The sequence below is a fragment of the Lethenteron reissneri genome, chromosome 35, assembly GCF_015708825.2.
Source record: "Lethenteron reissneri isolate LAM-NWPU_2019-01 chromosome 35, ASM1570882v1, whole genome shotgun sequence".
Taxonomy (NCBI): Eukaryota; Metazoa; Chordata; class Hyperoartia; order Petromyzontiformes; family Petromyzontidae; genus Lethenteron; species Lethenteron reissneri.
Window position 1 is genome coordinate 7,630,082 of NC_083813.1, and position 144,179 is coordinate 7,774,260.

General features: G+C 48.6%; 5 protein-coding genes across 7 annotated transcripts in view; all 5 read left to right on the plus strand.

The window, feature by feature from the left end:
- Window positions 1–26,029: 26,029 nt before the first annotated feature.
- LOC133350873 (zinc finger protein ZFPM1-like) lies at window positions 26,030–52,271 on the plus strand. The gene is made up of 2 exons (XM_061565691.1): window positions 26,030–26,257; window positions 46,787–52,271. Exons 1-2 carry the CDS (start codon window positions 26,218–26,220, stop codon window positions 48,907–48,909), a joined length of 2,163 nt encoding a protein of 720 aa, XP_061421675.1. The 5' UTR covers window positions 26,030–26,217; the 3' UTR covers window positions 48,910–52,271.
- A 4,715-nt stretch (window positions 52,272–56,986) lies between these two features.
- On the plus strand, window positions 56,987–83,079 carry LOC133350874 (low-density lipoprotein receptor-related protein 12-like). The gene is made up of 10 exons (XM_061565692.1): window positions 56,987–57,766; window positions 66,696–66,776; window positions 67,242–67,377; window positions 70,063–70,268; window positions 71,830–71,972; window positions 72,827–73,268; window positions 74,379–74,516; window positions 75,096–75,414; window positions 76,281–76,413; window positions 78,146–83,079. The coding sequence occupies exons 1-10, from the start codon at window positions 57,703–57,705 to the stop codon at window positions 79,193–79,195; spliced, it is 2,712 nt and encodes a 903-aa protein (XP_061421676.1). The 5' UTR covers window positions 56,987–57,702; the 3' UTR covers window positions 79,196–83,079.
- Window positions 83,080–84,738: 1,659 nt separating this feature from the next.
- Window positions 84,739–95,508, plus strand: LOC133350875 (mitochondrial calcium uniporter regulator 1-like). Of its 2 annotated transcripts, XM_061565695.1 has the most exons (9): window positions 84,739–85,169; window positions 87,023–87,126; window positions 87,650–87,751; window positions 88,033–88,074; window positions 89,166–89,237; window positions 89,411–89,464; window positions 90,608–90,722; window positions 91,888–91,989; window positions 95,017–95,508. In XM_061565695.1, exons 1-8 carry the CDS (start codon window positions 84,770–84,772, stop codon window positions 91,941–91,943), a joined length of 945 nt encoding a protein of 314 aa, XP_061421679.1. In that variant the 5' UTR covers window positions 84,739–84,769; the 3' UTR covers window positions 91,944–91,989; window positions 95,017–95,508. The 2 variants fall into 2 exon arrangements, with proteins under 2 accessions (XP_061421679.1, XP_061421677.1); XM_061565693.1 differs by having other exon boundaries at window positions 91,888–95,508.
- Window positions 95,509–99,730: 4,222 nt separating this feature from the next.
- Window positions 99,731–124,646, plus strand: LOC133350876 (ran-binding protein 9-like). 2 transcript variants are annotated; one of them, XM_061565696.1, is made up of 14 exons: window positions 99,731–100,152; window positions 103,754–103,865; window positions 104,032–104,084; window positions 108,586–108,753; window positions 110,511–110,533; window positions 112,145–112,329; window positions 113,228–113,340; window positions 113,856–113,964; window positions 114,959–115,131; window positions 115,606–115,738; window positions 116,226–116,416; window positions 117,934–118,103; window positions 118,554–118,665; window positions 119,661–124,646. In XM_061565696.1, the coding sequence occupies exons 1-14, from the start codon at window positions 99,831–99,833 to the stop codon at window positions 119,789–119,791; spliced, it is 1,995 nt and encodes a 664-aa protein (XP_061421680.1). In that variant the 5' UTR covers window positions 99,731–99,830; the 3' UTR covers window positions 119,792–124,646. The 2 variants fall into 2 exon arrangements, with proteins under 2 accessions (XP_061421680.1, XP_061421681.1); XM_061565697.1 differs by having other exon boundaries at window positions 99,737–100,152; window positions 115,609–115,738.
- A 6,282-nt stretch (window positions 124,647–130,928) lies between these two features.
- The window catches only part of ZNF507 (zinc finger protein 507), a 14,107-nt gene continuing 856 nt past the window's right edge, over window positions 130,929–144,179 (plus strand). The window contains 8 exon segments of the mRNA XM_061565698.1: window positions 130,929–131,670; window positions 132,142–133,937; window positions 134,980–135,079; window positions 136,187–136,289; window positions 137,669–137,767; window positions 138,423–138,557; window positions 139,872–140,133; window positions 140,135–144,179. The exon segment at window positions 140,135–144,179 is cut by the window's right edge and continues 856 nt beyond it. Coding sequence (XP_061421682.1) covers window positions 131,475–131,670; window positions 132,142–133,937; window positions 134,980–135,079; window positions 136,187–136,289; window positions 137,669–137,767; window positions 138,423–138,557; window positions 139,872–140,133; window positions 140,135–140,344 — 2,901 coding nt within the window. The 5' untranslated portion in view covers window positions 130,929–131,474 and the 3' untranslated portion in view covers window positions 140,345–144,179.

The following is a 144,179-nucleotide window of genomic DNA, read 5'->3' on the forward strand; positions in this document are numbered from 1 at the left end:
GCTGCCCTCGGCAAAGGCAGATCGCGCGGGTTCACACGTAATAATCACACTCACGCCCGCGCGCGCGTATGTGCGTGTGTGTGTGCGTGTGTCACCCCGTGCGATGGGAGTTTATTTAAAACACATGCCCGCCTATGCGTACTGACGTACACACTCGGAGCCCCCGGGGCACGAGCGAGTCGGGGCGACCGCCCTGGGCCCCGCGCTTTGGCGGGGGCCCCGCGCTTTCGACGTCGCCGTGTCAGATGTCGGAGTTTCTCGTTTTCGTTCGAAGGCGTTGAGGTGCCTCCGGGGGGCACCGCACCGCCGCCTCCCGCCCCCTAGGAACGGCCCTAGACGCACTTCGTGCACACTCACACAAACACAAAGATCACCCCCCACACACCGCTCCCTATAACCTTTACCATACTGTTGTGGCAAGTGTTGTTAGCGAGCACCTATATGAAGAGCCGACACGAGGGCACACGAGCGGGGGTGTAAACACCACGTCCTGCCGCCTTTGCCTCCCCAATGCTGATATTTCGTACACGCCAAGCGAGGGTTCTGACACGCGAACACTGACACGCGCACTGACACGTGGACACTGACACGCACACTGACACGCGGACACTGACACGCGGACACTGACACGCGGACACTGACACGCGGACACTGACACGCGAACACTGACACGTGGACACTGACACGCGAACACTGACACGTGGACACTGATACGTGAACACTGACACGTGGACACTGACACGCGAACACTGACACACAAAGACGCGCGCGTGCTCGCGGGCCACCTAAGTGCTCCCGTTTCCCAGGAGCGCGTGCTTGGGGTATTTTGAGACTGGGGGTTTAAAAAGAGAGAGAGAGGGCAATGACCATGACAACGGGGACGGGAAACGCAATCCCGGCCTTTTCAAGAATCGTCATCACCAGCAGCAGCAGCAAGAGCAACAGCCAGGGTCAATCCACTGCTGGATGAAGGCCTCCGTCAAGACGCTGCCACCGCTCACGATCCTGCGATGTAAACAATCCACGCAGCGCCTGCCGGCTGGATTTCGATCGGATTCCGTCGCTCCATCTCCTCGGTGGCTGTACTCTCGTACGTGTTCAGTTCCTTCCCGAGCGATGTTTCTGTCGAGAATAAACTCACTCGTGTAAGTATTCTAGTAATCTATCACCATTGTTCCTAGAGTTGTGTTCAGCACGCTGGAATTCAAATCCAGAGGTCAACGATCAGCTGAAACAACGGGCAAGATTTTTGGAAAACATTTTTTTATTATTATTTACATTTTTGCTGTACACAATTACAAAGGCTCGCTGCTGAACGTTGGGCTGCAAAAAAGAAACACATTCGTCAGTCAAGAGCACTGCCCTAAATTTGAAAATATATATATTAATAGCCGGCGTTCCGGTCAATTTTAATTGTTATTATTTACGACTTGTTATCCCCTGAAAGCCTCACGTATGTACCCGACACGTCCTGGTTAACGAGCTGGAGCGGAGGGGGACAGACAACCGGGGAAGAGAGAGGGGGGCTCAGAGAAACTCTCATTTACATGGGAGAATTGTGCCGGTCGAACATTGTTACTTTTGTAACATAGAGGGAGGGAGGGATGACTTTGTAAGAGGAAGTAAAAGGGGAAAAAGGGAGGAACGGGGGAATCAGAATCACAATGTGTATTTATAATGGAGAAATCCGATGAGCTGTAAAGCTCTTGTTGACAGATGTCCAGTCGTGGCACGGGGTAAGATGGGGATGTGTTCAACATGCGGGCAGGGTCGGCACGAGACGAGCCGCTGCCATCAACTGGCGCTCTCGGGCGAACCACGCACTCGGCGCCCAAGAGCAGATCTCGGCTGAGGTTTTATGGTAAGAATCTTGCCCCGATTTTCCGTTTAATGTAATTTCGAGCGCATTTTTTTAAAAACAGAAGCATGATTTACACCATTGGTACCTCATTTGCCAGTAAAAATTTGATAATTGTTTTTTTACCCTTTTATCTGGCAACAAAACTGACACCTTTTTTTGAGTTGTGCGCCTTTTGGCGTCATCTGGACCAACCCATGTGAGACTAGGCTCTAAGGAAAGCTGTCTCGGGTGTGGACCAATCAACTTCAAGGACAGTGCATACATTATCAGAGTTATGTTTTTTTGTTTGCATTATGACTGCAGGTATTGTGGTCTATGCAAACATGACTCCTTGTAAAAAAGGTGTCAGTTTTGTTGCCAGATAAAAGGGTAAAAAAACAATTATCAGAGGCATGATTATTAGGTTTTGTCCGTCCATCCGTCTATCCAACCAAAACATTCTCAAAAATATTGAGAAAATGCATCGTAGTCCATATTCCCTCTGGGAATTGAAACGATGACATCTTCGTTATTTTACTCCTATTTATTTTATTTGTATTCGTCCCCCCCCCTCCTCGAATTTAACGTCCCACTTAACTAGGCGCACCTCGCCTCTCCGTACGGGCAGCCCCCTGCGTAGGGGTGGGGGTCAGGTTAGTGGAGGGTCAATGGACAATGTTCTTAGATCCCCCCCCCCTCTCGCTTCCGCCCACGCTACACCGCCTTTACCCCATGGTAACTCCACAGTGAGTCGGGCAGGCGTGCGGTGGGGGCAATCAATGGCGGGGGGAGGGGGGTTGAGAAATGTGACGTCACATCAAAATTCGCAACTTTAAATAAATGTAGACAACACGTTCTACTTAATTAAATAGACTTTTTTAAATAAATGTTTTCTCCTACAACGTCAAAGTGCAGCGCCACATTAAATACGCTCTACAATGACAATAGTTTAAAGCGATTTAAAGCATGATTTTTTCTTTGGGGGGGGGGGGGGCAGAGCTTTGTGACGTCATATTTGAGAGGTGGGGTCTGACTTTTTGTAACGCCGTGTGACTAGGGGGGGAAATCGTCGAAAAATGATAGAGGAGTTGTTAGCAAGTGAGGACGTGTCCCTTGCTTTTTATTCGACGCGTGTGCGGCGATGGCGCAGCCGTCGATCTTGGGTCGAATTCGAACCGCGTCGTGTGATCGGCATCGCACTCGCTGGAGGTGTTGATGCCTTCAGGGAAGTCGTGTCCTGTATACGCAACTGCGCACAATTATGTGAGTCACTTATAACTGCTTTGCCGTTACTTATCTCATAGAGTCCCTGGCACGTAATAATATGCTACACAGTGGCAGTGGGGGTCGCAAAATGCCGATTTATTACTAATAACCCCCAATGATCCGATCTAAATCAGGGATTTCGATCGGATCATTGGTTAGGCAGAGTGTGGGTTAAACGCTCACTGATTCCAAGACGTCTCGCCAAGCTTGGACGACGAGGCCAAAAGTACCCTCCAGACCGCCCTCTGGTGGACGCCATGTCACCGCCGGCGAGTGGCTGACGAAAGTGCCAAAGTTGGTGGCGAGTTGTTGTGTTGCTATGCAGTCGTTGAGATAGGGCGGTGTTGTGACTGGAATTGTGTCAGTCCTTATGCAGTGCCGGAAATCTCTTCCCGGCCTTTGACCAGTGAGGGTTCCTCCACAGAAAGCCAGCGAGGGGCGCGGTGGCAAGCGGTGGGCGACGATGGATATACGACACTGATCACAGTCAGAATCTTTATTTCGACCGCTGGAGGAATCCGACGAGCTGTGAAGCTCTTTTTCACAGATGTCCAGTAAGGGCGGGTCAGCAAGTTACAACAGCAAACAATACGAAAACACAATATGAGCGCAAAATAGATAAAATGGTAAGCAAGTCACTAAATATAAATACACAATAAATACAATTATTTGGGTCTTTCGGTAAAAGCCACGTAAATAGAAAAAAAATATCACGACGTTTCGATCGCAACACAAGCAATCGTCATCAGGTGAATTCCTGCAGTCACGAAAACTTTAAGTAAAGACACAATAAATAAGTTATATCATTCCGATGTATCAGTCTTAGGCAAGTTAGCAAAAACAGCAACAAAATAGTCATAGACCACACCAAGATATTCCACACAGCAGTAATCCCACAAAAAATGCATATTAACATTGAACTATCGATACACAGGGAAGGATCAAAGTTGACAAATCACATTGCAAACCTGACTGTATCCAGCACTAATCTTCTGCTTCAGGATATAATTCCGTGCACGGATGAGAAACCTTTACGACAGGTGTCTCAATGTCCTGCTCCATGGCATCCAAATACGGCCACAATGTGAACTCTTTTTGAGTTGGTGGTCTTGACAAGGCTGCTGTGCACTGCACACGTAGTGCGGTGATGCAAGGCATGGTGGGAGGATGGCGGGAACCATGAGACACATTCCTGAACTCTGGAATTCTCACCTCGTTAAACAAAATGAAGTAAATTTCGATTTAAAGCTTTCGCTAATCGAGTCTCTCACCTTTCTGAAGAGATGCCGCGACTCTAAGGCGCTCTCCTCCTCTAAGCAAGCTTAAATATACGCTGCCAAGCTTGGTGGTGTTCATTCGGACGCTGTCTTTCCGACAGCCCTGTTCTTTCTAGATTTGAAGCTTTCGTGACTGCAAAGATTCGTACTCTTAGTTTTGTCGGTAAAGTCACGTAGGTAAAAAATGAAATTAAAATTAATCAAAACCTGAGGACGGCTGCTTGCGTTGTGGCCGAAAAGTCGTGAGAATTGTATTTATTATGTTTTATTTTTATTATTGTATTATTTCCCTTCTACGTGACCTTACCGAAAGAACCAAGTAGAAAGATGAAGTAAACCAAACGCGCCACTTTCTGTCTAGAAATCGCCTTTCACGTGGGGTAAAACTCGAGGCAAGGTGTCTGGCTGGGGATGACAGTGATCGTGTTATTTCTTTATGAGCCCAAACACTCAAGTTTCGCATAGACAGGCAGTCAACGTGTCCACATCGCTCAGAATGATTCGCCCAATCTCGTCGGATCCTCGAAACACAAGCAGAAATGAGCCTGGATAGTGATTGGATTGATGATGAGCGACCCGCATGCATTAAACATTAAACATTTATTTTACAATTCGTATGACACTGACATATGGCGTTTGCCAGCTGAGAATACGGTCGATATAATTGGCATTCAAATGAACACTATTCGCTCAGGCATATAGAGTTGTGTAGTAAGAGCCAGTTGAAGGGACCTCAGAAGTAGTTCTGTGAAATTACCTTCCTTGGGCCATTCTCTCTTACCGTGTAGCAATGCGCCACTGCTTTTTGAGAGAGTTCCTTTGGGCAAATTCTCTCTTACCATGTAGCAATGCGCCACTGCTTTTTGAGAGAGTTCCTTGGGCCATTCTCTCTTACCGTGTAGCAATGCGCCACTGCTTTCTGAGAGAGTTCCAAATGCGAAATGTCTTTGGCTCATAACAACAACACGACATCAAAGGGTATAGCACAATTTGAGTTCAATTTGGAACAATAAATATAAACTATTTTACCTTTAAAGGAAAGCTACCATGGTGGTTGTAAATGTGTGTGCAGCCCCGTTTCATCCTTGCTCCCGTGACCAGACCGTGCCTGGACTGCATTGAGGGATTTAACATTTAAATGTTTAAATCGTTTTTTGTGATACGGGGCCATCCATTTAGTAGGTACGCAAAAATCTGTCAAAACTTGACCCCTCCCCACCTCCCTGTACGCACGCGGACTTTTTACCCCCCGCCCCCCACTTGCATACGTTCGCTTGACGCCCCCCCACCCCCCGAATCCTATAGAACGGCCGATATTTAATCCACGCAGAAACGATCAAGGATTAATAATATTAACGTGTTTAAGAAAACAGAGAGTCCACCGCCGGACTATCTAACTCATTTGAAGGCCAATGTAGACGAATTATTATCGAGGCTTCGCCCCCCACCCCCCACGTTTCCTATGCGTACATACATTGTCAGTAGACCCCCCATACGCAAGCTGCGCATTTGAGTTAACCCCCCCCTCCTCCCTCCATGCGTACGCACTAAATGGATGGCCCCTACTTCGTTGCCAGTGGTACACAAATACTAAAAACATTCGTCAATAACACGTCCTGCCCGAAAGGAACGTGAACAAACCCCTAAATCTCTCAGCTCTGTAGAAGGGCCATTGCGACAACTTGGCAGGACCCTCCTGAAAAAGAGTCTTGAGACTTAGTGAGGCTTTCCGGGGTTAACAAGTCGTAATTAATAACAAGTAAAATTGTCCGGAACGCCGCCTATCTTATACATATATGTTTGTTTCTAAAATCTAGGGCAGTGCTATTGACTGACGAATATGTTGCGATTTGTGGGGGGCTAAGCGTGTAATGCGCCTCACATCCTCATCCTCATGCGCGCCTCTCCTCCTCCCCTCCCCCTCGAGTCGCCGTGCCCTGCGAGTGTCTTTGTGTTTGGATATGGGGAGCGGTGGCGCAACGGTTAGCGCGCTATCGTCACGGAATCTGAATCAGAACATATATTTGTTTATGCTGGAGGAATCCGATTAGTTCTAAAGCTCTTTTTTTCACAGTTACGAACCCGGCGACCCCGAGTTCAATTCGCGCTCACGGCCAACACCACTGACGATTATCTGAACTGGTCATGGGCCTCCCTTAGATCGACTCAGCCTTAAATGAATACCTGTTATGATGTGGAAAACATCAGCACTGGGCAAACAAAGTTAGCCGGGCGTGTTCCTGCCCACTCACCCCCTCGTGTGTCGTGACGGTCTTCATTCGGTGCTCGCTCACTACACTTGCCCTAACAGCCTGGCTAAGGCTATCCGTGGAATATTTGTTTTTGGCTGCATTTATGTGCGTGCTTGTGTGGATCGTGTGAGGAGCTCACAGATCCATTGAAGATATGGACACAGTGCCATCCTTGAGCTCCTCCGGCAATCAAGGCTACGTTGGCTGGGTCACGTAGCCCCAATACCCGGCTACCGCTTGCCTAAACAGCTTCTGTTTGACCGAATAAAGGAGACTAAACGGGCACGGCACGGGCTAGAGAAGAGATGGACTGATTTGTGAGTGAGTGGCATTGCCTGGAAAATATATGGGCTGATGTGGTTACGGGAAGATATGCAGCTGAGTGGACTTGCTGATGACTGGCTGGTACCGGAGGTGTCAAGATCGACTTTTGTGATGGAGGCTCGTGAAGTACGCGACTGGGCAGCTGGAAGCAGTCGCCCTCCAACAACAACGGAGGGTGGAGGAGCGACGCTCACAACAACGCAGCATGTTGGCACAGTGGGAGCACAGGTGGTGGTGCAACGGTTATTCACCTAAATCAGTCAACCCACAGAATCTGGGTTTGTTCCGTGACCTTCTGCCAGCGAGACTTCCACACTTCGCGTGATAGCCGCAAAGCGCACCTAGCCTGGCACAAATGTCGTGTTGACCCCACCGCCACTTAGTGGCAAATGGGTGCTGTTGTTGTGTGTCGCATGATTTATTTTCCTCCTCTCATCCATTAGAGTTTTCCTTGGGGGGGGTGGAAGGGTCATCTCCATCAGTCTTCGAGCTGAACCTTAATGACGTGTCCCGCATAAGCCGCGTTACTTCTCATTAGACTCGCGAGGCATCGCCGCTGCTCGTACCGATCCATTCCCTCACTCGAGTCGGCCCACGGCAGCAGGGCGAAGACGCGGATGCAATGCGGTTTCGAGATAAATTGACGCGATACTCGAAGTGCCAGAATATGATGCGGGGCACATTTATCCGTGGGATTCGGGGTCGCGGTGTAAAAGTGCACGCGGCGTTTACCAGCCTCTTGCTCCACGTGGGAGAGGGAGCGACCCCCCCCCCCAACTCATCTAGCCCTTGTGGCAGCACAAAGATAAAGCATCCCCCGCATAGCCTTCACCAGACTGTTGGGGCAAGTGCTGCTAAAGGGGAAACCGATGAATGCCAGTACGGGGGTGTTGCCAATCCGTGTCACCCGTGGCCGATGCGGCCGGATTTTTTGCTGTATATTCAAGTGGAGGGAAATCGGAGACAATTCGCGGCGGCATGCGATTGTGGAAATGCTGACCGGACCGTGGACCACGTTGAGAGCCGCTGTGAACCTCGGTAAAATTCAGCGGAGACCACCACCCATGGAGCTTCATACCCAGCCCGTGCTTGGGCTATGAGACCTGCACCTCCGATTTTTGTTCCCGCACCTCCGAATATCGCGGTTGGCTACGTTCGGTGCGAAAGACGTGTATACATACATGTTGCATACACACGTGGGCGTGGACTTGTGCGCTGCTATACAAAGTTACGTGCAAGAAGACCCGCGGTTTCGTGGTGGTCGCGATGGACTGAGGCAGTGTGGGCTCAACTGGAGCGGCTTTCAGCAGAACTCATCAGAGCAAATTAAATCAATCACCACCAAGGCACAGATATGGCGTAACCTGGTTGACAAGGGGACTCTGTGCAGTGTTTAAACTGGTACAAGCTGTGCAGCTTCAGTGTAAACTGCCAGAAATGTGTTTTTACTTGTAACAATTTGTTTTCCAAATTGGATTGAAATTGCGCCGCGCTTGGCGTCAATTTGTCGGTGATGTGGCCCATTCGGAACTCACGATGAGCAGTGCAGCAGTCACCCTGTGTTAGATCACGGCTTCTGTCTCTTGTCCAGCCACGTGGTGCACTTCTCACATGCCCTGCCACGGACGTCATCGACACATTGTAGATTTTTTTTTCCCACCATAATCATCAACAGCCTCCCTAAATTCTAGATTTGAAGCTTTCGTGACTGCAATGATTCATATTCTTAGGTTTCTTCGGTAAAGTCACGTAGGTAAAAAAATTAAAATTAATAAAAGTTAAATAAAAAATAAAATTAAAATGACGACGTTTCGGAGGCAACACAGACGTAAGCTTGTGTTGCCTCCGAAACGTCGTGATTTTTATTTTATTTTACTTTTATTAATTTTAATTTTAAAATTTTTACCTACGTGACTTTACCGAAAAAACCTAAGAATAAGCCTCCCTAAACCCTCCGTGATTTAGCGATCCACCCAGCGTCTGCATATGAGCTCACTTGAGTCATCAAGAGGTGGAATATTCAGAAGCACACTTGATTTAAACTTCAACGTATCTTTTGATTATAATGAACGTTCTTGCGATTCATATGGAACGGCATTCAAATAACCATGTTCTGTATGAATAACACTAGCGTTGGGACATCACCATCATCACCAGCAGCCACGGCCAATCCGCTGTTGGATGAATGCCTCCCACAAGCCGTCGCTCCCTCTCTCGATCCTGGAATGTAGAAATGCACCCAACACCTGCACACGAGCTAATTTTCTCGCTCCATGTCCTCGGCGGACGTGCTATAGGATGCGTTCAATTGTTTGGCTGCTGCTCCGTCGTTATTCTTCATTATCGGGCATCATTGCTTACAATTCTCGACGGTTTAAATTATGACTTTAACATGCGCAGGTTTCGTCCGTTGGCTGGCATGTGATGCATAGCAATCGAGATGTTAACTACCTCGCCTGGTATACAGAAGGTCGTGGGTTCGATCCCGACCATGACGCCTGTGTATATTCGGAGTTTGAATGTTCTCCGCTGTAGTCGCGTGGATTTTTCTCGGGTCCTCCGGTTTTTCCCCATCACATTTGGATTCGTGCGTTTCGAGTATTTGGCTGCTATACATTTCCGACATGATAGGCCACTTCATTTAACAATAATTGTGATAGCCAGGTCGCTTCTGAAAAAAAGAGCTACATAGCTCAGTGTGGGCCTTACCTGCTAAAATAATAAATAAATAAACTGTTTAAAAGTGAAAATGATCAATCGCCTGCAGCACAGATAGACGCTCGCTGACAGGGGTGACCCGTGGCACTCAGTGGCTACAGACACCTCCCTCACACCCCCACAGAGTCCCACCACTGTATCAATTCCCAAGTAGGGGCGAGTTCTTTTGAAGACGCTCCTGATGTTTTGAGCCCCCCCCACCCACCCACCCTTATTGCTGTTCTGGGTCGATGACGCTCCTGATGTTTTGATCCCCCCCCACCCACCCATCCTTATTGCTGTTCTGGCTCGATGACGGTGCAATGTCCCTCCAGATAAGTGAACAGCGACCTCCGCCTTGCCACTCTCCCGCTCGCGATGTGCCGCTTTTCTCAGAATCTCGACGTGACTCGCCTTTCATTTCCCCACTCGCGAGAGTAAACACGGCGGGTGATTGTTACGCAATGCTCTTCTTGCGTGATCACAGCTCATCCACACACACGCGCTCGCACGCGCGCGCGCGCGCCCACACACAAAGATCGCACGTGGAAACCATGAAGTAGCCATTCAGACATCCATTACGGGCCTTTCATCTCAAGGGGCTTTATCCGCGAGGTTTCAGGCGGAATTCGCCGTCGGCTCCAAGTGGCGTCACGCGATGCGATGTCTATCCACGCGTAGGAGGAGGACGCGGGGGGGGAGACCGCCGAGGTGGCTCATGGATTGGGAGACACGAAGCTGGCACCTCCAACAGCCTGGGTTCGAATCCGGGCAAGACACCCGTTGATTAAACCGGGGTCTCAGGTGTAGCTAGTTGACGGTCTTCGCTTGGCCAACCAGTAACTGCACAAACAGCGTTATGTATGCTGAACTTATTTTGCACCGTACGTAGCCAACGACGCTACGCGGAGGTGCGGAGGTTACATCAGACAGATTTGTGTTTTTTTTACTTAATTTGGCAAAATGACAGCTTTGAGACGAATACTTTTTGCAGAACAAGTAACACGAATGAAGAGGCGTACTGAGCTTGCTTCAGAAGTAGCTATTCCGAGGCCATTCTATGACGCAAGGTGGTTCACTTCTAGCTGCAGAGTGACGGATATCAGTTCAGTCGTCCCGGGAAATGACACCGATAGCACAATTGCAATGCAAATTGGGTGGACAGAATTTTAAAAAATCGAGAAAAGATGAGCCTTATCAACATATCACGTGCTCCCGAGATTCTATTGCGTAGCTGAATTCCTGGGCGAGAAGCTGTGGCCACCAGAAGTATGAAATGACAAGTGGATGGGGCAGGAAAGAGTTTGGAGCTAGGGCACGTTCTCCAACCGGACACGAGTCGTACCCGTTACCAAGAAACCCATCACTCCTGACCCAAACCGTAGCCAACTCACCAATCAGCCACGAGTATGCTAGCCCTACCTCTAACCATACCAGCCAACTCACCCCCAATCATCATCGTGCTGTCAAACCCCAATGGTTTAAAATGTGTGGCGGTCTTCACGCTGATGATGTCTTATGAGCGAAAGTGGCCCCCTCTGAAATTTTAGTGAAGAGCACTGTTTTAGACCGATCTCAGTACAATTGCACAAACTTAAGTTACAGAAGCATCAGACAGAGGGTGACAATTGCATTAATATATAAACAGACACGCACGTACGAGTCAAATGCAACTCCAAGGGTGAAGCTATCGCAACGAATCGACAGCTTGGCATCAAACCTCGTGATTTACACGCGAGAGTAACCAGGCACACAAACTGTCGTCTGGCATCGGTTCGTTCCTATCGCGAGCGCGCACACGTTTTCTGATTGTGAGATTAGGGCATTCTCGCCATTAAGAGTTCAACCGCAGTGGCCGCAGCGACATCAGTGGCAGGGCTACGCCTGCGGGGAGCGGTGGGGGGGGGGCGGTGACGCGCAGCCTTGCAAATGTTTCAAGGTGGTTCGAATCCGGCAGGCCGCCCTGTTTAACACTGCTGCGGGTGTGGTTACAGTGGACATTAAAGATGCAGTGACGTAATCCGCGAGAGTATTGCTCGTTGCTTGTCACAGGCGTCGTGGTCTAAACTTTTCCAAATTAGTAATATTACCCGCAAAATAAAAATATACATCATCGCAAGCAAAAAAAAAATCACTTGGCATGAAGCTCAGTGAGGTTTTCCTGGGTAAACAAGCGGAATACTGTATAATAATGATATTAAAAATTATACGCTTCGAGACGCAAATGGGAGGCATAGGTGATCGAGTGAGCGGCGGGCTCCTGCTGTGAGCGGCGCGGAGTTGATTGCCGCTAATTGCTTCTTTGTTGTGAAACAGAGGCCATGGTCCACCCCCTCTCCTCGCTCCCAACCCAAACCCCCCCACCACGCTATCTGCCTCCCCTTTACTTCCGTGTGTGGCGACACAGGCCGTCTCGCAATGCCATAACCTCTGTCAGAAAATTAAAGACATTATTTGGTGACACTGCACAACACGGCAACAAATCAGACGTTTAATCACACTGTCTTGGCCTTCAAAGGAAGGGGGGGATAATATAAGAGGCGACGTTTCGGGAAATTGCCCTTCTTCGTGGAAGTGCTCCTATACTATTGACGAATGTGTCGATTCTCTTTGCACTTTGTCACAGATTTTATTCATAATTCTCAACCATCATACATTCACACAAAATGCTTTTTTTATTTTTATACAAATGTAAAGTTGTTTCATGTGTACCCTTACACGTATTCTTTATGTTTATTTTGCTAACGAATACCGCGCTTTAAACAGCATGGTCCACATTTGGCAATTATGAAAAAAAGACTCAATTGGGATGATTCTGTACACAGCAATCATCGCCCCCTCTTGCAAAAACTTGGCAAGATCCTCCTGAGCAAGAGCCATGGGACTCGGCGACGAGTTCGTGAGTAAACGAGCGAAATAAATAAATAGTTAGATCATGCTGTACTTATATTTTCTTGGTCTCTTCTGCAACACAAGCAATCATCATCAGGTGTGAAATCCACAGCAGTCGAAACGTCGTGAGAATTTTATTGTTTTATATTTTTCTTCTTGGTTCTTTCGGTAAAGTCACGTAGAAGGGAAGTAATAAAATAATAAAAATAAAACATAATAAAATAATTCTCACGACGTTTCGGCCACAACGCAAGCAGCCGTCCTCAGGTGAAAACCAGGTCCGTCGAGGCGACAGAGTCTGAATGAAGCAGCACACGAGCTTGGAGCATATATATAAGCTGGGCGCATTGACAAAGGAATTTGCATATCAAGAGGAATTTAGCATATTCATGGGAAATGCAGGAATGTGATTAGTACTGCATATGCATGTGCATTATGCAGGATTAACAGCATCAAAGGGAGCTACAGTTGCTGCTGCTGCTGCAGTTGCTGCTGCTGCAGTTGCTGCTACTGCTGCTGTAGTTGCTGCTGCTGCTGCTGCAGTTGCTGCTGCTGCTGCAGTTGCTGCCTTATCCATTTTTAATATAACACTATGTATTATTCTACCCACCTTAATGTGTATCACACTGCTATATATTTACTATACAATTACGACACCATACATTACTCTGCACACTGCACCATGCCAGTGAGTGGAACGCGGTCTGAAAGTCACCGTAAACTTGAACACAATCAGTTAAGATCCGAAATGGTTTATTACGTCCTTCCAATGATTGCTAAGCCAGAATCCATCTTCTCGGTTAAAATTGTCTCTGTGTTTGTATATGTGGATCGCCTCATGAACGAATCTCTCATGATAGTCAGATGGCTTGCAGAGAACCTCTGTCTTGGAGAAGTCAATGTCATGTGAGCCCACTGAGTTGTAACAGTGATCTGCCACGGCTGAGGTGTTTGTCCTACCGTGTTTCAGGTCTGCTTTATGTTCACGGATGCGGTCCGAGACATGTCGTTTGGTTTCCCCAATGTAACTGCTACCACAGAGGCAACTTAGTTTGTAGACGCCAGGGTACTGTATGTCTGGAACCACATCTTTTACAGACGGTACCAGATCACGGATTTTATGTACTGTGTTGAATCGGACCTGGATCTTGTGTTTAATCAGGATTTTGGAGATCTTTTTTGTGACCCCAGCAATGTAGGGTAAAGTGATGGTCTTGAAAGGCTCCTCAACAGGATCCTTCTTGATGGTTGGAGTGATGGCTTTGCGGATTGTGTAGTCGGAGTAACCATTATCCTTAAGAGCTTGGCGTACGTGTTTGAGTTCACTGGAAATGTGTTCCTGGTCGGAGATGCATTGGGCCCTATGATATAGAGTCTTGATGAGGGAATTCTTCTGGGATGGATGGTGGTGGGAATCCGGTTTTAGGTAAGCATCCGTATGGGTGGCTTTCCTGTAGACAGAGTGGCTCATTGAACCATCAGGTCTCCTTTTGATTAGGACATCCAAAAAGGGTAGCTTGCCATCTTTTTCGACTTCCATGGTGAATCTGATGGCTGGGTGTATGGAATTGATGTGGTCGAGAAATTGGTCTAGAGCAGGCCGGCCATGTGGCCAGATGACAAAAGTGTCATCTACGTACCTCTTCCATAAGGTCGGGCGTAGAGTGGCAGTCTGGATGGCGTCCGTCTCAAATTTCTCCATGAAGATGTTGGCTACAACCGGAGATAGGGGGGAGCCCATTGGGGTGCCCTCAGTTTGCTTGTAGAAAGTTCCATTCCAGGTGAAGTATGTATTGGTTAAGCAGTGTCTCACCAGGGGGGGTACCCCAGCATTCAGTCCTTGATGAACCAAGTCTTCAAAGATTGCGATGGTGTCAGGTACAGGAACCTTGGTGAATAAGGAAACCACATCAAAACTGACAAGCAGGTCGTCTGGGGACAGGGCAATCCCCTTGATTGTCGATACCAGGTCAGTAGAGTTTAGTACCGCAGAGGTGGTTTTTCCAGTGAAAGGCCGTAGGATTTCAGACAAAAAACGAGCCAATTTATAGGTGGGGGAGTTGATAGTTGAGACAATGGGACGAAGAGGTGTATCTTCTTTATGTATCTTTGGCAAGCCGTATAATCTTGGTGGCCTGGCTGCAGAAGGTTTCAACGAGAACTGTTTGGTCTGATCAATTAATGCGGTTGAATCAGAAATGATTTTGTTGGTTTTAGTGACGAGGCTGTTGGTGGGGTCTCTTTTTATTTTTGTATAGCTGCCATCGTTGAGTAGTTCTTGAATTTTGTTTTGTATTCTATTTTGTCCATGATGACAGTGGCATTGCCTTTGTCGGCTGAGAGGATGACAATGTCATCCCTCTTTTTTAATTGAGCTAATTCAAAACGCTCATCTTTGCTGATGTTGCTAGCTGGCATCTTAGCGTTTTGAGGGTTGCAGAGATTTCAGATCTTGCTACGTCTGCAGCTATATAAAAAGAGACCCCACCAACAGCCTCGTCACTAAAACCAACAAAATCATTTCTGATTCAACCGCATTAATTGATCAGACCAAACAGTTCTCGTTGAAACCTTCTGCAGCCAGGCCACCAAGATTATACGGCTTGCCAAAGATACATAAAGAAGATACACCTCTTCGTCCCATTGTCTCAACTATCAACTCCCCCACCTATAAATTGGCTCGTTTTTTGTCTGAAATCCTACGGCCTTTCACTGGAAAAACCACCTCTGCGGTACTAAACTCTACTGACCTGGTATCGACAATCAAGGGGATTGCCCTGTCCCCAGACGACCTGCTTGTCAGTTTTGATGTGGTTTCCTTATTCACCAAGGTTCCTGTACCTGACACCATCGCAATCTTTGAAGACTTGGTTCATCAAGGACTGAATGCTGGGGTACCCCCCCTGGTGAGACACTGCTTAACCAATACATACTTCACCTGGAATGGAACTTTCTACAAGCAAACTGAGGGCACCCCAATGGGCTCCCCCCTATCTCCGGTTGTAGCCAACATCTTCATGGAGAAATTTGAGACGGACGCCATCCAGACTGCCACTCTACGCCCGACCTTATGGAAGAGGTACGTAGATGACACTTTTGTCATCTGGCCACATGGCCGGCCTGCTCTAGACCAATTTCTCGACCACATCAATTCCATACACCCAGCCATCAGATTCACCAAGGAAGTCGAAAAAGATGGCAAGCTACCCTTTTTGGATGTCCTAATCAAAAGGAGACCTGATGGTTCAATGAGCCACTCTGTCTACAGGAAAGCCACCCATACGGATGCTTACCTAAAACCGGATTCCCACCACCATCCATCCCAGAAGAATTCCCTCATCAAGACTCTATATCATAGGGCCCAATGCATCTCCGACCAGGAACACATTTCCAGTGAACTCAAACACGTACGCCAAGCTCTTAAGGCTAATGGTTACTCCGACTACACAATCCGCAAAGCCATCACTCCAACCATCAAGAAGGATCATGTTGAGGAGCCTTTCAAGACCATCACTTTACCCTACATTGCTGGGGTCACAAAAAAGATCTCCAAAATCCTGATTAAACACAAGATCCAGGTCCGATTCAACACAGTACATAAAATCCGTGATCTGGTACCGTCTGTAAAAGATGTGGTTCCAGACATACAGTACCCTGGCGTCTACAAACTAAGTTGCCTCTGTGGTAGCAGTTACATTGGGGAAACCAAACGACATGTCTCGGACCGCATCCGTGAACATAAAGCAGACCTGAAACACGGTAGGACAAACACCTCAGCCGTGGCAGATCACTGTTACAACTCAGTGGGCTCACATGACATTGACTTCTCCAAGACAGAGGTTCTCTGCAAGCCATCTGGCTATCATGAGAGATTCGTTCATGAGGCGATCCACATATACAAACACAGAGACAATTTTAACCGAGAAGATGGATTCTGGCTTAGCAATCATTGGAAGGACGTAATAAACCATTTCGGATCTTAACTGATTGTGTTCACGTTTACGGTGACTTTCAGACCGCGTTCCACTCACTGGCATGGTGCAGTGTGCAGAGTAATGTATGGTGTCGTAATTGTATAGTAAATATATAGCAGTGTGATACACATTAAGGTGGGTAGAATAATACATAGTGTTATATTAAAAATGGATAAGGCAGCAACTGCAGCAGCAGCAGCAACTGCAGTAGCAGCAGCAACTACAGCAGCAGTAGCAGCAACTGCAGCAGCAGCAACTGCAGCAGCAGCAGCAACTGTAGCTCCCTTTGATGCTGTTAATCCTGCATAATGCACATGCATATGCAGTACTAATCACATTCCTGCATTTCCCATGAATATGCTAAATTCCTCTTGATATGCAAATTCCTTTGTCAATGCGCCCAGCTTATATATATGCTCCAAGCTCGTGTGCTGCTTCATTCAGACTCTGTCGCCTCGACGGACCCGGTTTTCACCTGAGGACGGCTGCTTGCGTTGTGGCCGAAACGTCGTGAGAATTATTTTATTATGTTTTATTTTTATTATTTTATTACTTCCCTTCTACGTGACTTTACCGAAAGAACCAAGAAGATGAATCCCTGCAGTCACGAAAGCTTTAAATCGAAATTTTATATTTTTATTATGTATTGTTTCCCTTCTACGTGACTTTACCGAAAGAACCAAGAATATGAATCCCTGCAATCACGAAAGCTTTAAATCATGCTGTACTTGTTTACACGTCATCACCATTGTAAGCCGTGGTAATCCACTGCCGGATGAAGGCCGACCCTGACAATTCATGCAACGTCGTCATCCACCCCTACTGGCAGACTAATTCCACAGGTCACTCTTGCAATTGAGACTCATCCAAGTCACGTGAGTTATCACCCGGTGAAAAAAATACACTTGAAAACTTGAAGCTTGTTATTCAGAACATGTTGAGTTTGTTATATATGCCCCACTGCTAACGCTCTAATCAGCATATGCGTTCTCAACATAACGGGGTCGATCAAACTTACACTCCCTGCTGCATGATACCAATAGATGCCGTAATAGAAGCTCAGGAACAGCGCTCGTCTCAACAGACAGCTAGATGTGCAATCGTATATTTGTATATGAGTGTATGCAGGTATGTGTGTGTGTGTAGGGGAGCGGTAGTGTAGTGGTTAGCACGCTGCGCTATGAACCGGGCGATCCGGGTTCGATTCCCATTCACGGCTAACACCCGTGACGATTATCTGAACCGGTCCTGGGCCTCCCCTAGGTCGTCTCAGCCTCAAGTAAGGACCTCGTGCGGTGTGTAAATATCGCTAGCACTGGGGAGACAAAGGCGGTCGGGCGTGGTACTGGCCACCCACCCTCTCGTGTACCATTCCGGCCTTCATAGGTGCTCGCTAACAGCACTTGCCCCTACAGTCTGTCAAGGCTATACGGGGGATCTTTTTTTGATCTTTGTGTGTAGTTTGCACATTAGGGGGTACAGCTGGTGCATCGACCGCACATCTCAATCGGCCAACCCGTGGCACTTGGGTCTGTCCCGAGACCTCCTGTCAGAGAGCCTTTGACACTTCACGTGGCCTCAAAGTGCACCTGGTGACGTCGCCGTCACTTATATGCAATATAAGGTGAGGAATTCATTGCTATATTTTTTACGTGTGAAGTCTTTTATCAATCGACTCTTGTATGAGGGCCTCCCCGCGCCCGTGGGGGGGATATTTGACCATACTTCACCACGCTGGTCAGTACGGGTTGGTGAAGGCGGGGAAGAGTCCACCAATGGATTGTGCTGCACTGCCCTCTGCTGCCCGTTACCTGGATGATCACCCATCCAAGGTAACTATCCAGGCTCTACCCCTGCTTAGCTTCCGAGCTCTGACGAGATGATCCTTGCTGGCACACTCTGCTGCCACTCGGAGAGAACCCACCCGACGACTTCTTCTGGTCTCCGTGTGCTTATTGAATGAAGGGCCGTTGGCCGAAACGTCGGCCAATTGCACGACACGGAATTGAATGTCGAGGCCAAGTGCTGTTGACGAACGTGCCAAAGTTTTTTTTTTGTCGTTTTCTTTTCATTTGCTATCTGCGCTTTGTTGCAGCAGTAGCATCGCCACCACATACATAATGCATTGCGCACTGACTGATTGCCCGGACGGATTTATTTAATTTTATCAACACGCTCCCACGGACGCTATCGGGCAGCAACAGCAGCAGCAGCAGCGATGCCTTCTCCTCCTCCTCCTCCTGCTCAGCCCTCGCCCGATTTTAAATGCAAATGCGTTTTGTGATTGCGGAGTGAAGATAACCGCCTATCTGATATTAAATCTGGGCGAGTCTGCGGAGATAGCTTATCTCATTTGGGGGCTCTCACCTGCAGGTTCCAAACAAAGGAATTCGTTTGCTTTGTCTCCCGCGTGGCCGCGATTCAGCCAGAGATGGCGAGCGGTTCGGCTGAGACCCGTTTCATCCAGCGGTGGATCGGTCATGGCTCGTGATGATTGTGATGAGGATGAATGATATTCGGCGCCTTAAAGGCGATGGTTGGGGGGATCACAGACAGATGCCGCGCGAGCGTAAGGACACCAACCCAGCATTGCATCCACAAGTACACCAATGTTCCGAGGAGGCAGTAGAACAAGTAGGTTTTATGACTGATTTCTGTAGATTCTGAGTGTCCATTCCCTCGTAAAAGTCCGTTTCTGTGTCTCAACGCAATTCCAGACCACTATATAATTTACGAACAGTTGTGTACTTTAATAATGCACAACTTGAGTGGCCTTGGGCAGGACACGGCGCCAGAAGAGACGGGAGAATGTCGGTGAGGAAATAAAACGGAGGAGTGGTGTGCCGGCCAGGTTAATCACGGAGGAGACGGAGCGATTAATTGATCTCGCGTGGAGGTGCTAGTTGGATGGATCTTTGCATCGCGGGACCGGCTGCTTGGAGCGGCGATCTCGACTAATTCTTTTGTATTTTACCAGGGGAAGGACCACTGAGCTAGGCAGATATTTTTCAGAAGCCATTATTATTTTTCTATCTACGTGACTTTACCGAAAGAACCAAGAATATCAATTCCTGCAGTCACGAACGTTTTAAGTCGAAATATATATTGTAGTGTGCGCGTTACATATCGTATTATCATTATTTCTTACGTGCGTTCTCGCAAACACAGTACAAATTTGAAGCAAATATGACTTTCAAACCCCCCCCTCCCCCCCGTCAAAATGAGTATTTTTGAGATCACCAATATATATGAGAGTCTTGACAGACTACAGACGATGATGACGATGATGGTGGTGTTGATGATAGTAACGCTGGGGAGAAGGTACAGTGTTGGTATTGTGAACCCACGACCTGCTCAATCGAGTGGCAATGCTGTCCCCTGCCGACCAACGCAGCTCGATGCGCTCTGAGTAACAACAATATTAAGACGATGTAACACAATTTGTGTTCCTGGGTAGTAAGTGTTGTTTTTGTATTGCTTATGCCTAAAAAGTATAGAAAATGGCCTATTATTCCCCACAAACTTTGCTTTTGTGATCAGGACTTTATGTGAAGGAATGACACAAATCCGCACCACGTTGCCTCATTGAAAATAGGTACATTTTCAAATATCACTGTCCATGGTCACAAAAGCAAAGTTTGTGGGGAATAATACCCATTTTCTGTACTTTTGAGGCATAAGAAATTATGAAATAACACTTACTACCCAGGAACACTTTTTTTGTTACACAGTGTAATACTAACAATAATTGGGATTGTATTGGGTATTGCATTGTTTACTGGTGGCATGCACATCATCGATCGCTGCTCTGGCCATAAGACACATGCCTATACATACGCCACCTCCGGGCACCATTCAATATGTTTAACGATCTTTTGTCGTGACTAATTCAGCACTTGCGCATCTGCTCGATGCATGGACTGTCACATCGCAGGGTCACGAGGGATAATGACGGCTTGGGAAGGCCTTCATCCAGCAGTGGAGTGACCATGGTTGATGATGATGAACATGTGTTTGTAAGCACGTAAGAACTCATTGACACTCGGAGTCCCATATTCAAGGGAGACCTGTGTTAAGTGCATTAATCCAGCAAACTCTGACGTGTCAACACAATGACATAAAATAATGCTCTACAATAACGTTAAGAATTTGACATTTGAAAACGTTAAGATTGTTAAACATTACTGTTGTGTTTCTGAATTTATCCCGATTGCGATATTGGCTTCACGTCGTGGGATAAGGAATCCATCTCAATTGAAAGCTTTCGTGACTGCAAGGATTCATATTCTTGGTTCTTTCGGTAAAGTCACGTAGAAGGGAAATAATATAATAATAAAAATAAAACATAATACATTTTTGATTTAAAGCGTTCGTGTCTGCAGGGATTCATATAAATTTTTTATTGTTTAATATTTTTATTATTTTATTATTTCCCTTCTACTTGACTTTACCGAAAGAACCAAGAATATAATAAAAATTCTCACGACGTTTCGGCCACAACGCACGGACGGCTGCTTGCGTTGTGGCCGAAACGTCGTGAGAATTATATGTAGAATTTTTATTATTTTATTATTTCCCTTCTACGTGACTTTACCGAATGAACCAAGAATAGGGATCCATCTGTTCGGATCTCTTGCAGGGCAGTGCAATCGTTGGGATATCACGAAAACTACGACTGAGCTTCCTTCAAGTGACTCCTGATCTATGCACGAAAGGGCATCACTTTTCCCATTCGTCCCGCCACAGAGAATGGGCCTCATCTTTTTCGCATTACAATCAACTCGATATTGTATTTCTCACAGACGGAAATATAGAATAAAATAAGTGCAAACACAATTTTAATATTATATTGTACGCAGGTCATTGAACGAATCGTCCTGAGACCATGCATGTACTACACTCCAGTCGCTGAACTCATCATAGGCGGCTGCTGCCTGGACTCGAACCCAGAAGAATATCGTCTTAAAGCAATTTAGACAACAACATTTGAAATCTGTAAATGACTAGAAAAGCCATTACATCACAAAACTCAATGAGACCGGCGAAGGGTCGGCTACATTTGAAAGGAACGCAACCCCATGCTGTAGCCGAGACTGCCAACCCAGCAAGCGAAGTGGTCAACTCCCACAGTGTTGAGATGCGGAGTTGAGTGGGAAAAAATTAACCCGTAAAAACAAAGTTTTTCACTATAAATCCTTTATATGCGTGGCGGCTAGAGTCCTCTCGTCCTCTGGCTTGAGATGGCTGCCACCTACGGGTCAGATGATTGTCTGCCACAATTAAGCAATAGGTAATTAAATATTTATTTATTTTTCCCTAAACAGTGTAACATTTTGGAGAAATTTTTTTTACGAAAATTAATTGTCAAGCACAACGAGTCTGTGTGCAAAATGTCAGCTCGATTGGATCACGGGAAGTGGGTTAAAAAACGACCGAAGGATTTGCACGGTCGTAAGCGCGCAAGCAACCAAGCAAGCGAACTTAATCTAAAGGATTTTTAAAAAAGGTGCATTTGTGTGCGTACTAACCTAACGGTGCCGCTTGTTTACCGACGAGGAACAACGCGTGAATTACACGAGATGTACAGGTTACTCGGCTATCCTGTGGACGGATTGTCCCGATCGAGGATCACTACTACTCATTCGCGACCTGAAGCTGGTTTCATTAGTATCAGCTCCTCGCTCATCGCGGGTCACTTGACTCCGTGACCCACGCGGCCGCAAAAACGTCGGCAAGTGAACTTATGACGCTAACAAACAATAACAAAAAATTCGACGGCACGTGCTATGATTATTTTTCACCACAATGACGACGTAGGTAAGCAATGCTGGGTGTTTTACCACCGATTAATGTCTCCGTTGCAGCGGCTACTTTACACACGTTTAGCACTATCCGTGTTTGTGTGTTATCCGGGACACACCACCCCAATTACCCTTGACTTTAAAAGCAACTACAAGTCAATTGAGGAAATCGTCACTTCATATATAACCCCCCCCCCCCATACGGTACACCCCGAGTCGCCCTAGAGCAGGGTGCTGCCAATGGGAGCTGTACCTGTGCGGCACACGGCAAACGCAGCCCTGGCGTGCACGTGCGCATTGTTCAGGCAGTAGAGGCAATTGTTACTCCCCAATGAAATAATTTGCATATGAAATTTGGGTTATGGTGGCGGCGCACATGGCCTACTCTTTTTCGAATAACCAAATGTGATCGTGAGCGTTCGCCGTACCTCTCGTAAGGGTTGTGTGTTTCATGTATCCGTGCGTTTTTAACCACTGAAAACAAAACACTCGTGTCCCCACACCAACAACAATAATCAAAAATTCAATTGGCCAAAAACCCTAAGCAGCGGCTGTAATCGTGAAAGCTGCTGCTTAGGGTTTTTGGCCAATTTAATGTTTGAGTAGTGTTGTTGTTGTTGGTGTGGGGACACCAGTCGCCAGAGACACCCTCACGACTTTCATGGGGAATGCATCGAACTCAGATGGCTACTTGCTACACTGTGTGGGAGTGAGGAGGGAGCAATGGGTGGCTCAGGTAGGCTAGCTCGATGACAATTCAATCTCATCCGTATTGTGAGCATAATTTGCCTAAAAATCACATGAATCCTGTCGATTTGGTGGAAGCCCAAAAATTAAGCAGGTTTGGGCCTTGCAATTAGTCATATCACTATTATTACTCCTGTTTACCCAGGAACGCCTCACTGAGTAGAATGCCTTGTTTGCAAGAGGGCCCTGCCAAGTTTTTCGCAATAGAGTGCAATCATTGCGATGCAAATATCCAGATTGAGTCATTTTGCGGGTATTTTTTTTAATGTTTTTGTCAACTTGGGATCATCACAAAATTTGGACTCTTGCGATTAACGTCACGGCAAACAGACTCCCCCCCCCCCCCCCCCCATAGTTTCATGGTTAATAACTCGCAGTATTAATAAGGGCAGCTTCTGGATTCGAACTGCGCACCTCCGCAACAAGCTGCGAAAACGCTACGTTATTTATTACAGACTCACCGTCTCGTATTCACATTATATTGCCGCTTTTGAAATATTGAGGTTTTTTTTTATACCGAATTAAAAAAAAAATTCTCTTCTTGTTAGTTTTGGTTGTCGACCCCCTGTGCAAGGTCACGTCAATGCCTCAAGGTTAACTACCCGGGCTTCCCCAGGTGTGTTGCTGTGGGACTGCGAGGTTGTGGCAATGAGATGGCAGAGTTGATTGTTATCCCCTCGTGCCCGTGAGTTTCTCTTGGGTTCTGTTTCCTCGCACGTGAAACCACTCACGAATGGAAACGTCACAATGCAGGACTCTCCTGGAAAAAAAAGAGAGTTTAGACTCAGGCGTACCTAGATAAATATGTGTCTTTATTATTATGGATGCTACATGATCAAATCACCCTAGAGATGCTCGGATGAGTTACCACCAAGCAGAAGTGGTTGCGTGGTTACGTGGGGGGCAGCAGAGGGCAATGCAGCAAAAAACATTGTTGTACTATACCTTCTATGCTCCCGTGTCTATTACTCCCCGTCGTTACCAACCAGCATTGACCAAAGTGGTGAAGTATAGTCAATTATCCATCACGACCCGGGCAGGCGAGTTTTTACAATAGGGGCTATATGATGTACACGGTATAATGGCTCCATCTTCTCGTGATCCATCAACCCCCTGGCCACTGAAGATGCCATGCTCATAGACGCGGTTGTCGTGTTAACCGATCTGTCTGTGTGTATGTCTTTGTGGGTAAGCACTTTATTCCAAACCTCACCACTTGAGTTCGATTCCGGGCCACGGTTAATATTTTCAGCCAGTGTAATCTGAACCGATACTGAGCCTCCCCTAGGCCGACTCAGCATTAAACGAGTAACTGGTGTAGTGTGCTAAAATCAGAACTGGGGAGAGACAAAGGCGGCCGGGCGTGGTGCCGGCGGCCACAATACCCCATGTTGGACCGTGTCGACCTTCATATTGAGCTCGCTAACAGCACTTGCCCTATTCAGCCAGTGCAGGCTACATAGGAAATATTTGTATTTTTGTGTGAGTAGCCCAAGTCTGGCTTAACGGGCCTTTTTTTTTACTGTAAACAAAGTCTGCGCTGTTGTGGAGCGTTGTGCGTTGAGACAAATATAAGCCAAACTGTGTCCTGTATCTCCACATTTAAATAAAAATAGCTTTAGTCCATCGCCCTATTGACCTTCCAGCCCAAAATTACCCAGCAGCAGCAGCACTTGTTTAAGCAAGCAAACTCTAGAACGGGTTCAATCTTCGACTTCCCATCAGCAGAGCCTATGCGTGTCAAACAAATGCTGCTGGATTAAGAGATGTTATCGGCAAGGTCACAACCATGTGACATATGACTAAAACACTGCGGTTTTATTTGCATCTGGAGTCACAGATTGGAGTCGTGCTTGTACATTTTTAGATTATTTGGCTGCTATAAATTTTCGCATGATAATCCACTTCGTAGGGCTATAATGTGTGATTCTAGATTTGAAGCTTTCGTGACTGCAAGGATTCATACTCTTAGTTCTTTCGGTAAAGTCACGTAGGTAAAAAATGAAATTAGAATTAATAAAAAATAAAATAAAAATCACGACGTTTCGGAGCCAACACAAGTCTCCTATAATGTGTGGCCAGGTAATTTCTGAAAACGAAGCTAATAGCTCAGTGGGCTCCACCTGGTCAAATTAAATATTTTAGTAATATTCGTATATTGTTTTGTGATTTGCTTACATTTACTTTACTTTGAACTCCATTCATGTTGTTGGTATTGTTTGTTGTTGTAACGTTCTCACCCGCCCCTACTGGACATCTGTGAAAAAAAGCTTCATAGCTCATCGGATTTCTCCAGCATAAATGCATTTTCTAAATTCTGATATGGTATTTTATTAATTCATTCATTAACCAACAGCATTTTGGTTAAGCGAGCGAAACCACCGCATCCGTTTCGACCCTGTGGGTTCTCATCAGCAGAGCCAGGTTTGATAATTGCTTTTTTACCCTTCCATCTGCCAACAAAACTGACACCTTTTTTACAAGGAGTCATGTTTGCATAGACCACAATACCTGCAGTCATAATGCAAAAAAAAACATAACTCTGATAATGTGCACTGTCCTTGAAGTTGATTGTTTTTGTTTGCATTATGACTGCAGGTATTGTGGTCTATGCAAACATGACTCCTTGTAAAACAAAGCTGTCAGTTTTGTTGCCAGATGGAAGGGTAAAAAAAAACAATTATCATATTTTTTACTGACAAATGAGGTTCCAATGGTGAGAGCCAGGTTTGTTACAACAAACTCTGCTGCCCATTGTGGGGAGCGGTTGTAGCGGCCAACAGTCCGATGGGACGGACGAACGTGACACACGCACCACACACAAAGCACGTTGTTGTGTGTCGGGCTGGAGGATGGTAGGGCTGTAACGCGGGTGTGGGCGGTGCTACGGGATGAGAAAAGGCGGGTCCAGGCTGCGCACATCAGCTGTGCTGAGCCACAGCGAAGCCGGAGAGGCAGACCGCAGGGAGAGACGGCGAGAGAGGGAGACGGGGGGGGGGACAGGCGAATGCGTTCGAGCTCACGGACTCTCTCTCGAGCTCGAGGTCCCCCTCGTCTCATCACGACTGGCCTCACCACCACCCCCCCTACTCCTCGTCCCATCGTCTCACCTCTTCACACCCCCCCCCCCCTCCACCACGTCTGACAATGTCTCGTCGCAAGCAAAGTCGACCTCGTCACATCGAGCGTGAGTGTCCTGGGAGGGCGAGCCGGGGGGTGACGGTGGATACCCGGTGGGGTGGTGGGGGGCTCCAGTTGTAAGACGCGCGTTGTTATGTGAGTTGGTGTGTGCGCGTGTTGGGGTGTTTGTGTGTGTTGGTGTGTGTGATGGGTTGTCGTTGTGTGTTGGTGTGGGTGCGTGTTGGGTTGTCGTTATGTGTTGGTGTGTGTTGGGTTGTCGTGTGTGTTGGTGTGTGTGTGTGTTGGGTTGTCGTGTGTGTTGGTGTGTGTTAGGTTGTCGTGTGTGTTGGTGTGTGTGCGTGTTGGGTTGTCGTGTGTGTTGGTGTGTGTTAGGTTGTCGTGTGTGTTGGTGTGTGTGTGTGTTGGGTTGTCGTTGTGTGTTGGTGTGTGTGCGTGTGTTAGGTTGTGGTTGTGTGTTGGTGTGTGTGTGTTGGGTTGTCGTTGTGTGTTGGTGTGTGTGTGTGTTGGTTGTCGTGTGTTGGTGTGTGTGTTGGTTGTCGTGTGTTGGTGTGTGCGCGTGTTGGGTTGTCGTTGTGTGTTGGTGTGTGTGTTGGGTTGTCGTGTGTTGGTGTGTGCGTGTGTTGGGTTGTCGTTGTGTGCTGGGTGTGTGTTAGGTTGTCGTTGTGTGTGTTGGGTTGTGGTTGTGTGTTGGTGTGTGTGTGTGTTGGGTTGTGGGTGTGTGTTGGGTTGTGGTTGTGTGTTGGTGTGTGTTGTGTGTTGTGTGGGTTTGTGGTGTGTGGTTGGGTGTGGTGTGTGTGTGTGTGTGTGTGTTGGTGTGTGTGTGTGTTGGTGTGTGCGGTGGTTGGGGTGTTGTGTGTTGGTGTGTGGTTGGGTTGTCGTTGTGTGTTGGTGTGTGTGTTGGGTTGTCGTTGTGTGTTGGTGTGTGTGTTGGGTTGTCGTTGTGTGTTGGTGTGTGTGTTGGGTTGTCGTTGTGTGTTGGTGTGTGTGCGTGTTGGGTTGTCGTTGTGTGTTGGTGTGTGTGTGTGTTGAGTTGTTGGTGTGTGTGTGTGTTGAGTTGTTGGTGTGTGTGTGTGTTGAGTTGTTGGTGTGTGTGTGTGTTGAGTTGTTGGTGTGTGTGTGTGTGTTGAGTTGTTGGTGTGTGTGTGTGTTGAGTTGTTGGTGTGTGTGTGTGTGCGTGTTGGGTTGTCGTTGTGTGTTGGTGTGTGTGTTGGTGTGTGTGTGTTGTCGTTGTGTGTTGGTGTGTGTGTTGGTGTCTGTGCGCTTGTGCGTTACGATGTGGGGAGCGGTGGGTGTAGCAGTGAGCGCGCTGCGCAAGAAACCCGGACGACCCGAGTTCTATTCGCGCTCACGGCCACCAACACCATCGGTGACGATTATCTTAACCGGTCCTGGGCCTCCCCTAGGTCGACTCGGCCTCAAGTCAGTCTCCGGTTGCGGTGTCTAATAAACATCGCCACTCGGGAGACAAAGGCGGTCGGGCGTGACCCAACAGTCTGTCAAAGGCTACACAGGCGGAATCCTCGAGTAAAGTGCCCTCCGAAACGGAAACTTCAATTCTATTCGCAGCCACAGACAACATCAGCGGCGATTATCTGATAGGGGGTCCTGGGTGTCCTCTAGGCCCACTCGGCCCTAAAAATAGTGCGCGGTGGTGGTCATTTATTTGTCTTCATGACGATCAGCTCGAGTGGCGGAAGGAACGTTTAGGCTGATCAATGAGTTGAACCCATCAGCTCACAGGCCCTGACATGCTGTGTTCGTTTTGGGAGATTTCATTCGTGTTGGTTTTGGGCCCTTCTAGGTCACGTTCATCATAAAGTGGGGTTTGTTTTTTTGTTTGTTTTGGGTTCGATCGCGTAAATATAAACGCATCAAATTTTTCGATTTAAAGCTTTCGTGACTGCAGGGATTCGTAAAGTCACGTAGTCGGTAGCCTGAATATAAACGCGTCGTTAAACCTTCCAGAGCATTATAATGGACAGCTATCGTGTGTGCAGCAGACCACGTGTTTAACAAAGACGACAACACCACGCTACGTGATTGGGATGGTCATTTATCACACAATACCCTGATAATCGTCTTCCGCTGAAGTTGTAATTGGTATACATCGAATATAATTTGCACGTAAAGTCGCCCCTATCCCAATGCGAAGGATAATCGGTGAGGTCGATAAAGCGGTACCACTTTGTTGAAAGTTAAGCGATAGACATTTTCAAATCTTTGTCTTTGATACCGTTGTTATGAAGTTCCGCGTCATTTACCGAGTGGGATTATTACCTCTTTTAAAACAACACCATCATGCGAGACGAATAAAATCCTTAAATTGCATTACGACCAGGAATTAATCGAATCGTTCCACCGATATAAATTATAATAGTGTGCAGTTCTTCTGTTTAACCCACGGCTCGATGAAATCTTCCCCCACCGCTGCATCGGTGACATGGCTTGTTTCACCATACTTCATACCTGTCAACCCATACGGTTTACCCATATTGTTGTGCAGGTGTAGAGAAGTTACCGACGGACGTACTCGGAGACGGAGGTATGGTTAGGGGCTTCCGCCAGGGTTTATTACTCTTGGTCAATACTACACAGGGTGCACAACTCCCAGGGGCTAGGGGTCCTACTCTGAGTCTGGGTCCCTGCCGGCTAGCTCCGGTCTCTCTCTCTCGTGTCGGATCGTGGAGTCTGCCGACTCCACCGACCGGAGAGAGAAGCACCTCTTCGGCTACCACCGGCTTCTTCCCCAGACTCCCTATTTGATCCCTCTCACTATCCCTGGTTCCCTCTTCACCCTGTTTACTTCCCCCGTTCCTATAGTGACCCCGCTTACGTTACGGGGTCTCCCTTATATACCCTCGGAGGGGTGATGTCACGTGCACTGCCCAGCGCGTGCGACCCCACGTCCCGTGAGGTCACCGCACCGGACAGCGCACACGACGCCACCACTCTCCACTACTCCTCTACACAGGGAAATTGAGTTTTCAGGTCCATACGGCGTGCAGCCGTTTCAATACGGGGGAAAAAAATATTGTGCTTATTTGTTTGTATTTCTCCCTTGTGACGGGACTTTGTAGGATGGACGTTGCTATTTATAAGCGCACGGATTTAGTCAACCAATGGGAGGGCCCAGGACCGGTTCAGACAATCGTCACCGATGTTGGCCGTGAGCGGGTATCGAACTCGGGTCGCCAGGGGTTCGTAGCGCAGCGCGCTAACCACTGCACCACCGCTCCCCCCATCAGCTTCAGAGCCGTACAATTTTGGGAGCCCAAATTCGAATAATGTTTATTTATGGCCCTTCTGCATACAAAGATCCCCCATATAGCCTTAACAGACTGTATGGGCAAGTGCTGTTAGCGAGCACCTATGAAGGCCGGAACGGTACACGAGGGGGTGGGTGGCCAGCACCACGCCCGACCGCCTTTGTCTCCCTAGCGGCGATGTTTACACACCGCACCAGGTACTCATTTAAGGCTGAGTCGACCTAGGGGAGGCCCAGGACCGGTTCAGATAATCGTCACTGGTGTTTGCCGTAAGCGGGAATCGAACTCGGGTCGCCAGGTTCATAGCGCAGCGCGCTAACCGCTACACTACCGCTCTGCATACACACACACTCACACACGCGCGCGCCTCCATAACTCACTCTCGTAGCCTCGTGGGAATCCACGGCGTGTGTCGCGTGCTGAGTATTTTTGGGACCCGAAACTATTCGTCTTATCTGTGATGCGATCAGCGTTCTGTGATGCAAACGCGCAGCGAACCCGACCCCATGCAGGTCTCATGCACGCGTCCTCGGAATCGCGCGTGCGGCGGTGGCGGCTTGACCCCCTGACCCCAGCCCTGACGCCCGAACTAAACCTTGATGCAGGAAGGACCGGTTGCTTGGGTTCAGTGGGCATCCCAAGCGACCCGCACTCTCGGAGTGAACTAATACCATTGCGTATTCTTAGGTTTTTTCGGTAAAGTCACGTAGGTAAAAAAAATTAAATTAATAAAAGTAAAATAAAAATAAAATAAAAATCACGGTAGTTGTATCAATCAAGTAAGAGAAATTCCAAGAACACAGTATTTGTATATATACTGGTTGAGGGTGGGAGGAGCCAAGGTAGGCCCTGGATATTGTTATTGTGAGGTTCGGTGCGGCTGAAGCACGCTGTTAGGAATGAGCCTTTGTTGTGTAGACTGGTTGAACTCGGAGGTTCCAAGAGTTGTTAAGGTGCGTGACTTTACCGAAAAAAACCTAAGAATATGAATCCTTGCAGTCACGAAAGCTTCAAATCTAAAATTAATACCATTGTAGACGTAGGACCCATTCGTCAAGTCCATGCGCGTGTTCTTTGACCATACTTCGCTACGTGCGGGTTGATGCAGGCAGCTGGGAGCATGGACGTGGGAGCATAGAAGTACCGTACAACATAATGGTGGGTTTTTTTCCTGTCCTGCCAAAACAACGTGGCCCCACGGCCTATAACATATGTTATGTATGGTGGTGACCCATGTAAGTGGCAAACGATAACCACATGAGTGCAACTTCAATCCACCTGTTCAAATAAAAACAATGCGTTTTATTCCATCGGCCTATTGCACTTCCCGACTAAATAAACACTGCTGACTTGTATGCTCTTCGTGAGAGCACGCCGTTCTCACGATGGGCCCGTTAATTGTTGCATGGTACCTGTATCTCATTGTGCTGTGGATTTTTTGGCATCAGAGGACACTGAGTTGATATCGAAGAGGGTGGGGGGGTGTCGCATTGACTTCTGGCTTAGCAAGTAAATGTCGATTAATCGTTTCTTACACTCACCGTGCATTACATATATTCGAGAAACAAAAATATCAGCGAATTCGTCAATAACACTCTGGTCTTAAAGAAAAATGTATATAACAAGTGACGTTTCGGACAATGGGCCTTCCTCACAGAATATAGATGATTGGGGTAGAGGGAGTGGTCTCTGTGTGCTGTGAACAAAGGTGGGCCATTTTATTATTATAATTTTTCCTTTTAAGGCCACGTTTTTTTTTTGCAATGTTTTGAGTCTCTTTGTTAATTGTGCACCACTGCCAAAGCAGCAACATCACCAAAAAAAGTGTTTCATTTTGCATAACTTTGAATCGGATATTAATATAATCACAAGCGTATGCAAATTGTTATATGCCACGTACGCAACTGTTTAATCGAGGCTCGTTAAACGAAGGGGAGAGCACATACGAGGTGGAACATTCCAGACGGAAATTGCAAACGAGAAAAAATCGACGGTTGAATCGAATCATAACCCAGAAATCAACGCTCGTTCTTGTAATAACTGCTCGCCAACCTTCCTGATACAAAATAGTCGCGAGCCTCGTTTGCATGTCTACCCCGAATATACATAACGCAGATAATTAGGCAGCAGACAATATGTCTCCTTCACATATCTGTCTCTCTACGTGAAAAAAAACATTTCATACACAACCTCATCGCCCAACGGTCTTCTGGGAGTGCTTCATTTTAGCAGAGTAGTATTACTGTATTATTATTATTGATTCGGTACAAACAAAACTCTGGGCCGATTTCGACACAGTCTAATCTCATCACTGCCAGATGTTCAATCAATGCTGGTGAACTGCCAAATGTTATACGCCCGGGCCCTCTTTTTTTTGACATGGGTCCCTAGTTCGACCCAAAATTATATCATTCATAATAACGTTAAATACCTAAACAAAATAATTAATTAGCACCTTTCTATTTGATTGCTAAATATACGGAGCTGATCGTGAGTAGCTTTCTCATATGGTGCAGTTGCCAAGTCCTCTGAGCTTAACAGCCTTAGACATTCATTCAGTGTGCTCCCCATGCACCTAGCCTGGCACAAGTGAGTAGGACATACCCACAAGTGAGTGATGTGACAGATAGTGGTGCCTTGTTGTTACTGTTTGTGTATGCATAGGGTATCTGTGGTATTTGCTGATTCTTTTATAGGTCTGGCCATGCTGTTTGTTTGTATACGGTGGCTTTGTGTGCTACACGTATCACGGCGGGTATATGAATTGTGCTGTGTATATTATGTGTGTGTGTGTACATTGTGTACAGGGTCAGGTATGAATGTGCTGTGGTCAAGGTTGTTAGTACTATGTATTGCTGTGTGTGTGTGTCAGGGTTTGAATGTGCAGTGTTCACATGGAAGGTATCAATGTGTACACGGGGTGTTTCATTGCTCTATGTTGCTGCATGCACACTACCATATCAGCTGTGGATGTGCTAGCCACATTGCACAGTATGTGCGTCTGTGCGATATGGACACGAAAAGTATGCGCGTGTGTGCTATCTGGAGGTGCTATCTGGTGCAGGGGTGTGTGTGTGTGTTTGCTACATGCGCACTATATTAGTCCGAATGTATTGGGGTTGATGTGTGTGCATGCCACGTGTACACAGCGTATGTGCTATCGTGTACACTGATCGTTAGCATACTTCACGTGGTGAGTTTACCACGTTAACACAAGGGGTTGAGTCAATTTGGTACGTGTACTTGTAGGGCGTGGTGTGTTTGTGTGTAAACACACCAACATACTGGGTACACACACACACTGTGTACACACACACACACACACTGTGTGTACACACACTGGGTACACACACACAGGGTACACACATACTGGGTACACACACACACACACTGGGTACACACACACACAATGGGTACACACACTGTGTACACACACACACACACTGTGTACACACACACACTGGGTACACACACACTGGGCACACACACACACTGAGTACACACACACACACTGTGTACACACACACTGGGCACACACACACACTGTGTGTACACACACACAGTGAGTACACACACACACTGGGCACACACACACACTGAGTACACACACACACACTGGGCACACACACACACACTGAGTACACACACACACTGGGTACACACACACTGGGCACACACACACACTGAGTACACACACACACTGGGTACACACACACTGGGCACACACACCTACTGGGTACACACACACACACTGGGTACACACACACACAATGGGTACACACACACACACACTGTGTACACACACTGGGTACACACACACACGGTGTACACGCACACACAGGGTACACACACTGGTTACACACACACACTGTGTACACACACACTGTGTACACACACACAGTACACACACACAGTGTACACACACACAGTGTACACACACACAGTGTACACACACACTGTGTACACGTACACACACTGTGTACACGTACACACACTGTGTGTATGTACACACACGCAGTGTACACACACACTGTGTACACACACACTGGGCACACACACACACACTGTGTACACACACATTGAGTACACACACACTGGGCACACACACACTGTGTACACACACATTGAGTACACACACACTGGGCACACACACACACTGTGTACACACACACAGGGTACACACACACACTGTGTACACACACATTGAGTACACACACACATACACTGGGCACACACACACATTGAGTACACACACACATACACTGGGCACACACACACATTGAGTACACACACACTGGGCGTACACACACACACACACCCTGGGCGTACACACACGCACTGGGTGTACACACTCACTGTGTGTACACACACACAGTGAGTACGTACACACAGTGTGTGTACACACACACAGTGAGTACGTACACACAGTGTGAGTACACACACACCGTGTACACACACACACAGGGAGAGAGAGAGAGAGAGGAGGAGCGCGGGGGGGAGGGGTGGTGGAGATGGTGGGAGCCGGCGGGGCGCGTGCGTATCGCCTCTCATCTCCCCGGGCACGCCGCGATGGACGGAGATGGATCATGCGCGAGATAGCGAGAGGGGAGGAGGAGGGGAGGGAGATGCCGGGGCGTGCGATGGGGAGAGGCAGATAACGCGGGCGGCACGGACGCGGCCCCAGCCAGATGGAACCGATTTGGGGGCTCCTCAATTTCCTCGCTCTCTGCCTGTGCGTGCGTCTGTGTGTGACTGTCGGTGTGTTACTGTTGGTGTGTCACTGTGTGTGACTGTTCCTGCGTCACTGTGTCTGTGTGACTGTCGGTGTGTGTGACTGTGTCTGTGTGTGTGACACTGTGTGTGTGACACTGTGTGTGCGTCTGTGTGTGACTGTCAGTGTGTGAGACTGTGTGTGACTGTGGGTGTGTCACTGTGTCTGTGTGTGACTGTGTGTGACTGTGTGACTGTGGGTGTGTCACTGTGTCTGTGTGTGACTGTGTGTGACTGTGGGTGTGTGACTGTGTCTGTGTGTGACTGTCACTGTGTCTATGTGTGACTGTGTGTGTGTCACTGTGTCTGTGTGTGACTGTGGGTGTGTCACTGTGTCTGTGTGTGACTGTGTCTGTGTGTGTGACACTGTGTGTGTGCGTCTGTGTGTGACTGTGTGTGACTGTGGGTGTGTCACTGTGTCTGTGTGTGACTGTGTGTGACTGTGGGTGTGTCACTGTGTCTGTGTGTGACTGTGTGTGACTGTGTGTGACTGTGGGGGTGTCACTGTGTCTGTGTGTGACTGTCACTGTGTCTGTGTGTGACTGTGTCTGTGTGTGACTGTGTGTGTGTCACTGTGTCTGTGTGTGACTGTGTGTGTGTCACTGTGTCTGTGTGTGACTGTGTGTGTGTCACTGTGTCTGTGTGTGACTGTGTGTGTGTCACTGTGTCTGTGTGTGTCACTGTGTCTGTGTGTGTCACTGTGTCTGTGTGTGACTGTGTGTGTGTCACTGTGTCTGTGTGTGTCTCTGTGTCACTGTGTCACTGTGTCTGTGTGTGACTGTCGGTGTGTCACTGTGTCTGTGTGTGTCTGTCGGTGTGTCACTTTGTGTGTGACACTATGCCTGTGTGTGACACTGTGTGTGTATGACACTGTGTGTGTGTGACACTATTTGTGCGTCACTGTGTCTGTGTGTCACTGTGTCTGTGTGTGACACTATGCCTGTGTGTGTGTGTGACTCTATGCCTGTGTGTGTGACACTATGCCTGTGTGTGTGACACTGTGTGTGTGTGACACTATTTGTGCGTCACTGTGTCTGTGTGTCACTGTGTCTGTGTGTGACACTATACCTGTGTGTGTGTGTGACACTATGCCTGTGTGTGTGTGACACTATGCCTGTGTGTGTGTGTGACACTGCGTGTGTGTGACACTGTGTGTGTGACACTGTGTGTGTGCTCGGAGAGCGGTGGCGAAGGGCTCGGCGCATTATGTTTTATGATCTGTAACCCATTGCCACTGGGGAGACAAAGGCGGCCGTGCGTGGTGCTGGCCACCCACCCCCTCGTGTGCTGCGCTGGCACTTTATCATTGCTCGCAAACAGCACTTGCCCCGCCAGTCTGTTGTTGGCTATAATTGGTATATTTGCCTTTGTGTCTGCGTGTGTGCTTCTCTGTGTGTGTGACTGTGTGTGTGTGACACTGTGCGTGTGTGACACTATGTCTGTGTGTGTGACACTATGTCTGTGTGTGTGTGAGTGTGTAGCGATGTGGTGGCACGGGTGGTCAGCACTGTGAACGCTGCGACCTGAGTTTGATTCCCGCTCATGGCCAATAACAGTGAAGCGGTCGTGGGCCTCCCCTAGGTTGACTCGGCATTCAGAGAGTATAGAGGGAGACAAAAGCAGCCAGGAGTGGTGTTGACTTCCCACACCCTCGTGTGTCGTGCCAGTCTTCATAGGTCCTCGCTAACAGCACTTGCCCCAAGAGTCTGTTGAGGCTATACGGGGGATCTTTGTGTGTTTTTCGGTGTTGGAGAGTGGTGGCTTGGCAAACACTAAAACTAAAAATTCAACTAAACATGACATCAGATGGGTTGGCTATGTGACAAGGGGGTTATGATTAATGTCAGTGGTAAAAGCAAGTAATAGTCTTGTTGACCAGTTGATTAGGGTTAGGATCAATGTGATGGATAGTGTCCGCGTGTGGTTCCTTAGATGTAGGATCAGTAGGAGAGCGAGTGTGTACGAGTGGCTGATTGGCTAATTGGTAAGAGAGAGATCATCAGGAAGGCGTACTACTGGTGGCTGGCCAGATAGTTGGTTCGGGTTCGGATCCGAGAAGGGCTCATGCTCATGGGCAAGTTCGTGAGGGTTGTGTATCCATTAGCCCATCAACCTTAAATGGTTGATGGGCTAATTGGTTGGGGTCAGTAGGGGGGTTGGGGATAGGATTTGGGTGAGGACTGTGTATGTTTAGATATTTTGCTTTGCCTTCAAATCGTTTGCCCTCCTCCCTGTTTCTGTGTGTGACCTTTACAGATGTTGACGGTGCAGTGGTTCACGCACTGCGCTATGAACCCAGCCTCCCGGGGTTCAATTCCCAATCGTAGCTGATAGCAGCAGCAAGCGGTGCGAAAACAACAAAAAACACTCCATGGCCCCACACGCGCGAACTCAGCCTTAAATGAGTACCTGATGCATTGTTTAAACAGCACAGGGGAGACAAAAGCAGCTGGGCGTGGTGCTGATAACATTATCCCATCAAGTTCCCGTACTGTCCTTAATAGGTGCTCGCTAACTTACACCAACATTTTAAAAGGTTAAATAGGGATTTTGGTAATTAATATTTTCCATTGTGCGTTTCCTTTCCCAGAATTCTGCTAACCACACTTCTTACACAACAGCGTTCTTCAACTATATTTCCCAGCAGGCCACGGTAAAATCGGCATGTGCTGGGGGCCTCCGCGACGTCACGTGCTGTGTGACTGGCATCGTGTCATCATGACATCTACACACGTGTGGCCACGAATGTTGTACGTACCCCTTGTCTCCAGGTCTCTCATCTCTCGCGTCTTATCGCTCTTTTCATCTCGCCAATCGTTATCTCCTGTCTGCAGCCCTCTCATCTCCGTCTCTTGTTTGTCTCTCTTTCATCTCGCTAATCTGTATTATCTTCATGTCTCGACGGGCCAAGCAGCCAGAGCTGGGCAGGCCACTCACTCCAAGAGGCTTCATGGGCCAGATGTGACCAGATATTCAACATGTTTTTTTATTATTATCGTGCTTGTTGAGACAAGAAAGCCGTACAGAGTCAAACAACTGTTTCGCAGCAGGGTCCAGTAGGGGGAAATGATTGCTGTGTGTAATCGAAATTGAGTAATTAGCAGGACATTTTTCAAATTAGTCACATTTTAAAAGTGACCCCAGCACACATTTTTTCCCCCTACCCTTTGCGAACGATGTTACGGAATCTTTAACGTCCGCTGTGAAGCAGACGGCGCGTAGTATTCTTACGGTTAATACGCATCACCGCAGTAATAACCAGGGCGGCCGTTGGATCTGAACCGCAAACCTCTGCAACAAACTGCCGAACGCACCAAAGCCACATAAACCGTCCTACTGGGCCATAAATTTCAGCGCTGTAATCGGTTACTAGCGAGGCTACGAGGTAGTGCACACACGACGTAGTACAGCGAGTAAGTTTTGCCGTCTATTTTCTACAAAGTATCGTATTTCAAATATGTAACGATTGTATCTACGTGCTTTGGTTTCTAGACACATGCAAAAAAAACCCCCAACACATTTCATTCAGCACCATTGTGAAAGAGTGGAGGTTTTAGGTTAAGTTGAGGATTTTTCTTTTCTAAAAGGTTACTAATGTAATAAGTAAATTTTACGTGATTGTCCCTACCCCTAAGTTCACGGTAGTATGTGATCGTCACGACGAGGCTTCCAGTGGCGATCTTTTGTCCTAATTTGGTTTAGAAAATCAACATGGCAGATAAAAACATCGTAAGAAAAACAATCATATTTTACAATCGCTCTGTCAATCTTCTGTGGAATAAACCCTTGATTCCCATTCTACGTCGATTGTAGGGGTTTTTCGCCCGTACTTGACCACGCTGGTAAATGCGAGTTGGTGAAGGGGGGCTGACGCAGACCCGGTTAAAAAATCACCTTGTGCACTCACCACTGCGTCTGGACCGAGGTCATTATTTGCGTGATCCGAGCAATCATAACAAAGAGAGAAAGGTGCAGATCATATGAGTAATCCAGAAGTGGCACATCCGATTGATTAAAGGAAGTTATTTGTGTCGGATGTTAGGATCTTCTTCTTGGTTCTTTCGGTAAAGTCACGTAGAATGGAAATAATAAAATAATAAAAATAAAACATAATAAAATAATTCTCACGACGTTTCGGCCACAACGCAAGCAGCTGTCCTCAGGTGAAGAACAGGCTGTCTTTCCGACAGACCTGTTCTTCAGACCTGTTCTTCACCTGAGGACGGCTGCTTGCGTTGTGGCCGAAACGTCGTGAGAATTATTTTATTATGTTTTATTATTTTATTATTTCCCTTCTACCTGCTTAGCTTCTGAGAGCTGATGACATCGGACGCATTCCAGATGACGTGGCGCGCAGCAAAGGGCAGGGCAGCAATATCCATTGTTGTGCCGTACTTATATTACCCCCCCCCCCCCCGCATCCATGCGGTCATGTAACCAACCCACTCTGGCCAGCCAGTGCGGGTCAAATAGCCCCCCACGATGGAGCACGGCATGGAGAGGCTCTCATACAGCAGCGGATTGCCAACAGGGCTTTGACAATAGGACCTGCCAATCGCGTCACCTTCGCATCGGCATGGATACGGGCAGCGGGCATGCATTTAGAACACAGCGAATGAGAATACGGGGAATGTTATAACTCATGTGAGTCGAGACACTCCTCCTAACACGGTCACAGGTAAGCCTCGGTTTACTCTGCTAGGTTGTTCTGTTAGCGCTGCTGCCTATGCCGCTATGTAGACTAAGTGAGGATGAATATGTCCTTAACTCACTGCCACCGACGTTCCCTCTGAATAAATCCAGCTCTCTCGCTCGGTTTACTAGCAGCGTCAACAGAACACGCGTGCATGCACGCACGCGCGCCCTTGTATTGAATTACACTTCTATGCTCTTGAAATGCACGCTTTTGTTTGTTTCACTTGTCAATGTCATTTCATAAGAACTGTACCTTTCGTAACGATTGCAAAGATAAAGCATTTTGTCTGGCACACGAGCTCGTACAACGACCTACGCGACGTTATTTTTTTTTTATGGACGCAGATATGGTCTTGTGTAATAATGCCGCAGCCCTTTGCCCTTCGTCGGTCCACCGCTGGATGAAAGTGTCTCTACGCCGTGTTGATCATAGGAGCTATGTGGATGTATGTCACCGTGCTGGTCAGAAGCGCAGGTTGATGGTACAGGAGGCGGAGGGGACCGAAGCGAAGCCTGATTCAGATATCCCCCCCCCCCACACCTTGTACGTTAATTGTGTTGGGAAGGGCACTAAGGTTGCCAGGTTGATGGTACATTGTGTGTGCTGACTACTTGGTCACTACTCCACCACACATACTGCACAGTCATGTAGAAATATCCTCATTGTCGTTATCATATTTACAGGGTCTGTAAAATAGCTAACACATTGTGGAGCTCTGCCTTTTCGTGGGAAGTCAACAGTGGTTGTCCTCTGGTCAGCATTGGTCCCTGTAATAGTAATGTGGAATTTCCACTATTGGCTGGAGACCTCCCCCCCCCCCCCCCCCTTCGCGAAAGATGATAAACGCTGGCCGAGGCTCATTTGGTCACGGGGCACTTTTGACTCCCGAAAATGCGTTCCGTTGATATTTTTGGACCGATCACACCCATGGCGAGCTGACTTAAAAATGCGATACATCACTGTAATCGAGCATAATCGCGTCTCCTTCATGCGTTCGTACGCATGAAAAATCCCATATGGACATTCCTTAAGTGAAATCGCCCAGAAGGCGCCTGATTTCATCAGATCTAAGCAGAGTTGAGCCTGGATAGCGTTTGGCTGGGTGACCACCATGCACACGCACACACAAGTTGTGTGTAATAGGCCACTCTTCTTAGAGCTATGTGTAGGGAGCAGCAGCAAAATCCATCCCTGTACTCTGCGTCGATGCTCCCTACCTGCCTTCACCGCCCCGCCATCACTCGCGTGGTGACCAGGGCCGAATTATGGTTATGAGGACTCTTAAGTCTGATAGGAGGAAAGGGCCTAAGTATGTATTACATATTGCAAACAAAATTCTGAAGTCATCAAATCTATTTGTCTTTGTAAAATTAACATATTCATTCGACTCAAGGTAAATTCATCAAACATAAATCATTCAGAAGAAGAGACTTGTTTTTTTACCCTTTTATCTGGCAACAAAACTAACACCTTTTTTACAAGGAGTCATGTTTGCATTGACCACAATACCTGCGGTCGGAATGCAAACAAAAAACACAACTCTGATAATGTATGCACTGTCCTTGAAATTGATTGGTCCACACCCGAGACGGCTTTTCTTAGAGCCTAGTCTCACATGGTGTTGGACCAGATGACGCCAAAAGGCGCCCAACTCAAAGACAATGCACCATCAGAGTATGAGAGCTCGGAGTAAACATTTACACCATTGGAAAAGGTGTCAGTTGTGTTGCCAGATAAAAGGGTAAAAAAACAATTATCATATTTTGCTACTGGCAAAGGAGGTTCCAATGGTGTTATGAGGACTCTTAAGTCTGATAGGAGGAAATGGCCTAAGTATGTATTACATATTGTAAACTAAATTCTGAAGTCTTCAAATCTATTTGTCTTTGTACAATTTACATATTCATTCGACTCAAGGTAAATTCATCAAACAAATCATTCACTGCAACTAATTTCTTTAAATATTTTCTTCTATCTCTAACAGTGGCAAAGTCACGAATAATGTCATCGTAATTCAAAGACAAAAACATTTTCCGTCGCTCAGCTGTTACTTCAATGTGGAATGGAAGGCCCTCATATTCGCCTAATGGGTTAATCCGGCCCTGGTGGTGACGTGTGGTCATGTAATCCACACGATCCGCACAGCATCGAAGAGGGCAGTGGATCGACAAAAGGGTTGCGGCACATAGACAAGGGCACGCAGAGACACTCCTGTTCCGTTGACCACTGCCTCGCAAAACAACAACAAAACAGACACAAAAAAACAAAGTAGAGAAAAAAAATCAACTCTACTTCATCTTTCTGCGCCGTCTCTCCGCCAACAGAGGCTCTGGCAGCATGAAAAGGACCGTTCAAGCGGCCCCATTAATTTGCACCGATGCCAGGGCAGATAAGCGAGCCCCAGATAGAAACGATGCCACGTAAAAAAAGAAACGGGGGAGGGGCGAAGGGGCCTCCGGGGGCGGAAGAAATCCGCGGAAGCACCCGCCCGACCGCAACCTCCCCTCCCCAACCAAATGTCGCTGAGAATTCGGACAACCGTCCGATGTTTTCATTTCGGGTTTCACCATGCGGTTGTTCTGCGTGATTGTCCGACGTTTCGTTCCACGGCTTGGTAGCTTCTTAATGAAATGAAGAGTGAACAAGTATAACCCGTAAAAACAAAGTTTTTCACTATAAATCCTTTATATGCGTGGCGGCTAGAGTCCTCTCGTCCTCTGGCTTGAGATGGCTGCCACCTATGGGTCAGATGATTGCATGGCAGCATTAAGCAATTGGTAATTAAATATATTTTTGTCCTAAAAAGTGTAAAATTTTGGAGAAAAAATTTTCACGAACATTAATTGTCACGTACATCGAGTCTGTGTGCAAAATGTCAGCTCGATTGGATCACGGGAAGTGGGTTAAAAAACGACCGAAAGATTTGCACGGTCCTAAGCAAGCAAGCAAGTGAACTTAATATAAAGGATTTAAAAAGAGCCCCCAGCGAATGGAGCACATTGGACAGCTGTTGCAGTACAACCACGAACACCTCCACGGTTATTCGGCTGACTAGTCAGTGCAACTGGCCCATTATTGTTTTCATGGGCCAGAAGAGACATTGGTAAAAAAAACTCTGGTAAATTGCCCGCAATGTCCCCGATCTTGTCAGATCTCAGAAGCAGGGTTGTGGGCCCGGGTAGTGCTAAGTTTGGTGACCACTACGCACAATCGGGTGTTAGAGGTTGTTGGGGCTACTTGCTGGGCACGGAATGGCAAGTGGTAACATTTCATGTTGTACCGTACTATACCCCCGACGTCTGTGTTCCCTGCCTTGACCAATCTCCAATCTGCACTGACCTACGGGGAAAAAGTTTGGTCATGTAATCCTCCGCAACCTGAATTGCATGGGGGGGGGGGGAACTCTCATCCGGCAGTGGATTGGCGAAATAGGCTTCAACATGAGGTGCAAAAGCTTGAGTGGCATTAATTTATTCAGAGGAAGACCGAGTCCAAACGGAGAGCTCTTCTCTTGCGTGTGTTTGAAGCTTCATTCTTGAGACAATCAGACATTATCTCTCATGCGTGCATTGTTAAAAACAAAACAATATATTTCGTGTGATTTTAATAGTAAAATTAAACTACCCCCCCCCCCCCCTCCAAATGTGTTTCAAATATTTTGACATTATTTCATAGCAGTCTTGTAACTCGTATCAGCCCCCCACTGGGCAGGATGTACGAGAGGGTCATGTTCGCTACTTGGAGTGTTCTTTGGACTTCGTTGGATCGAAGTTGTAGTATCACGTCAGTGAAGTGATGTAACAGTGACCGCTACGAGTTCCGTACTGATGCACTCGGCTGTAACGTTCATTGCAATGTTCATCTGACCCTCCTGTTGACGAACGTTCTAACTATTGTGGGACTTTTGATTTAAAGCTTTCGTGACTGCAGGGATTCATCTTCTTGGTTCTTTCGGTAAAGTCACGTAGAAGGGAGGTAATAAAATAATAAAAATAAAACATAATAATTACATTTTTAATTTTATTATGTTTTCTTTTTATTATTTTCTACGTTACTTTACCGAAAGAACCAAGAAGATATTGTGGGACTCTCTGGGGACAACCCAGTCAACGTGGATTGTCCAGCAGACGTTGGACCAATGTTCGGTCCAAAGTTCGGCCATCGGTGTCAACGTCGGGGACCAAGGTTGGTCCACTGTCGGTCCAACAATCTAACCGCATGCCAACGTTGGCCCGGCGTTGCGTGTTTACTGGGGAACAGCTTAGGTGCGTGGCAACCGCAGATGTTTCTCGGGTTGCACTCTCCTTGAAAAGAAATTCAAGATGTTTGTTGATCCACGTGTAACTCAAGAGCCAAATCTCGTAAAGGGTGAAATGCAACGAATAAACATCACCCAATAAATAACCGACCTTCCAAAATGCAAGTTCATTTTTGGTTCGTGAGGGCTTCACCTGACCTGGAGAGGAGACAGAACTAACCACGCAGTAAAGCTTTCGTGACTGCAGGGATTCATCTTCTTGGTTCTTTCGGTAAAGTCACGTAGAATGGAAATAATAAAATAATAATAATAAAACAGAATAACGTCGTGAGAATTTTTATTTATTATGTTTTATTTTTATCATTTTATTATTTCCATTCTACGTGACTTTACCGAAAGAACCAAGAAGATAACCACGCAGTGACCACCTCCTGACTGCCAGCTGCGAATGAAATATCAAAATATATTGAAGAAATACCATAGAGTGAGCGACAGTAGATGTTTAGATAAGGTTGAAACGAGAAAGAGAGTGGGGACTTGGAACCGCGTTGATGGATTGAGAAGAAGAAAATAATAATTACGACGATCACAGTGATTATGATGGTCAAATCGAGGACATGGACACTCCTTGATGAGAAAGTCGTCTTGCAAGTCGCCCAGTAAGACGCTTGTCGTCTCTGCCGCGGATTTAAACACCCCCCCCCCCCTCGGAGACGCAGCCAATCAGCACGCGGAATTAGCATTCGAATTCCTCTCGCGGAGCCTGCAGCCCTCTGATAATCCACGATCCAGTTTGATCCCCGGCGGTGATAACAGGCGGGGAGCGCTTCAAGCTGCGACTGCAGCCCTGTCTGCGTGGCCGTGCAGATAATGGCTGATAAATCACGAGGCATTAGTCACACTTTATGCCCCCGGCCAGCTTTTTCCTTATGCATATTTTTTTGTGGCGGAGGGGTGGGTGGATTTAGGGGATTTGGAATCGGTTGAAGGGGTGGTAGTGGTGGTGATGGTTGGAGTTAGAGAAGAGCTCATTTCGAGTCACGTTCCATTTTATGTTGATATTATTATTGTTGGGGTGGTTTTTTTTACCCCCCAAATCATTGTAAAAGATCGCGGAAGGTCCCGAATTTCCTGAAATCTATCGCCGCCCTGATAGAGAGCGCAGATACGGAGCGAGCAAGGGATGCTCGGTGTTAATGTGCCTTGTGGTGGGCGGGGTTGGCTTAACCTGCCCCGGGACCCACAAAGGAGAGTTGAACCGTAGGTTATTGTTGGCTGTGACTGAATTTATATATATATATATATTTCTCTATATATACACACACAGGTCAACTTTTTACACACACAAGGTCAATAACCAGTGGTGTGCCATCCTGCCTGGGGGTGTGGTAGCTGATCATGCCTATAATCCAGCACTGCGGAGGAAAGGGTTGATGGGTCACACACATGCTGGGAAACTCCTTTCCCAAGAGCATTGAAGTACCATACCCTAGCTTGTCAGGAGAAGGCGGTACAGCAAAAATTAGGGGCTACAACCATTCCATCTGTATGGGATAGAGTGTTTTTCCCCCTAGCACATGTGGATTTTCTCCGGGTTCTCTGGTTTTCACCATGTGAACATTAATTGATTGGCTAATAACGCATTAATATATAGATGGACGCACAGCTTGGGCAATCGTAAACTAAACTATGAACAATTTTCTTTAACAGGTAAGGCCCATTGAGCTATATAGCACTTTTTCACAAGCGACCTGGCCACAAATAATAGCTCAACGAAGTGGTTCATCATGTGTAAATGTATCGCATCCAAATACTCTGAATGCATGTTTCTAAATACAGAGGGGAAACCCCACGTGACCACGGGGAAAACATGCAAATTCCAAATATACAGTAGTCAGGGTCGGGATCGAACCCACGACCTCCTGTATACCAGACGAGGTGGTTAACATCTGGCCACCGCAGCGGCCCAATTGTTGACGCCGACTCACCACGTGACTGCCTTCCCACGTGTCTGTGGTCCCTCGTGCCTCGGAGTTGGTCTCCGTCTTTGAGAACGAGCGAACGCTCAGCGCGTTACAAGTTGCAATTATTATCAACTGTGAGAAAGAGGAACACAACTAATTAGAGATATCATATCATACCAACCTCGGAAAAGTGGACTTGCGCAGGACACATTGCGAGAAGGGGATGATGGCGCCCACGAGGATGACCACCGTGGAGACGAGGGAATAGGATGGGCTCATGCAGGCGTGAGATGGATTACAGTATCCCTAGGCCATGAGTGATGCCGATGACTTGGGGAGGCCTTCATCCAGTAGTGGATGAGTTGATGAGTCACCATCCATTTATCCACTGTACACCTTTAAAAATACTTAAAAATTGTAAACGAATTTTTTTTATTTACATTGACCAATAAGAAATTGTACTTGTAATGATGCATCTGGTTAAAATAATTCTTACACTCACAATAAATGCATGTGTGTTTAAGAATCAATGACGTTATTTTTGCGTATGTCGTACTCGACGGTAATTGCATTAAATAAACCAAGTTGCCACTAGGGGCGCTAGAATTCACTGCATTGTTATATAAATATATATTCTTGTCATGGTCACCTCCTTCGGCAACTCAAATTGACCAGTGTGGTGAAGTATGGTCAAATAACGGCCATGACTGACATAGCATGGAGAAGGCCATCATCCAGCAGTGGAATGACAAAGGGCTGTACATTTTCCTCGTATATTTTCAGGGCGAAATGCTATTTACAGATGTAGCAGTTGACATAGCCTGGACCGTGAGAGATATCGGCATCACGAGAAGCCCTTTGTATATCAGTGGATATACAACGGCTGATGACGACGACGACGACCATGTTTTTATTCTGAACATGACAGTTGTTTGCGAGAACGAGTTCTGGTCACAGTGACGCCTGCTGCAAATCTTTCCCAGAGATGCGAACACCCGAAACGGGAGTAAAACCTGTGCGCCTCCCGCCCGCAAGCCGTGCCCCCTCACTGCCCTGCTTGTATAATGAGCGGATTTAAATTTTCGCATTATGGCCGCGTATCTCGAATGGATCTCTTCAATCAGCGGTTCGGGGCGTGAGCGTGGGCTCTAATCTGCGCACCGCCTGCACTCGCTGTATCTCTCAGGGCCGAGTGATGAATCTGAATGGCTCGGGATCTCATCATCTCGCTCAACGATTGATTTCCAAATGCGGTGTCCAGAGTTCAAGGTCATGACTCAACTATAAAAAATCAGCACCCTCCCCCCCCCCCCCCCAAAATTTTTCCTCCACTATAATCATAGTAAAACCTGAATTGGCTCTGTTCTGTCTGGAATGCCAGCTAGAGAAAACAACACTCAGACAGGGCTGCCAGAACGGGCTATTTTGAGCACAACTGGATTTTTTTTTTAAACTGCAACGAATTGCAATTTAAAAACAACTTCATTTGCATTTGTAACTGCATTCATGTATGTATGTAGAACTTCTTTCGCGCCGCACATAGCCAATCGTGCTGAATCGTAGGTGCGTATTTCGAAGGGGTGACTCTTGGTGACTCTGCATGTGCGTGCGTGTATCCCAGATGCCCTCCTGTGCTGCACCGCGTGCGGAGGCCCCGTGGCAGGAGGGGCGAGTCCCCTCCTGTCCCCACGCCACCGCGACTTCTCCTGCCCCAACTGCCGCGAGGCGGTCGGCCCCTCGAACCCTCCTTCTCCACCCGCATGCGAGGGCTCCCCTCCGTTGCCCCCCAAGGAGGAGCCTGAGGCTCGCAATTCGCCCCCCGCCGCCACCGCCGCCTTCATCAAGCGGGAGGCAGAAGAGGAGGAGAAGGCGGAAGAGGAGGATGAGGAGGCTCCCGAGGATGAAGCCGCTGGCACGAGCGGTGAAGCGGAACCGGAAAGCGAAGGGGCGCTCCGGATCAAGGAGGAGCCCCCAAGTCCCAGCGAAGCCGCCGCTTCCCCTGGTCCCCGCCATCAGATGCCGTCGCCCCAGAACTGCCCGGCTCCGCGGGTGGCCCTGTCCCCGGGGGCGCGGGAGCGTGGCACCGCCGAGGGGGGCGCCGTCTGCGTGGTTCCGCGCGGTTCCTGGGCAGCGGCCCCGGGCAGCCTCTGCACGGGCGCCGCGCCGGGCTCCTTGGCGGCCGCCGTCTACCCCACGGGCCCCACGCACTGCGTCGAGTGCAATATCAGCTTCAGCAAAGTGGACAACTACATCGTGCACAAGACGCTCTACTGCTCGTCCCGGCAGCAGCAGCACCAGCAGAAGCAGAAGCAGCAGCAGCAGCAGAGGCGGCCGGAAGCAGAAGAACGACGCAGTTCCGCTTCGGTGATCGCGAGGGAAGCGGAGGGCGCCGGCGTCGCGTCTGCAGGCACAAGTGGAGACGCAGGTGTGCTGGCGGCGCCGAGCCCCGCCGCCGTGAAGATGGAGCGCGAGGGCTCGCATGGCAGCGGCCACACGATGCCGCCGAGCGTCGCTCTGCGAGACGCCGAGCGACGCCCCGATGCCGAGCGCACCAGCTGCGCCGAGTGCCGCATCACCTTCGGCCGCCTGGAGAACTACCTTGTGCACAAGCGGCACTACTGCGCGTCCCGGCACGGCCGCGCCGGCGACAGCGCCAGCGGCGGCGCCAGCGATGCCCCCGTCGCTCCGCGACTCCCGGGCCTCCCAGTCCCACGGCAGCCCGGTACGAGCGGCGCGCCTGCCGGGCAGCTGCGGCGGCGGAGTCGGCGAACGCGGTGGGCCGCGGCGAGCGCCTCACCTGGCTCGTCCACGGACGGAAGTTTGGGGAGCCCCGCTCGTTCCTCCTCCTCCTCCTCGGGGAAGGCCTCCGATGGAGAGGCGGCCGAAAGTCGGGATGGCTCGCCCGCAGCCGAAGCTGCGCCGGCAGCGAAGCGCGTTTGTGTCGACCGTGCACCTCCACTGCCGCCGCCGCCACCGCCACCACCGCCACCGCGTCTCTCTCGGCATCCCCTTGATGACACGAGCGCCGCCGCTGTCGCCGCTGTGCCGATGGATTTGAGCGGCCACGTCCCGCTCGGCTTCATTCACCCGGGTCAGGCGGGCCTCAGCGACTACCACAAGTGCGCGTCCTGCCAGATCGCATTCAGCCGCCTCGAGAACTACCTGGCGCACAAGCGCTACTACTGCCGCGCGACGCTGCACCGCCAGCCGCCCGGCTTGCCCGCGGCGCTCTCCGACCCGCAGCCCGCCCGTCCGCACGTCTACGGGGCCCTCGACGCCGCCGCCGCCACCACCGCCGCCCCCCTCCCGCGGGGTTACCCGACCCCTGGCGGAGTCCGACCACCTGACTTCTCGTTAGGGGGCGCGGGGGGCGCCTCCCCGGCATACGCGGAGAAAAATGGAGGAGCGGGGACGCCGCCATCCCCGAGCGCCGTGACGGTGAAGATCGAAGTCGTGGAAGAGGAGGAGGAGGAGGAGAAGGTGGAAGAGAAGACGTCACCGGACGATCGCCGGTCTGCGAGCGACTCTCCTGCCGCAGGGGATGCCGAGGACTCGCCGGGTTGCCCCCGGTCGGTGGGGGGAGGCGCCGCCAGCCCGGAGCGCGCCGGGGGGGGGAGCCCGGGCGTGGCGACGGCGCCGCGTGCGACGGGCAAGCACTGCCGCTCGTGCGATATCCGCTTCAGCAGCCTGTCCAACTTTGTGGCGCACAAGAGGTTCTACTGCGCCTCGCACGCCGTGCAGTAGGAATTTGGGATCAAAGTATCTGTCATGTATTTAATTATTGTAATAATGTACAGTCTATTGTCAATCGAGTGCTGGGTGAAGGATTCTCCCCCCGTGCCGTGTCGGTCATGAGGGTTATTTATATATGTACCTGCTCTGGTCAGTATGGGTTGGTGAATGGGGAATAACAGGAGCGATTCAAATGTCGCTCGCCAGCAATCAAACTCATTGGAAGAGTAAGTAGGATAATGCGCCATACACTGGCACCACCTTTCCGCCATTGTCATTTAATCATCATCATCATCGTTATCTATCTGGATGAAGGCCTCCACAAAGGCTTTGCCATCTCTTACGATCCTGCAATGCAAACACCACCTGCACACACCAGCTGATTTCATCCCGTCACCTCCGTCGTGGACATCTTTCTGCGGCTACCACCAAGTCATTGGTCTCGACCGTTGGTCATCGTTTCTTCCCCCAACGTGCCCTGCCCAAGCCCATTTATTTTTATTGACATTTAATATAATGTATTTTTTAATTTATTTTATTCTCGAATCCACGTATAGCTGACTGTAAATAAGTTTGGAACACTTCATCATGTGAAGTGCTCGATGGGCTAAGAACCATGCCAAGTTTGTTGTCATCTTGAAATGTACACGTCATCCCAGATTTCAGTCGATGACTGATGTAGTGTAGTGTATGAATGCCAGTATTGATTACATAATCATAATCATCGAACCAGAGTGAATGAAATTAGCACGGCCGGCATGGCGCTGCTTTTTTCCTGACGACAGACTGGGCCTCGTCATGGTAATGTGGAAATTCCAACACTGACTTGGGACTTTAAAAGGGAGATTAATTCCAAACAATGCTAATAAGGGACAATGACCTTCATGAATTATGGGAGTTTAAACAATGTATCTGCCAAGGTTTAGTAGTTAGACCTCCCTGTATTCAATAAAACAACACTCCGTACAAAACTTCAATCGTCGTTATCAGCCACGGCCAATCCACTGCTAGATGAACAGTCGCTGACCCTCATGGTTCTGCATTGTAACAGCAACACTACCATATAAACATCGAACACATATATTAAAATTCGAGCGAAAATAAGATGTAGGAATAAATAACTACAAAATGCTGCTTTATTGTTAAGTACAATAACATTAATGCTCTGATTAAATCATTGAACCTTACCCATTACATATGTATAGGACACTACCACTCACGATATTGCATGGAGTCTTAAGTGAGAGAAGTTTTTTCCATACAATTTATACTAATTACATGCAAAACCTATGCTTGTGTTATATTTAAGGTAATGGAGCAAACAACACGTACAAACAACACGGAAAAAAACACAAAAAACAATACAAGTAAGGTGTGTGGTAAAACCAGGGGTGTGATGATGCAAAGATTATATCGATTTTTAAGGCTCACAGCACACGCATTCATCGCGTTTGTGCCTGTAAAAATAGATGTTTGTAATTTATGAAATGATATGCAAATTATATGCTGTTACATTTAGGTTCATAGAGTGAACAAGACTGTACAAACGAGAAAGAAAAAAGTATAACGTGGATTTTTGTAGCCAATACAATCATCTATTATTTGTTGCTGTAGTTTTATGCCCCAAAAATTGGGGGGGGGGGGGGGGGTAAATTTCAATAATTTTAGCGTGAAACTACCAAGTGACCGAAATCAAAAAGCAAATACGGAGATGAGATATAAAATAAAAAGTGGACAATATAATCAATCGTGAACTACATTCTTAATTTGGTGATACAGTATTTGTAATGGTGCACAAATACCAGACGGTTAACACATTCGTCAATAACACCGCCTTAGAGCCATTGCCCGAAACGTCACCTACTATTTTTTTAAAGACAGTTGTATTGATAAATGTGTTGAATTCTCTAAAGACAATTGTGGCCGCATATCCTCACAATTCATGGAATCGCTGGCAGACACCGTGAACTTGCTAGCCTCGGTGGGTTATATTTGACACAAAAGCCATTGAAATGTGTGTTCACGGGTTAGAGCTGACAGTATACCCTGTAGGCTTCTATGTTACCCCCGTACCTCCGGTTGGCTACGTACGGTGCGAAAGAAGTTCTACATACCGTACATACGTTTGCAATAAAGCACTGCGCAATGTTTTGCAAAGGCATGAAACCTCATGCGTCCCACAGGTGGCGCTATTGTTATAACACCGATACTTGAATCAAGTATCAGTGGTGCATACGCACAATTAACAAAAACTTGGCACATCGGTCGATAACACTGTCTCCAATCACCCACCGTGATGTATAGACCCCAAACGGCACGATTGTGACGAATGCATCGGTGCTCTCACCTTGCTTTGCAGGTGTGACGAAGTTATCGTTATTATCAGAAAGTTTTTTTGTTTGAATTTAACAACACGCATTATGAATTCCGGTCACGTTTTGAGCATGGCAAAAGTGCAAAGTTCACATTTTTCTTTAATGTAGCAACTGCCAACCACGACCGTGACTCTGTTGTTAGTGTCAATGTGGGGGTCCAATGCATGCCCAGTATGAATCGGTAAATCCTATTTCAAGTCACATGAGAAGGTGCTGATACAGGTTTCTTCCAAGGGATACCTGGAAAATTATGAAATGCAATGACACTCCTCTGGTCTGCTCTCCTATTAACCGCCCTTGTTATTATCCAGTGAATCGTCCATGAACCTTCCAATGAACGCGTAACATCGACATCACGAACCATTGTCTATCCACTACTGCTACCATCCATCTCCTGCACAAGACCGATCTCATCGTTGCGATTCGTGCATCTGTTCTCTCCGTAATCCATAGGTTTGAGCGCATTAGATGAGTGAGCTGGAAGTGGAATCGAATTCGTACGATTCATCAACATCCAATGGTTTATCCTGCACCGAATTGGCCCTAACGTATCTCAATGGCATGTGACTCATCGTGCATCGCATCCTGCTATATGCACTCAAGTACGGATGAGATGTATAACCCCCCCCCCCAAAAAAAAACTAAAAGCTGTGTGGATAAATGCAGATAGTTGAGCACATTTTCCCAAAATTGAGCCAATTATCTGCATTTATCCACAGCTTTTGGTTAAGAGGAGTACGATGCATGGTTAAATGTGGATAAAAGGATCTGCCCATAATGCCCTTCCCATATCAGCGTCGGGCGTGAAAAAAAGTCCACTACAAAGTCATTCAGCAGTGGAGAGCGGACGTCTTAAGACATTGATGTCGAATTCATAAGCACAGATACACACGGCCATGCTTGGGACTTTTAACACGTAAAATGTCCCACGTATAACGCGACGTGTGCAATGCATGACATACTGTACATAAATTGTATAATAAACATAGATGAACGGGTGCTTTGGTTGTCTTTACTGAAATATGTTATTACATTGGATTCCATTGTATCCATATCGCAACTGGATGAAATTGTTAATCACTATTTGCGGGACTAAATCATGATTTGAAACACATTTTTTTAACGATTGAAAGCCAAAAAGAGTGCAGGTTCCTCGCTAGCAGGACACGTGGTCGGCCGTTTTAGCGCACGGGTTCACCGATTGATTCAGTCTGCCACGTGCTCCGCTTGTCGAGGACATTATGATCTCCCGTTGTTTTTGTACGTTAATCGTTCAAATAACTTAAAATGCACAGTTCTTTCAATGGCTTCAATCTGCCACGTCCTCTGCCACGTGGTGACCTCTGGCGCCGATTACGGATCTGAGAGCGTTTTGCTGTATAGGCTGAGCGTGAATGCAAAATCTGAAGAATAATTTTGAGAAGGCTGTTAGCCCCAGCCACCTGCCACCTATGGTGTTACAGGAATAGGGGATTAGGAATTACAACGTCTAGCTGAGCGCTTTTGGCTTCGGAGATGACTTGATTAGCTCAGTGCCAGGTTGAATAGAATAAAGTGCGTTTAGATTAAGTACGTTCCCTTGTGCCATTTAAATCGGCACGAGCGGAAAAGACGATCGCTCGCAATTGGCTGCAGAACGTTGTGCAAGTTCGACAAACGGTGCTCTCTCTCTCTCCACCCTTCAGATCAAAGCTGCATTTATTGATTCTAGATTTGAAGCTTTCGTGACTGCAAGGATTCATATTCTTAGGTTTTTTCGGTAAAGTCACGTAGGTAAAAAAAATTTAATTAATAAAAGTAAAATAAAATAAAAAATCACGACGTTTCGGAGGCAACGCATTTTCTGCCCAATAGTTAAGATGCGAAGAACCAGTTCCAGCCCAAATGACCCTAAAATACAGTTACACTTCTAGAGTTAGCCGGAATTTATGGTAAGCCGGACAGGCTATGGAAATAAACGATTAAACACATCATTCAAACTACTCTGACCGGAGCAATATTCGTGTGCTAATTAAAGCTGTGCACAGTTAGAAAAGGGCATCATAAAGATATCTGCTAATCATGCGAAATTATTCTTAGATGCGATTATGATCAGGAGCCAATAAGACTGCCATTAAAGGGAAAATATATAGACGTTTCAGGTAAAGGCTGTTCTTCATGGCTAGGCCAGAGAGAGTTGATCATAAGAGTTGGAGACTGCAATTGAGAGCATTGGGCCTGATGAGAAGTACATTTTAATATTTTCTGATTCCTAGCTTTGAAAATTGGCACGTGAAGTCACATAATAGGAACAAATGAGGGACATTCGAACCCTTCAATAATCAAAAAATGTTACTAATTGGTATTAAGTTTCTATTCATTTAGTAATACTTTTTGAATATTGAAGGATGCGGGTTGTTTAATCTAGTTACAATTAGATACATACGTGCATATATTATTTTAAACTGGTCATTCCAAAACATTTACTTAACTATAATTGTCATCAGGCCCCATGGTGTTAAGTGCAGTCTCCAACTTTTAGAATTGTTATCAGAATCTGTATTTATACTGGAGGAATCCGATTATCTATAAAGCTATTTTCCACAGACGTCCAGTAGTTTCACAGTGGCCTCGCTGTTCGTGTGGTAAGAAGGGTCATTGCCCGAAACGTCACCTGTTTTATATACATGGTTGTAGTAAGGCCACTATGTAGTGAGGAGTTGTTTGTGTGTGGTAAGTGGAGAGCGGTGGTGTAGTGGTTAGCGCGCTGCGCAATGAACACGTCGACCCGAGTTGAATTCCCGCTCACGGCCAACACCACCGATGATGATTCTCTGAACTGGTCCTGGGCCTCCCCTAGATCGACTCAGCCTCAAACGAGTTACCTGGTGCGGTGTGTAAAAATCGTCACTGGGGGGCGACAAAGGCGTCAGGGCGTGGTGCTGGCCATCCGCCCCTCTCGTGTGCCAGTGCCGGTAACCTTCATCGGTGCTGCTGCTGCTACTCGCTAACAGCACTTGACCCAACAGTCTGTTAAGGCTACACGCGGTGTGGATCTTTGTCTTTGTTTTTTTTGGTAAGTCTGCTGCTGCTGCTTCGCTCAAGAAGGGCTCACAAGTGATGCCATCACATCTGACCGTCTATTTAAGGAACGAAACGGGAGGATTTCTCCACAAATCTGGCTACCGCCTGATGAAGCTGGTTGTAATTCCTGGCGAAACGTCGTACTCAGATTGTAAATGCTGTGGCTTGGCTCTCCAACACACCGGTGTGCTGTCAGTGCCGGATAAAGCTAAAGCGGGGCCTGTAGCATATGTTATAAAGGGGCCGTAAATAAATGAACACATCAATATTAAAACACAAATTTTTTACTTACATATAAAATTTTATTTTTTCATTTGCCATACAGCCAGATAGTACGACAAATCGCTATCCTTAAACACCCAGTCGTTCGTAAAAGTTGAAGGCAGTATAGTACTATAGTAATAGAGCAAGTGCAGAATCACTGAACCGGAATTGATGGTTTCAAAGCATTTAGCGCGGGGCCCTTGAAAGTGCGGGGCCCGTAGCATGTGTAGCTACTTTTGCATCTAGGAACGAATTGGCACGTTCTGTTTACGTGACAAAACTTACTAATTGCCTGTGGCGGGTTTAACAACACATTTATATATTTACGCGATCTAAACCTAAAAAGAAACACCTGTATTGTGGATGGTATTGGTCGCTAAAGCCTACCACGTGTTAAGGGGCCGTCCATAATGACGTCACGCATCACAAAAAGTCAGACCCCCCTTCAAATATGACGTCACAAACCTCTGCCCCCCCCCCCCCCCCAAAACCATATTTTCATTTTGAAAATAAAACATGCTTCAAATCGCTTTAAACTATTGTCATTGTAGTGCGTATTTAATGTGGCGCTGCACTCTGATGTTGTCACACATCGTCACGAATGTCTGACCCCCCCCCCCTAGGTGCGTGACGTCATTTATGGACGGCCCTAAACTGCAGCTGTTTTGTTATTTGAACTTAACAATATGGCCGCCTAAACCCCTCCCCCTCCTCGCAATCTCAACTTCCGGGGGTGACGTCACAGGCGTATCAGCCGTGCGGTCACGTGTAGGGGGGGGGGGTTCTCGGCGTATCACGTGGTACGTGGTGTGGGTGGGGGGGTTGGGGGGTGTGCGGGGTGTGCGGGGTGGGAGGGGGTGTGGGGGAGGGTGCGGGGTGGGGGTTTGGGGGGCTGTGGTGTAGGGGGGTGGGAGGAGGTGTGGGGGAGGGTGCGGGGTGGGGGTTTGGGGGGCTGTGGGGTAAGGGGTGGGAGGGGGTGTGGGGGAGGGATGCGGGGTAGGGGTTTAGGGGGCTGTGGGGTAGGGGGGTGGGAGGAGGTGTGGGGGAGGGTGCGGGGTAGGTGTTTGGGGGGCTGTGGGGGGTAGAAGGGGATGTGGGGAAGGGTGCAAAATGGGGGTTTGGGGGGCTGTGGGGGGGCTGTGGGGTAGGGGGTGGGAGGGGGTGTGAGGGAGGGTGCGGGGTGGGCGTTTGGGGGGTTGTGGGGGGTATGGGGGTGGGAGGGGATGTGGGGAAGGGTGCGGGGTGGGGGTTTGGGGGGCTATGGGGGGGGTAGGGGGGTGGGAGTAGGTGTGGGGGAGGGTGCGGGGTGGGGGTTTAGGGGGGCTGTGGGGTAGGGGGGTGGGAGGGGGTGTAGGGGAGGGTGCGGGGTGGGGGTTTGGGGGGCTGTGGTGTAGGGGGGTTAAAGGGGGTGTGGGGGAGGGTGTGGGGTGGGGGTTTAGGGGGGCTGTGGGGTGGGGGCCATCCATTGAGTGCGTACGCATGGAGGGGGAGGGGGGTTAACACAAATGCGCAGCTTGCTTATGGGGGGGGGGGGGGGTGTACTGACAATGTACGCATAGGAAACGGGGTGGGGGGGGATGAAGCCTCGATAATAATTTGTCGACATTGGCCTTCGTATGAGTTATATAGTTCGGCGGTGGACTCTTTGTTTGCTTAAACACGTTCATATTATTAATCATTGATCGTTTCTGCGTGGATTAAATATCGGCCGTTCTATAGGAATCGGGGGGGGGGGGGTGCGTCAGGCGAACGTACGCAGGTGGGGGGGGGGGGGTAGTGAGGGGGTGTAGTGGGGGGGGGTGTTGTGGGGGGGCGGTGTCGTGGGGGGGGGGTGTAGTGGAGGGGGTGTAGTGGGGGGGGTGTAGTGGGGGGGTGTAGTGGGGGGTAGTGGGGGGGGGTGTAGTGGGGGGGGGGTTGTAGTGGGGGGGTGTAGTGGGGGGGGCTGTAGTGGGGGTGTAGTGGGGGGGTCTAGTGGGGGGTGTGTAGTGGGGGGTGTGTAGTGGGGGGGGTGTAGTGGGGGGGGGGGTAGTGGGGGGGTGTAGTGGGGGAGGGTGTAGTGGGGGGGGTGTAGTGGGGGGTGTAGTGGGGGGTGTGTAGTGGGGGTGTGTAGTGGGGGGGGGTGTAGTGGGGGTGTGTAGTGGGGGGATGTGTAGTGGGGGGTGTGTAGTGGGGGTGTGTAGTGGGGGGGTGTGTAGTGGGGGTGTGTAGTGGGGGGGTGTAGTGGGGGGGGTTAGTGGGTGGGGGGGGTGTAGTGGGGGGGGTGTAGTGGGAGAGTGGTGTAGTGGGGGGAGGTGTAGTGGGGGGGGTAGTGGGGGGGGTGTAGTGGAGGGGGTGTAGTGGGGGGGGGTGTAGTGGGGGGGGCGGAAGTGACAGCGCGCTGCGAGACACCGCGGGATCGCTTCCGCCTCCATCACCGCTCCCAGCAACAGCGGCGGCAACAACCTCCCCGCTCGCCGCCGCCACCCCCCCAGCTCTCCTCTCTGTCTCTCTCTGTCTCTCTCGTGAGGCACTTCCACCGCGGGCAGCCTCACGCCAAGCCGCGCCGCTCTTGCCGACGCCTTTCGCGGCCTCCCCTCACGACGACGACGACGTCGGTCGGTCGGGCGAGGGCCGGGCCCAGGCCGCTCCATTTTGTCGCCTCCAAGCTCCTCCTGGGACCCAGGCCCCTCCGAGTCGGGTGACCCCGCTCTCTGCCCCTGTCTTGCCGCCCGTCTTACGTCTCGCTCCTCGTCGGGAACGACGAAGACGACAACGACGACGTCGACGAGGAGAAGGCTGCGGAGTGCGACGAGCTACGAGACACTAGGCCTACGCGGGAGCCTGCGGGCTTGCCTGAAGGGGCTGCCCGCACTGCACGCAGCGCGAGCGGGCGAGGACGATCCGAGCCCGTCTCGGTCGACCGATCTCAGCCGATGTGATCCTGGCGTGGCCTGATCCTGCTCCACGCGTCTATCTCAACCCGATCACACGACGCGACACGATCTCTGATCCGACGCAGTCGAGGTTCCCTTTCGTCGTGACCCTGACAGCAGCCCGATTGTTGACCTCATTTGACCTGACCTGACTTGACCTGGTCACAGACCCAGTGTGGTTCGACCTGACCATGCGAGCCCCGAGAAACAGCGTGGGCTTCGTGTTCGTGGCGCTGTCTCTCCTCTGCTGGACGGGTACGTGTGTGTGTGTTGGTGGTGGTGATTTCTGTGTGCGTGTGCTGTGGGCTGTCTTTTTTTATTTGTCATCGTCGTTGGCTACGGTTTGGTTGTGTGTCTTGTGTGTCGTATCGTGACTCGCCGTGCAGATTTAAATATATTTCTATTTAGACTTTATATAAACCGACATCGTACGTGCCCTTTCCTTATCGCTGTAGTTTCTAGTTGATTTGCATACGAGATAAGCCATCATCTCTATCACATCTTGTTCTGTTGTATTGTTGTATATCCATCTGTAGTGTATTATCCATCGATATCAAGTTTCGGTATTCGTATATGTTAAAACTATGATTACTACACGTCTAATTTATTGATATGTTTTGTATAGTCATTACTGTAATTGTACCTGGTTTGTTGTCATGTGTATGTTGTATCCTCACTATTGTCTGGTTGTTTGTAAGCACGTGTGTCACGCGTTATTAGTATGATTTTTAGCACGACTGATCTATTTGTATCTTTTGTATCACCCTTATCAACTGTAATTGTGTATGGATATTTTGTTATACTGTAAAAATGTTGTGCCATTACTAATGGTTGGTATGTATGTCCATATCTGAAACGATATAAAAATGCTGCAGTGTATGTTGTATGTGTTGACTGAGTGGTGATGAGTGCTAATGTGCTCGTTCATAGGAAGACAAAGGCGATGTTGGCCTCCACAACCATACTGTTATATCTGAACAAAACTATACAAACTGATTTATGTAATATAGATTTTAACCCATAGATTATCTATTGTGTACATGATAGTAAAATGTATACGTGTCTTTAACAAAATGACATTTAATGAGAATGGTAAGGAAAGGTGGCTTTAATTAAACCTATACTGGTCTACATACCGTAATAGTTCATTGGACCAGAAAAGAAATGTTCATAGTCCTTGATAGTACTTTATATATGGTAAATAACAATGGTAGGAACTTTAGCAAATTAATAATTATTTGTTCAGTAGTTAACTTTTATTGACCATCATATACAAAGTACTGTATATAGCAGGCTAATGTTTAGGAACCGTTTCCCCTACTTTGAAGCAAAGACGAGAAAGATTGCCTTGCTGCCTTATAGGGCTGTCGGTGATATATTACAGCGTGGTGCCAATATCTTCCCTGCCCTATGGACCATTACCGTAAACCAAACGAGAATCTTTCAGGCTGACACCACTCGAATAACGAGAAGAACCAAGCTGTGATGCCTCCCGGCGCTTTTGAGCACAGAGGCGCGCAGGGGTCCATTCGCTCGTCAGGCACTTTACGTCACAAGTCTCGGGGCTGTTTTGTCGTCCCTGCTGTCATTGTGTTCATGTTCTATGCAAAGGATGTTGGAGGTCAGCCGCGTGTGTGTGGGGTTCACACCACAGCAGGCAGAAGGAACCACCCTCTCATCCCCCTCGGGTATTTGTTCTCCTGTTCTGTGCTAGCCGAGAGCTATTGTTATAGATACCCACACTTGACCACACCATGAGAAAAATAGCAGCCTTACTGCGTAGCTATATGAATGTTATGGTTGGTGGGTTGCGATGCTTGGGTGGTACATCGGTGTGAGCTCACCGGGCTCTGGACTTGGCAGCCTGATTTCGATTCCCAGCCATGGCCAACTTAGGTGTGAGTGATACCTGAACCTGCCTTGGAAACTCTCTGTCCTTAACTAACCCACACAGACCAGTGTGATGAAGTGTGATCGAACGACCCCCATGACCCGTGGTGGAGGTGCCATCTTTCAGAAGCGGATTGACAACGGCCCGTAGAGATACCAACGGTGGATTGAGAATATTGTCCAAAGTTTCAGTTGCCGACTAGAAATGTAACTTGGTATATCAAAATCAGGAGTTCATTGCAGTTAGCCTCTTGCACCGACTGCTGGTAAATGCTGTGTAACACAAAACATGTCACATGAATATTGACATTTGAGAGAGTAAGCTCGTGAGGTCACGTGTCAGGAAATCTAGACGTAAGTGAGATACATTCCATCTTGCAAAACTCAATTTACGTCAGAATCCCTAATCCACACAAGTCAAATGTTCTCTTGCTCAAACAGGTTTTGGGTGTTGCCCATTTTTGGTCACAGTTCTTCGTCACTGGTTCCTTTTTTGTGGTGTAAACCATCCTCCCCCACATGGGTTGACGATTTTTCATCATGCTGGTTAGTGCGGGTTGTTAAAGGCAGGTGGCATAGAAGTGGGAGTATAGAAGTACAATCCAACTTTTAATTTTGGTGCACTGCACTGTGGTGAAGGTTGATCATGGGAAAAGTTGGCCCCGAGTTGGGTGTCAGGTAGCCTAATAATGGTGGTACGGTTTAACTATTGATATTAATCTCTAGGGAGCATTGGGTGTTATTCCCTCTTATTTATATTGAGCTTTATTTGGTGAGTCCAGTTACCGTCCAGTTACCGTCCACATACCAAACACTCCTAATTGGAATTAGCCAAAAATCCCAATGTAGGACCCCCCTGAAATGGTCTAAATTATCATTGGGACTTTCCTGTATAATTAAAGGGTAATGCACAGGCTTACAAACGACAGTTTAGCAAATCTACATTGCCTTCTGACTAAAGAGTAAAATCAATTATAATATTCATAATATTATTTATGTGTCATACAATGCTTGCTGAAATGGTGGCACAGTGGTTAGTGCATTGTATTATGAATGCGACAACCTATGTTCACGTCCCAGCCATGGCTAACATCTGTGGCGAGTGATATCTGAACAATTCCTGAGTTCCACATTCAACTCAGATTGATCAGCATAGTAAACTAGTATTATACAATCCTCATGATTGAAACAGCATGGGGAGGCCTTCATCCAGCAGTGGGTTGACAAATACTTATAAACATATTTTTATGAATACAATGCTAATACTTACATGTCTCAAATATGAAGCAGCAAAATGACAGGCTTTCTTCCCCTACACAGTATTGACCTTGCAGTTCCTGACAGAAGTGATTTGGTTACCATTTTTAAGTCGGTTGTCTCGGTCCATAAAGGGTTGGACTTGCCTAAGGCTGGCGTCTTGTGTATTTACACGTGAGGGCCGTGCAAGCTGTAAAACAGAGGAGAGATATCCAACCCTTAAAGTAACCTTTTAAACCAGGAAGACATCAACACCATAAATATCACATACGTACAGTACTTAAATATAGGACTGAAAAAAATATTTGTCGCTTGGTCAACATGTGCAGGAGAGATCTTGGAGGATATTTTAATTCTGCACCATATGTTTTAATGCCACAAGCCTTGTGTTGTCATTGGTGTTTTTATGAGTGGATTTGAATGCATAATGGATTGGCACCCATTCAGGATTCACATTATTTATAGATTGGTGTTTGTAAAACTGTACTTGCGTATGTCTGTGTTGATCAAATGTGGGGAGCGGTAGCATTGTGGTTCGCCCATCATATTACAAACAAAGCATCCGGAGTTTAATTCCTGACCATGTTTAACATCAGTGGCATATATCTTAAATCCCTCCTGGGCCTTCACTAGATCGACTCAGTTTTAAACAAGGTCCTGGTGGTGCATACACATCAGCACTGGGGAGACAAAAGTGGCTGGTGTGGTTTTTAGCCACACCACCCCCTCGAGCACCGTGCTGTCCTTCATAGGTGCTCAATAACAACACCTTCCCCAACAGTCTGTGTCTCTTTTGGGTGGTATTTTTTTTGTGTTGATCAAAATGATCTTGTGTCAAAATGAGGGAGTCCCATTCAAAGCAGAGCCTGTGTTTCAGTGACTGCTACTCTTATTTGTTCTGAACACTTAAGTGGCGGGTGTCTTGTGTGTGGTGGTGTAGTGTGGCTGGTACAGGGCCAGTAGCATCTGGCAAGCAGACACTCGTGCCAGCCACACTTGCATAAGTACCGTTGGCTTGAAAGCCTTTTCAAATGCTACATCTCCGTAGAAGGGTTATCATCAGCAGACACCTACAATTGTATAAATGCACCTGAACTAATTTTTTGTGTCCGTAGAGTGTTCCTTTAGCTAAAACAATGAATTAAAAGATGGTGTGAAAAAAGGAGCAACAGGTCAGTGTTTGGTTTAAAAGGTCATTGTGAGGGTGCCTATGCTGATGCGTAATGCACACGTGGTCCCTCCGTCCTGGCTATAACATGTTGCTGTTATGCATTATGTATTGTATCACCAATTATATTTATAACGCCCTTCTGCTATTAGTGCTGGAGGATAACACCGTGTCAGGAAACAGCTGCAGACTATGAAACCGCACAATTACACTTGGAATCAATTCGATAAGCCTGTTTTACCCAGAATTAGATGGTTATCCTTCATGCATTGTAAGGAGTAGGCATGTCATTCTTTTTTTAAATCCCTCTTCCGTCAGTTGACACATGGCAGCTGTCTGAGACTTAATGAACCCATTCCAATCCTTTCTCTGGCCTTGGTATTTGCCTCTTGTAGGTCCTCTATGCTGACAATCCACCTCTTGTTTGGACAGTTTCTGCTTCTTCCTTCAACTACATAGCAGTGCCAGGCCACTGATAGTTGTTATTTGTTGGCCTCAGTTCTTCTAACATATCCAAACCAAATAGGTCGACATGTTTCGTATCTTCTAAACTAGTCTCCTGTTGGGCTAGCTGATTCCTTAATCGACAAATCAACCTTTACTTAGCTACTTATGCTCGGTGCATGTGTAAGAACCAATTATCGATTAATGGCAATTTTATGCAACTTTTGTACCCATGTTACCTTTAGATGTAAAAACAAGTGACACAGAACAGCCAAGAAAGAACCTATTCTTGAATAAAATTGTGAACCTGAATCATGTCAGTTCATCAGATTGCATTGGGTGAATCGTCACACTGCTAATAATAAAACGTTTTTCAGCATGTCGGTCATCCCAATACACACTTAGAAACTCTATCCCAAAATCTTCTTGGTTCTTTCGGTAAAGTCACGTAGAAGGGAAATAATAAAATAATAAAAATAAACCATAATAAAATACAATTCTCACGACGTTTCGGTCACAACGCAAGCAGTCGTCCTCAGGTGAAGAACAGGTCTGTCGGAAAGACAGCGTCTGAATAACTTTCCGACAGACCTGTTCTTCACCTGAGGACGGCTGCTTGCATTGTGGCCGAAACGTCGTGAGAATTGTACTTTATTATGTTTTATTTTTATTATTTTATTATTTCCCTTCTACGTGACTTTACCGAAAGAACCAAGAAGATGAATCCCTGCAGTCACGAAAGCTTTACATCGAAATCTATCCCAAAACACTGGGACTTAGGCTATAAAAAAACGCAGTTTATTAAGTGTATTTCAGATAAGACCCATTGAGCTCGGCAGATCTTTTTCGATGGCTACCCGGCCACAACGGCTGCTCTGGTGCCAACCACATTAATGGGAAGGGAGGATTTGCATAGAACAATAAGTATAACCCGTAAAAACTAAGTTTTTCACTATAAATCCTTTATATGCGTGGCGGCTAGAGTCCTCTCGTCCTCTGGCTTGAGATGGTTGCCACCTATGGGTCAGATGATTGTCTGCCAGTATTAAGCAATTGGTAATTAAATATTTAATTTGTTTACCCTAAACAGTGTAAAATTTTGGAAAAAAATTAATTGTCTCGCACAACGAGTCTGTGTGCAAAATGTCAGCTCGATTGGATCACGGGAAGTGGGTTAAAAAACGACTGAAAGATTTGCACGGTCGTAAGCAAGCAAGCGAACTTAATATAAAGGATTTAAAAATAGGGACATTTTATTAACATGGATAATAAACAAACCAGAACTATATACAATTGAAACCTAGCGAGTAATCCAAAATAGCATTATGCAGGGCACTTGTGAGAAACTGACATGGCGTTATTTATAATGTAATTTCAAACCAGCATTCATTACAATTGCATTTCCTATTTTATATTGACAGTCTTTCAGAAAATGGAATTCTCACACTGCAGTCACAAATAGTTTTACAAAGGGCATTTACAAATGTGGCTGTAATAGTCATGTTCGCAATGACCTCGATGCAAATAAAGATACGCAAGGTCGTAATATTGAGATCTGTGATCAGTTCATTCCACAGTTTAGGCACTGCAATTGAGAATGCCCTTCCTTGCATTTGAGCACGAGTCCCTAGTGCGATGTGTGAAAAACATCGTCACTCAGGAGACAAAGGTGGCCAGGCGTGGTGCTGGCCACCCACCCCTTCATGTGCCTTCATAGGTCAGTTTAACACGTAGGCTTTCGCGACCAATGTTATTCATAATCAACGTTTTTGGGTTTAGATCGCGTTTATTTATAAATGTGTCGTAACCCTCCACCACCCGACACGGCCAATCAGTAAAAATGTGTCACGTTGACAAAGACAAATAGTTCACTGCTTTAGCCCACCGGTGTGTTGAGGCCACAACATTTACAATTTGAGTACGACGTTTCGCTGGTAATTGCAACCAGCATCATCGGGCAATTCGCCAGAATGGTGGAGACACAGCAGAGCCTCACCATTCTGGCGAATTGCCCGATGATGCTGGTTGCAATTACCAGCGAAACGTCGTACTCAAATTGTAAATGTTGTGGCTTCAACACACCGGTGGGCTAAAGCAGTGAACTATTTGTCTTTGTCAACGTGACACATTTTTACTGATTGGCCGTGTCGGGTGGTGGAGGGTTACGACACATAAATAAACGCGATCTAAACCCAAAAACGTTGATTATGCCTTCATAGGTGTTCGCAAACAGCACTTGTCCTCATAGTCTATTAAAGGCTATAGGGGTATATTTGTCTTTGTTGTGGTTTAACATAGAATGGATGAGACAAAAAACTTCCTGGTAGACTGAGTCCACAACGTGGGTGGAGGAATCCACGGGCACAATCACATGTTGCTACCCGCTTTAAAACAGGATGATTTCAGTGGTGCTGGGCTCATTCCTGTCTCGCAGACTTTATACTTTCTGAGACACAATGTTGTTTAAATTCAAGTAAAGGCTTTTGTTTCAACCTAGCTTCAATAACAACGGAAGCAGCCCCATTGCATTAAGGTATCAGGGACACACAAACATCTGTTCCCTTGTGAATACGCATGCACTGAATTAAAAGAAGTCTTTGTTTTTTGGGTCCTCAGCTGTGTGCAGCACAGAGCTGTATTGTAAACAAGCTGTAGGCGAACGCGGTTGCTGTACAACAGCAGCGATTCATTTACCAGTAAACGTTGCTCCCATCGTAATTCGACACAGCTCCACATTATGCGGTTGTGACTTGTGTGCCATGAAGGGCAGCGCTATTTTAAATGCACTCCGCACTGTCTTGAATGGGCACTTTCTTCTACTTATTTTTTTTATATGTTGGGGGGTTGATCAGCAATGTTTATACGTTTGTGCCACGATTGACGAGCCAGTGAATGGCTTCAGGAGTAGCCTGGTGAATGTCTGAAATGCTGGCAGCGAATGATAGTGGGCTGTGCCGTGCTCTGCGCTCCACGGTTCAAGATTAGTGACCACAGTCCTGAGCTGTTCTTAATTTACCACTGGTGTAGGAGGGAACCACATCTGTTGTGTACTTTGCGCAACGGGAGGGCGTTTCGTTGTTAAACTGTAACCATGTGTAACACTGCTCTTAAAAATGTTTACGTTAACAACGATAAAACGGTTTACCCATGGCACATCACGAGAAGGGAAATAGAATCAAGGATACAATTTATTGAAAAATTAAAGGGAACGGGAAAGAGAAGAGCAAAGCGAATGAATGGGAAGTAAGAGAAAAAGGATGGAAAAGAAATGGAAGAATAAGACCAAAGGGTGTGGAAAGATGAGAATAGGAAAGTAGAGGCTGCTTCAGGGCCTCGATGCTGCACCGAGCAGTGTCTGTTTTTATAAAAGGTCATGATTCAATGGGGGTGGCCGCACACAGGTCATGTGATTTAGGGGAGAGATTCACCTGATGTCAATATATAGATGTGCATCGCTGTTTAAGTCTCTCGTCACAGATAGCACTTGGCCAGGGCCAGCGTAGTAGGATGGAGAGTGTAAAATTCTACAAGCTTTGGCTTCAACGAAAATGGAACGTACATTCAGCCAAACAAAGCATGAAATGTTTTTGGCAAATGCGTGATTTTGATAAATGTAATAGACAAGGTACAACACGTCAAAGAGGGAAAAATACAAGCTTTCCAGGCCCGCCACTTCCTACAAGCGACAGAGTCAAATCAGCTTACTCATGTACATGTAGACCAGACGTTTGTTCATAATGCAAGTTTGTACCCAGTCGGGATGCAACAATACAATTCGGTTATTAAAATAAATTTTTACTTTAATGATACAAACATCCATCGAGTCGTGTCTCAGACTTGATTACAGAATTTATGACAAATGCTAATTAAAGATAATTTTAGCCTTTGCCATGTTGGACAAGGCAGAATAGGAAAGAGATAAAAAAATATATATATAAGCACATTTGCAAATGATACACTATTAGCAAGGAAAATGAGCATAGATACTTGAAATGAATCGTGCCTCGGAATCGTGACAATCGATTCGCTGGGGGTTGATTTGTTAGAGACCTCGTACATAGTGTGGCTGATGACTAAATCACCTGGAATGAGCCCAATCTTGGCAGATCTCGGCAGCTAAGCGGGCTCGAGCCTGGTTATTGTTTGAATTAGTAGCTTAGAACGGTGCAGCAAAATCGATAAATTGGTTGTACTTTCATTCTCTCACATCTATGCTCTGTTCCTTCACCAACCTGCACTGACCAGCAATGTGAAGTTTGTTAAAATGAACGCCCATGGTCTGCACCGCAGTGGATTGACAAAGGGCACAGTGAGTGTCACTTCATTAGTGACAAGGCCTGGGGTTTCTGTTTCTCTCGGTTTCTGTGTCTGCTGTAAAGGTCACCTCATCACCATAATTCCCGCGTGTGTGTTATTTTCTAACAGATCTTCATGCTACCAGTCAGCCCAGTGAAGTTCTACTCACCAGCGCTCTCCGCACATCGTCCCGGCAGCTAATGCCATGGGGTCAGTCCACTGTTCACACAAACATCTCGGCATAATAGAACATGCTAGGTTTATATCTCAGTGGCAGAGGGCTTTCCACACTGCGGTCTAAAAATTAACAACCTCCGTTCGAGTCCAGCTTTTAATGGCTGATGTCAGTGAAGAGTGATATCTGAACGAGTCCTCCCTCCACCTCTTGCCCTTCATCTTAATCAACTCGCACTGACTGTTGTGGCAAAGTTTAGTTAAACAACCTCCAAAACCGATGAGGCATGGAGAGGCCTTATTTCAGCAGTGGTTGGCAAAAGGGTTGTCGTGAGCGATCCTGATGAATTCAGTGCTGTATAATTCACCGCTGTCTCCGAAGATCCTGTATTGTAATAATGCAACTAATACCTGCACTCGAACTGATTTCATCGCTCCATCTCCTTGACCATTTGTAACGTTTCGTTAAATATCTGAAATGTTTGTCAATTGCTCCCCCAGCGTGTGGATCAATGATGGAGGAAATGAGCGGGCCCTCGGGCGTCATACACAGCCCTGGCTGGCCCACGGCGTACCCTGGCAGCCTCAACTGCAGCTGGTTCATCCGCGCTCAGCCGGGACACGTCATTACCATCAGGTACTGGACGTGACCGCTATTAGGAGAGGGGAGGCAGCCTCTCACCGGCGGCGCATGCTCGTGCGTGGGAGAGGCTTGGACAAGGTGGCAGTTGAGAAGCGAGGCAGATGGCGATGCAGTAATGATGCAGCGTGTCCTAGAAATACTGTGGGCACATATACCGTGTCTCCGTACCTCCGATTGGCACTGTTGGCTACGTACAGTGGGAAAGACGTTCTTTGGGTCTTTCGGTAAAGTCGTCCATGACGATCGCTTGTGTTGTGATCGAAATGTCGTAGTTTTTTGTTTCTTTTAGTTTTATTAATTTTAACCTATCTACGTGACTTTACCGAAAGACCCAAAGAATATGAATTCCTGCAGTCACGAAAGCTTTAAGTCAAGGTGGGAAAGACGTTTGACATTCATACATGGGTGACCGTGTTGTTTGGGAATGCCGCGGTGATGAGATCTTAACTAACTCATCTGGTATGAAGGAGGTTGTGGGTTTGATTCCAACCCTGATGCCTGTGTATTTGGAGTTTGCATGTTCTCCCTGTGGTAGCGTGGATTTTTCTCCGCATCCGCCGGTTTTTACATCCACATTTAGAAGCGTGTTTAAGAATATTTGGCTGGTATAAATTCCTACACGATTAGCCACTTCATTGAGCTATCATTTGTAGCCAGGTCGCTTTTGAAAAAGCTATATAGCTCAGTTGACCTTACTTGGTCAAATAAAACAGTGTTTTATAGTTTTTATGGAGAACAGCTCAAAAATAGAAAATAAATTGGAGACTAAAAAATCTCACTCCTGAAGCTCAAACATTGAACAGCAATGTTGCCTTGTTATCTGCGTCTCCACGCTCAGTCGAAACGTCATGAGTTATTGGCTTTGAATTGTATTTGGTTTAATTGGTGGGTCCTACCTTTCTTTTATTCGCATTTCATATTTTTATAATCTTAAAAGCAATTTAAGTAAATTGCAAGCTATAAACATGCAAAAGTGGGTCGTTTTTGTCAACTGGGTTTCAGTAAGGAAACTGGTATACCAGGGCAACTGCTATTGAAATAATCTTTTTTTTAAGTACACACTGTGCTGACTATAAATAATATATAATTAAATTACTTACTTTCACCTGTTAATAATTAAAAGGCAGTATGTTCTGGTCTGTTTAACACCATCCTTAAGGGAAATAATATTGATCCGATCTCTGACCCTTAAGAACAGGTTCGCAGGTTTGCTTAGCGTTTCTGTGAGGTCTTGGGGTGGGGAGGGCAAGGTGGGGCTGACCATGTGCTGGTGCCAGTGCTGCTGTGCCTCAATCAAATATTGGAGGAGGAAGCCCACTCCTTGTGAGTAGTTGGCTGATCTTCTTGGTTCTTTCAGTAAAGTCACGTAGAAGGGAAATAATAAAATAATGAAAATAAAACGTAAAATAATTCTCACGACGTTTCAGCCACAACGCAAGCAGCCGTCCTCAGGTAAAGAACAGGACCTGTTCTTTTATTTTTATTATTTCCCTTCTACGTGACTTTACCGAAAGAACCAAGAAGATGAATCCCTGCAGTCACGAAAGCTTTAAATCGAAATTTAGTTGGCTGATGAGCCATCGTTTGAGGATGCTGCGGGAGAGTGGAGGCAGTCGCCCTCCCAACAACAGCGAAGGCAGAGGAGCGACGCTCACAACAACGAGCGACGTGCCAGGCAGATAAACTGCAGAGATGTCACAGTGGGGAGCACAGTTGGTGCATCTGCTCGTCATCTCAGTCGGTGAACCCATGGAACCTGAGTCTGTTCTGTGGCCTCCTGCCAGCAGGCCTTGGACTCTTCACGTGGCCTCAAAGTGCACCTAGAATGGCACAAGCGCCATGGTGATGTCACCGCTACTTTGGTGAACGACGATTATGTTAAAATTAGTTTTGAAGCTTTGTGAAAACAATATATTGTAAATTGAGGTCAGGTGTGCCGCTAGATTATGTTATAGGGACATTTATGTATTGAGGCTCTTATATATATTTGCGTGATGGGACATAGCTGAAATTCCATAATTTCTTATTACTATGACGATTGCTTGTGTTGCGATTGAAACGTCGTGATTTATAATTTTTCTAACTACGTGACTTTACCGAAAGAACCAAAGAGTATGGATTCCTGCAGTCATGAAAGCTTCAAATCAAGATTATACATTTTTTGTAACCGAAGCTTCAAGCTTAGGTTGGACAGCTCCCAGATTCACCCCTAATGATGTGCTGAATACATTCCGATCGTAAATGACTCGGAACAAAAAAAAACCCGTCAAATTAATTTGGTTCCACACTTAATTTTGCCAACGTCTAGCTTTGAGAATTAAAGTATCAGTATGAATGTCATGGGGCAAACATTCATCTCGCCGGCAGAGTGGGTGAGAAAGTGCTGCCCTGTACTATGTGGACCAGGTCATTTGAAATGATCCCAGAGGTAGCTCTGTTACTGTGGGCCGTTCACTGCTCTGTGAGTGATCCGAATGGTTGCTTTGTCTCATGATGCTGACAGCACCATCAAGATAATGTTGTGGTTTTTTTTTTTAAGAATCGATTCCCGTGTAAATCTTCTACTCCAAATCGCTTACAATTCATCACCGCATGATTCCAATCGCAACGGCGACTGCTCGTGTGCGAGCCGTTTGGATGAGTGGTGTGCGCGTGTTTTGTGTTTTTTCCCGGCGGCAGCTTCACGGGTTTTGAGATGGAGGGTTCCGAGGGCTGCACCGCCGACTGGCTCATGCTGGGGCCGGGCAGTCGCGGCGCGCACGACTACCGCGCGTGCGGGAGCGCGCTACCGCCGCCCTTCATCTCGCCACGCGACCACGTCTGGATCAAGTTCCACTCGGACGCCTCGGCCTCCGGGTCCGGATTCGAGCTCCGCTACGTCACCAGTGAGTCCTTCTCCCCCGGCGCGATCATTTGTTGTCACTCATCTTATTGTTCTGCCGCTTGGTTTAGAAAGTTAACGGCAAAGCAAGGACTGCAATTCATCGCTGAGCTGCAGAGGTTAACTTCGTGTGTTGGACCGAGCATTGTGGCACATGGAATTCCACACTTTGGGGGGTAGGTGACGTAGAATTGTGAAAATTCCCAACCCTTCTGGTCTGCGAGGCGATTAGGAATAAGTATGCCATTGGTGTGCTAAGTGGTGTGGGCAGGCCCTCAGTTCAGAAGTGGATTGACATAAGGGCTGTGTATGCACATGTTCATGAGCGTTCAGCAGCAGAAACTCACCAATTCCTACGACCAAGTGCACAAAGACACAAACCAGATGGCCTGGCCTATTTTGTGCACGCCACGTAAACGTTTACCGTTGCAGTGTGTGTGTGTGTGCGTGCGTGTGTACCTGAGCATTTCGTGGGGAGCGGTAGTGTAGCGGTTAGCGCGCTGCACTACGAACCTGGCGACCCGGGTTCGATTCCCGCTCACGGCAAACACCAGTGACGATTATCTGAGCCGGTCCTGGGCCTCCCCTAGGTCGACTCAGCCTCAAATGAGTACCTGGTGCGGTGTGTAAACATCGCCGCTAGGGAGACAAAGGCGGTCGGGCGTGGTGCTGGCCACCCACCCCCTCGTGTACCGTTCCAGCCTTCATAGGTGCTCGCTAACAGCACTTGCCCCTACAGTCTGTTAAGGCTATACGGGGGATCTTTGTCTTTGTACCTGAGCATTTCTGTGAGGTCCCGGGGGAGGGGATATCCCTCAGCCTGGATAACAACATGGGACAAAGTGGGGATGACCCTGCCGAGGCTGCGGTGCCTCAAATATTGGAAGAAGTCACCACCTATGAGTGGCTGGCTGAGGTGCCATCTGTTGAGGAAGTATTGAAGGCGATCCAGAATCTGAGACCAGGAAAGGCACCGGGCAGAGATGATCTACCAAGCGAAATGCTGAGGGGGAGGGTGGCGTTTGTCCACAGACTGCCCTACATGACATAACAACAGTCTGGACCATTGGACGGGTTCCGCAGGATTGGAAGGGATGCCCTGGTGGTCCCCCTCTTTAAGAAGGGGGACCGCACAGACTGTAACAACTACAGGGCCATCGCTTTCCTCAGTGTGCCGGGAAAGGTCCTGGCAAGGATTATTCAACATCGCCTTGCTAGGCATGCTGAGGAAAGGCTTGCAGAGCCCCAATGCGGTTTCAGGAAAGGGCGGTCCTGCACAGATGCCATATTTTCTGTCCGTCTGCTACAGCGGAGGTGTAGGGAATTCCAACAAGACCATTATCTGAACTGGTCCTAGACCTCCCCTAAGTCAACTCAGCCTCACATGAGTAGCTGGTGCGATGTGTAAACATTTCCACTAGGGAGAAAAAGGCGGCCGGGCATGGTGCTGGCCACCCACCCCCTCGTGTGCCATGTCGTCCTTCATAGGTGCTCGCTAACAGCACTTGCCCCAACCATCTGCTAAAGCTATGTGGGGGATCTTTGTCTTTTGTGTGTGCCTGCAGGTCTGCTGCAGGCAACTCAATGCCCAGACGACCAGTTGCGCTGCGCGAATGGACGGTGCGTGCTGCGCACCTGGGAGTGCAACGGACAGGACGAGTGCGGCGACGGATCGGACGAGCGCGGCTGCAAGCCCAACGTTGCACAGGTGAGGTTCCCCCCTCCCCCCATCACCTGTCCAGCCACAATGGTCTGGCTGAGTCCCCTGTCGCATAGTCCCAGGTTTTTATTTTAAAAATATATATTTTGCCGAGGGATGTATGTTCCCTCTTGACCGATGGTTGACTCTTGAGACGGCGTTGCATTTCTTGAGTGGTGTCCGCACTGCGGCCGCCACATTGTCAGGCTGCCCAGTGTGAACAGAGTTTCTGCTGCTGTTTGGTTTTGAGAAGTCTTATGTCGGCGTATATCTGTGTGTTTCGGCCGATTGCACTATGCGCTGTAACCCTATCAAGTTAATATTAGTACGTGCTATATTTTTGTAAGTGTCAATCGTCTAAGGTACCTTTGTTAAAAAGAAGAGAGAGCAACACATCGCTTCAAAGTCTCTTCACATGTGTGATTCATTAAAATGGAACGCGCGACTCGGTAAAACAAATGGCCTTTTGTACTTACGTGCTTGTGCTACGTTGCGATTTGTCCCACGAGGTCGGTGTGCTTTGTAAATGACAAAAAGACTTGACACGTACCTTCAATTGCATCGTTGTAGCACTGGTGACATTGCTGGCAATACTTGCATACAGTTTAATATAACATTTATGCAGACGTGTCATTGGAGTGTAGTAGTTGTGCATTTTACAGTTTTTTTTCATTCATGAAGCCTCATACCCTTGTGGGACCGTATGAGAGACAACCTCAGTGCTGGATGATCCAGCAACCCCTTCCCTTACAAAGCGCTGGATCACAGGCATGCCCCATCGCCACCACGCCCGGCTCAACCCACTGTCGCGTCCTAACAATCCCGCCCTCTAACCGACCGACCCGTTGACCTCCCCGTCGCAGATTGGCGGACCAGAGAACGCGCCGTGTGGGTCGCACTGGCTACGCAACTTCTACGGCTGGTTCAGCTCTCCGCGCTACCCGCACGCGTACCCCGCGGGCGCCAACTGCCGCTGGGTGATCAACACGGACGACGCGCGGCCGCTCGTGCTGCTCTTCGTCGACCTGCAGCTGGCGCCGGGTTCCACCGACACCCTCGAGGTGTTCGAGGGCCTCAACACTGGCAACGACAGCGACGCCGGTTTCGGCAGCGAGGTGGCGGTCAAGCCGCTGGTCCAGTTGACGGGGCTGAAGCGCTATGACCTCCCCGTTAGCGTGCAGACGGCGTCGGGCCAAGTCGTGGTGCGCTTCTTCTCCGACCGGCGCTCGAGCTCGGCGCGAGGGTTCAATGCCACGTACCGCGTGGCCGGGTACTGCCCGCCATTGCAGCACCCATGCGGCGGAGGTGAGAGGGGGGGGGTGGCGGTGCCATCCGCGGTGAAATGAGCGTGAACTCTGGTCGTGCAACAAACTGATGCTCTGGAAAATAGCAACGTAGTCAAGCGGTGTGCCTACCCGCAGCTTCAAACAATGGAACAAGTAAACAGCTTTTCCATTTACACCATTGGAACCTCATTTGCCAGTACAAATATGATAATTGGTTTTTTACCCTTCTATCTGGCAACATTGTCTTTGAGTTGTGCGCCTTTTGGCATCATCTGGTCCAACCCATGTGAGACTAGGCTCTAAGGAAAGCTGTCTCGGGTGTGGACCAATCAACTTCAAGGACAGTGCACATTATCAGAGTTATGTTTTTTGTTTGCATTATGACTGCAGGTATTGTGGTCTATGTAAACATGACTCCTTGTAAAAAGGTGTCAGTTTTGTTGCCAGATAGAAGGGTAAAAAAACAATGATCAGCTTCTCCATTGTACTCATTCGCCACAAAATGAAATTGGCTGGATATTAAAACTTCACCATCCTGTAAAATGTTTTTTCCTCCATAAAACTTCATCACCCCTATCCCGAATGCCAATCATCAGTCCCCTGTTCATGTACTTGGTTTATTCGCCTATTACCATTCCCTGTGGGCCTGGCACAGATGGTATTTTTCATAGCATGAATATTTTTCACGAAAGAATATCCACACATACAACACCGGCTTAGATAATGACAAGTATATACTCATGATCAGCTATGGTTCGATCCACAGTTGAGCTCAAAAACATCAGGTACACACATACTGCCATGCTTCTTGTATAGTGTTTGGTTAGGAATATCCTGTAATATACAGGATTTTTTGGCCATTTTGCCTTTGCCCCAGTTGTAACTTTAAGCCTTCGAGCCTCACCCATGGGTACGCCTCTTTCATTCACTACACGGTCGTAATGTGCGTATGTATGTTCAACTTCTTTCGCGTCGTACATAGTCAACTCTCTTTGGAGGTGCGGGGGAAGGATGACAAACTGAACACAAAAAGCATTTCAAAAGAGTTGAGTTTTAGAGGCATGACATGATGCAGTAGACGGGTGCTATGGATTTGGACAGGTTTGACATTGTGTGTCTCTGCGAGCAGGTGGCTCGGACGGCGGCTGCTATGACGACTCTCAGCGCTGTGACGGGCACTGGGACTGCGTGGACGGTCGAGACGAGGCTGGGTGCGGTCAGTGCCCGCAGGAGCAGTTCCCCTGCGCCAAACCAAGCCTCGGCTCTGGTGAGGCTCTCTCCCTACTTTAGCTCCGCTAGGGGCACAACGTGTGTGGTTAGATGTTATATCTCCCTCGCAAGGTATGCAGGAGGCATGGGTTCTATCCTGACCCTGCAGCTTCTATATTTGGAGTTTGCAACGTTTTCCCCGCGGTCGCATGGGTTTTTCTCCAGGTTCTCCGCTTTTGCCCTCCACATTTAGAAACGTGTGTTTAATTATTTTGCTACTCCTATGAAATTCCCACGTGATGATGATATTAGCCTCTTCGTTGAGCCATCTTGTGTAACCAGGTCGGCGTATAAGTGCGTACACCGCAGCTGATTGGCAGACCACTTGTGGTCATGTCAAGTGTGGGTGCTCCCACCTCTTCCGAGATATTTGGCTAGTGTGGAAGAGTTGGAGAAATCAAGGGTTTCTTTAGAACTCGAGTGAAAGCACTTCTGCCAGTAGTGAAGTGAGCAAACAATTGCAGGGTGGCTGCACCTTTACTTTCATGAATACATCTATATATAATCTTATTTATACAAATGTTAGCTGTCAAAGCATGAACATTTTGTAAAAAATAAATTGTCTAACTTCTCTCAGGCGCCGGCACGAGCTGCTACGGTCGCGCCGAGCGGTGCAACTACCAGACGCAGTGCCCCGATGGCTCGGACGAGCGGCACTGCCTATCGTGCCAGCCTGGCACGTGGCACTGCCACAACGACCGCTGCATCTTCGAGAGCTGGGTGTGCGACGGGCAGGACGATTGCGGCGACGGCTCGGATGAGAAGGAGTGCCCACTTGTGGTGCCGCGCCGCGTCATCACAGCCGCCACCATCGGCGGCCTCGTGTGCGGCCTGCTGCTCGTCATCGCACTTGGATGCTCCTGCAAGCTCTACACGCTGCGCTCACGCCAGTACAGGTGCGCCCTCGTTCCTACGTAGCCATCACGCAAACTCTGGTCACCCTCACAGCAGCAGCTTTTGGCTAGCCATCGAAAAAAGATGGTCACTGTGTCGCGTGCTTTCAGATGCGCTCCTGCAGCCGTCTGGAACGTTCTTCCGATGTTAGGAAGCCACTGGAGCTATGCACTTTTAAATCATCTCGATTGAAAGATAGTTTCTTTAGAACTACTTTTTGTGTTTAATTGACCTTCCTCTGATTAGCATGGTTGGCTATGTACGGTTCCAAAGAAGTTCAAGATACATTAAACCTCCCGACCTCTAACCCGCCTGTCGCCAGCTTGCTCATAGCCATTCGAAGACACTTCACCGTTCTCCTTCTTTCACATGGTGGGGAGTTGATCGGCAAGGTTTACATGTTCATGTTGAGGTTGGTGAAATGGTGAACGGCTTCAGCGGTACGCCGATGAATATCTGGAATGGATGCCAGCGAATGATCGAAGTGAGCAGTAGTGCGTTATGCAGTCCATGGGTTTGAGATTGTGGGTAATTGATATTTTTAAACGGCCATTGGGGTAGGAGATGTTCACATCTGCCATGCGATATTTTGATGTGGTTTAATACAGACCACTGATTGCAGGGTAAATTGAAACTGGATCCTGAGCCACTATCACTTGCTCTCGCGTCTCATTCCCACGCCTCGATCATACGGAATGAACAAGATGGCACAAAACACTACAAACGAGGCAATGCAAGTGAAACAACAAAGGATGGTTTAATGATATCAACCACGATTCATGTCATTCGAATCTCGGGTGCGGTTTAATCTTCGTGACATGGCTCACGAACAAGGCTTGACTGACTGTTCCCCCGTCACTTTGTGCAGGTGGTTCGACAGCCCGCTCACGCGACTCGATGCTGAGCTGCTGTGCCGCGAGCCGCCCCCCTCCTACAGTCAGCTGATCGCACAGGGCCTTGTGCCGCCCGTAGAGGATTTCCCCGTGCACACGCACGGTCAGGTGAGCGCCCTGCTCTGCACTTTCCTGTTACTTACTGTGTGACACAGGCATCCTCGCCGCCCTTTGCTTTGTGGTTATTCATTGCTACTAAAGGGCAGCTTTTGTTAGCCTTCCCCCGCACCTTCGATTAGTACGGTTGGCTACGTACGGTGCGAAAGAAGTTTGACATACATACAGCCCGTCTTGTAGATGGCTTAATGTGACACACGACACTTTACTGCTCTTTACCATACACTCATCACCATGGCTTAAATTCAGCTGGATCTGTCTCGTTCGGCAACCCAGGAAATATTTCTCCATCCTGTACACCACAACCAGTATTCCTCTCGCGATTGCTGTTCCTGATAGTCACGTGCCTGCTCGAGTCTGCCAGCGACCTCGTTAAATGTTTCTCTGTGTGGAGGATACATGCTGTGTTGTTTTTCTCATGTGACTTAAGGCCACATGAGTCCTTCTGCGATGAAACGGCCTACAAATTCCATGTATCCATCACTCAAAGCATCTTAAGCGAAACCAATAATGTACTCGAGAGGAATATTATCCATCTGGCATAACTATTTCTAATTTAGCGTGCTCATTCACTTTTGTCCGCCGCAAGGGCTTCTTGCAGTGACAAGTAACTGAGGCGTGCATGTTAATGTGTGGTTGTTCTCTAAAGGTATTTGAAAGTCCCATGCAGGCCTCAGTAAGGAAAAGGTTCCCCAGCCTTGGTGTATTGAGATCTGATCTTGACATCATTCAGGAATGAAGATGTTGAGAATAGATTATGAGATTGGATGCTGATATTACATTCTGGAATTGTGTTGATAATAAAGAGCCGATATTGGAGGCAGGTGTTTTATATTCTATGTTGCTATCACAGTGTGGATCTTTAGAGTCTTAGTAATGCACGCTTGTGTTGTATTCTTTGCTGGAACAAGGTTTTGATCTGAAAATCTTGATATTGAAGGCTGGTATTATGATTTTCTCTGCTGGGCTTTTAATAATAATGAATCCACTATTGTTAGGGTTTTATCTAGCAGTGGATTGCCAAAGCGTTATGCATTATTAAAGTAACTTATCCAGAAAGCCTCGCTCTGTCGAAATACTTTTTGTGGAGTTTCCTGCAATTTCTGTGTTTAGCCTTTTCCTTTTTTTTGCTTTTGCGTAACCCAATGCATAGCAAGGAGATGACACTCGCATATCCACACAGCTGCATCTCTGCCACCTCGCAGCACAATGGGTTTGGGAGTTTCACAAATCTGTGTCATCCACAACCCTAACTTCCAGAGCATCGGAACACATGCGCGTGCCACAATGCACGGTGAAATCACCCAGAATGCACCCGATCTGGTATGATCTCGAAAGCCAACCAGAGTTGAGCCTGGATAATTCTTGGATGGATGACCATGATGCAAAATAGGTTTTCATAAGTCTTGCAGGGCTCCATTGTGGGAAGCAGAGAGCAGTGCTTCCAAGTACTTTGTGGTACTGCTATGGGTTGACGTCTATGCCCCTGCGTTGACCAAACCCACAGTGACTCTTGTAATGGAGTACAATCAATTAACCCCACAACCCTCGCAGTGTGTGGAGACCCTCTTTCAGTCGTGGATTGATTAAGGGCTGCACCTTTACCAGCATATCTCAGGAATAAGTTTTGCAGGCTGGTGATACCATAGGCTGGCATTGTAATGTTGTGTACGGGGGTAAGACGAGGTGCTGATCTGCGTGCGTGTCTGTGTGCGCTCATCAGGCCTCGGTGCTCGAGAGCCTCCGCTTGGCCATGCGCACGCAGCTCGGCCTCTCCGTGGCTGTGGGTGGCGCCCACTCGCGCCACAGCCACCGCCGCGGCCGGCTGTGGCGCCGCCTCCGCCGCCTCCTGCGCGGCTCATCCCGGAGCAGTCGCTCCGGGAGCAGCCGGCGCCACCACGGGGCAGGGAGCTCCGGCCGGGGGGGCGACAGCGGGGAGACGGATGGGCTCGGGGAGGGCGGCCCGTGCTCGGGGATGGCGGGCGCCGGCCTTGACTCGCTGGTGTCGAACCTGACTGGCGGGGCGGGCGCAGGGGTGGGCAACGGGTCGCGCCTGCAGCTGCTGCCGTCCGACGATGACGACAGCGACGCGGAGTGCCAGGACGGCGCAGAAGTGCGCGGCGCCGACGCAGGTCCCCCCGGCCTCTCCTCGCCGCTTGGCCTGCTGCACAAGCAGCCACCGACTCACTTCGTCGAGGCTGCAAACGCCGGCACGGCCGCAGCAGCAGCAGCGCATACAGCGACCGCCGAGGATACCAACATGTTCGATGCTGCGCGGCGCTCCCGCTCCAGGCCGACCGAGCTCTGCGCGCAGGCCGCCAGGGTGCCGGCGGCCGCCAACGGCCGAGCAGGCGTGGACGGCGGCAGGGGCGGCAGCCCCAGCGGCAGCGGCGGGGGGCTGGGCCCGCTGAGCAGCGTGGCGAGGATCCTGCGTGCGAGGATCGGGAGCCCTCTGTCGCGACGGCGCGGGCCCCCTTCCCCCGGTGGGGCGGCACCGGACGCGGGGGAGGCAGCGGCTGACGTGCCGATGCTCATCGCCATGGAGGACTGCATGGGTGGAAATGGTAGCGGCGGCGGAAATGGTAGCGGCGGCGGTGACGGCGATGGAACGAGAGCGACGGAAAGTGGCACGGGGAGCACGGGAGGGGATTGGGTCGGGTGGGGGGGTGCTCGGCCGCGAGTGTCGCCCCCCACGGAGGCGAGACGCGTGGCCGGTGGTAGCGGCCGCGATGCCGGGGACACGAGCGACGACGACAGCCTCCTGTCGTGCTGAGCGGATGGCGCCAGGACCCTAAGCCACCGCCGCCCTCTCCCCACCACCACCGCCCCACCCGGCCTTTGCACCGGCGGTGGCGGATCGCCAGATTCTGATCCACCGCCTGTGTTATCTCTCTCTCTCGTGTGTGTGATGTGTTCAACTTCTTGATTGTCTCCCCACAGACAAGTGATGTTTTCGAGGAATTACGGGCAAAAGATGAATCTGTTCTGCCATTCGAGGTCTATGCTTTCCTCGGCGCTGCAGAGCATGTGGTCGCAAACAAGAGGCTACCCCCATCCACTTCCTGCTCAAGCGCCTTTAGCCTCCTTACTTACCGAGTGGCACCGTAATTAGTGGGCACATATTGTCAAATCTTCCCTTAATCTCTCAGTCAGGAGAGCATCGAATGGCAAACGTGGGGACCGGTTTGACAATGGAATCATTTGGCAAGGTGTTCAGGCGCTAATAATTCACGCTCGCCCCATGCTCCCTCGCAGCCCTACCTTTCGTAACGTTTCATACCTAGAAATAATTTCGTACAAGCAAAAAAAAGGGATGCATTGGTCCAAAGATTTTGCGAAGTTTGGCATTATTTACAAGCTTGCATAGTGCTGCAGCGAAGGGTGAGTTCTAGAACAGTGTCTTGGATGGGTGGTGTGGATGAGGCTGGGGAGGGAACGGTCTTCTTGTGGGGAGACTGGGGATTCACCATAGAGCCTCCGCCGCCGAAGGAAGGAACAATACCAGCCTCGGGCAATCAATGCATTTGATGAGCGGGCAGTGCAGCGGGGGGGGGGGGGGGGGGGCGCCACTGCGTCTGTTATTTTTAACGGAAGCTTGCCGAGCCGGCAATGGTGGCAGGTTTTTTTGCGGGACGTCACACACCGTTTCCCTCGGTGCCGTAGAGTGGCATCAATTCCACGCTCGTTAGTGTCGCGCGGTGCACACGTGCCCCCTGTGAGAGGCCCCGTGGGAGAGTTCGCTCTGCGATCGGGCCACACGGCACTCAAAATTCCTGCTACCTCGACTGCCTCCTGCTATAACCACCGGGAGCCATCCCAACCGATGTGGGTGGGATTAACATCTGTTGGACAATTATCTAGGGCCTCTAGAATTTTGAGATATTTTCATGTTGGACCCCCCTCTACAGGCAGAGCTCACAAACCGATCTATCACATCAGTCTCCTGACTACTGTGATCTTTGCACTTTTATAGCAACTACGCTAAGCTGTTGCCGAAATATAACAATGTAAGATATGTTGAGAGTTGATGGAATGAAAAAAAGATATATTATAGTAATTATAATTATATTAAAGGGTAGGTACATTTACGGCGATTAAAGGTACACATTTTTAGTGTTTAGAAAATAAAGGAATATGTGCTCGCTTTATTTGCTTTAGGATAAAAAATAGGACATGTACAGCAGTGTTTGTTGGTCACAATGAATGTTGTGTGGGGAATCCTGACATGGGAACTTTGAATCAACCTGTGCTGGGCACAGCAGTGCGGGCTAAGACTTATTTTGCCTGTGGACGTAAGCTTCAGAACCTATGCGGGGAGGGTTTGAGAGAAGAAGGAAAAAAACTACACCAAGCATTGCCCAGTATTTTTTTAGCGTTATGATGGAGTACGGTTTCAGGCACTCACAATGCAGCATCGAGCTTTAATGAACTTGCATTATTTAGTCTACTCTGCATATGCAGAGAGATTTGATTAATTGCGTGCGATGTTTAGAGGTGCTTGTAAATTCGTTGTTGAGCACTTTTGCTTCAAGGCTGCTTGCTTCAGTGGTGTTGGGATGGTGGCGACTTGGAAGAGGCATTTTCTTTGAGCGCTTAGGTGGAGAATACAAAAAACGGGGCCAGGGCAGACTGATGATTATCTGAACCGATGTGGACTTGGCCCCGTCTCGATCAGATACCGTGAAATCCACATTGCACGATCGTTAAACGCAATGAAACCTACAACAGCGCCCAGCAACAGGTGGGATGGGGCAGCACATTGCACTGATATCAAATACCACTTCTGAGTCCACCACAGGTCTCCCTTGGACTGTCTGCTTGCTTGCTTGCTTTGTAGAAGGATGTTTTGTGTCTTCGTTTTTACATTTTGATGGAACCCTTCATGAATTTAATATTAGTCAGATAAGCAGTGGGTGCAATGACGAATGAACTTTGTGATCAGAGTTTGGACATCAATTGAAAAGGGCAAATGCTGGCCTGCGAGGTGGGTAGATGGACAGACCTTGAAATTCCCTATCGGCTATACAGGACATCTGTATCCGTGGGATCTGGATGTTGTAACAAACCCACATTATTAAAGGGGAACTTTTGTGGTGTTGTCATAGCAGAATAATGCTGCCAGCCTTTTAACCTGAACTGTGTGTTTGAGTTGAAAAGACAAATAATGTTTGTTCTATGTTAAATTAGACTCTTAATAGGAAAAGAATGTCGCATTTAAGAGCTTTGTTGTGGGAAATGGGTGAATGTAGTGTATACTGTTAAATCGAAAAATTCCAAAGTTGTTACTGGTCTTGAGAGCAGACAACTTAAAGGGAGATACTGAAATCATTTTGCAGAGGGAGGGGGTATCATTTATAAAACGCGGAAAATATGATGCTGAGTAAACACCATGGACGAGCAGTAAATGCATTACTCTGGCTCCCCATCTCCGCCCGGTTTTTGTCGCATCTTGTGTCTACCCCCTTGGACCTCTTTTTTTTTCCCCCCCAATGACGACTCAGCGGTGCCGGAGCTGCGCTAAGCCAAGCCCGGCGTGGCTCAAGGGGCCAGCAGGTTTTTCACGGAAGCTGTGAGCTGTGCCACTGACGTGACATGCAATGAGTTGGTCGAGACGCATGTAGATAACACGTATGATGATAATTATTGACTCTCTGGCCTCGGTTGGCCCTTGGTCATAATCATGTTTTGTGAGGTCAGTGTGTCATGGTCTTGTTCTGGTTCGGCTCGACATATAGCTTGTGGAAAACCACCCTTAATCATGATGAGGGCCCTGTGCTGGCTTGAATCCGATGTGCCGGTGGACACGGTATTATATTTCATGCGTGAAGCAATATGCCCACCAGCTACGTGGATCATGATTTAGGCCATTGCGAATTTGCAAACTCCTGCTTTGTAATCAGTGCTCAAAGAGCAGGGGTGGTGTATTTGCAATTACGATCCAGTGATGCAACACAATTTGCTAGTTTCGCAACTTAAAACGCAAACATTCGCTTACAGAATGTTTGTGAGAACTGCATCGATGCCATTTCATGTTCTGCTCGCCTAACTTTGTCACCTGGTTTCTGACATCGTCTGTCTGGTGATATTAGAGACTGGCTTTAGAGCCAAATTGTCGTTAACTTTTTCGACGTGAAGGAATATGCACCCGTTTAGTACAATTAGGCCTTTTTACAACTTTTAAATACATCTATTTGGTTGAACTGTCTCAACTAAACCATATGAAACCCGGTTAAAAATGTATTTGTCAAAACGTTGCATGTTATTACCCCAAAGGGGTAGTGTCGTTTATTCCTCTTTTAAACATTTTGATCAGCAATTGTGCTCAATTTAAATTCTTTCATGTAAAGGATTATTGTCAGACAATGCAGCTACCTGCTAACCCCGTGGTCTTGAGAGGTCAGGGTTGAGAGATACATCGGATGCTGTCGAGTTACGCGTCTCGACAACACTGCCCTAGCAGAGCGACCACCCACGCAGGTTTGGTATGTAGCAAGAGGCCATCGAGATTCAATGCCACGCGCAAGGCTGCACAATAAAAGGCTTCCTCGGAGCCGTCTTCAGAGGACACCCTCCCTTGAAAACGGGTTGTTGGGTCGATTTGCTGCTGTCTGCGCATTATAAAAGTGTACATAAAGAAGAGTCTTAAAATAAACGACTACAATGTGTGTTCTCTTTATGCTCTGATTGCAGAATTTTATTTTGTAACTGTAAAACAGCAGAATCTATATTTGTCTTGTGGCACCAAGATTGCCTTTTTCGTATGTTGCTTATCTCATGTCTTATTCTGTCCCATCCCGTCTCCCAATCTCGACTGCCCCTCTGTGCCTCCCTCGCCCTGCGTCCAGTCCCTTCTTGTTCCTACACTGGAACAAACACCCACTGCATATTAAATAATCATCTTCACCGACATGCTGCTTCCGTCCCTCAACCCCCATCTCTTCTCCCTTGTCCATCCTGCTACTGCCTGCCCCGGCCCCGCAGCTACGACCAGGCCTACCCAAACCCTATAACTACCCAAACCCCTCAACCACTCCCACCTGTCCTGTCACCATAACCACACCACTTTTAATAACGCCGCACTTTATTTAAACCACTATCATGTTATGTACGAGTTGTATAACTCTTGTAAAGCGTCTTAAATTAAAGCGCGATATAAATTTATGTAAGCAAAAAATTGATTTAGAGGGTAGCGAGAGCAGGTTGGAAATTATTTTAGAAAGCTGAAATTGATTGTCAAGAGCAATACGTGCATAACAATATGCCTAAAGAAGTGTTCAATCGGGGTACAGTATATTTGCTTGCTATGACATGGATCGGAAACATTGACCCTGAAAAACATTGGCACGAATCTGAAATGTACGCGAAGCTTGAAAATGCATGCATTTAATTAGAGAGGGTCACAATGAGGAACACATGGATGAGAACAAACGTGAAACACAGAAAAACTGAACTGGGCTTGAGCAGTAAAGGTCCGTTGGAAGTGAGGCAGCGGTGGCCGAGATGTATGTTGAACTTATTTCGCACCGTACGTAGCCAAGCGTGCTAATTAGAGGTGCGGGGAAAGAACGAAACAAAAAAACGTTTCTAAAGAAATGAGTTTTCAATATACATTTACAAGTGCATAGCTCCAATGGCTTCCTAATATCGGACGGAAGGTCGTTCCAAAAGGCCGCAGTAACGCAACTGCAAGCTCGCGATACGGTGACCGTCTTTGCTCGATGGCCGAGCCAAAAGCCGCCGCCGCTGTTACGAGGATGACGGAATGAGAGGTGGATTGATTGACAGGTCGAGGAGCAAACTTCCACCCGGAGATAGTGCAGCGGTGCGATCATCTCGTTTGCAGGAGCTTCCTAAATCTAAGGACCGTCATCCAGCAGTGGACTGAGATGAAACAAACGCCAGGATCACAACAACAACAACAACAACCGCCATTCGCCACTAAGTGGCGGTGACGTCACCACGACGCTTGTGCCAGGCCATGTGCACCTTGAGGCCATGTGAAGTGTCGAACGCCCGCTGGCAGGAGGTCACGGGGCAAACCCAGCAGGTGCCACGGGCGAACTGACTGAGATGACCGAGATGACTGGCTGATGCACCACCTGTGCCCCCTACTGTGCCAACAGGATCACGCAACTACAGACAGCAGCAAGCATCGCCATCCGCCTACCCCCCACCACCACCTCATGCTCTTCTGTTTGGGTCTCCCCACACGTGTTGCCCCCCACCCTCAACCCGCACGTGTTGCTCCCACCACGTGGCTTCCGCGTCACGTGGTGCGGACTGCGTGACCCCCCCCCCCCCCCCCGGGCTGCGTGACCCCCCGGGCAACCGTGCAGCAGGAGTCGCAATGCCGCCCGGCTGCCGCTTCTTTCGTCCTCGCGGGCTCCTCGCCTCCTCGTCGTCGTCTCTCTCATCCTTCGCCACCTCCAGGCGCTTCGCCCCCTTCACCTCGTTCTCCTCGTCCACGCCCCCCGGTCGCTCGCTCACGGCTGTAGCCGCAACGAGGAGGCGCCCGGGCCTAGGCCTAGACGTCTTCCGCGGGCCCCCCGCCCTCGCCTGGATTACCAGTCGGGGACCCCGCGGTGGCGGCGGCGGCGGTGGTGGCGATGTCGCCGCCCCGTCACGTGGATTTCGCACGGCCGAGCTGCGGTTAAGCTACGACCTGAGGCAGGTGGACCTGACCTCGACGGAGAGCCGCAAGTTCCACTTTGACACGCACGCCATGGTGTGTCTCTTGGAGAGCAATGGTACGCGGTGGGGTGGTGGTCAAAGTGGTGATGGTTCGTGATGGTTGTGCTGGTCCCGAAGGTGGTGTCGTGTCTGTAGGTCTCTGGAGGCGAAGACGCTTTCGGAGACAAGAGCCAAGGGTTGATGGAACACGTGGATATTTGGTGGTTGCCGGCAGTGGGCCACTGAACCCGTCTGTGCGGACGCTCGTCTTGTGGCCAAATCACGCGGAATGCGCCTCGTGTCGCGGGTTAAGCCTGGTCAGTGTTTCGTTAGATGGCCATGTACAACCAGGTTCTCAGGAGTGACGGGGTTACGTGTTTGGTAAGAAGATGGTAATGCACACCAATAATTACACTACTTCTGCGGCTTAGTTCCCCACCTTTAACCACTGCGCACTGACCATCGTGGTGAAGTATGGTCACATAACCCTCACGACCCCCGCACAGTGTGAGGAGACCCTCGTCCACCAGTTGGTTAATTGTGGCTTCGTTACTATCGGTATTTCCCTGCTGCTCCCTTGTCATTGTTACCATCTCACACTGATGTCATTCATACATTTACAATATGACTAGAGCGTCTATAGGATAGGTGCACGTGTGTTTTAGATGCTCTTCACAGTGTACTCACTAGCCACAGTCCATTCTCAATCCACTGCTATCCGCCTGTCTTATAATCACTTCATAACATCACCAAACATGAGCCTTCAACATGCGCCAACCCTTGTTCTTCAATGTCCTCTGACCCGCCCGTACTGGAAATGTGTAAAGAAAAGAGCTTCATAGCTCATCGGATTCAATTTAGGATAAATCAAAATTCTGATTCTTTGGTTGGTCCCCACAATTCATTTGTGGTGAATTCCCAATGTGGGTCTGTCCATAGCTGGGTTGCCGCAGCCACGCTGGGATTAACCGCCTTGTGCATGCCCTTCTGGGCCAGCACCATACAGTGACATCCCAATGTCACTACACAGGCAACAGCATACAAACTCCCCGACCTGCGCAATAACAAGCATCTAACATCAATATAATAAGAGTTATAACGTACTGCATAATGCACCCCTTGACAAAATAACACGTTCAGGGATCTTATTAAATACACACTCTTTTCCAAGTGTTCGTAATTTGCTATTTTATCATGACCCGCATTAAGTAGCTGCTTTTAAAGAAAACCGACCTATTTGAAAGAAATGGAATGAGCTGAAGCCATAAAATACCGTGTGCGTCTTGCTCTCCGCACATCTTGACAGAGGTTTTATTTGGTCCATACTGGCAGCTGTGATATTGATCAGAAACATGGACATTGGCAAAAATGTAACAGAAGACCGTGCAGAGATGCATGCCCAGAATTACACTGAGAAGGGAGTGCATGGATCAAAAACAAATGCAAATCAGAGACAGACGTCGTAAAAATTCTTGAGAAAAGTGGGCTTTGACAGGACACATCGCTCGAATGGATGATGGCCGTTGGACGAGACTAACCATGGTACAGCAGCCAAAAGTACAGAATACCTCAAAGTGGACAGCCATAGCAAAGCTGGAGTGATGATATCAGTTCGTGGTGGGAGTTATTTTTATCCCGGTTGATAAGCACAGGCCCAGTGGCCAAAAACTCCAAAGCCTTGAGCCACAAATAGCACTATTGAAGGGTTCATAGACATGGTTATGGAATTCTTGAATTGAGCAGGGTTATAGGAACTTGGGAAAAGAGATGATGAGAAGGATGAGATGGTGCAAGGTGGCTTTTAGGACTGAGCCTGGCAGATAATGATGCTTACAGAACTGTGGTATTATTTAATACTGCGAAAGGCCCCGTCCCGCCATGAGCCCGTGGGCATATTCCACTGTCGCCGTCCCATTTGCTTCGCCGACAGGGTTCACCACGGGGCAGGCGGAGGTGTTGGTCGCTGCCCTCGTCAAGATCCTCAGCGCCAACATGGAGGCCGTGTACCGTGAAATGGTCACCAAATCCCAGCAGGTGAGGCCAGTGTCAGGAGGGAAGGGAGGGCCCGCATGAGATAACAACACGGAAAAATGCAAATCGTATTTAAATTTGGGACGGGATTATCATAGTTTGCATAATAATTGGGGTGAACACGTAGACTTGTTTTTTTTGTTTGTTTTTAAGTCCTTGGTCACTCCAGTCACAAATGAAAAGCAGCTGATAATAGAATCGATGCACTTAAAGGCACAAATTGACAGGGAAATCTAATACTGCAATTTTTTTCGTAAGCACCGTTAATCCACACATGGACAATTGAGAGTTAACTGTCGGTGTCTTGATAGCTGTGCCGTGTGAGCTTTCTTCGCTCTGATTCTTGAGTTCTCTTTGGGCACTCCACAGGCAAACTTGCTCGACAAAATAAATTAGCCTTGCATCTCACCGAGATTATTATTTTCAATAGTTTTTGAGACTCGGTGATTTAAATATTGCTTAGAACTTTGGGTGTCACTGAGTCACCTGATTTTCTCACCCTTGACCTGGATTTTGCTCACCACAGGAGATCATGCTACAGCAGGTGATGGCACATCTGGCCGCTGTCAAGAAGGACATGATCATTCTGGAGAAGAGTGAATTCTCGGCGCTGCGAAACGACAACGAGGTGCTTGTGCTGTCCCGCGACAAACGGAATGAGCGACTTTTTGGTTTCATAGTTGTTATTTGATACTCTTTTATCCCGATTGTCTATATCGGCACCGTGCCATAAGACAAAGTATCCATTCAGATTTCTTGTTACGGCAGTACATGTACTCAATTTTAAATGATGAATCCAGTACCTTGATGTCTGAAAGGGAATAATTGTCATGTTCTTGATTCATAAAGTTGTATTGTAAAAGTATTATTTTTCTGACACCAGCCCCAAAATGTTCCCTGTTTGCGCAGAAGATGAAAATAGAGCTGATTCATCTGAAGAAACATTTTGAGGTGAGGCCAGCATTTTTGACTCATTGAGTAAAAAAAGAAAATACATGCAAAAAAGACTGCATTTACATCATCCATTGCCACACTGGTTCTGCTCTCCTACGTCTTTGCTCCCCACCTTCACCAACCGGCGCTGACCAGTGTGATGAAGTGAAATAGCTCCCACAATCCACATGATGTATGGGGGCCCCCATCCTGTTGACAAAAAGTACCGCACGTGCCAACAAAATCATTTGTTAAACGTGCACGGCAAACACCAGATTTTGGGTGCATTATGGGACAGTGTACCGTCATGGAACCTGGCAGCCCCTTCTTATATTTGACCACCTGATATACGAATGATATTAAGAAGGGGGGGAAAAACTATTTTATTTAACAATTTAAGAGACTATTCTCAAACCCCCTGTACTGTGGTTCAGCTTAACATTACAGCTGTCCCCTCTTGTTCTTCTCACTCTCCTAGGAACCAACCAACCAATCACACGGCCTCGTGCTGCACTGCCGGTAGGTCGCTGTTGATTGGCTGGTTGGTTCCCGAAGGTGAGGGGGTGGTGAGTGAAGGAGAGGGGACTTCGGCTGACCTGACGTCTAACTTTCGTGATCTATGTGCTTAAGTATAAGCCCATTGAGAAAACGTCTCATTTGCTCAATTAACGTTTTACTTTCAATTGAAATTAAAACAAATGCCTCATTGGGCTATTTATTATATGTATGTTAAAGTAAAAGAAAACACAATGGCCAAATCACACAGAATGCACCCAATCTCTTAAGATCTCGTAATTGAAGCAGGTTTGGGTACGGATAGTGCTTTATTCAATGGGTGGTGACCCTCAGTGCACAGCAGGTTGTTATAAGCTACACAGAACAGTGCAGGAAAAATGTATTACTGTGCTTCTATGACCCCCCCCCCCACGTCTCTGCTGCACACCTTCACTCAACCCACACTGACTGAACGGGAGACCGATGATGGACTGGCTGGATGTGTACCGAAATGAGACTGCAAGAAAATGTACTTGTGTCCGCGAAAGCGCTGTGCTTCTCTCACGTCGCCATTGTGAGGATTAAGTTATGACCGGCAACTCCATCCCTTTCAGGATGAATTCCTCAAAGTGAAATCGGATGCCAAGCTCGACATGAACCTGGAGAAAAGCCGCGTGAAGGAAATGGTAAAGAGGGAACGACAACATTGTGCCTCTCGCTGCGTTCATTCGCGTCTCCGTGGGCCTCGTGTGTCTGCGTGACCTGCCTGTTCACTTTGTTGGTGTAAACTTCATTATTGAAACACCTTTGATGTTCCCTTTGGGTTATGCGTTTATTTCTCCTACACCCCTGTTGACAGTTTTCTGACCAGGAAAAGAAACTCCTGGAGATGAGGACGGAAATTGTGGAACTGGTGAGTCCCTTAAAATTCGCTCTGGCTGCCCCGAAGGTCACCACCGACATAATCAGCTGTTGCACAATCGATTGCTGGATAAAGATTTCACCATGCCGATTATAAATAAGCTGGAAATAAATTGTTATACTGGTAGGAACTTCCTGGTTACACCAGCCCACAGGGGATTATTGTGTCCGTCCGTCGTACAAGGAGGGGCTGGGTGGGGAGGGAGGGGCTGGGTGGGGAGGGGCTGGGTGGGGTGGGGAGGGGCTGGGTGGGGAGGGGGCTGGGTGGGGAGGGTGGGGCTGGGTGGGGAGGGTGGGGCTAGGGTGGGGGGAGGGTGGGGCTAGGTGGGGAGGGGCTGGTCACCCCGTAGTGCCCTTATAAAACTCAAACGTTTAACCTACTCACGCCGGCTTGTGCCCGCCCTCACAGTCGGGCATATTTGCGGAATACACCACGCCGCCGTTGACCCTGGCCATTGACCGAGCAACCCAACGTTCATACCAGCTCCCTCCGCAGGAATGTGTTATTACCCATTGAACGCGCTTTTCTTCCCGTGTAGCAACTCAAAGCATAGAACCTTGCCGACCTTAATTGTGTTGATATTTTGCGTAACTGACAGCGCGTGCATTATAAGCGTTGTAGATTGTGAAGCTGCAATGGTTAGAATGCTTACGGCAGGAGAAGCCAGCTGTGCTTGTATCTGTATTAGTGCACTTTGATTCGGAAGTCACCCAACCACCTTCCCCACACCAGTGTTATTGGAAGCATATGTTGCTTATATCATAAACAGCTTATGTCAGGTGTGTTTATATCCACGTGTCATTATATGCAGCTTAAATTTTCCCGATTTTATGATTATTATTGCAAACTCAGTTTCATTCAGCTTTTCAAATGTATTTCACATTTTTATTGGATTAATTTTGCACGTTGCAGTACAGTACTTCGAGTATGACAAAAAAAAATCTTAAAAGTTCTACATCAGGAGTTCACTCAACATAAGCTGTCATATCGTGTAAAAAAAAAAAACATTTTGGCGATGTCGCACTCCCGACGGGGCCCCCTGCCCTGGGTGACACTGATGGACGAGCGGACGATGAGGTGTACCCCGACGATGTGAGCCCGACGTTGACTCGGTGATGACCTCGTGCACTGCAGCATGCGGAGGAGAACCGAGCGCTCACCAACACCAACAACCGCATTGACACGGAGATCGCCGGCCTCAAGACCATACTGGAGTCCAACAAGCTGGACACCATCAAGTACCTCGCAGGTACCACGGCTACGCCTGGAGCCAAGCAACGCTCCGTGAGGGGCGGCGTCAGTAGCCGATAGCAGAGTGGGATTGGGCAGGACGCTGCTTCGGTACAAGGGATGACGGTCCGGTGGGAGAGACTAACAGTTTTTTTGCTTTTATTGTAACAAAACGCGAGCCCGGTACAGCATGCCACGTGGCTCATACACCCGGGTGTCACAGTGCACGGAGGGCAGTCCCGACACAACTGAACTATATCAAGGAGGGGAGGTAGAAGGTGGGGAAAGAGGCCTGCTGCCCCAACCTGGTGAGGGACACCACGTGGGGGAGAAGATGTAAATGTAAATGGGGAGGGGATAACTGGGGAGGGGGGCAGTATAACCAACCTAATGAGGGAAACCTGGGGGAGGGTGGCAATAGGGGACAGGGAAGAGGTGTGGGCGGAAAGAGGGAGGGGCCCGACACCAGCTGTTGATTGTTGGCCAAAGTGGAGGGGAAGGGTCCAAGGTGACGTTGACTTTGAGACGGAGCGATGACATTGGCTCGTGTGCAGTTGCCGGGTGGATTGTGGGTGGATTGTGATTGTTGCGTTGTGGGGCTGAGGATGGCAGCGACTTGGGCGAGTCTTCATCCAGCAGTGGATTGATCACGGCTGATGATGATTCTTGTTGGTGATCTAGTATTGTGTCGTGAGTTATGAAATGTATATTATGAATGTATATTTTACTGTTGGTCATTACAAAACCATGGTGGCGCAGTGGTTTAGCGCACACCGCTATGAACCCGGTCACCTCAGTTCGATTCCCTGACATGGCTCGCATCAGTGGAGAGTGATATCCGAACTGGTTCTGGACATCCACTTCATTAACTTTCTTTGACCAACATAGTGAAGTTTGGTCAAACGACCCCCATAGCTGGCATGGTTTGAGGAGGTCTTCATTGACCAGTGGATTGACCAAGGGCCGTATATTACGTTGTATATGCAACCCAGCCTGGACCATTACAGCGTAGTTTTACTGCGTCGCTCCCTAATGTGTTTTCGGGTTGTGCCGCGTGTTGTTCGGCACGACGTCCGACGTTTACTCCACGTGCTGAGAGCCTCCTCCAGGTACTCAAAACTGAAATTAAACGACCGCAGCAGTTGAACTCACCGCGTTGCTTTGATGTCTTCTCTTCCACGCAGCATCTGTGTTTACGTGTCTGACCATCGCCCTCGGATTCTACCGACTCTGGTCCTGATTCGCCCGAGCCGCTCGGGGCGAGGAGGAGAAGTCCCTGGGGGCGGGTGAGCGAGTGAGTTGTTGACTCTGGAAGAAACGGGTTTTGGAACCTTGGAAGAATTGCAGCTCCTTGGACGTGCGTGACCCGAGCAGATTTCCAGTTTGCAGTGCATGTGCCGTTTGCTTGATATCCGTCGCTTTAGCACACCGCTTAGAGCAGCAGGTGGAATATCGGGGCCAAGTTTGTTGTCTTCGGAGTCCTTAGAGACGGTTCTCAAGCACGGTGACGTGTGCTCGGACTGGGCCTGGAGTTGTGTAAGAGAAGTCTGCCTTCTCTCGGTACATTTCCGTGAGTTTCGCCCGAGCCTCTGCTGCCCCAGCGGCGTTGTTAAGCAATGGGTGTCATTTTCTACGTGTTTACTCAAAAGATGAGCGTCTGTACATGTATAGCCCCTTTTGTCAAGACACTGTTGGGTGATAATCTCCCCCACGCCATGCCGGTTGCGGGGGTTATTTTACCATGCTTCACCACGCTGGTCAGTGCAGGTTGGTGAAAATAAGTCCTCATTAATTTCAACATATTTTGATGGAGAGACGAGAGGAGTGTGAGAGTGTGTGTAGCCTCAAATCAACTGTAAATCAGGGCATTATAAACTTCTGCTGCCACGTTGTCTAATCCAGACCTAAGCTTCATGCTGCCACAGGTAATTCATTTTATTTTAACGCATTGAGTACCAGTCGCATATTGACTCGGGGACCATTTTAAAGGATAGTAGCCGGGATTTCTCGACATTTTTTGCATTAGCTATACCAAGACAGCGACCTGCCATTGTTAAAAGGCCCTATACTGGCATGTGAATTGCACTCAATTGTTTCTGCAGTTTAAATGTATTCTGATCATTTGTCAATGGGGAGGGTGAGGAGGGATGAGGAGGTGTGGTGATGAGGACATGAGGTGGTGCGCGGATGTTGGTGCCATCTTGCCGTTGTGGTGATGGTCGCCGTGATATGGCGATATTACGATATCGTAAATGATATAAGGTCCAGAATTATCGCAATGTAATTTTTGCTAAATATGATTAAATCGTGATTATTGTTGCTTATATTTCAAATTTTTTTTATTTCCTGACAAAATATGAAATAACAGTTCAAAGTTCACTAATTCTAGATATATAGCTATTATCCATTAAATTAGTGGTTAGTTCAATTTTTTCCAGTTACGATGGAATTCATTTTCAGACAGCATGTGCGTTATAGATTTAAAATTTGCAATAATTAAAAGACTTATGGCGGGCTCATGTTAAGTGAACCGCAGTATAACTTTTCTTAAGTGCTCCATATTATTAATCAACATTCATCAAAGCATTAAAGATTGAATACAAATGCTAAATACACCAAGTTATGGGAAAATTATCTCGTGATAATCATGTCGTCAGAAAATATATCGCCGCAACGATAGTGGTGAGTAGGAGGCCAAGTATGTTAGTTAAGTCCCAAGGTCAGAATTGCGCGAGTGAGAATGCGTGAGCTTTATCAATCCTTGCAAACGAGATGTGGGCATCATTACACCTTCACTTGCCTGCCGTATCAGCTGTGACACGACATTTCTTGCTGAAACGACAGAAAAGTCACTGTATCAGCTTGCCTGCTGATTCTCGAATACCTACCACAGCAGCAAGTACATGAGCTTTGCTGCTCATGTGATTTTTTGTGTTGACTTGCAATCGGCGCTATCGCGCTTTTATGATATCATCTTTCATATACAGTATTCTCAGAATTCTACTGCACCACAGTCATTGATTTGACTGAAAATATCTTCACAGAGGACTTGCAGTGTAATTTGTTGGTGCCGGCTCATCGCCGTGGCTGCCATCCTGCTGCCTGTCTGTGGGGAGTGGTGGTGTAGTGGTTGGCGCTGCGCTATGAACCTGGCCACCCGAGTTCGATTCCCGCTCATGGCCAACACCAGTGACGATTATTTGAACCGATCTTGGGCCTCCCCTAGGTCGACTCAGCCTCAAAATGAGTACCTAGCGCAGTGTGTAGTAAACATCGCCACTTGGGAGACAAAGGCGATCGGGCGTGGTGCCGGCCACTCACACTCCCTCATGTGCTGTGTCGGCCTTCATAGGTTCTCGCTAACAGCACTTCCCCAACAGTCTGTTAAGGCTATACGGGGGAGCTTTGTCTTGTCTTTGTTGTCTGTGTTTCCTCCGCGATTGTGAGATTCAATTTGTTTGAAGGACACAACAGGAAACGACAACAATATTACAAGATGCGCAAGAAAGTTAGACGCACACCAAGCTTGTGGCCCGGTTGTCGATTACAAATGCCTACGACTTGCGTTAGCGACCCGCTGCACAAATTGTTGTGCGCTATATAAATCAGACTTATTTCATTATAAAAATCTGGTTACGCATGTAACCCAACTGGCACTCACAATTTTTAATATAAAATACAAGGAAAAATGTGTCTTATCTGGAGAATATGGTAAAAATGTGTAATTTGCATAAAATCATTTGGCTTATTGGAATGTACATAATCATTTAAGCGTTACTATTAATGTCTGAAGAAATGTGTATGAGGGCTGGTGTTTTTTATGTAATGTGTGTGTTAGAATTATGATTCCCATCATGCATTACTGCCACCCTCTTGCTCTGTACGACTGCCTCTCTTTCTCTAAACTTGGACTAAGTCTGTATTGATGTGCGTAGTCAGCGTGACCTCTGCATGTCTCTTAAGCCAGGCTTAAGGCATGGAGTCGGGGGGTGGAGGGGGGAAACTGGTAGTGGTGCAGACTGTGTCTTTGGGATCCCGTTCTAAATCCCCTTCCATTGAATGCCCTTTACTTGAAGGAGGTGTGCCCCGTATAGTGCATATCAAGTGTAAGCGGCGCTTAATACACACACACCACCATTCATGAGCAGTGAAGCTACGTCACTTGTGGACCACCAGTGGAGTGCCGATTTGAGCTGCGTTCTCCACTACCCTACTAATTTCCATATGAATGTAGTCGCTAATCAGCCACACAGCTGTAACAGAAGCTGTATAATGGTGAACTTTTTCCTGTCGGTATTGTCTCTTCGTTACAGTTATATCCAGTCGCAGTGGCGGAGCTATCCGGTGTTGCAAGTGGTGCAACTGGGTTACGAAGAGGTGGGCGAGGTGGGAAACTAGACGGGGGAGGGGAGGGTTCATTTCATTCCTTGCACCAGGGCCAATGCTAACGAGACGACGCTACTGGTCCAGTAATTGTGATCGCACACCCGTGGACAATTGTAAAACCCCGACTGTGCCTTGATTTTAATGATTGGCAAGAGCATGAAACCAGACCAAAGTATTTCCGCCGCATACTTCCCAATAGGACATTTTGGCTGTTGAGGCTTAATGTGCGAAAAGTTGATTGTGTGTTCTGGCTATAAATGAAATTGAATTAAATCTGGGACGATTTCAGGGCAGTTGCCATAAAGTGTCGGGTCGTGACATTTACAAGGTTGCGGTAAAACGGATGAACTGAGGATGCTGCGACATGAACTTTTGAGATGATAAAATAAATCGGATTTGATTAATCGCACATCTTTTTCACTGGTTTTATTTATTTTACTGCTGTGCCGTGTTAAGTATAGTTATTTTGAGAGTTTCAATTGTTCCCCCTCTCGAGTACTCGAATCGAGGTGTGCACCTGTGACACTATCACCCAGAATGCACCCCAACTTGTCAGATCGGAGAAGCTAAGCAAGGTCGAGCCTGGATAGTGCTTGGATGAGTAACAACCACACAAAAACAGATGTTATAGGCTGCTTCAGAACTACGTTGTCAGCAGCAGAGCACCATGGAGTACTCCTTCAACCTGCACTGACCATCACGGTTACATATTAAATAAATGACCTGCTTGCCATGAGAGAGGCTTTCAACAATGTACATGTACACACTGAACTTGCAGCTCCTACTAATGTCCACAAAATAATAATCAGCGTTGGTGAGAATATTAATTTAACAAAATGGATGAGCCTTTATATATGTCTCTACATGAAAAGTAAGACTTTCTTACGCAAACCCATCGGCCACAACCCGGAAGCCCTTCACTTCAGCAGCATTGATTCAGCACAAGCAAACTCTGGAGCGGTTTCAACATACAGCGTCTCATCAGCAGTCCGGCTTGCTTGAATCAATGATGGTGAACTGCCAGATGTTTATATCGGCAAGGACGCTTGCCTTACAATAGAGACGGGCAGAGAAACACGTGGAAAAACGGACCTGGAAAGAGACGCAGGGAGATGCACAAGTGTTAACACTGAGCCACCCTGCCACGCACGTGAGCACGTGTCGTCCTACACCAGCGGATCTTAACCTGGGGTGCATGCACCCCCTGGGGGATGCGAGATGCCACTTCCTGAGAACCAAAGGCATGCAGGCTGCAGAAAAGGTTCAGAACCACTGTTCGAGACTGTCACTGCACGGATTCGCCACGTGTGGATTCACAATTGTGTGCTGGCGCTGGAGATGCACACAAGTGAATCACGATTTTCCTGCACGCACTACTAGACACTCGGTAACGTGATTGTGTCATGTGTCAAGTTTGGAGCAGTTGCGAGGGAAGAAGCAAGACAACATTTTGACTTGTGGTGGGTGGCACGTCTTCCGACCTTCGACACCTCGCGTGGTCCCAAAAGTGCACCTAGCCTGGCACAAGCGCCGTGGTGGCATTACCCCCCCCCCCCCCCACAAAAGTGGCACATTTGGCAGCCGTTGTTTTGTGGCCTGAGGGGCCGTCCATAAATGACGTAAAGCGATTTTGGACGATTATTTACCCCCCCCTCGTCACAAAAAGTCAGACCCACCCTCAAATATGACGTCACAAAGCTCTGCCCCCCCCCCCTAGGTGCGTGACGCCATTTATGGACGGCCCCTGACCCTGGCGTGCGAGACGCAACGGTCTGGGTACATTTTGACTTAAAGCTTTCGTGACTGAAGGAATTCATATTCTTTGTTTCTTTTGTTTTCTCCGCCTGATGACGACCGCTTGTGTTGCGCCCGATAGGTCGTGAGTTTTTGTTTTTTTATATTTCTTTTGTTTATTTTATTTTATATCTACGTGACTTTACGAAAAGAACCAAAGAGTGTGGATTCCTGCAGTCACGAAAACGTCAACTCAAGAAAAGACATCTTCACCCCCCTCGTTGGCACCCGGCAGAGGGCGGCAGGGAGACGCGTCCGGGAAGTTTCATTCATTTGGTATAGCCCTGTGAGCCATTCGTCTCTTGAATCGGGTGCAACCGCAACAAACAAAAAACATGAACAAGAAAACATCTTAAAGTGACTATACGCAAACAGAAAAATCTAGGGAAAAACTGCAAAGTCTTCCAGAAAAAAAGCACTGTACACCAACACGCTGTGCAAAAATCCCAGTGGGATGAAAGTCAAACAACAACAACCACAAGCCATCATTCTCACTCCGTCGTGCACGCACCGATCCATTTGCGGCCCCCTTTTTAATTCATTCCCCCGGCTCATTCGTTCGAAGCGAACGATTCGTTCGGGGTGGTTACAGGACGTTGGAGGTGGTGGTGGTGGGGAAGGACAACAAACTTAACACAACAAGCCGTTCTCAAGAGATGAGCCCTCAATGTGGATTGTTACTGGTAGGAACCTCCTGGTTACACCAGCCCACAGGGGATTATTGTGTCCGTCCGTTCGTCGTGCATCCAAAAATGGGAGGGAGTGGGGCTGGGTGGAGAGGGGAAGGGCTGGGAGGGGAGGGTGGGGGCTGGGTGGGGGGGGTGGGAGGGGTGGGGCTGGGTGGGGTGGGCAGGGTGGGGAGGGGCTGGGTGGGGAGGGTGGGGCTGGGTGGGGAGTGTGGGGAGGGGTGGGGTGGGAGGGTGGGGAGGGGCTGGGTGGGGGGTGGAGGGTGGAGGTGGGGGAGTGTGGGGAGGGGTGGGGTGGGGAGGGGCTGGGTGGGGAGGGGCTGGGTGGGGAGGTAGGGGCTGGGTGGGGTGGGGAGGGTGGGGAGGGGGTGGGAGGGGTGGGGCTGGGTGGGGAGGGGCTGGGTGGGGAGGGTGGGGTGGGCTGGGGCTGGGTGGGGGGTGGGAGGGGTGGGGCTGGGTGGGGAGGGGCTGGTCACCCCGTGGTGCCCTTATAAAACTCAACGTTTAACCTACTCACGCCGGCTTGTGCCCGCCCTCACAGTCGGGCATATTTGCGGAATACACCACGCCGCCGTTGACCCTGGCCATTGACCGAGCAACCCAACGTTCCTACCAGCTCCCTCCGCAGGAATGTGTTTAAAAAAGTGCGTCGCCTCTCCACCAGTGGCTGCCTAATATCGGAATGAAGAGCGGCCGCGGGAGGGCATCTGAAAGCGTGCGATGTTTGTGAGCGTCTTTGTTCGATGGCTGAGCCAAAGGGCGCTGCTCCGAGGATGACCTGAGTTCTTTGAGTGACGATGATGGTGGTGGTTTATGCTCCTTGACACATAGTTATCAACCCATCACGGTTTAATCCGCATTCTTGTACAGGGAAATTGAGTTTTCAGGTCCATAAGCTGTACAGCCGTTTCAATGCGGGCAACAACACAAACATAACGTTGTGTTTCTCCCTTGTGATGGGACTTTATAGGATAAACGTTGAGATTGATAAGGGACACGGGAGTGACCAACAAGGCCTGAATTGGTCTGTAATAAAGCAGGGCCACTGCTAAGGGGTTGACGGGTCGTGTTGACGAGAGGTCGTTGTTGTGTACTGGCGAGCCACGATCCAAATGTGAAAAACGACACCGCAAATGATCCGAGTGAAATCGCACTCAGCAGCAACCATCGCCCCCCTCCACCTCGTACGGGCAAGTGACCGGCAGGGGTCTAATGCCCCTTTTGCAGAACCCAGGGTTGCTGAGCCACTTGAAGCCCTTTCGGAATACACCACGCCTTCATCTAAGTTGTTTTGTGGTTGTTGTTGTTGTTGTTTGACTTGCATCCCACTGGGATATTTGCACACAGCGGTGGTGTGCGGTGCTTTTTCTGCAATATTTTGCTGTCTTTTCTTGGATTTTCTGTCACTTTAAGATGTTTTCTTGTTCATGTTTTTGTTTTTTTGTTTATTGCGGTTGCACCCGATTCAAGAGCCGAATGGCTCACAGGGCTACACCTAATAAATAAACTTGAAACTTGAAACAGGGGCAGCTGCCACTGGGGCGTCCCCTCTCATTCCAGATGGGGGGTTGATTTGAGACGTTCATTATCACTTTCGTACACCCCCCCCCACCCGATTGCAAAAATAAAATGTTCGGAGGACCCTCCTGAAATATTGAAGCCCTTCTTGACCAAACTTTCAACAACAACAATCAACAACAATAACAATCAACAACAACAACAATCTACAACAATAACAATCAACAACATCCCCAGCACAGAATCCTGAAGCCCAAGCAACAGCGTGGCCCAGCCCCCGCTCCATCAGCTGTGCGGTGACGTCACCCGCAAATGATCGCGCTCTGATTGGCTGCGCGCACGTCGTCGAGCTCCACCCCCTCCCCCCGGATTCGTCGATATCCGTGCTGCTGATTGGCCCTCTGGTCCAGGCGGGGCCGTAAACTTGTAGCCAATAGGAGGCCCTTATCCCCTACTGTTGCTAAGCGCTCCGCCCAACTCGGTCTCAACGTCTGCGCGCCCAAGGCGGCCATCTTACTCAGGGAGATCTGCGGAAACGGCACTTGCCGTGCCGCGTCACGGGCATGCAATGGACGCGGGTGAACGACGAAGGTAGTGGTGGGGGGGCAACGTCAACCTCACGTAAGATGGCCGCCACGAAGCTCTCACGTGGGCGACCGATTGACGGTCATCAGGGGGCGGGGCCTCGAGTCCCCTCCCACACGTGGAAGGGAAGGGAAGAGGAGGGAAGTAGTGACGAGAAGATGGCGGCTCCTGGCGGGCAGGTGGAGCGAGGCGCTGCGGCAACAACAGCGGCAACAACAACAGCGGCTGCTGCTGCTGCTGCTGCGAGTGGGGCGACGCACTGGCAGGGAGGCGATGTCATGGCCGAGGTGCGAGCAGCGGCGGCGGCAGGCGGGGAAGTCGCGGTGGGTGCGGGTGAAGACGGGGGTGTCACCACCCGTTTGCGACAGCTCTACCCGGCCGTGAACGAGGACGAATCTCCGCTGCCCCGTGCCTGGAGCGCCAAGGACAAGCTCAGCTACATCGGCCTCTCGCTGGGGAATCTGCGTGTGCACTACAAAGGTGCTGACGTGCCCCCCCAAACTAAGCTTGCCCCCCACCCGCTCCCTCTACCCACGCTGACTTCTACACCGTCGTCAATCCTGACTTGTTTTCCCCTTTTTGTTCGTCCGTGTTTGCCTTTACCCGTGGTCGCGATTTGCCCTGACATGATGGGCATAGCCAAGGATGGTCGAGATAAGTGGGCAGGGGACAGCGTTGACCCCAGGAGAGAAGCGATGTTGACCCATGGGATGGACATCGGTACTACGGCTGACCTGTGTGTGTGGGGTGGGTGGCAGGGTTCATGCGTGAGTTGGTATCCCCAAGGACAGGGCTTATACCCAGAAGGTGGAATTTCGTTTGGGTTGATCCAGCGGATGGACTTGCTATGATTGATCCTGGTGGACAGGGGGTAGGGCCCTTCTTGGGATATCAGTGTCGGCGTTGGCCCAAAAGGTGGACAATGGCAGGGCTGATTTAGGATGCGGGCAGGACCCATTTGCCATGGACAGTGATACGGATCGAATGATGCAGTAGGACGATCCATTAACAACTTGGGAGGGCTCCTCGCAGTGTCACCCCCACTTAAATCCCTTCCACTCTGGCTCTTGTCAACAACATTTGTAATATTGTCACAGCTGCAGTGCGGAATTTTATCTGGAATCCTGACCACAACAACACAGAGATGTGCCCTGGCGTTCTGCTGTGTGTTGGGGTTCACAGAGGATGGATGCGGGGGTGGTAAGTCGCGTCGGTACTATGTGTTCTCGCAACCTTCACTTGTGGCTGTTAACCTTGCCCCACGCCCTCCCTCCAGCACCACCACCACGACCATCCCACCCCGTGTTATCTCCCATTTAAACCGCAGCGCCGATGTTGTCACTGGTTGAGCCATCTCCTCTGACTGGAGATATCGGTCAGACCCTAGTCATTGTTTAACAAGCCACGGTGGCGAGATGTTAACTACCTCGCCAGGTAGGCAGGAGGTCGTGGGTTCGATCCCCGACCTGCTGTTTATTTGGAGTTCGCGTGTTCTCTCCGTGTGGTCGAATGGATTTTTCTTAGGGTCCTCAACTCTGGCTTTTCCATCCGCATGTATAAGCATGTGCCGAGAGTATTTGGCTGCTATAGATTCCCACGTGATAAGCCACTTAGGTGCGCTATCATTTGTTGCCGGTCGCTTCTGAAACAAGAGCCATGTAGCTGCAGTGGGCTTTACCAGGTAAAATAAAAAATATAATATCTTAAGAACGAGGGTGTGTTCACGTGCTTTGTTCACAATAACAATCGCAGGGATGTTGTTGCGCGGTGGGTTAACGCGCTGCGCGTGTTTTCCCCCCAACTCGATAACCTGGCCACGGTGAACGGCAGTGACGAGGGATATCTGAACCGGCCCCCCCCCCTAAGCCCTTTCACCCAACCTGCTCGGACCAGCGTGGTGAAGTATGGTCAACCAACACTCATGACGGACATGAGTGTTGGGGAGGTCTTGCAGGGTCTGGTCCCTTCGTAGGATGACCAACAGATAATGGTTTCATGGACAGAGTAATGAGTAGTTAGGCCCAGTAATGACATTGTTAGGCCATTTGATGGCGTTATGAAGAACCTCACTCCATTGAGGGGAGGAAGAAAAAAACATTGTCATGTAAAGATATAATGTTGATTGGATAAGAAAAGCGGGCTTGTGCGCAGCAAACAATGCTTGGATGAAGTATGGTCCGTGGTCGAGATCATCTACAGAGTGTGAGCCAAAGAAGGGAGAACTTGCCGAATAACACGTCCATCATGGAGACGGAGCCATGAAATCAGATCGTGTGTCTTCGCTAGAATTGCTTATTGTGAGAAATGGCTATGACTTGTGGAAGCATTCATACAGCGGTTGATTGGCCATTACTTATGAATAAAGATGCAATCACAAATATCCTTATTTTTTTATTATGCGTTAAATATTCAGAGTACACTGTGCTGCCACCATGGCCACCATCCAAAGCATCATCAATCCTATTAGACCCAAGCTCCCCCGTTGGTGTTCTACTGTAATGTGCCAGGTTTGCTTTTATCTGCAGCCTTGCTTCATGTGGCTAATTCGGAATCCATTGCACGACCATCGTAGCTTTCGCCCAGACCACATATTTTGCTTCTTGGTACCACCTCAAGTGGCATAACTTGAGCAGTTCCAATTTCCTTACGTGGCCAATAACAGTGAATTCTGTGATAACCATTTGAAATTACTGGGGTTATGAAATAAGTTACTGTTATTAGCCGTATAAATCTGTTAAAGCAGAGCTAAAGTTTTGCTACTTTAGGTGCTACCGATTTCTGCTTTTGCCCATGGGCTATAGGTAACACAAGACAAGCACTGGAAAATCTTCCCCCAAGGTGTAGTTACGTTTAATCCCTGGGTTTGACCTCAGTGGTTGTTGCTGTTTAGGAGAACATTTGGCATGACCATTTGAATATCGTTATCGTTCTAGGATGTGATTCAACAACGTGAAAAATACGCACAATCTAATACTATGTTTATTCGATGCCAAACATGCATTTGAGTGGTGTATGTCACGATGTAATTAAATTAAACTGACACCCTCACCTGTGTCACCCAAACTTAATATTTCAGATCCACCCACCACGCGAAAGACAGCAATTTGTGTGCGCTGCCATAGCGACACATATCTTGCTGCCAGCAATAGGACCCGGCATGAGGTCCTGTAATAATATCACATTAGGGTGAGACAAGGGTGAAAACTGCACATATGTGACATGTGAATAAATCCCGAGGGAACACCCAAGGCCGTGTTGTGCATTGCAATCTGCTGCTGGGGAATTATTTGGCCATACTATGTTGGTCATTGCGGGTTGGTGAAGTGGGGAATGTGTATGTGGGAGCACAGTACAACAATGAATGTTTCTGCACTGACCTCTGCTGCCCACCACTTTGCCCCATGTTATTCAAGGGAATTTTGGAGCAATAGTTAATGGAGGGACACAGGCATCGAAGAAAGAGTTACCAATGGATTAGAGAATATTCCCAGGTTAAATAAATATTTCAAGCGGCTAAGAAAATGAAGTGGGCTTGGGCAGGACACGTTGCGAGAAAGGGCGATTGTAGATTGCCAGGTGTGGACACACCGAGGAGATGGAACAATGAAATAAGCTTGCGTGCAGTGTTAGGTGGATTACTACATTCTAGGTTCGTGAGTGGATTGATCATGGGTGATAATCAGTTTCTGCAACATTTTCTATTGTAAGAAATTAAGTTTCCCAAATTTGGCTAATCCATACAAGATGCCAACTTCTGATCATATCACAGAGGTCACATGACTAGAGTTTGAGTGCTCTGCAGACCGATCATTGTCCATGATGCACATTTTTCAACAAATTTCATTGGCTAAACGAAACTTCATGACTCCTCTATTACTCTGCTGAGTTGCCAAAATTGCTTGATAAATGCGTCGCCAGTGAGAATTTCTGTCAATAACTGTCTTAAAAATGTTCCCTTTTATTTTGCAGCTATTTAATCCGATCGATTCTCATTAGCGGCGTCAGTTGAGCGGGTGTTCCTTGCAGCCGCTTTTGCCAATGAAGAACTTTCATTAATGCTTCACCCTTGACTCTTTCGCAGGGCATGGCAAGACACCCAAAGACGCAGCATCGGTGCGTGCCAACTACCCCATCCCTGCTGCGTGTGGCATTTATTATTTCGAGGTGAAGATCGTGAGCAAGGGCAGAGACGGGTGAGTGCCGCTCTTGCCCCCCAACGCGGGCACGCTTTCCGCCTGTCAAAAAACACCTGTATGGCTCGCATGCTGCGGGGCCCAATATGGTGCGTCTCGTATGTGTGTGCGCGTTGTACAAGCCAGTGAACGAGGCGTGATTTGTTTTACGATCTCCCACCTCTAGGTACATGGGGATTGGGCTGTCTACACAAGAAGTGAATATGAACAGATTGCCTGGTAAGGATTAGAGCCATTTACATTTCACACAAATCGCTAAGGCTCTGTGCTCTGTTAATAAATAACACAGCCAATTTGTCGCTAAAAAAAACTTGTAAGGCCATTTTATTTTGTTGAATATACTACATCTTTAAATTCATCCCTCTATCAATGATCATCATGTATATATGCAGAATATCTTATTTGTATGGACACTGCCTTCGCTAAAATCACCTAGAATCTCTGAAGCTAAGCAGAGCTGAGCCTTTTATGGGAGACTGCCTTGTGCAGCAGGCTGTTGAGGTGCAGCATGGGGCAGTACAGCAACATCCATTTTACTGGTAGGAACCCACTGGTTTCAGCAGCCCACAGGGGATTATTGTTTCCGTCCGTCGTGCAGGGAGGGGCTGGGTGGGGAGGGGTGGGGAGGGTCGGGAGGGGCTGGGTGGGGATGGTGGGAGGGTTGGGCTGGGTGGGGAGGGGCAGGTCACCCCGTGGTGCCCTTATAAAACTCAACGTTTAACCTACTCACGCCGGCTTGTGCCCGCCCTCACAGTCGGGCATATTTGTGGAATACATCACGCCGCCATTGACCGAGCAACCCAACGTTCCTACCAGCTCCCTCCGCAGGAATGTGTTGCTGTCGAGTGTTCCCATGTGTAGTAGGCTCTCCACATTCACCAACCCACACTCACCCCCACGACCCACTAGCCGCAGAGAGGCCTTCATCCAGCAGTCGACTGACAAACACCCGTGCGTGCGCATGGACAAAATATATCTGGTGCCTCTTGCGTCTGTGCCAAAGACAAATCACAAACATATCCACCTCTCTGTGCTTGCTGTTTGCCAGTAGCCATGTTGGACACGGGGTACAAAGGCAGGTGTTTAGATTGTCTGTACACACGCAGGCAGGCAGGCACGCACGCACCAATTTTGGCACGAGCAAATCCAATCAAATTTAATTTCCCAAAAATTACTGTGGAAAAAATACGCCTCATCACTTGAAACTTATAAACAGTCCCCTTCGAAGCCTGCATGGGCGGCACAGTTTGTGTTGTGTAGCACCTATTATGTCTGGTATGGCCCACAAGGGAGGAGGTGGGTCCGACACCGCGCATGCCCGGATGCTCTTGGCTTTCCCGGTGGCGGCGGTGCCGGTGCTTTGTTGACGTGTGTTTATCAGCCACTCGTGTTTTAAGGGTTGTTTTCTCCATTGGGGGGATGTTTTACGCAGCCAATAACGTTTGCCTCTAGTGTACAAAGCCGTACATTTTTGCTGCGATTGTAGAGAGCGATTGCAAAGAACGTGTGGATGTGGCCCTTTTGTTAATCCACTTCGAAATGAGCGCCTTCCCACGCAGTGCGGGTCTTGGGAGTTATTCTATCATGCATCGCCACACCACTCCACTTAGCTCTGCAGCCGTATGTGATCACCTGTTTGTGCGTGGTGTTCATCCATTCAATTGCTGTCAAGGCTCACTCGTGCTGAGAAACGTAGTTGTTTGGTCATGTGATTCTGGATAAATAATATGGCCCTGCCTATCACGCACTTAGACCACTATCTCTGGCAATGATAACGCAAGTACAGCAAACACAGACATAGGCAACTGAAAGCATACAAACTATTTCACACAAAAGGCCTTGAGACGCTCATACACACGCTAGAGCTCACAGACACGTAAGAGCTCACAGATACACAGACCTAGTAATTTAAGTTAGGACAGGTTCCAATGATGGTATTCATGTCTGGGAATCGAATATACGACACCCAGTTCATAGCACAGAGCACAAACCACTGTGCCACCTACACAGGCAACATCCCCAATATAGCCATCAACAGACTTTTGGGACAAGTGCTGTTAGCAAGAATCTGTGAAGGCCAGCACAGCACACAAGGGGGTGGTAGGCAGCCAGCACCACAGCCAAACTGTCTTTCTCCTCCAAGTGGTAATGTTTACACACCGCACTAGGTACTCATTTGAGGCTGAGTCGACCTAGGTGAGGAGGTCCAGGACCTGTTCAGATAATAGTCACTGGCGTTGGTGGGCCTGTGAGTGGGCATCGACCTTGGGTCGCCGGGTTCGTAGCGCAGCGTGCCAACTGCTACACGCTAACCACGTGATCACAAAGGCAAAGACCTCCCATATAGTATTTAATAGACTGTTGGGGAAAGTGCTGTTAGCAAGCACCTATCAAGGCCAGAACGGTACATGAGAGGGTGGGTGGCCAGCACCACTCCCGACCGCCTTTGTCTCCCTAGTGGTGATGTTTACTATACACCGCACCAGGTACTCATTTGAGGCTGAGTCGACCTAGGGGAGGCCCAGGACTGGCTCAAATAATCCCCACTGGAACACACACGCCCAAGCACACCCATACACTGGCATGCTTGTACAAACACCCAAGCACGGGGCTGTAGCTGTGAGCTGCCCTATCTTACTTAGCCTTGCACAGCCAAGATAAGCATCTACGGGAACATTAATAGCTAACTGCTTAACAGTGGTGGCACAGCAGTGGCGTCAGCTCTTACTTTTTAATGTTTCTTGTGTTGACATTTCTGTGTGCAGTGTTGTAAACGCAGCACGTGTGTGCTTACGCACTGTACTTGTGTACTTGCATGTGCACGTACGTGGTAACATTAATTATTTACATCTGAGCACCCTGTTGTTTTGCAGATTTTTCCTCTCTATCTGATGTATTCGGATAAGAGCACCTAACAGAAAAAAATATATAATTTTCTTGTTATGGAGAATATAAGTAACTAAATAAGCAGATACTGGTCTCCTTCATATATCCCTATCTACATAAACAACAACAGTATTTGAATGCAACTCCAACAGCCCCGCACAGGCTGATCATCTATTATTAGGGGTGTCTGGAATGGCCAAAAGTGCACTGCGCTACCAACCCGGTGACCCGAGTTGGATTCCCGCTCACGGCCAACACCGGTGACGATTATCTGGATCGGTCCTGGGCCTGCCCTAGGTTGACTCTGCATCAATTGACTACCTAGTGTGATGTTTAATAACATTTCCACGAGGGAGACAAATGCGGCCGGGCGTCGTGCTGGCCACTCACCCTCATGTGCTGTTCCGGCCTTCATAGGCGCTCGCTTGCTGTTAACAGTTTGTTAAGGCTATACTGGGGGATTTTTGTTTTGTATGCAATATTACATGTGAGTATAGTTAAGACTGGTGGGGCAGTGGTTAACGAACCTCATAATAAACCCAAATACCTGAGTTCGATTCCAGGCCATGGTTAACATTAGTGGTGAGTGATATTAGAACCAGTCCTGGGGTTTACCCTTCACCAATCCTCACTGATCAGCGTGGCGAAGTATGGTCAAACTGCCCCAATGACAAACACGGCTTTCGTCCAGTAACATATTGCAGAGGGCTGCAAGTTGCGTGTTTTTAGTTCTATTTTTGCTTATTTTAAATCACTAAAGTAGCAACAATTAATAATGTATTACATCTGTGTGAGTTTATGAAATGCAAATGTCCTCGTGTTATCCTTATTCACTTGCACAGTGTGTGATATGTCAATAAGCAGCAACGTACATCAATGCACAGATTATTTGGTAATACTCCCTTGGTGGTTGGGTGCACAATCAAAAACAACAACAACAAAAACACATTCGTTAGTAACACTGCCTTAAAAAGATAAAAGTATATAATTGGTGACCCTTTAAGAAATGGCCGTTGTTTACAGCACATAGGCAGAGTTATATTTATATTAAGTAACATACGTTGATGCCAGCCATGTTGATAGTCATCATGCAATGACTGCACATTGATTCCGTTGCGCACTACAGCACGCAGTAAATCGTGCACGTGAGAATCCGTTATCTGTTCTTTATGCAAATGAGATTCCCGGGGTTTCATTCAGGCACATGGAGAAAATGTGTGTACGGAGGTCGAACTTCTTTCGCACCGTACGTAGCCAACCGTGGTAACCCAAGTTGAGAAAATTAAGCTGTACAAAATAAGATCGGACAGTTGACAACGGATACAAATGAGGCACAATCAATTGTCGAAATGAATCTTGACCCTGAATTGTGACACGGTCGTTGAAGAAGAATCTTTATTTAGACTGGAATAACCTGATGAGCTATGAAGCTCTCTTTCACAGGTGTCCAGTAATCGCTTTGGAGGGTGAATCATCGCGTACCTAAATTGCTTCACCACATTTCTTTCACCGGCTGAGCGACCGCCGTGTGCAATAACAGGCACTGTAGGCTTCTGCGGGGCTAAATTGTCAGCTGAGGGTCAGGCAAAAACTGTTGGCCTGTACCATGTTCCAGTGGCTGTGCCACCTCACCTTCACCAACCTGCGCTGACCAGCATGGTGAAGTATGGTCAAAGAACCCGTTTTACCCGCACAGCGTGGGTAAGCCCTCATCCAGCAGTGTAATTGACCTCAGGGATGTACATGTCCTTACGAGTGCTATTCCATTTGAAATGCTTTGACATTTCCGTTAATGGTGCCTCCGCTGCGCTGCTGCTGCTGCTGCCGCCCCCAGGCTGGGACAAGTACTCGTATGGTTACCACGGTGACGACGGCCACAGCTTCTGCTCGTCGGGCGCGGGGCGTCCGTACGGCCCCACGTTCAGCACGGGCGACGTCGTGGGCTGCTGTGTGAACCTCGTGAACGGCACGGCCTTCTACACCAAGAACGGACACAGCCTCGGTGGGCACCCGCGCGGGCCGCTGTGTGTGTCTTTGAGTGGGCTGTTGTCTGTGTGTCTTTGAGTGGGCTGCTGTGTGTGTGTGTCTTTGAGTGGGCTGCTGTGTGTGTGTGTCTTTGAGTGGGCTGCTGTGTGTGTGTGTCTTTGAGTGGGCTGTGTGTGTGTGTCTTTGAGTGGGCTGCTGTGTGTTGTGTCTTTGAGTGGGCTGGCTGTGTGTGTGTTCTTTGAGTGGGCTGCTGTGTGTGTGTGTGTCTTTGAGTGGGCTGCTGTGGTGTGTGTCTTTGAGTGGGCCGCTGTGTGTGTGTGTCTTTGAGTGGGCCGCTGTGTGTGTCTTTGAGTGGGCCGCTGTGTGTGTGTGTCTTTGAGTGGGCTGCTGTGTGTCTTTGAGTGGGCTGCTGTGTGGTGTGTTCTTTGAGTGGCTGCTGTGTGTGTGTGTCTTTGAGTGGGCCGCTGGTGTGTGTGTGTCTTTGAGTGGGCCGCTGTGTGTCTTTGAGTAGGCCGCTGTGTGTCTTTGAGTGGGCCGCTGTGTGTCTTTGAGTGGGCCGCTGTGTGTCTTTGAGTGGGCTGCTGTGTGTGTGTGTGTCTTTGAGTGGGCTGCTGTGTGTGTGTGTCTTTGAGTGGGCTGCTGTGTGTGTGTGTCTTTGAGTGGGCTGCTGTGTGTGTGTGTCTTTGAGTGGGCTGCTGTGTGTGACGAATATTTGAACTGGTCCTGGGCCTTGCCTCTGTCAAATAAGTACCTGGTGTGATGTGTAAACATCAGCACTGAGGAGAAAAGACGGCCGGGCATTGTGTTGGCCACCCTTCTTGTGCTGTCGGTCTTCATGGTACCGATACAATACTTAAGGTCTACATGGGAGGTCTTTGTGCATTTGTAGAACTGATGTGTGTGTGTGTGGGCTGTTGTGTCTGTCTGCGGATCGCTCTGTGTGTGGGCTGGTGTGCATTTGTGTGTACGGGCCACTGCGTGTGTGGGTGGGCTTCAATGTGTGCGTGTACAGGCTCCTCAACATGTTGCTGTGTATATTTGTGTTTGTGTTGCTGTATATGTGCGTGCGGGTTGGGGAGTTTGTGCTCACTGCCATGGCTCGGTTTGCGTACACTGGTGTGCGCTGTGATGGTTTGTGTATATGGTGGTGTGTGTGTGCAGACCGGTAGCAAGTGTGCCCAGTGGTTCATACTTTACTAAAAACCCACCAACCTGTGTTTGATTCCCAGCCATGGATAAGATCAATGGAAAGTGGTATTTTAACCTCCCGTAGGTCGACTCAGCCCTAGATAAGTACGTGGTGAGGTGTGTGAATACCAGCACTAATGTGGTTGTGGCCACAGCACCCTTGCGCACCATGATGGTTTTGATAGGTGCTCACGCAACAGCACTTGTTCCATTAGTCTCAAAGACTACTGGAGAGGTCTGTTTTTGTGTGTGCAGGCCAGTGTGTATGTGCAGGGCGGTGTCTGCGTGCAATTTAACACGCGTGTGTGTGCCCGCGATGGCTGCTAAATGGGCCGTTCTTTGTGTGCGGTCTGCTATGTGAGGGGTGTCCGTATGTATCGCACTTGAATAATAGCCTCTGGAGCATATCAGCTATGTGTATATGAATGCGGAGGGTTGTACTGTATGTCACCAAACCAGTTTGCCGCATTCACAGTGTGGTTAGGTGCGTTTGTGTAAGGCTGCATATTCCAGCCACATTCAAAGTAACAACCCGTCTCAACTTACTGTTACTAAATCCATTTATTTTGTTTTTACTGTTTACAGGGACGGCATTCACAGATCTCCCGGTGAGTTGAAAATTCATTAATATGCACCACGAGCGCAAGCTGGTTTTTACCTTCCAGTGAAGTACACCACCACCTGTTGTTAGCTTCTCCTCATTGCCCCCCCTCTTGGGGTTACCACTTTGCATGATCGGCACACTCTACGGTGTGACTGTTAAGCTCCGGCGATGGCTCACGATTCCAGGCCGCAAGGTCTCAAAAGCCAGTCCACCTTTTACTGTGTTACTCGCCGCCTTCCACCATTCGCGTGTAAATTACTCGGTGAACATTAATCACTCCTGTGACCAAATCTCATCAGGCCTCGGAAAGCTAAGTGGGTTTTGAGCCTGAGTAATGTTTGGATGAGTGACCACCACGAGAATAGATTTTCCCCTTTTTTCTGGCAACAAAACAGGTGTTAAGATGTAAAAACACCAAACTGAAACCTTTTACAAGGAATCATATTACTGCATTAACCACAATACTTGTGGTCAGAATGCAAACAAAAAACATACTCTGATAATATATGCATTGTCTTAGAGGCTTCTGCAGGGCCAGGTGGTGGGCAGCAGAGGACAGCACAGCAAAATCCATTGTTGTGCTCCACTCCTACTTTTATGCTCCCCATCTTGACCAACCCGCACTAACCTGAGCGGTGACATGGATTCAGAATAACCCCAACGACTCCCGCACAGTGTGGGTAGGCCTAATCCAGCAGTGGCTTGACAAAATAGTGTATGTGTGCAATTGGGTTGTGGTAAGACCGTGTATATATGTATGTTGAACTTCTTTTGCACCGTACGTAGCCAAGTGTGCAAATCAGAGGTGCGGGTTAAGGACAACAAACTAAACACAAAAAGCAGTGATGAAGAAATTAGTTTTCTATCTTGATTTAAAAGTGCATAGCTCTAGTGACTACGTGATATTGGAAGGAAGAGCGTTCTGGCGCGTCTGAAAGTGCACGATGCAGTGACAAGACCAGTGTTCCATTGATGTTTGATACAATAAATACCATACTGGCTTCCTTAGTCCCAGTGCAGCTATGTCCACCGTTGTCGTATACGGATGGCTGATAAATGGTGTGCAATCCCCTCTACATATCTTCTTTTTGGCTACCCCCGTATTTGTAATCTTTTCTCAGAGTGCTCCGATTTCCCCCACACATTAAAACATTGTAATAGGTATGCACCTCCGTGTGTTGTACATTGTGCAGGATCTAAACGCCAATGTCGAGGTCTGCTCGCCACGAGAGGGCTTCAGGAGAGGGTTCCCGTAGTTTTACTCCACCTCTGTTGATAGAGCACAGTTCTTGTCGTTTCTTGTAGACCACGCTGCATTCTTAATCTCTTCATCGAGGCAAGGTATGTGATTACGAATACAATATGGTCTACAAGATAAGGCAAGAAGCCTTCTCCAACATACATTTTAAATGAGTATAAAACAAGGGGTTCCGTGAGGACAGCAACTTCTCTTTTATGCAGCCACTGGACTCGGCGGACGTGGTGGATGCCTTTTTGCCAGAACCTCAGCCGAAGGCGGTTCATTGGTCAAGGTGGATATTCGACATTGCACCGTGGTACCCAATGATATGGCGACGCCCAACACCCTTTCCGTTGTTATCCCCGTGTGCTGCAGCCCAACCTTTACCCAACGGTGGGGCTGCAGACCCCGGGGGAGGTGGTGGAGGCGAACTTTGGGGGGCAGCCGTTTGCGTTCGACATCGAGAACCACATGCAAGAGTGGCGCGCTCGCATCTCCGCTGCCATCGCCCGCTTCCCGACGCCCGGCAGCCACGCAGCCTGGCAGGGAACCCTGCACACGTGAGTGCCCACCTAGCCCCCGCTAACAGCACTATCCCCACTGAGACCTCTCCTGACTTGACTTGACCCGAACTGACCAACCCGGGCCATGTAACGGGACAAGCCAGAGATTTTGCGAGTTGTTGGTCGCTGGTTGTTTTTGGGAGGCGAAACGGGATAGTGGTCGGCACTTCTGCCGCTGACTTATTTTGTATGACGTTATTGAAAACTGCAGGCCACACACACACAAAGACAAATGTCCCCCATAAATACTTTTTAGGATATTGGGGCAAGTGCTGTTAGCAAGCACCTATGAAGGCCAGCACAGCACACCAGGCAGGGAGTAGGTTGCCAACACCACATCTGGCCACCCTTGTCTCACTTGTGCTATTATTTTCCATTTTTATCCACTGCACTTGGTTATAATTTTAGGCTGAGTCGACCTTGGGGAGGCACATTAACACTTGAGATAATCATCACGAATGTTACCTGCAGCTGAATATTGAACTCGGGTTGCAAAGTCCGTCGTGCAATATACTACCTATCAAATCCACTGCTCCGCACGTGCAAAGATGCACAAAGACACATACACAATCACCATCCCACAGACACACGTATGCACATACACACATGCAAGCACACTCAGTGTCACTCACACACAGATGTACAGACACACACCAGCCCGCATGGATGCCCACCAAGGCCATGCCCATTCCTGATGTATGTTCACACAGCAGCCACCAGGTCCTGCAATTGTCCAGTCATTTCTGTGACAAATAACTTGATGTTGTATTATAAATAAAGTCTGTTAACAAATGGCTTATTACGAGAGTAGTTTATTGCGTGCTGGTGGCATAACTTATGTCGCAAACACGTGTGTGTTGACAATGCCTATGCTGTCCCTGTCCCAATCTCACAGCATGGTGGCATCTTACCTGGTGCATCATGGGTACTGCGGCACAGCGGAGGCCTTTGCTGCATCCACGGGGCTGGAGCAGGAGGAGGATATGCGCTCGGTCCGGAACCGGCATCGTGAGTTCCGCAGGCTCACCGTCATCCCACTCATCATCACGCATGGTACACTTCCAATGTAATAGACCTCTGTAGAAGAGCTGCATGTGGATGGGAGGCCACTGTGTTTGGAAACATTCATGCACTGTGCATGTGTCACAGCTCTAGCCTCTGTCATCACATTCAACGAATAGAGATCTATTTTAAACGTCCCAGATTAAAGTCATTCTTTTCAATGAGACAATAGATTAATATTGGTCTCCTTTTATAAGGCATTGCTCATTAGGCGCAATACGTTGCGATGAAGGCCGTTGCAAAGCACGCTGATCCCAGCATTGTTAAGCGACACACAAGAGTGTATTTCTCACTGGCGTGAATCATCACATCAGTTAGAACTTTTGCAATGACGGCAGTAATCGCTAGCCCCGGTCAGGGTGGGTTCCAGGCACGACGCCCGCACGTGATTCTCAGTTGTAGCCCTGGCGGCGTTTGCTTGCGACGATCGCGGCTGCTGCTGCTGTGTGTCGGGGGCCCAGGCATCCAGGCGCTGGTGCTGGCCGGACGCATGGGTGAGGCCATCGAGGCCACGCAGCAGAGCTACCCCGGGCTGCTCGACCGCTACCCGGAGCTGCTCTTCCGGCTCAAGTGAGGGAGGGTGGTGGGGGGCCCCCTGTCTCGATTCCGAACGGGCACTTTAGCCGCTGCGGATATGCGCCTCCTTCACGCGCGCGCTTTGGGCATTCGCGTAATATTTTTGCTTTAAATGAAGCGACCTGATTGATGTCGTTGATGTGAAGTGCGCTGTATTCATAACGATTGATTGATCAGAACTAGAGAATTTCAAGCCGGGTAAGTGAGACCGCTGCGGTGGTTGCTCTGCGTGGGCTCATAAGCTTGCAACTTTACAGGTGGTAACTGTTGTCTGTACATTGTACTGACCTCCACTGAGTTGACTTGGCCTAAAATTAAGCCAAGAATCGCTATGTGTTGACTGATCGCAGGACTGTGGGGATGATTGCGTGCCGTTGGCACCCAGGTCTTTTCCCAAACCACAAATCTTGTCACATCTCACAAGCTTAGCGAGCCCAGTCGGTTCGTGTTTGGGCCCGGTTTAGTGTTTGGGCCCGGTTTAGTGTTTGGACTCTGTTGGTGTTTTAGCGCAATTCGTGTTTGAGGCCAGATAGTGTTTGGGTGGGAGACTGCTTGGTAATACCAGATGTTGCAGGCTTTGGCTGCAAGGTGGATGAATAATGATAGCACATTAGTCGACCGTTTTTATTCAACTGCGTGGAGATATATTTTCTCAAAACACTCCGGTTGCTTTCCAAATGAAGATAAACACCCATTCATGGAATTTGCCAAATGTCCCAATACAGGGCCCCTCCTGAAAGCAAGTCTTGAGACTCATTGACACTTTTCTGGGTAAATGGGATTGTTGTCATTATTATCAACCTCCGACAGTGTGCCAGGCTGGATCGTAACAGCTGCTCAATGTCAGCTCTTACTCCAGTTGCATGTAATATACGCATGTATTGCCTGCGAGGTTGATGCGTTGCGCATGTCATAGGTATGTGTGTTTTGCGTGTGTCCTGTGTATTGTGCGTGTGTCCGTGTGTTGCTCGTTTCGCGCATACCACAGAGTGCGACAGTTTGTGGAGATGGTGAACGGCACGGACAGTGAGGTGCGCTCGCTGGGCGCCCGCAGCCCCAAGTCTCAGGATGGGCTCCGGGTGCCACACGGATCCGGCCACACCGCAGCATCCTCCTCCTCCTCCAACCCCTCCTCTCCTGCCGGCGCCGTCAGGGGCCTAGGTTAGCTTGGAGCTACACTTCCCATCCACACTCGCATATACTGCTCGCGATACCGATATCTGCAGAACGGTAAGCTCATCTTGTCCTTAGTCAGCCTAGCCCAGGGGCAGGAAACTTTTTCCTTACTCATCGCCGAATAGGAATTTCAAATACTTTTGGTTGCATACACATTAATACGCACACTCTTCATTGTTATCCAATGGTAACGCGTAAAATATTGTGCATGTCAACTGAGTTTAAAGGGGCCCCCTTGCAGTGACGAAAGTGACCGAGCATGGTAAATTGGAAACAAAGTGTTGCCAGGCCAAAATCATTCCCCTCAAGTACCTGAATATCGCAGCTGAGATTCTTACAGTGACTGATACATTTAATTTGTGGGCCGTTTTTAAATGGTAGGTCTCAAAATCCAGCCCACAGGGCTGTAGGTTTCCCTGCCCCTGGCATCGCCTAACTGCGGTCGTTCTTACTCACCAGCAGCAGCGGAGGCCGGAATGAGTTGCGCGAGTAACGGACGCACGGGAAGGACGCCGCACGCCGGCCGGGACAGGAGAGCTCGTCGCACGTGCAGCCCCACACCCCACGGCAGCAGCAGCAACAGCAGCAGCAGGTACGAAGCGACCAGCCCTGCACCCGATGCATCTACCGTGCACAGGGTTGTGCACTGCGCACCGCACGCAGCAGCTGCAGAAGCACAGCGTCACCCGCTCGTACTACGCGACCCAGTAATAGCTGTGGGAGTGAGCTGGGCATGTGTCTGGACAGGGTCATTTTGTGAGTTGTGAGTCTGGCACCGCTGAAAACCTGATTTTGAATATGGGTTTTAGCCGCCCTTGGTAAAAGTGGATTAATAAACCGAGTGAGTTGGTGCTCTCACTCCTGTTACCATCGAGCATATGAAAAATAACCCTCACTCTAAATATTTTTCACTTAATTTGGTACATTTGCTATTTGAGAATTAACCATTGTAGCGTAATTGACAAATCAAAATGTTTTACGATCATAGTCATCATTGACTAAAATAAATAAAACTCTTTATTTTTAAATGTTGACCACTGCTGCCATGGAACGCTGATCTCGCACGCACGCACGCTCAGGCCCACCACATCATCACAGCCGGGCGATGGTGGGGCCGGCGGGGCCGGTGGGGCCGTGGAGGTGGCGGACACCGGCGAGACTCCCATGGAGTGTTGCACAAACGGGCTACACGGCGACTCCAGCGAGCGAGTGTCTAACGGCAGGCAGCACGCGACAAACGGGGCGCTGGAATCGCACCCGCCACAGGCCGGTGAGTCACGGAGGCTGCTGCTGCTAGCTGCAGGGAAGACAGCGGAGGTGGCTGTGCACTTGAAGTTTTGTTTCCCATTAAACGTCATAAAGGTAATGAAGCGTGTGTGCCGACTGCTGTAAAATCAGCAGGTTTTCGTTTATACAGCGCCTTCGTATCAGTGACTTTGTATCAGTGTCTTCATATCAGTGCCTTTGTATCAGTGACGGCGTCTCTGAGCGCTTTACGTAAGTTAAGTGTACATGAACGCCCGAACATGTAGAATTAAAGACATTACGTTTAAAATATAAAAACGGACTTTGGAGACCCCGTGACAATTATACACAGCAACCATTGCCCCCTACTCTGAAAACTTGGCTCCACGCTCCTGACCCAGTGACACTTTCCTCGCTAAGCAAGCGTCATATTAATTTAAAAACATACCAATATTATGCCATTGTGCAGTGTTGTCACAGCCCAAGGCTCACATGATGTTAATTGAGGCCCCATAACTGCACTGGGGCCTTGCCTGTTTAAACGAAGGAAATCCACTTGACTTGAGTAACTTGAATCTTGACTTAAAGCTTTCGTGACTGCAGGAATTCATATTCTTTGGGTCTTTCGGTTCGGTCACGTAGATAGGTTCAAAATTCATAAAAAATAAACATAAAAACCACGACGTTTCGATCGCAACACAATCTTTGTACCGAGCATTTTGCTGCCAGTACATACCGGTGTGCTCTTTGTAAGAATGAGAGATCTTGTAAGAATGCAATGGCAATCAGAAGTATATAACGTGGGCTTCCCCACTTTTAAATATGAATGTAAAGTTGTACCTTTTTATGCAGACCCCCCCCCCCCCCCATATAATGTGTACTACATTTCTTAACACCTAATATTTAGTCATCTTATTTATAATATTCTTTTTTCTGGTGCACATGAGTTCACACTGCGTTTTCTGCATTGTTTGGTTTATGTATTGAAATGATCTGCTTGGCTCTAATTGTTGTAACCTAGGACTCCCTGGAAACACATGACCTCATGTCTCATTGATCATGAACGAAGATCATGTTTTGAGGTTAGCCTCTTTTTATGCAATAATGCAGTTTCATATACCAAATTTAAATTGAAAACGGCTTATGCACCCTTCAGTATGATGATGTTGATGATGATGATCCAAGCAATATCCAGGCTTAGCTTTGCTTGGCTTCTGAGGTCTGCTCAGATCGGGCACATTCTGCGTGATTTGGCCATGGCAGGCACCACGTGTGACGTGTGTAAAGGCTACGTTGTCAGCAGAGGGGCAGTGCAGCAAAATCCATTGTTGTACTGCGCTTTTCTCGAACATCTATGCTCCCCGCCTTCACAGAACCGCGCTAATGAAATCATCCCCAAGACCCGTGTGACATGGGAGGTCCTCATCCAGCAGTGGATTGGCAGTGGATTGGCTGTGTTGATGACAACTGCGGTAGGTACATTAATGAGCTCTCAAGCCTCCTTCACTCCTTAATTGTGCCCTGCCCTGTGCCCTGCCCCAGACGTGGAGGGGGACGAGGAGCCCCCTGGCGGTCCCAGGCCATGGGCGCTATGCGGCGGTGCTGTCGAGCACATGGTTCACTTTGGGCGGGAGCTGCAGGCCGAGTTGCAACGCATGTGCAGCGAGATTTCGCGCGAACACACGTGGCACCTCAACGCCCGGGCCCTGCAGGTCCGTCTGGGGTCTCTTCCTCCTTGTTTGTGTGTTCTCGGCAAGAGTATGTGTGTGTTTGTCATTATTTAACGCTACGCATGGTGGCTGTCTTGTTATGAATCCGATGACCCGAGTTTCATTCTCGCCCATGGCTAATATCGGTGGCAAGTGATATCAGAAATGCCCTAGGTAGACTCGGCCTCATTTAAGTACTTGGTTTAGTATGTAAACATCAGCACTTGGGAGACAAAGGTGAACAGGCGGAGTGCTGGCCATACCACCCACCCCCTTAATCGGTGTGAGGTAAAGGCAAGTGCCCCAACAGTGTAAAAGGCTACAAGGAGATCTTTGTTATGATTCCTGTGTTTTATTGTGTGTGTCTATCTAGTGTGTGTTATAATGCATGTATGTTTGTGTAGAATTACGTTGTATAGCGTGTGACGAGTCTGTATGCTGTGTCACCATCAGGATGCTTTCAGTCTGCTGGCATATGCAGACCCGTGGAGAAGCCCCGTGGGTTACCTCCTGGGGCCGGCGCAAAGGGAACACACGTGCGCTGCCCTCAACAGCACCATCCTGGGTGAGCACAACGCACCCACTCGCCCAGCCCCTAATCATTCCATCATTCACTTGTACATTATTCACTCCGATTCCTTCACCCTCGTTGAGGACTTCGTCTACCAGACTGATTATTTAATTCTAATCCATACTGTGCGCAACCGCAACACTGCAGGTATCAATACGTATCTTGGGGTGCTTTGGTGGCGAGGTGTTAACTCCCTCTCCTGGTGTGCCGGAGGTCGTGGATTTTCTCCCGATCCCGAAAGCCTGAATATTTGGAGTTTTCATGTTCTCCCAGTGGTCGCGTGAATTTTTCTCCGGATCCTCTGGTTTTTCACTCCACATTTAGAAACATGCTTTTAGAGTATTTGGCTGCTATACATTTCCACTTGATGAGCTACTTCGTTGAGCTATCATTTGTGGCCAGGTCGCTTCTGAAAAAGAGCTAAGTATTTCACTTGACCTTAGCTAGGAAAATAAAAACCGTTCTGCCTCTTCCTTAGCACTGCTTCACTATGGATTTCCCTCCCATTGTTTCTTTTACCCAAGCCCTTGTAATCATAACCTCGCTCAATGCAAGAAGTGTGCTCTCTCTTATCTATCACCACTTTGAAAAGTGACGTTTGTTGCCGGCGGCTTAATATTTTTGGCATTTGTGTCTGCTCAGCAATTGTGTAAAAAAAGGAAATATTGCTTCTATGACAGTCAATAAATCCCCTGCATCGTCAGTCATTTGATAATTTATATCTATAATGTATGGGGTTAAATCACGATAGTTAACCAATACAGTTAACTACCGCGAATAATTGATATCATATCTTAAAATTCTATTCTGACAAAGAACTGAGTTGAAGATTAATGTAGCTGTTTCGGAAATGTTCCCATTCTGCTATTGTGACCTCGTAGCCCCAGCCAACAACTGCCTCCCTGACCGGCGCTCCTGCATTACAATTGTAAACTCATCTATGTCTGAAGACCGCTGCCCTGTTGCCTCTTGTGTTTGTACTTTTTCAGAGTCCCTGAGTCTGCCGAGGCAGCCGGCGCTGTCGATGGTGGTGGGGCAGCTCTCGGAGTGCCTGCGCCTCATGCCTCGTGCCGGTCTCGGCTCGGCTGCCTTCGCACCCATCCACGAATACACGCACTGACGAATGGCGCCGTGCAGTCATCCCGCCTCCCCCCCCCCACCGATCTCTTCCCCTCCCCCAAGAGCGATCACTCACCGGGTCGCATTCTCATCACAGTCGACTCCATTATCTTATGCGCAGCGCTGGCAACACCGGGCAGTGTTGTACAGGCAAACAAACAAACAAACAATCAATTGCGGAGCAAGGTAGAAGGCTCCATAACGGTAAAGCATTTGAGTTGTTTAAAACTAATTTAATCACTTCATGTGTCATGAAGGTGAATAACCGGCTGCCTCTTCCCAAGAGGAGGAGGGCGGCAAATGTGAGTTGCATTGCGTGTGCATGCAACCCTCAGAACGATCCAATGAGTTTGGAGCCATTTTCATTTGACCGTGCAAACACGCTGGTCATGTGCATGTCACAGGTTCGCAACGGGACAGGTTTATCCATAGAAGTGTCTCTCGTGCGCCGTGATCACACGACTGAACACACGTGTGGGCCCCCCGAACGGCTAATACACGACATTAGCTTGGGAATTCCAGGTGTGCGTGACGGGTTATGTTTGTCGGAGCAGTTCGACGATGCGAAAAGGCCCAGGCACGCGGACAATGCTCACTCACCCAGATCCAGCGAATTGAGAGAAGTTCAGAGGAGTTATTGACCGCGTTATGGTGCGAGGGCGCGTGTGCGTGCACGGTAGTCGCCCGTGAAGAAAGACGCAAGCACCGCCCCATGCTCTTCCGCCCTGTTCAGCATGGAGCTCCATCCCACGTGTTCCTTCAGCCGTTCCTGCATCTGCGCGCCCACTTGTTCCCTCCTTCAAAGCGTGGGGTTCTGGTCCATTAACGTTCTATTGTATGCGTGCAGCTTTAAATGTGGAAGGTTCGCTGTAAATTGTGAAGCCTCTTTTCATTAGCAAAACTAAAAAAGGGTTGAAGAATGACTTGCAAAGATGATGAAATACGGTTCCATTAAGTTCATGGCCAATAGGTGTTCGCAGGCTTATGCAATGCCTTTTTTGGATGAAATATTGATTGAAGAAAGTGTGCTTTTGTCATTCTCACTCTAATCTCTTCGAATGGTTGCCAAGTATTAAAAACAACTTCTGGTGCATCGGCTAGACTATGTTTTTTCTTTGGCGAAGTGTTAGTAATATGCTGGTTGTGTATAAAAAGTGGCCATCTTCATTATGTATTAGATATAACAGGGTTTTTTCAAACTACCGTCCTTGGTTTTTACCACAATAGGTTTTTACTTCCAGCTGTCAATTTACAAATTAAAATAAATACGGAGCCGATCCGATTTTGAAGAAAACATCGTAATCGAAAAAACAGATGACTGGATCGCCATTTTCCGGATCTTCCTGTGACACAATCAAGCGCCGTCACATCCCGATTAGCCAATCGGCTCAATGATCCTTAAGCACATTAAAATGTAGCATTATACTGCAGCATTTGTATAGTTTGGACACCCCCTGTTGAATTACAATGACCTATGTTGGATTCAAAAGTGGGGATTGTTTATTTTCTTGAACAGCAAAACCCTATTTACATGATGTTATTAATAATGTTTTAAAATAATAAAGAAGGATTGTTCTATACTCTTGTGAATTACATGAAGGCGCAATCCCCTTGTGTGAATCAAGGCGTAATCTTGTGCTTCAACGGGGTTGCCTTGCCCATCGACTCTGACGGCATTGTCCGTATGGTGTTACTATTAATTTTAATGATCAGGATTGGACCAGAAAAAATACGAACCGTCCCATTGGCATGGAATTAAATTCAGAATGTGACCAGACCCAGGGAAATTGGGTCCCAGCAGACCTGAACTCTGCACCCCTAGTATAAATACTGCATATGTATATAAAAAAAACTGGATTAACGTTTGGATGCATTTGTAAAACATGGATTTTATTACGTGGGAAGGCACTAAGGCAGGCGATTAAGTCTCGCAATCATTGACGTCACTAATTTAGTGTCTTTGTTGCATTGGGCAGAGCCAAAAATAGCATGGCCCTCACGTGAATTCTTGGCCAGTGCAGTGCTGTAGTGGCTTATTGTGAAGGCGCCTAATAGTCGCTGCGTCGGGGTTTCTGCGGTGGGTTTGTTTTTATTTAAGCAGTACAGTACAACATATTTAATCATCAGGTTACGTGGTGTTGTGGCGTGAGCAGTTGATCCGATTGAAAGGTTGAGAATTTTAATCGCATTCCTGGGTCAATTCGGGCCACCATCCCTCTGAAAAGTCGGCAGCATCCTGCCTCTGGATCAACTGGCCCGCACCATGTGAATGTGGAACTTTCACCACTGGCTCTGCTTCAGAGCAACCACCACCCTGTTGCTTGTTTAAGCAGAATGATGCTGAAGTATGTTTATATAGATACTGTATTTACACACAAGGTTACTCTTGGCAGTTATACTGATGACACCTCGTGGAATCGTCGACACGAGAGATGGAACAATGCATCACTTGATTGATTAATATTGATTCTTAAATGCACGATACATATACCAAAGCGCGTCTGTAAGAATCGACTTGAGTTTTTTTTATCTGTATACTATGTATTGGTTTCACATTACCCCCAGCAACCACTAGAGGCGCAACCATTTACCACGTAAAAAAAAGAGAATTTTTGATTAAATCGCGACCCTGAATTTGTCTATCATCAAATAATCACAGGTGGGGTGGATGGCTACTGCATCTTTCCAGAACAAGACGTAGAGACGGCCTAATTCCTCCAAACCATCAAGCTATGGCCTGACGGGTGTAGTGGGGAATATGGCACATGCAGACGTATGTCCAAAAAGTTTATTTTTCTCCTGCTGTCCATGCATGGGGGGGGGGGGGGGGGCAGGGAGCACACACAGCACGCCATGTATTGCAGCTTTGGCCAGAACCTTGTAGGGACTGGTGAACGTGCAAATGGATTTGGCAAAAAATAGCCCCGGAAAGGATCACCCGGCGGTGTTGCTCGCCGCCGATAGACTGGAATGTGCTGTTGGGTGGCTGTGGGTGGAGGCACTTCCAACGCCTTGGGTCTGCCCTGCCAGTGGCTAATTATAGTCAATTTGGCCTCACTTTGCGTACACGTCAAAACTGTGGGTCGTTCATTTAGTTTACAAAAGGATATGGACACTTTTTTTTTGCTCGGTATGTTTTCAGACCCCAGTACTCGCGTTCGCAAAACTACAATCGGGATTTATTAATAGGTGGCGGTGACGTGGCCGGCCGGTTTTTTTTTGTAGAGGTTCCACTGTTCGAAACCAGTGGGTTGTGTGTCTACTGCGGGTTATTAACCGTACAAATACTACGCGCCGTCTGCTTTGCTTTACAGCGGACGTCGTAACGCCGTTCACCAAGTGTAGGCAATTGCGTGCTGGCGTCGTGGTCCAAATTTGAAAAGTTCCCCTTAAATTAGTACATTTCGAAGATACAAAGCAATGATCTCCCCTTTGTGGATCCTCCTGACCAAGAGTTATAAGACACTGAGGTTTTTCTGTGTAAACGAGCGTTATAATAAATAATGGGCAGCTTCTTTGATGGATAAAAATCAATTTCTGTGCACATTGCGCATTGCGTGCTGATAATGTCTATGGAGTTTCGCTCACATTTAGCAGATTGTCCAAACAAGAGGTGACTTTATAGTAACCACAACAGCACGGTTAATTGACGTCTTACTCTACCTCTCCTCCATATCACATGCTCCATATCTGCACCACCGCCTTGATGATGCCCAGCTCCTAAAGCCGCTCCTATGAGAATGTTGATGAAATGAAAAGGCAGTGCTCTGTTTTAGTCATGTTGAATAGCCCAACTATACAAGTAAAGGTAGATAAAGTGCGTGGTATAAATAGGGTCAACACCCCACGTTCGTTAGTACAAACTTTTCAATAAAAGTTTTTTTTTTAAATAAATTATATGCATTATTACAATTAGGCCTCAATGGAGAACTCCTGATTGAGGCGAATAAGGTTAATAGTTACCTGACTTGCTTTGGGGTTCTATCCTGTTTCGACATCGTGCGGCGTTTCGCTGTGAATTTCCGAAGAGGTGCCCAGCATGTGGCGCAGAATGTTGAAAAATAAAGCTGGCAAAAGACGCGGCACAACACAAAAGCACATCAGAACACACCGTACATCACAACCGCGAAAACTTTAGTAATAAGGTGGCCGATTAATGCATGCACACACATCACATTTAAGGATATCTGATGTGAGCAAAGGTTTATTGGAGGATGTTTAGTTCTGTTGTAGTGAGTTTTTACCCAGACTTAAAAAAAAACATGTACTGTTCTGAGAGCAATTATGCCCTCTGGGTGTTTTGATCCGTTCGTGGTAAACCGCGACATAATGTTTGGAAGATATACACTTGTAAATAAGTGTTGCAAATGTGGCTTTTGAGCAGATAATGTTTGTTGAAGGAAGGCTCGCATTGACAATGTCGAGACTTTTTAACGATATGATGGTTATTAAAATCTAGACGTTTACTGCCATTAATGTGACGTTTTTTTGCGAATGGCATCTAAACCAGGGTCACACCTGTCAAGCTGGGCTTGTGTCCCGTTGTGATCCATTCCCAAGAAAGGGCATTGATCTGGCCGGTATGGCAATCTCACAATCAGCAACGCAGCTCCTCGCAAGAGGCTCTGGTGCTGGATTTGGGACAAGTGGCAGTGGGTGAGAGCCACGTGTACACTGCACTGCACCGTTGCTTCAGCGTGCACTGGTTTGACTCCATGAGTCACTTTATTCAGCAGATTGACCCAAACCCAGGATTTAAAGCCGACGAGTCGGGGTGAAGCGGTAGCTGCAGTGTGCGGGCAATCGGGCGCTGTTGGTGATTAAACTTCGTTGAATAAACGTTTTCCAGTTTTGTGTTCAGTAACACTATCCCGGTGTCCGTGTCATTTACAGGCGAAATGGGGGGTGGGCATCGCATGGTCTGCATGCGCGCGCACGCATTTGGTGTCCCTCAAATTCAAGGTCGACTTGCTCACCCTTGGGGCTCGTACAATGTCAGGACAGAGTGCCGGCACCATTGTGATCCTTGGTTCGACTGATTAAACGAGATTTTCAAGTGGTAGAATCCCAGACACCAATAACCACACAACGAAATTACTGAGCGACATTTGTTTGTTACTTGGCATATTCCAGCTGAGCGCTTTAGTGTTGGCTTGACACGTGACATATGCACACTTTGCACGACGTACAAAGGTGTGCCCCCCCCCCCCCCCCCACATTGCCCAGGGCTTGGCCACCGAACAAGAGGAGCAGTTTTTTTCCAACTCAATATTTCAAGAGCAGCAGCTTGCCTACCCCTCCCCTAGCCTCAGCACTTTGGGAGTAACTTCAGAAGTAGTTCTCCGCACGGCATTAATGTTGAGTCACAAGCTGCGCTTGTAACACCTGTCCCTTCTGAAAAAAATGGGTACACATTTTATTTATCATTTTGTAAGCCATTTCACACCAGCATCTTGGGTAGCCGATTCGCCACCTGTTTGGTTTCAGTCTGGGAAACATTCCTGCGGAGGGAGATGGTATGAACGTTGGGTTGCTCGGTCAATGGCCAGGGTCAACGGCGGCGTGGTGTATTCCGCAAATATGCCCGACTGTGAGGGCAGGCACAAGCCGGTGTGAGTAGGTTAAACGTTGAGTTTTATAAGGGCACCACGGGGTGACCAGCTCCTCCCCACCCAGCCCCTCCCACCCTCCACCCAGCCCCACCCAGCCCCTCCCCACCCAGCCCCTCCCTGCACGACGGACGGACACAATAATCCCCTGTGGGCTAGTGTAACCAGGAGGTTCCTACCAGTATCACGTGTTTGAATGGCAGAAATTGATTTGAACTGAGATCTGGTGGTAATGTGTTGGACTTTATAACCGTTTACTGCACGGGTTAAAAAAACGAGGCTGAACTAAGATATACTGTATATCCCGGTTTGGTCTGGGAAAAAAGTGGTAACGCTATCACGTGCACACATGACCTCTACGGATGCAAGTCACAAACTTCTCCATCGCTCCTGACGCACCCTTTATGGTGACACACCAAACCCACGTTGCACCGAACCCAAGCTTGCACGCAAAACACCCCATCACGATCTCATGTATCATCACCGCCACACCCTAACCCATTTTTTTTGCTCGCCTTTCTCCCCTACTGCCCATCAATTTGCATTCCACCGGATGGAAAACGTGACTTCAACACTGCGCCATATATGCATGAGTACAAATGTGAAGCCGGTGGGTAGATGGGTCTATCTGCAACTCACGAGCTCTCAAATAAATTGAATCATAGGACATACTAAAGAAGAATTTGTATCACAGGACCAAGCAGCTTGCGCCTGATTGCGCTATGTAACACAATTTTTGTTCCTGGGTAGTAAGTGTTATTTCGTAATTGATTATGCCTAAAAAGTATAGAAAATGGCTATTATTACCCACAAAATTTACTTTTGTGACCAGGACAGTGATATTTTGAAATGTACCTATTTTCAATGAGAAAACGGGCGAATGTGTCTTTTCGTTCACATAAAGTGAGAAAAAAACATGAATCAAAATAAACATGTATTTATGCTAAAGTAATACACAAATAACTACAAAAGATTTATAAGTGAGTAGTTTTTCGAGATTAACGATTATACTGTAAATCACTTTCACGAATCAGCCCCCAAATGTAGTCTCCCATCATGTTCTCTTTATACTGTCCTTGGTAGCGACGTTCAAAGTCCAGTATATCCTGGTGGAAGCGCTCACCTTGCTCCTCCGAGTACGCTCCCATGTTCTCCTTGAATTTATCAAGATGAGCATCAAGTATATGGACTTTGAGGGACATCATACAGCCCATTGTGCCATAGTTCTTCACCAGTCTCAACCAGCTCCACATAGTTTCGACCTTATGATTGCCCAGGAAGCCACGAACCACTGCGACAAAGCTGTCCCAAGCCACTTTCTCCTTACTAGTGAGCTTCTTGGGGAATTCATTGCACTCCAGGATCTTCTTTATCTATGGTCCGGCTTTGACTTTTTCCTCAAAGACAGCTTGGGGAAGAAGTCTTGAAGGTACTTGAAGGCTGCCGACTCCTTATCTGCAGCTCTGACAAATTGTTTCATAAGGCCCAATTTGATGTGCAGTGGTGGCATCAGCACCTTCTGGGGGTCCACCAGTGGCTCCCACTTGACGTTGTTCCTCCCCACAGAGAACTCGGTCCGCTGTGGCCAGTCCTGCCTGTGGTAGTGCGCCTTGGTGTCTAGATCTTTTGTAGTAAATTTTATATTACTTTAGTATAAATACATGTTAATTTTGATACATGTTGTTTATGTCTGACTTTATGTGAACGAAAAGATACAAATTCGCCCGTTTTTTCATTGAAAATAGGTAAATTTCTAAATATCACTGTCCTGGTCACAAAAGCAAAGTTTGTGGGGAATAATAGCAATTTTCTATACTTTTGAGGCATCAGCAATTAGGAAATAACACTTACTACCCATGAACAAAAAAAGATGTGTTACACAGTGTTGTCAACGCATTCCCAAAACCTAACAGCCCCAAATGTTTATCATCGAAATGTATATTGTTTCGTGGTGTAACACCGACAGCACAACTGGAATACAACTGAGTAGAAAATAAAAGACAATTCCACATTCCTATGACGGATGCCAGTTTCATTTTGGAACAAACAGTACTTTGCGTGTATATGAGCATTGTATATCGTCTATTTTTATATATACCAGTGAATTGCTGACCTATGACGACGTAAATCGCCCGGAATGTGCCCAATCTCGATCGTCAGATCTCGGAAGCAAGCCGGGTGGAGCCTCCTACATCAAGTTCAAGTTAATTTATTAAGTATAGCCCTGTGAGCCATTCGGCTCTTGAATCGGGTGCAACCGCAACAAACATAAAACAAAAACATGAACAAAAAACATCTTAAAGTGACTATATGTGACTAAGTGCAAACAGAAAATCCAAGAAAAGACAGCAAAATATTGCAGAAAAAACAAAAAACACCGTACACCAACGCTGTATGCAAAAATCCCAGTGGGATGCAAGTCAAACAACAACAACAACCACAAGACAACTTAGATTAAGGCCATCAGTCTAACTCTGTACTACAACAAACAAACATGGCAAAACCAATACACTTTTCGAAATCACCAAAATAAAGCCATGAAAGCAATGAAACATCGTGCTTGAGTGGGTGACCGCCACACAAACAGGTTGCCATAGTGCCTCGCGGCTACGTGGTAGGCAGCAAGAGGGCAATGAAGCAATATCCATCAATTTTCTGTGCTGTCCTGCTGTGCTCTCACGTCTGTGCTCCCCGCCTTCAGCAATCCGCACTAGCCAGCATGAAGTACGGTCGCAAATGTCAAAGGTGCGGCCCTGCAGTTTGTTGCTCACTCCCCTGCTGGCAGGAGGGTCCTCCACTAGAGGACTCTCTAGAGAGTATTTCGCCTACTCTTCCACGCTGGCCTGACGTCTTGGAAGATGTGTGCGTAAACACACTTTACCCCAAGTTGACTGACTGTGGTGTTACCAATTCAAACTACTGGGTGGACAGAGGCGGTGTTGTAGGCGGTTGTTATACTGGTAGAAACCTCCTGGTTCACCAGCCCACAGGGGATTATTGTGTCCGTCCGTCCGTCGTGCATCCAAAAATGGGAGGGGTGGGGCTGGGTGGGGAGAGGAGGGTGGGGAGGGGCTGGGTTGGGAGGAGCTGGGTGGGGAGGGTGGGGAGGGGCTGGGTGGGGAAAGTGGGGAGGGGCTGGGTGGGGAGGGGAGGGTGGGGAGGGGCTGGGTGGGGAGGGGCTGGGTGGGGAGGGGCTGGGTGGGGAGGGGAGGGTGGGGAGGGGCTGGGTGGGGAGGAGAGGGTGGGGAGGGGCTGGGTGGGGAGGGTGGGGAGGGGCTGTGTGGGGAGGGTGGGGCTGGGTGGGGGGTGGGAGGGGTGGGGCTGGGTGGGTGGGGAGGAGCTGGTCACCCCGTGGTGCCCTTATAAAACTCAACGTTTAACCTACTCACGCCGGCTTGTGCTCGCACTCACAGTCGGGCATATTTGCGGAATACACCACGCCGCCGTTGACCCTGCAGGCCATTGACCGAGCAACCCAACGTTCCTACCAGCTCCCTCCGCAGGAATGTGTTTAAGTAAAACGTCGAGAAGTCGAACCGATAACTTCAGAATTCTACAATCTCGTGTGCAAACCCATTACACAAGGAGAGCATCCACCCACCACCAAGTCCCCCCCCCATACAGTACGTGAGTTTCTAACGCTGGCAGAAGTCTTGGAGCGTGCCGGGAATTCCTCCGTTGTGGGGGTGACTCGGCTGCGGTGACCTTTCCCGCAGAGCCCCCACGGCGGCACGGGAGGCGCGTGCTTGCGTAACCACGTGGAAGAACCGGCACCTCGAGAGGCGACGCATAGAGAGACAAGGCAACCGATTATACTCTTAGGTTTTTTCGGTAAAGTCACGTAGGTAAAAAAAATTAAATAAAATTTTGAAATAAAATAATAAATGGGAAAAAATAAATTAATTGATCAATTGATTTATTTTCATTTATCGGGAAAATGACGACCGCTTGTGTTGCGATCGAAACGTCGTGGTTTTCTGTTATTTTCTTTGAACCTATCTACGTGACTTTACCGAAAGACCCAAAGAATATGCATTTCTGCAGTCACGAACGCTTTAAGTCAAGATTTAACTATAAACGATATACTTGTTTTGATTTCATATTCTTGGTTCTTTCGGTCAAGTCACGTAGAAGGGAAATAATAAAATAAAACAATAAAAATTATCACGACGTGTCGACTGCAACACAAGCAATCGTCATCAGGTGTGAAATCCACAGCAAGAAATTTGCTGTGGCTTAATATATTTGTATTAGTTTATTATTTCCCTTCTACGCGACTTTACCGAAAGAACCAACAATGATAACTGCGTTACTTTTCACGAGGGCTGCAGCTCAGCGTCACACAACTTTGCCCCACTTGCTGCCACGTGGTGACGTGGGTTGATATTTTCGCAGCCACAGAAACCACGCGGAGGCCCATTAACGTCGCCCCCTCTCGCACTGCACGTGTCCTAGCAACGCGTCACGTGATCACTCCCCCCACCCCCCCCAGCAACGCGCGTCACGTGATCATGCAACACCCCCCCCACCCCCTGTAGCAACGCGCGTCACGTGATCACTCCCCCCACCCCCCGTAGGAACGCGCATCACGTGATCATGCAACACCCCCCTCCGTAGGAACGCGCGTCACGTGATCACGCAACACCCCCCCCCCCGTAGGAACGCGCGTCACGTGATCACGCAACACCCCCCCCAGCAACGCGCGTCACGTGATCACGCAACATCCCCCCCCACCCCCCCGTAGAAACGCGCGTCACGTGATCACGCAACCAACCGCACGTTCAAAACGCATGTCACGTGATACAACTCGTGCCCCCTCCCCCTTAGGCGCACGCATCTTGATCACGTGACCATGCAACTCTTCACCCCGCCCCCTGCAAACCGTGTCATGTGACCCCATTCAACCCTCTCCACGCACGCGCCTCCTCCGTCACGTGATCGCGCCACTGACACACGAGGGGGGGGGGAGGGGGGTGATCACGTGATCGCGGGTGCATCCTGTCCACGTGACCTGTTAACGTCTCGCGGGAACGTCCGTATCACGTGACCCACACGGATGGCGGTCGCGTCACGTGACCTCGCCCCACCCCCCCCCCCCCTTGTTGCACTGTACCCGCCCGCGTGCGCGGCGCGCGCGAGAAGTCACGTGACTCGCTCCCCACCTCACTGTACCCGCGCGAGCGGTCACGTGACCGCCGCCGCCTCCCGCTGTCGGAACGCGCGGGTCACGTGACGCGCGGGGGGCTCCATCTTAGCGCGGCGGAGCGCGTGGCCGCGTGTCGCCACCCCCCTCCCGGCCGCCTTTGTCTCCCTCGCGGTTGTCTCTGTGCGGCGCCGCGCGTGTGGTGGGGGCGGGCGACTCGAGGAGGACGCGGCGCTCGTGCCGCAGGCGCCGGGCTGCAGCATCCCGGGGGAGGGGAGGGGCTGGAGGCGACACGAGGAGCGGGTTGCGTGAGGGTCGCCGCTCCGCATTCTCCTCGTCACGGCCTCAACGCCCGCAGCCAGACGCCTCGTCTCTCGGTCTCTGCAGCGAGAGACCTCTCGGTCTCTGCAGCCAGAGCGCCTCGTCTCTCGGTCTCTGCAGCCAGAAGCCTCGTCTCTCGGTCTCTGCAGCCAGACGCCTCGTCTCTCGGTCTCTGCAGCCAGAGGCCTCGTCTCTCGGTCTGATAACGACATCACCACCTCATCGCCCGGTCTCATGGAAACTCACCACCTCGTCTCTCGATTTCACCTCGTCTGATTTGCAGATCTTCACACCTCGTGGTCGTCTCATCATCGAATCCTTCGACGTCCGTCCGTTACCTTACCTCCCCCGGTCTCCTCACCGAAGTTTTCTCAGCTCGTCACCTTCGGGGCCGCCTCATCTCACGCTCGGAATGGAGCCGCGTGGTGCGAGACCGCGACGCCGCCGTGCGGCCGGGGTCGTCTCGGGTGTTCCCGCTACCCACGCGTGACGACGACGTCGCTTGTGGCTCTGCGCGCTCCTTCCACGCCGACGAGACGAGTGGCTGAGACAGTCCCCGTGTCGCTGCTGGTGGTGCTACCGCTGGTGGTGCGGGTTTGCTCGAGGCGACCATGGAGGTCCGCTTGGATTCGCCTCCTTCCCCCCCTGGCGGCGGCGGCGGCGCGATGAGGCGCAGCGCGGGGTCCTCCGCGGGGTTCCGCTCCAAATTGGAGGCGCTCTGCTCCCTGGCGTGCGAGAGGGCGAGCCGCGTCACGGAGCACGCCACCTCGCGGGCGGGCGTGGACGGTGGGGGTGGTGAGGGAGGAGGTGGAGGAGGAGGAGGTGAGGGAGGAGGTGGAGGAGGAGCAGGAGGTGAAGCAAGAGGAGGAGGTGGAGCAGCAGGAGGAGGTGGAGGAGCAGGTGGAGGAGGAGGTAGAGCAGCAGGTGGAGGAGCAGGTGGAGGTGGTGGAGCAGGAGGAGGTGGAGCAGCAGGAGGAGGAGGTGGAGCCGCAGGAGGAGGTGGAGCAGGAGAAGGAGCAGCAAGAGGAGGAGGTGGAGCAGCAGCAGGAGGTGGAGGAGGAGGTGGTGGTGGAGCAGCAAGTGGAGGAGGAGGTGGAGCAGCAGGTGGAGGTGGAGCAGCATTTGGAGGTGGAGCAGCAGGTGGAGGTGGAGCAGCATTTAGAGGTGGAGCAGCAGGTGGAGGTGGAGCAGGAGGTGGAGGTGGAGCAGCAGGTGGAGGTGGAGGAGGAGGTGGAGCAGCAGGAGGTGGAGCAGCAGCAGCAGGTGGAGGAGCAGGAGGAGGTGACGCATGTGCCGAAGGAGGTGCTGCTAGAGAGGGTAGAAGTGGCAGTGACGGAGGGAAAACTGTTGGCGATGGTGGACGCGGCAGTTACATAGGTGGTGTTGGTGGAGAAGGAACATGTGGCGGAGGTGGTCATGATGCACGTGGATCTGGAGGTGGCGGCGGCGGCGGTGGCGGTGCTGATAAAGGACCAGGTGATGGCAATCCACGTCGGGGTGAAGGTTGTCTTGTCGGTGGAGGAGGACACGGCGGTCGAGGACGCTTTTCCGAAGCTCTCGGAACTGGACGAGGTGGTGGTGACGTTGGAATCGCCGGCGGTGCGGTGCTGCTCCTCGTGTCCAAGGCGGGGGGGGGGTCGTGCGGACCGTCCCAGGCGTCTCCCGCGACTCCCCAGCCGCCTCCTGCCGTCCCTGCCGCGCGTCGCTGGTACACACGCGACCCGCACGGCATCTACCACTGCCTGCTGTGCAGCTACACGTGCGAGCGGCAGCGCACGCTCAAGACGCACGCGTGGAAACACGCGCGCGAAGTCACCTGCACCTACCCCGTGTTCGAGGAGCTGGAGGATGGCGGTGGCGGTGGCTGCGGCGGCGACGGAGTGAACGTCGGGACCCCCCTCGCCGCAGCATCAAACGGCACGGTCCGGCTTCCCGACACCGACGCCGACTCCAACGCCGCACGAGGCCACGTTCACCCCTCCGAGGGCGGTAGCGTGAACGCCACCTCGCTGTTGACTCCCGGACCACCCAAGTCGGCGGAGGCAGATGCTCGGGAGAGAAGCGCCGCGGCCTCGACTCCTGGCCGCTCGGACGAGGCTCAAGTGCCCGGCCTCCCTGGGCTTGCGGCGGGAACAGAGCAGGGCGCGCGGCGCAGCCCTGGCCCCAATGTTGGCCTGGATGCGGCGGCCGCGGGGCTAGGGGACGAGTCGGGTGCGACTCCGCGCCTTCCAATGACCGTCAAAGCCCATGACATTGGTTGCGGCGCTCGGCAGGACGAGCAGCAGGGACTTTGGAAGAAAAATTCCAGCCAAGTTGGCGCTCTTGGTGTGAAGGCTGATGAGCAAGAACGCAGCCAGCAGCAGCAGGAACGCGAAGATTGTGCAGATGTGAGGCCCGTATCCAGGCGTCGCACAAACTCCGAGTGCCTGCGCCTGCACTCTCTGGCTGCCGAGGCCCTCGTGGCTCTGCCAGCCTGGTTGCCGCCACCACCTCCTCCTCGACATCCTGATCCTCCGAGTCCTCCTCATCAGGACCTCGGGGTGCAAGAACCGATCCACGAGGGCGCTTGCAGTGACAGCTACAGCAGCAGCAGCAGTAGCAGAGGAAGCGGCAGCCAGTCCGGAATCAGCACCCTTCTCCTGTCCGTCATCGAGCGACTGCACCAGCGAGACGAGGGAGACGGCGAGGTCGGAGCGGCGACCGCCAGGGAAGGGGGTCCTCGCCGCGTCAAGGTGGAGGACATGGAGATTGATGACGTGGAGCAACAGCCGGAGGAGGAGGAGGAGAACGAGTTGGAAGACGAACATCAGCAGCGAGCTCTGCTGTTTGGCGGGCTGGTGGAGCAAGTGTCCGGGACTCGGCATGCGTACCGGTGCCGCGTGTGCCCGTACCGCGGCACGAGCGCTGCCCACGCCAGGCAGCACCTCCGCGCTCACCGCCGGCCCCGACCCTACCAGTGCCCAATCTGCCACGAGGTGGCACGGGACTGCGGCGCTCTGCGTGAGCACACGGCCAGACACTGCCGCCCTCGCCCGCACCGCTGCTCCCACTGCCCGTTCGACTTCCATTACAAGGTGGCGAAGGAGCCAGCGCACCTCTCGTTCATGCATTTTCTAGCTCTGTTGACCACTGGAAAGAGTAATTCGTATGGATATACAATATGGCTATTAATCTAACCATGGCCACTAATAGAACTGTTGTCACCATGATGATGACTGAGGTCAGAACGCTGAGCTGGTACCACAGATCCTGGGTTTAAAGGCAGGCCAGGGTAGGTCTTGGTTGTCGAGTGTAAGGAGTTGTGCTGGCTAAATTTCAGCAATGAGAATTTCACTGCTCTTGCGAGCGATTGGAATGGATACCTTTGTTCTTTGACAAGATGTAGGCAGCACAATTGAGATACATTTTGGGGGAGGGAACGCAAAAACATGTAAAACGCCCTGATCACTGTTAACATCTCGCAAAACCTAAAAAAATCATTTTGGAAAAAAATATCCCAATGCAGGACCCTCCTCAAAAAGTTTTCTGAGGCTTTGTGTGGTAAAAATTACAAGTTATCATTTGGACCATTTGTCATTGGTGTTAAATTGCATAAAAAATCCAACTTAATTTGACGATGTATTCATCTTTGTGCCATATATTTTGGTGCAATGAGGAACAATCGAAACTGAGAAGCAACTTGGAATTTTGCTCGCTGCCCCATCTGGTCTTTGCACTGGGGATGCATATGCTTAATTTACCCTTATCATTTAACATCGGTCTTACCACCGTGGTCTGGCCATTAAAAATTCTAGCCATTCCCATTGCACCAAAGGATGAATGCCTTTCCACGTCGTGTGTCATAGGGTTTTTTTTTATTCTACTAACGCTTAGTGTAGGTTTTCAAAAGGGACCAATTTGATTTCACCCACCACTGATGTTAGCTGTGGCCATGAATCAAGCTCGGGTCGTGGGTTCACAGTACAGCATCGTAACCACTATCGCCAGTCCACTCAGAGCTGACCCGTAAAACTACGCAATTACATTTAGCATGTTAATTTCCGTGCGTGGCGCAGAGTAGACACGCGGCTACCGTGTGCAGCACTTCTGATCGGTGAATGTCGTGTGTACTTGCAGAGCCAGCTGCGGAATCACGAACGCGAGCATCACAACGTGGCGCCAAGGAGAAGGGCGGTGGCCGGGAAACACGCAGCATCTCCCGCCGGCCATGGGCAAGGTGTGTGTGTAGTCGCCACCACGCTGGTCCAGCCTCATGCCCAGCCATCACAATCTGCAATTACAGTTTATGGCCCTTTGCCAATGCACTGCTGTTTGAAGGCCTCTTCACAGCACGGCTTTATTGGGGTTGTTTGACCATATTTTACTGCGATGGTCAGTGTGCGGGTTGGTTAAGTCGGTGAGCTCAGGACCTTTTCAAATATATCAAACTACGGTTGCTGAATTCGGAGCGGTGACCACTGCACCACCACTCCATCCACGTGTCATCGCATGCAACTATTATCAGTACTGTGCCAGCTTGTGAGGTTAGGCTTATCTCCTGTTGGTGGCCTTGAGCCAGTGGTGAAAATTCCTCATTGTTGGGAGTCGCTCCATAGGACAACCGCAATTCATTTCCCACAAAGTGATACTCATTGTATAGACCGCAGAGTGAAGAAGGCTGCATTGACGCCCCCCCCCCCCCCCCCTATCGGGATATTATTGCGTGCAATATACAATAACCATTCCACTACCTGGCCAGATCACTGCTTTTAACATTACAATCTTTAATACTCATGTTTGGGTGAGCGTCGTCAAACAACACTTGTGACCGACAAGATGTGGGGAGGCCTTCATCTAACAGTGATGTAACAAAAGGGCTGTAAGTTTTTATTATTTTTAATAACACTAACATGCAAGTCACGTCCGGAAGACTTGTACAAGCAGTGGTGTATATTTTTTCACGAAAGATCACTTATTGATCCCTCAATGGAATAAGATGTCAAATGTCTTGTACAAGGCCATGCTTTAGTCTGTACATGTATACACTATGGACATTGTGTCAGGTTTCTCGCACCCAGGGCTGCAGCTTAGGATTTTATCAGCAGCAGCACTATGTCTCTCCACTGCTGGATGAAGGCCTTCCCATGAATGTTGTTTCACCATACTCCACCATGCTGATCGATTGCACATTGATAACAGGTCGGTCATCCAAGGACGTGGTCAGATGTCACTCGCCTGAGCCGGGACTCAAACTCAGGTCATCGAGTTAATAGGGTAATGTGCAAACCACTCCAAGGTTAATGCTCGTGTTCATATTTTGCCTCTGCACCCGCGGCACTCGCAGGCGCACGGGAGCGAAGGCTGCATCAGTGCGACATGTGCTCCTACACCAGCGTCTCCTACGTGGGCGTCCGCAACCACCGCCGCATCCACGACAAGAGCTACCGGTGAGTGACATGGGGGATGCCACCGCCGGCAACAGCTGCAACACAGGAGACATTGGACAGTCCCTGGGAGATTTGCGTGGGGATGGGGTAAATTGGGGTGGGACACCTATATCCTTGTGATTTAATTGACTTAATTCTATAAGGCCCACAACTTAATTTAATATGGCCCACGACCTAGTGTTATATGGCCCGTGGCCATATGAGTCCTGCCCCTCCAAATTGGCCCCTAAAACGATATTAATTTTCTCAGCACTCTCTTGGAACAATGGTTCATTTTTACCTGACATTTAGACCTCAATCATCATCTTTCAAGTACTTCTGAGCACACAGCCAATGCTTACAAACTTAGCATAAAACATTTATTGTCAGTGTTGTTTTAAAGCCCTATTTGGCCTTCAGTAAACGAGAAGGTTTGCCATATTTGGGTTAAATGGAGAATGTGGTGAGCCGGTCATTGAGAGATTTAAGTGTGGAGGGAGGCTCATTGAGTGCAAAATGACTTGCTGATGTATAGTTTGTGGTTATGGTAATTCGCATGTGTCTCTGGCATTTGGGAAGTGGTACCACTCCTTTTTGGTGGTTAGGTGTGTATTGCTCATACATTGCTCACTCAAAGCAGTGGGTGTGGACTGTGATGCCATTTATCCGGGCAAAACATCTCAAGACGTTTTTAGGAGGGTCCTAAGTTGCGGTGTTTCGCCAATTCCATTCGATTTAAAGCGTTTGTGACTCCAGCTCTGTTCTCACCTGAGGACGGCTGCTTGTGTTGTAGCCGAAACGTCATGAGAATTTTGTAATGTTTTATTTTTTGTATTTTATTATTTCACTTCTACGTGACTTTACCGAAAGATCCAAGAATATGAAATCCATTCGAGTTTGGAATGTGGAAGGAAACTGGAGCAGCTGGAGAAAACTCTTGCATACAAGGGGGTGGGGGGGGGTGGTGTAACCTTCAAAGTTCTACGCAAATAGTTTCAAGAATACATTGGCCATCTCGCCGTTCAAGCCTACAATAGCTTCTGTACCCAAGCAGTCTCGCATTCAGGTACTAACCAGGCACAACCTTGCTTATCTTCCAAGATCCAGTGAGATGAGGTGCATTCAGGGTGATTTGTTCATATGGCAATGTGTGTGGGAAGTAATAGTGTCGAGCACTGCACAACGATTCGTACAAAACACCGCAATTCGTCGCTATGCTATACACCAGTAGAAATTCGCATCAAAACCCGGGCTCCCAAGGATGACTTTGCTTAAAACTAATGGGTTGACGCTTGTCTGTGTGAATGCAAACGATCAAGCTTACGCGTGCCGTTCTATACTGTCCGTCTCGTCTAATTGCCTGTGCTGTCACCCTGGTGCTGGTGTGGGCGTGCGCCCAGGTGTGCGGAGTGCGAGTTCACAACTTCCTCGGCGGCCGCCTTTAAGCAGCACTCGTGCGCGCACAACGCCCTTGCTGTCTCCGCAGCCGAGCCTTTCAGGTGTGGCCTCTTCTCACCCACTCGCTCACCCGACCAAACATCCATCTACTCGACCATCCATTGTCCCTCTCACTCGCCCACACTTGCCCACACAAATAATTTAGTTGCTTCGCTTACTCCCACGTTGACGACCCAAAATCCAACCTCTGCAGCTCATCACCATGACAGACAACCATCGCACATCACCCAACAACTACTATTGGTCGTTTCACCGTGTGGATGTAGTTGCCACCATTATTTTTACGTAATTTTTGGCTTTGAGCCGGAAGTGGATGTTCCACATTCCTGTGTCGAGGCCTTTTGTAAATGTAGCACAATCTTTGATGGGTTTTGACGACGTGGTTGATTCTACATCACTTGGTGATGCTCACGAAGTAGTTAAGTCTCTGAGTATATTTCCAATACGTTGTCATTGTCACTTAAACTGATGCAATAAATAAGTATGAACACCTTATACTGAATGGCTACAAATGATTGATTTATATTTTATGATAGTCACAGTTATGTAAACAATAACACGTTGTTTTTGGCAAATCAGATGGAGTAAATGAACACGATTATATCCAGAAATTGCGTTACTAAATGGATATGCTTGTCAAATGTTGGCTGGGTGCAAGATGGACTGTGTGTGTGCGTGCGCGCGCGTGCGTGTCAGGTGTGTGCTATGCGGCTACGTATGCAGCTTTGCGGCATCTCTGAAGGCTCACATGTGGCGGCACGCCAGCGACCAGAACTACGACTTCCAGCGAGTGAACCGGGATATTGATGCAGCTACAGCCCTGGCACAGCGGTAGTGCTCGCATCAGCAAGTGCACGCCGCACACTCGACTCGTAACAATTCATACCATCTACCCACCTGCAAATGTATAGATTCTTTGGATTTGTAGGCACTGTTCTATGAAAGGCTAACTGCTGCGTAGTTTTTCGCAGATGTGCTATTTAGGTCTGCCGTGTGTTTCTGGTTGTGCCGCGTGTTCTTTGGGATGATGTCGGTCGTTCCTGAAACATATCGCAGTGCATGGGAGCAGGGAACGTAGGGCATTGTGCTTAATAACATGTGGTACAACGCGAAGCAAATTGGATGGCTATAAACTATCTTTTTTTGCATGTCGTTTGAACAGTTTTATCTCCAATCTCGTCTGCTCGTGTGTATCGTATCCTCTGTCCTCTGTCCTGGCTCATCTGCTCCCATTACAGTACTGTCATTTGTGACCAACTTGTTTGTACTGTCACATGCTCATCTGTACCCTTGTGTACTTTCTGTACCATCATAGGTGTACTGTCTCACTTGCACTGCCTTGCTCAATCCAACCATTCGCCCACATTAAAATTAGCATGCGTGTCGAATAATTAATTCTGATATGCTCTATCTGGCGCACGTACGTGACCTGAATGAGAATTACTACTACTACTAAGTAGGGTTTTAAGTGAAGGGATATGTTTTATGTGTACCAAAGACAAAGATTCCCCATTTAGCCTTTAACAGTTTACTGTTGGGGCAATTGCTGTTAGCGACCACCTATGAAGGCTGGCACTGCAGACGAGGGAGTGGGTGGCCAACACCATGCCCAATCGCCTTGGTCTCCTCGGTGCTGATGTTTACACAGCACACCAGGTACTTATTTAAGGTTGAGTCGACCTAGAGGATGCCCAGGACCAGTTTGGATATTTGTCACCAATTGTTAGCTAGGAGCGGGAATCGAACTCGGGTCGCTGGATTCGTAGTGCAGTGCACCAACGACTATGAAACCGCTACCCACGAGCGTAGGCACACACACAGCATCACCAGCATGTACCAACCCCGTGATGCCAACATTCTTGACAAATATACACCATGCACAACTAACATTGTTTTGATCTCTGCCTCTGCAACGCAATTCAAAGTCATATCTTTTAAGATCAAATTTTACAATACGTTTGTTTGAGCAGGCTTATTTTTGAGCTAGATTGTTAGGCATTGGCTTTTGGAGTTTGTAATTGTAATAAAGCGCCCCAGGATACACCGCATGAAAAGCACCACATGAAAGAAAATTTTAATGCAATTCTATTGTGTTGAATATCGCTGTGTATCGACTGACTCTGCATCGTACGTGACCGCGCGCAGTTTCCAGAACCGCACCGTGCTGAAGATGGCACCGGCCCCGGGAGAGTCGGGGAGGCCCCCTTCCTCCCCAGGCACCGTCGGGGACAACCTGAACCCTGCTCCGCCTGACGGGCACTCTCCAAACCCGGTTACGGGCAACGCGGTTGCGACCTCCGCCGTTGCCGTCGGCAAACCTGCTCGCTCGGCGAGCGAGAAGCCAGCAGCCCCGGTGACCCCAGCTACCCTGGCAGCGGCAGTCCAGACGGCGCCACCGCTTTTCCTTCACCCTGCCGCGGAGCCCTGTGTTAGGGGGTACGTCTAGGCCCCAGGCTCCCCAGGGCAAGTCCTGTCGCCTCACCTTCTGCTGCTGCGTGTGCGGCTTCGAGTCGGGCGTACGGGAGGAGCTGCTGGCGCACATGCAGGGCCACCAGCAGGAGTTCCTGCCTGCTGTGCGGAGCGGACAGCCACAACAGCAGCAGCACGTGCAACCGTAGCAGCACATGCAACCGTAGCAGCAATAGCCGTGACACCTGGACCGGAACGCAGAGCAGCACGCCTTCAGTTGCAAAGCAGCAGCAGCAGTATTCCTTTGTGTACACATGCACACAATGGTTTACAGAATATTCAGGTGATTACGGTGGCAGCAGCTGAGCCACTGTGGCTCTGTTGTCCTGGCTGCTGTGGCTGGTGCTAGCGTTGCCCGTTGCGAGGTCCTGTCTCTGTGTGTCTTGTGATCCTCTGTAGGTTGTTTATTGTAATGTAGCACGTGGGCTGCTGGCTTCATTGGCCCTTGGAAAAGCAGCCACTTTTAATCTCCTGTATAGACTTGGTCAGAGCAATCATTTGGCTCATGAAGGTTATGTTTGGGCAGAAGGAGAGTGTGTGTGTGTGTGCTTAAGCTCCTGCGAGTGCAAGGGATGGTGCATTTTTTAATAGTTTTTTGAATGCACCATGGAGGAGAACTGTTCTGGATGAAAGGGAATCTGTTGTGTGTTTAAGCTGTGTGCTTGCACACATTTTTTATCTACATATTTTTCCTGATACCCCCCAAACTACTCCACCCAAACCTAAACCCCCCCAACCCACCATCCTACCTATCTATATTTCTATCAACCTACCAGCCGTGCCTTTGGTGATCCCATCAGGACCCACGAGCAGGATTTTAAAACCTGCTCGTGAATCGGGATCTAAGTGAAGCACCATTTGATTAGTCGCTACCGTATCTCATTGATGAGGCTGACTTTATTCCTGAATGAGTTGTTGTCGTACATTGGTTTTACTTGTAAATAAAATGGGTGTGTTAAGTGAAGTGGGGAGCGGCAGTGTCATGGTTAGTGTGCTGCACTAGGAACCCAGTGACACGAGTTTGATTCCCGCTCACAGCCAACACCAGTGACGATTATCTGAACCAGTCCTGGACCTCCCCTTGTCGACTCAGCCTCAAATGAGTACTTGGTGCGATTTGTAAATATCACCACTCGGGAGACGAAGGCAGATGGGGGCATGGTGCTTGCACTTGTGTGCCGTGTTGGCCTTCATTGGTGCTCGCTAACAGCTCTTGTACTGACAGTCTGTTAATGCTATACAGGGGATGTTTGTCTTTTTTATATTAGTGAACTATATAACTGGGATTTTAAATGTGTGCACCAAGTTATTTAAAGTCAATACTAGACATATAGGGGACTTTCCAATAAGTGTAACGGTAGGTTTTTTGTTATTAATAGTAAAAAAAAAACTTTTTTTTGCCTATCGATTTTATATGAAAGCTCACAAAGTTACCTTTGCAGCTTTTTTTCGTCCCCAAAATATTTAATTTGTGCCAAAAACCTAAAAATGCTCTTCATGTACTACATATGTGTGTATATTCGTGTGGGATTGAGTGTTGCTGGAGACGTTGGCTCACTGCTTTGAACCCGTCAATCTGGCTTTTCCCAGCAAAGGCTAACATCGGTGGCGACTGGTGTCTGAACCAGTTCTGGACCCCTCTCCTTCATCATGCAACACTGAGCAGTTTCATGAAGTATGGCCAAACATCCCATTACCAAAATGGCATGGGGAGAGGACTTCATCCAGCAGTGGATTGAAAAAGGTTGTACATTTTAGTTATATATTTGTACCAAAATGCACGAATGCGAGTATATGCACACACATACTTTTCGTGATATAAATATGAATTCCATTTATATCACATGTGTGAATATCGGCATATTAAAGCTAGATTCACATGCGTGAGTCGTATAGAAAACTTTTAAGCCAAACACATACCACTGTTGTGCCCCTGTGCTGGGCTTCCTTAGCATGTGTCCTATCACAAAACCAGCGGCTTGTCGTGCCACTTTTTTATGGCACCCCACCCCCTCATTAGCCGAGGCACGCGAGAGAGTTCACACATGCTGGGGTTCTGTGGTTTGGTGAATACTTGGCCATAGATCATAGTGTGGTGCCAGTCCCAGGTGTTAGGTTTACAAGGCATCGCTGCTTGTCAGAGCAGTGGCGTACAATGCCACAGCCGAAGCCTGTGTCTTTGTGTCTGCACGTGTTTTTAACTCGGTTTGGCTCACCCATCCCGTAGCATATAAAAAAAACTGTCGCTGAACTCATATACTGTATACACTAGACTCACTCGCAGTCGCTTGCCCCAAGGGTCTTTGTATGACCATTTTAATAGGATGCTTATGTAATTTAGAGAATTTATCTCATGGCTGAAGCCTGCGAACGCGTGACGGTAGCGGCGTGTGTGCAGTTCGCAATTGCGGTCTCCTTGCACTGGCGTCGAGAAAGGTTTTTCTATTTTATTTTTTGAAAGAAAATCAAAAGTGGATTACCACACGTGACGCTTCACTTGAGCTAAGCGAGTCGTTCCAGTATTACTTTGTGATTTGCAAACACTGACGTGGCCATGCATTGACTTGATTGATAAGGTGTTGAAGTATACACCATTGTCCATCCACAATGCTTACTACGACGTTACAAGTCATTGCGTACAAGCTAATGGTGCGTGGGTTTATCGCGGCAGTGTGAAAATTGGCAGCTTGTGTCTCCGCTGCAAGCCACTCACCGTTTGCATTGAGGGGGCTTTCTGGCTGCCAATGTCAATAAAATCGTGCAGGGAGCCCCTCTGCTCTTCTTGTGAAGCATGCTTCTGTGATTTGGTGGAAGCACTTGAGAATTCCTAAAAACCTCACTTCTTTTGTTATCTGAAGTGAAAATGTGAGAATCTCTAGGCTTGCATTGTGGCTCAAAAAAAACACGCAACGGACGCTAGTAAGGAATGGGAAATTTGGGGTTTTGTTCGAGCGGAACGACCACAGGTGCTGAAAAACTGGGCCCATGTTCCAGGGATTTGGAGCTGCTGTTTGCAAGCTCTTGCAGGTGGGATTTGTGTGAAAGCCCTTTTTGTGTTACAGGGGGTTGGTGGGGAGGGGTCTTCTTGATTGTGGTGTCCAAGTCAGAATTGTCGCAACGTGTGTGTGTTGTTACTTAGAGATGTTGAAATATAACAATTTCTCATTATAACGTGTGTTTATGTAGAACACTTAAGCAAAGAACACAACTTGGCTCAAATTACTCATCACCAGTATCAGAGCAAGGCTCCTGAGAAAGCCTTGTTAAATTGTGATAAAATAAGGGCTTGCATGGTGGAGGAGACTACAGGCCTGGAAATGTCGCGACCACTGGACAGATGCCGTGAGCCGGCCACTTAAAATTATTTAAAATGCCACAGTTATGAGCTGTCGGTCGAAAGGCCAAACAAGGGCATCCCTACCTACAGCCAAAATCCCGGTTGTGTTTATGAGACTGACAAATAAAATACCAACCACAGCCTCAACATTTGTTTCTAGCAATGCAGTACAGTTAGGAGGAACTGCCCGGTGTATTTCACTCTGAACTCTTACGCTATTATCACGCTGCTTCCAAATAAGCCGTGCGCAGCTCACTGGAGCTGTGCCCCGCGTGTAAGTGAAATTGAGCCTACGACAGAGGTCGCAATCGGGCACCCGATACCCGTACCCTACCCGATACCCGGCTACCCGTACCCGGCCGGGTACGGGTACCCGTTTGCGGACCCTGGTGCGGCCGGGTACGGGTAGGCCGTAAGTCACTGGTGAGTCACCGTTTGTCACTCATGTCCCAACGTCTTGTCTCTTCTCACAATTCAAGTTCCTGGAATCAACCCACCCGCGCCTGCAACATGGCTTCATCCCAGAGGTCGCAATTGGGTACCCGTACCCGACCCGATACCCGGCCGGGTATGGGTAGCCGGGTATCGTGTAAGGTACGGGTACCCGTTTGTGACCCTGATGCGGCCGGGTATCGGGTACGGGGGGT

Coding starts and splice junctions, on each gene's coding strand:
- LOC133350873 (XM_061565691.1), top strand. CDS start 26,218: ATGTCTCGTCGCAAGCAAAGTCGACCTCGTCACATCGAGC. Junction 26,258..46,786: donor TCGACCTCGTCACATCGAGC/GTGAGTGTCCTG, acceptor CGTGTATCCCAG/ATGCCCTCCTGTGCTGCACC.
- LOC133350874 (XM_061565692.1), top strand. CDS start 57,703: ATGCGAGCCCCGAGAAACAGCGTGGGCTTCGTGTTCGTGGCGCTGTCT. Junction 67,378..70,062: donor GGACACGTCATTACCATCAG/GTACTGGACGTG, acceptor TCCCGGCGGCAG/CTTCACGGGTTTTGAGATGG. Junction 75,415..76,280: donor CTGCGCTCACGCCAGTACAG/GTGCGCCCTCGT, acceptor CACTTTGTGCAG/GTGGTTCGACAGCCCGCTCA.
- LOC133350875 (XM_061565693.1), top strand. CDS start 84,770: ATGCCGCCCGGCTGCCGCTTCTTTCGTCCTCGCGGGCTCCTCGCCTCC. Junction 87,752..88,032: donor CGCTGCGAAACGACAACGAG/GTGCTTGTGCTG, acceptor CTGTTTGCGCAG/AAGATGAAAATAGAGCTGAT. Junction 89,238..89,410: donor AAAGCCGCGTGAAGGAAATG/GTAAAGAGGGAA, acceptor CCCTGTTGACAG/TTTTCTGACCAGGAAAAGAA.
- LOC133350876 (XM_061565696.1), top strand. CDS start 99,831: ATGGCGGCTCCTGGCGGGCAGGTGGAGCGAGGCGCTGCGGCAACAACA. Junction 115,132..115,605: donor CGGCGCCGTCAGGGGCCTAG/GTTAGCTTGGAG, acceptor CTTACTCACCAG/CAGCAGCGGAGGCCGGAATG. Junction 115,739..116,225: donor AGCAGCAACAGCAGCAGCAG/GTACGAAGCGAC, acceptor ACGCACGCTCAG/GCCCACCACATCATCACAGC.